This window comes from Drosophila biarmipes, unplaced genomic scaffold (genome assembly GCF_025231255.1).
Source record: "Drosophila biarmipes strain raj3 unplaced genomic scaffold, RU_DBia_V1.1 ptg000005l, whole genome shotgun sequence".
In the NCBI taxonomy this organism is placed as follows: domain Eukaryota; kingdom Metazoa; phylum Arthropoda; class Insecta; order Diptera; family Drosophilidae; genus Drosophila; species Drosophila biarmipes.
Window position 1 is genome coordinate 3,951,836 of NW_026114527.1, and position 124,004 is coordinate 4,075,839.

The 124,004-nt window shown below is 37.0% G+C and overlaps 1 protein-coding gene and 3 long non-coding RNA genes across 16 annotated transcripts; 2 read left to right on the forward strand and 2 right to left on the reverse strand.

The window, feature by feature from the left end:
- Window positions 1–7,627: 7,627 nt before the first annotated feature.
- Window positions 7,628–101,596, reverse strand: LOC127011719 (uncharacterized). The gene is made up of 3 exons (XR_007764987.1): window positions 101,450–101,596; window positions 100,239–100,609; window positions 7,628–7,842 (listed from the first exon to the last, which is right to left on the reverse strand). It is a non-coding gene; the product is annotated as an uncharacterized LOC127011719 (long non-coding RNA).
- Window positions 100,622–101,356, forward strand: LOC127011718 (uncharacterized). The gene is made up of 2 exons (XR_007764986.1): window positions 100,622–100,953; window positions 101,019–101,356. It is a non-coding gene; the product is annotated as an uncharacterized LOC127011718 (long non-coding RNA).
- Window positions 101,597–106,154: 4,558 nt separating the features above from the next.
- LOC127011717 (iron-sulfur protein NUBPL-like) lies at window positions 106,155–115,524 on the forward strand. Of its 12 annotated transcripts, none has more exons than XR_007764981.1 (3): window positions 109,121–109,195; window positions 111,565–111,649; window positions 112,834–113,041. XR_007764981.1 is itself a non-coding variant. In XM_050889763.1 (3 exons), exons 1-3 carry the CDS (start codon window positions 109,133–109,135, stop codon window positions 115,272–115,274), a joined length of 186 nt encoding a protein of 61 aa, XP_050745720.1. In that variant the 5' UTR covers window positions 109,127–109,132; the 3' UTR covers window positions 115,275–115,289. The 12 variants fall into 12 exon arrangements, 1 of the variants encoding a protein (XP_050745720.1); XM_050889763.1 differs by lacking the exon at window positions 112,834–113,041 and adding an exon at window positions 115,237–115,289 and having other exon boundaries at window positions 109,127–109,195; XR_007764977.1 differs by lacking the exons at window positions 109,121–109,195; window positions 112,834–113,041 and adding an exon at window positions 106,155–106,275 and having other exon boundaries at window positions 111,565–111,698.
- On the reverse strand, window positions 106,202–114,795 carry LOC122818734 (uncharacterized). 2 transcript variants are annotated; one of them, XR_006368243.2, is made up of 3 exons: window positions 114,760–114,795; window positions 109,081–109,448; window positions 106,202–106,529 (listed from the first exon to the last, which is right to left on the reverse strand). It is a non-coding gene; the product is annotated as an uncharacterized LOC122818734 (long non-coding RNA). The 2 variants fall into 2 exon arrangements; XR_007764985.1 differs by lacking the exon at window positions 109,081–109,448.
- Window positions 115,525–124,004: the final 8,480 nt, after the last annotated feature.

Consider the following 124,004-nt stretch of genomic DNA (forward strand, 5'->3'; position numbering starts at 1 on the left):
AATAGTCGTTTGACTGGATATTCGAAGACCAAATAGTTTCAAAAAATCCATTCCGCAGATTATATCTTGTTTAATACTGGGTACTAATAAAAATTCTACATCCTGAGATAAGGAGTTATAGTTAATCGGAACGACAATGGTAGCGGTGTAGTTTTGATTTTGACCGTCGGCTGTACCAACATAACATTTTAACCTCCTTAACCCTGGATGATCTGTAGAAATAAGCTTAGCCAATTTACCACTTACTACGCATTTGTTAGCTCCACTATCAAGCAAGGCCAAGAAGGTTTTGTTTAGTAAGTAAGTTGTCCTTGTCCTCTCTAACAATAGAGAATACGACATATTTCTTTATTTTTCGCTGCTGTTTCCAAAATGAACACATTTGAACACACATGAACACACGATTAGCCGATCGAGATTTGTTCGCGGAATTAATTCGTAGTGTAAATATTTCCGCTCTGCGCCGATAATAGTTACGTACTCTTTCATGGTAGGGGATAATTTCAAAGTTTCGTGAGGGCTCTGTAGTGTTTTTAATTAACATACAGTTGGGTTTGTCTAATTCTGGGCTATATGTTGTCGTGTCAGGTTGAGAGTTACTCAAATTAGAAGATGGAAGGTGATTAGTACCTACTATTAATGCTGAGTTTGAAACAGGATATCCACTAGTCAGAATTGATGGACATCCTCTTACGAGTTTTCCGACAGGAGATTACATTTCAAGCAACTAGGCTTATAAGTGTCATGACGACCACAACAATAGCAAAGTATGCGTCTGGCTTTGAGGCAATCATGATATCTGTGTCCGGTTTCCGCACAGTTCCAGCATTTATAACGCTCAGCGTTGCGCATCGCATTTATCTCTACTTCGTTCATACTTTGATAATTCTCTTCTTCCCTAGACTCTTCAACCTGCACTAGCTCATTTACAAATGCCGGTTTGGAGGAGGGCGGTCTGCCGATCTACCTGCCATGCTAATGAGAAATCGTTCGTGCTTGTGGCACTCTGCTCCTAAGGAGGCAATGTTTGGGGTCAAGACATCTAATAATACTAGTCGTAATTCAGGTTTAAGGTTCTTTTTAACAGACCTGGTCCAGAAAATAGTACGTTGGCAAATTGGTATAGCTAATACCAGTTTGCGATTAGGCATTGTATAGTCAAACTATTTATCCTATAGATGAAGTCTTCAACAGGTATGTCATTTGCCATGACAGTAAATTTAACATTCCAATTAGAAATAACGCTTGAAACTTTGTCAGGATGATATACGGCTTGTATCAAAGGATCACCATAAGCCAATCGTATACTAGAGCCTTGGTTACTATCAACTCTGCTTGCATTGGATCGATTTAATATACCAGGATTTTCTACAGGGATATTATTTCGCGGATTTTGGGAATTATTAGCCAACTGAATGTTTCGCATCGTATTACTGATCTAATACGCTATTGCTGCAACCATGCTAACTCGAAAGGTTTCTAAGGAGTCTGTGATTAACTGCTGTACTCGAGTTTCGGAAATGCTAGAACGTTCAGTTGATCTATGTGTTGTGTTTTGGCTTCTCAAGCTAGAGTGTGCTCTCTGATTCGTTAAGTTCTGATTGGAATTCGCTCTTGTGTTTGGTCTAGTTCGGTTGACGGCACCAGTATCTTGATTGGCAGAAGCACCCCGAACTTCCCTATTACTATAATTAGTAGACCTATTCGGTTGCGCAGCAGGAAAGGTTATCAGTTGTACCAGGGTACAAGCACTTCGGCAAAGTGGACAAGTTTTATTAGTTCCTAACCAAAGTACCACGCATGTTCTGTGAAATTTATGTCTACAAGGAGTTTCTGCAAGTTCAGTATCTATTACCATAGTAGCATTGCAAATAATACAAAGAGACTGCAACCTCGTCTCGATTAGGCTGAACTGACATGTTGTAGTATTATAATAATTTCTCAAATATTGTAAATATAAAAACTCTGATTTAAAATTGGGACTATCCTTTAGTTACCGTGCATCAAATGAATATTAATATAAAATTAGGGTTTCTGTTGGGCAAAAGACCTTTAATATTAGGAAAGAAAGCGCACTACTGCTGAGTGTCTTTCCAAAAACTATTCAGCTAAACAAATCTCAAAACAGTAATTACTTAATGTTTGATCTCTAAGAATACAATCATGAGTACTTGATAGAAAGTTCCTACAAAGTTAATCTCTAATGACTTCTCTTGGGTGTATCAAATCTTATTAATAAAAGAATAATGTTGCTTGGTGCGAATTCGAGCTTTTCCCAAATCTCACATTCCGAAGCAATTCATTTATTGTTGATAGGGGAATTAGGATTGAGCGATAACATAATCTAGGTTCAGCACATGCAAGAACGTGCTATGTCTGAATTCCGCTGAATCACCTTAAGGCTCAAATTAAGAAACTATACAAAAATTTGGATTTTACTTCAGAATATTGCTTTTGGTAGCGACACGAAAAATTAAATGTGTTATCTTCTTAAGATACGGTATTTCTGATTTCCGATCACCCGACGTTGGGCGCCAAAGAATAATGTAACGAACACGGCAATGTGTGCGGCTATCTGGCAGCGTACTCTGCCTACAGGGTCGGCTGTGCTCAGGGAAAATGGGAGTGGGGTTTTGTGACCTAGAGAACAGCGTCACATAAACTTAAAGAGTAGACAGAGTAGGGAACTATTGACTAACTAAACCAAAGCCCAAATAATTTAATTTTATACTAAGTGTGAGGAATTGCAGATGTCGTTTTATTCCTCTTCAAAACACACCCAACCTTAAATAAGCTCGCTTTGCGTATGTGGCTAATGCTCTTATTAATAATGCACAGTTACTTCAGGTGTCCCAATTCGCAAAAAATTTACTTCATTTTGTACTTTATTATCAAACACGGACCAAAATTTAATTTATGTTCTTCATTCAAAAATTTACGTTTACAATTAGATTTAAAAAAAAATGAAGGTAATCTTTAACAAAATAGTACGGGTGTCGAAACTTGAATCTATTGTTATTCTATAATTATATTTCTTGGCTCAGATTGATGTTAACAGACGGTTAACAGATAAATGGTTACCATCGTTAATTACTTCTACAAGCTTAAAATTACTTAAATTTTAAAAATCGCGTCCTACTACCATTGAGTACCTTACAGATTCATCAGTTACAACCAGAAATTCAATTAATACGTTTTTATTTGAATTTTTAATTAAGCAAACTGTTTTTCCTATTACATTAAGTTTACTTTCGTTTATTCCGAAAAAGGTATTATTCAACTTGTTCTCTTCTTTAGAAATGAAACGGGACATCCCGAATCTATGGACTTTAAAATGTCTTACATATTCGTTGCTATGTTCTCTCTTCTTGTACAATGAACACTCTCCAGCCACGTGTCGAACTTCTCCACAAGCATAGCAAGCTCCATCAGCCCGTACTGGCTTTTGGCAGTCTTTGGCCAGATGACCCTCTGTTCCGAGGTCGCAGCGTTTGATGAAGACGTTCCTTGCATCCTATTTTGTTGTACCGGAGCTCTGGGTTTCTCTACATCTTGAAAGGCTTCCAACACATCAGCAGGCACTGCAAAACGTAGTAGTTTCGCTTGATTTTTAAGTTGTACATTTTGTATGCCATCTATGAAGCACTGTACTAGTTCGTGAACACTCATAGCGATGTTTTGTGCATAGTAAGCTTGTCAAAAGAATAGATAGCAAACTTCTACAAAGTGTTTGCAGAGCATTAGTTAGTCTGAAAGGCATTCGTGTAAATTGATATAAAGGACGGTTGGATATAGATATTGCGGTTTTTGGTTTTGATTTTTCGTCGAGACATATCTGCAGTGTACTGGAGATAAGCGACTTAGTAAACCTTCAATAAGAGGAGTAGGATAAGCATCCTGTACTGTAACAGAATTAAGCTTCCTAGAATCTAAGCAAATTCTCACTTTGCCTGGTTTTACGACAAGGACTGCCGGAGAAGACCATGAGGACGCGGGCGCTTCTTCTAGTACTCCCAGTCTAATGATGCAGTATAAGGCATAACTGAAGCTCTTTGGCTGGAAATAGGTTGTAATATCTTTGTTTAATTGCTGTTGCTGCACCGGTGTCAATATGATGTTCAATAAGGGTTGTTTTTCCTAAACCACTTTTTTCAGACGATGGAAAGAATTCGATAGCAGCTTGTAATCGGTTTCGACCGGTTGCATTAAGCAAGACTGTGTCACTTAAAGCATTGGAGTCAGAAATTTCGGAAATAGTCGTTTGACTGGATATTCGAAGACCAAATAGTTTCAAAAAATCCATTCCGCAGATTTTATCTTGTTTAATTCTGGGTACTATTAAAAATTCTACATCCTAAGATAAGGAGTTATAGTTAATCGGAACGACAATGGTAGCGGTGTAGTTTTGATTTTGACCGTCGGCTGTACGAACATAACATTTTAACCTCCTTAACCCTGGATGATCTGTAGAAATAAGCTTAGCCAATTTACCACTTACTACGCATTTGTTAGCTCCACTATCAAGCAAGGCCAAGAAGGTTTTGTTAAGTAATTCCAAAGCGATGTAAGGACGGTTGTCCTTGTCCTCTCTAACAATAGAGAATACGACATATTTCTTTATTTTTCGCTGCTGTTTCCAAAATGAACACAATCGATTAGGCGATCGAAATTTGTTGGCGGAATTAGTTCGTAATGTAAATCTTTCCGTTCTGCGTCGATAATAGTTACGTACTCTTTCATGTTAGGGGATAATTTCAAATAATTTATAAGTGTCATGACGACCACAACAATAGCAAAATATGCGTCTGGCTTTGAGGCAATCATGATATCTGTGTCCGGTTTCCGCACAGTTCCAACATTTATAACGCTCAGCATTGCGCATCGCATTTATTTCTACTTCGTTCATACTTTGATAATTCTCTTCTTCCCTACACTCTACCTGCCATGATAATGAGAAATCGTTCGTGCTTGTGGCACTCTGCTCTTAAGGAGGCAATGTTTGCGGTCAAGACATGTAATAATACTAGTCAAAATTCAGGTTTAAGGTTCTTTTTAACATTGGTTGCAATCGTTTGGATAGCATCTAGAAAATCGTCGAAATTTTCTCCACTCTTCTGCTTCCCATGTCGAAAAGAGTCTTTAATGCCTTCGTCAGTGTGCTGTTCTCTATACCGTTCACGGAGACTTGTACACAGGTGAAACCGAATCGGTTCACTTAAAGTTCTCTCAAGCGCCAGTAAAATCGTAGACCTGGTCCAGAAAATAGTACGTTGGCAAATTGGTATAGCTAATTTCAGTTTGCGTTTAGGCATTGTACAGTCAAACTATTTATCCTATAGATGAAATCTTCAACAGGTATGCCATTTGCCATGCCAGTAAATTTCACATTCCAATTAGAAATAACGCTTGAAACTTTGTCAGGACGATATACGGCTTGTGTCAAAGGATCACCATAAGGCAATCGTATACTAGAGCCTTGATTACTATCAACTCTGCTTGCATTGGATCGATTTAAGTTACCAGGATTTTCTACAGGGATATTATTTTGCGGATTTTGGGAATTATTAGCCAACTGAATGTTTCGCATCGTATTACTGATCTCATACGCTATTGCTGCAACCATGCTAACTCGAAAGGTTTCTAAGGAGTCTGTGATTAACTGCTGTACTCGAGTTTCAGAAATGCTAGAACGTTCAGTTAATCTATGTGTTGTGTTTTGGATTCTCAAGCTAGAGTGTTCTCTCTTATCCGTTGAGTTCTGATTGGAATTCGCTCTTGTGTTTGGTCTAGTTTGGTTGACGGCACCAGTAGCTTGATTGGCAGAAGCACCCCGAACTTCCCTATTACTATCATTAGTAGACCTATTCGGTTGCGCAGCAGGAAAGGTTATCAGTTGTACCAGGGTACAAGCACTTCGGCAAAGCGGACAAGTTTCATTAGTTCCTAACCAAAGTACCACGCATGTTCTGTGAAATTTATGTCTACAAGGAGTTTCTGCAAGTTCAGTATCTATTACCATAGTAGCATTGCAAATAATACATATAATAATTATTATGTATTATTATTATTATAATAATATAATAATTTCTCAAATATTGTAAATATAAAAACTCTGATTTAAAATTGGGACTATCCTTTAGTTACCGTGCATCAAATGAATATTAATATAAAATTAGGGTTTCTGTTGGGCAAAAGACCTTTAATATTAGGAAAGAAAGCGCACTACTGCTGAGTGTCTTTCCAAAAACTATTCAGCTAAACAAATCTCAAAACAGTAATTACTTAATGTTTGATCTCTAAGAATACAATCATGAGTACTTGATAGAAAGTTCCTACAAAGTTAATCTCTAATGGCTTTTCTTGGGTGTATCAAATCTTATTAATAAAAGAATAATGTTGCTTGGTGCGAATTCGAGCTTTTACCAAATCTCACATTCCGAAGCAATTCATTTATTGTTAATAGGGGAATTAGGATTGAGCGATAACATAATCTAGGTTCAGCACATGCAAGAACGTGCTATGTCTGAATTCCGCTGAATCACCTTAAGGCTCAAATTAAGAAACTATAAAAAAATTTGGATTTTACTTCAGAATATTGCTTTTGGTAGCGACACGAAAAATTAAATGTGTTATCTTCTTAAGATAAGGTATTTCTGATTTTCGATCACCCGACGTTGGGCGCCAAAGAATAATGTAACGAACACGGCAATGTGTGCGGCTATCTGGCAGCCTACTCTGCCTACAGGGTCGGCTGTGCTCAGGGAAAATGGGAGTGGGGTTTTGTGACCTAGAGAACAGCGTCACATAAACTTAAAGAGTAGACAGAGTAGTGAACTATTGACTAACTAAACCAAAGCCCAAATAATTTAATTTTATACTAAGTGTGAGGAATTGCAGATGTCATTTTATTCCTCTTCAAAACACACCCAACCTTAAATAAGCTCGCTTTGCGTATGTGGCTAATGCTCTTATTAATAATGCACAGTTACTTCAGGTGTCCCAATTCGCAAAAAATTTACTTCATTTTGTACTTTATTATCAAACACGGACCAAAATTTAATTAAAGATAAGTTCCCCATAGCGGCTGCTTATGATTTTCTTAACGTTACCTTGCCCATGAAAAAATTAACCGTATAATGGGTACAAATGACTTCATTTATGTTCTTCATTCAAAAATTTACGTTTACAATTAGATTTAAAAAAAAATGAAGGTAATCTTTAACAAAATAGTACGGAAACTTGAATATATTGTTATTCTATAATTATATTTCTTGGCTCAGATTGATGTTAACAGACGGTTAACAGATAAATGGTTACCATCGTTAATTACTTCTACAAGCTTAAAATTACTTAAATTTTAAAAATCGCGTCCTACTACCATTGAGTAGCTTACAGATTCATCAGTTAAAATCAGAAATTCAATTAATTTGTTTTTATTTGAACTTTTAATTAAGCAAACTGTTTTTCCTATTACATTAAGTTTACTTTCGTTTATTCCGAAAAAGGTATTATTCAACTTGTTCTCTTTAGAAATGAAACGGGACATCCCGAATCTATGGACTTTAAAATGTCTTACATATTCGTTGCTATGTTCTGTCTTCTTGTACAATGAAAACTCTCCAGCCACGTGTCGAACTTCTCCACAAGCATAACAAGCTCCATCAGCCCGTACTGGCTTTCGGCAGTCTTTAGCCAGATGACCAAGACTGTGGCAGTTAAAGCATTTGACCCTCTGTTCCGAGGTCGCAGCGTTTGATGAAGACGTTCCTTGCATCCTATTTTGTTGTACCGGAGCTCTGGGTTTCTCTACATCTTGAAAGGCTTCCAACACATCAGCAGGCACTGCAAAACGTAGTAGTTTCGCTTGATTTTTAAGTTGTACATTTTGTATGCCATCTATGAAGCACTGCACTAGTTCGTGAACACTCATAGCGATGTTTTGTGCATAGTAAGCTTGTCAAAAGAATAGATAGCAAACTTCTACAAAGTGTTTGCAGAGCATTAGTTAGTCTGAAAGGCATTCGTGTAAATTGATATAAAGGACGGTTGGATATAGTTATTGCGGTTTTTGGTTTTGATTTTTCGTCGAGACATATCTGCAGTGTACTGGAGATAAGCGACTTAGTAAACCTTCAATAAGAGGAGTAGGATAAGCATCCTGTACTGTAACAGAATTAAGCTTCCTAGAATCTAAGCAAATTCTCACTTTGCCTGGTTTTACGACAAGGACTGCCGGAGAAGACCATGAGGACGCGGGCGCTTCTTCTAGTACTCCCAGTCTAATGATGCAGTTTAAGGCATAACTGAAGCTCTTTGGCTGGAGATAGGTTGTAATATCTTTGTTTAATTGCTTTTGCTGCACCAGTGTCAATATGATGTTTAATAAGGGTTGTTTTTCCTAAACCACTTTTTTCAGACGATGGAAAGAATTCGATAGCAGCTTGTAATCGGTTTCGATCGGTTGCATTAAGCAAGACTGTGTCACTTAAAGCATTGGAGTCAGAAATTTCGGAAATAGTCGTTGGACTGGATATTCGAAGACCAAATAGTTTCAAAAAATCCGTTCCGCAGATTATATCTTGTTTAATACTGGGTACTAATTAAAATTCTACATCCTGAGATAAGGAGTTATAGTTAATCGGAACGACAATGGTAGCGGTGTAGTTTTGATTTTGACCGTCGGCTGTACCAACATAACATTTTAACCTCCTTAACCCTGGATGATCTGTAGAAATAAGCTTAGCCAATTTACCACTTACTACGCATTTGTTAGCTCCACTATCAAGCAAGGCCAAGAAGGTTTTGTTAAGTAATTCCAAAGCGATGTAAGGACGGTTGTCCTTGTCCTCTCTAACAATAGAGAATACGACATATTTCTTTATTTTTCGCTGCTGTTTCCAAAATGAACACATTTGAACACACATGAACACATGAACATACGATAGTGTAAATATTTCCGCTCTGCGCCGATAATAGTTACATACTCTTTCATGGTAGGGGATTATTTCAAATTTTCGTGAGGGCTCTGTAGTGTTTTTAATTAACATACAGTTGGGTTTGTCTAATTCTGGGTTATATGTTGTCGAGTCAGGTTGAGAGTTACTCAAATTAGAAGATGGAAGGTGATTAGTACCTACTATTAATGCTGAGTTTGAAACAGGATATCCACTAGTCAGAATTGATGGACATCCTCTTACGAGTTTTCCGACAGGGGATTACATTTCAAGCAACTAGGCTTATAAGTGTCATGACGACCACAACAATAGCAAAATATGCGTCTGGTTTTGAGGCAATCATGATATCTGTGTCCGGTTTCCGCACAGTTCCAGCATTTATAACGCTCAGCGTTGCGCATCGCATTTATTTCTACTTCGTTCATACTTTGATAATTCTCTTCTTCCCTGACTCTTCAACCTGCACTAGCTCATTTACAAATGCCGGTTTGGAGGAGGGCGGTCTGCCGATCTACCTGCCATGCTAATGAGAAATCGTTCGTGCTTGTGGCACTCTGCTCCTAAAGAGGCAATGTTTGGGGTCAAGACATGTAATAATACTAGTCGTAATTCAGGTTTAAGGTTCTTTTTAACAGACCTGGTCCAGAAAATAGTACGTTGGCAAATTGGTATAGCTAATACCAGTTTGCGTTTAGGCATTGTATAGTCAAACTATTTATCCTATAGATGAAGTCTTCAACAGGTATGTCATTTGCCATGCCAGTAAATTTAACATTCCAATTAGAAATAACGCTTGAAACTTTGTCAGGATGATATACGGCTTGTATCAAAGGATCACCATAAGCCAATCGTATACTAGAGCCTTGGTTACTATCAACTCTGCTTGCATTGGATCGATTTAATATACCAGGATTTTCTACAGGGATATTATTTCGCGGATTTTGGGAATTATTAGCCAACTGAATGTTTCGCATCGTATTACTGATCTAATACGCTATTGCTCAACCATGCTAACTCGAAAGGTTTCTAAGGAGTCTGTGATTAACTGCTGTACTCGAGTTTCGGAAATGCTAGAACGTTCAGTTGATCTATGTGTTGTGTTTTGGCTTCTCAAGCTAGAGTGTGCTCTCTGATTCGTTAAGTTCTGATTGGAATTCGCTCTTGTGTTTGGTCTAGTTCGGTTGACGGCACCAGTATCTTGATTGGCAGAAGCACCCCGAACTTCCCTATTACTATCATTAGTAGACCTATTTGGTTGAGCAGCAGGAAAGGTTATCAGTTGTACCAGGGTACAAGCTCTTAAGCAATGCGGACAAGTTTCATTAGTTCTTAACCAAAGTACCACGCATGTTCTGTGAAATTTATATCTACAAGGGGTTTCTGCAAGTTCAGTATCATTGCAAATAATATAAAGAGAACGTTCATCCCCACTATCGGTGACTGCAACCTCGTCTCGATTAGGCTGAACTGACATGTTGTAGTATTATAATAATTTCTCAAATATTGTAAATATAAAAACTTTGATTTAAAATAGGGACTATCCTTTAAATACCGCGCATTAAATGAATATTAATATAAAATTAGGGTTTTTTTTGGGCAAAAGACCTTTAATATTAGGAAAGAAAGCGCACTACTGCTGAGTGTCTTCCCAAAAACTAATTAGCTAAACAAATCTCAAAACAGTAATGACTTAATGTTTGATCTCTAAGAATACAATCATGAGTACTTGATAGAAATTTCCTACAAAGTTAATCTCTAATGACTTTTCTTGGGTGTATCAAATCTTATTAATAAAAGAATAATGTTGCTTGGTGCGAATTCGAGCTTTTCCCAAATCTCACATTCCGAAGCAATTCATTTATTGTTGATAGGGAAATTAGGATTGAGCGATAACATAATCTAGGTTCAGCACATGCAAGAACGTGCTATGTCTGAATTCCGCTGAATCACCTTAAGGCTCAAATTAAGAAACTATACAAAAATTTGGATTTTACTTCAGAATATTGCTTTTGGTAGCGACACGAAAAATTAACTGTGTTATCTTCTCAAGATACGGTATTTCTGATTTCCGATCACCCGACGTTGGGCGCCAAAGAATGTCATTTTATTCCTCTTCAAAACACACCCAACCTTAAATAAGCTCGCTTTGCGTATGTGGCTAAGGCTCTTATTAATAATGCACAGTTACTTCAGGTGTCCCAATTCGCAAAAAATTTACTTCATTTTGTACTTTATTATCAAACACGGACCAAAATTTAATTAAAGATAAGTTCCCCATAGCGGCTGCTTATGATTTTCTTAACGTTACCTTGCCCATGAAAAAATTAACCGTATAATGGGTACAAATGACTTCATTTATGTACTCCATTCAAAAATTTACGTTTACAATTAGGTTTAAAAAAAAATGAAGGTAATCTTTAACAAAATAGTACGGGTGTCGAAACTTGAATCTATTGTTATTCTATAATTATATTTCTTGGCTCAGATTGATGTTAACAGACGGTTAACAGATAAATGGTTACCATCGTTAATTACTTCTACAAGCTTAAAATTACTTAAATTTTAAAAATCGCGTCCTACTACCATTGAGTACCTTACAGATTCATCAGTTAAAACCAGAAATTCAATTAATTCGTTTTTATTTGAACTTTTAATTAAGTAAACTGTTTTTCCTATTACATTAAGTTTACTTTCGTTTACTCCGAAAAAGGTATTATTCAACTTGTTCTCTTCTTTAGAAATGAAACGGGACATCCCGAATCTATGGACTTTAAAATGTCTTACATATTCGTTGCTATGTTCTGTCTTCTTGTACAATGAAAACTCTCCAGCCACGTGTCGAACTTCTCCACAAGCATAGCAAGCTCCATCAGCCCGTACTGGCTTTCGGCAGTCTTTAGCCAGATGACCAAGCCTGTGGCAGTTAAAGCATTTGACCCTCTGTTCCGAGGTCGCAGCGTTTGATGAAGACGTTCCTTGCATCCTATTTTGTTGTACCGGAGCTCTGGGTTTCTCTACATCTTGAAAGGCTTCCAACACATCAGCAGGCACTGCAAAACGTAGTAGTTTCGCTTGATTTTTAAGTTGTACATTTTGTATGCCATCTATCAAGCACTGCACTAGTTCGTGAACACTCATAGCGATGTTTTGTGCATAGTAAGCTTGTCAAAATAGTAGATAGCAAACTTCTACAAAGTGTTTGCAGAGCATTAGTTAGTCTGAAAGGCATTCGTGTAAATTGATATAAAGGACGGTTGGATATAGTTATTGCGGTTTTTGGTTTTGATTTTTCGTCGAGACATATCTGCAGTGTACTGGAGATAAGGGACTTAGTAAACCTTCAATAAGAGGAGTAGGATAAGCATCCTAGAATCTAAGCAAATTCTCACTTTGCCTGGTTTTACGACAAGGACTGCCGGAGAAGACCATGAGGACGCGGGCGCTTCTTCTAGTACTCCCAGTCTAATGATGCAGTTTAAGGCATAACTGAAGCTCTTTGGCTGGAGATAGGTTGTAATATCTTTGTTTAATTGCTTTTGCTGCACCAGTGTCAATATGATGTTTAATAAGGGTTGTTTTTCCTAAACCACTTTTTTCAGACGATGGAAAGAATTCGATAGCAGCTTGTAATCGGTTTCGATCGGTTGCATTAAGCAAGACTGTGTCACTTAAAGCATTGGAGTCAGAAATTTCGGAAATAGTCGTTGGACTGGATATTCGAAGACCAAATAGTTTCAAAAAATCCGTTCCGCAGATTATATCTTGTTTAATACTGGGTACTAATTAAAATTCTACATCCTGAGATAAGGAGTTATAGTTAATCGGAACGACAATGGTAGCGGTGTAGTTTTGATTTTGACCGTCGGCTGTACCAACATAACATTTTAACCTCCTTAACCCTGGATGATCTGTAGAAATAAGCTTAGCCAATTTACCACTTACTACGCATTTGTTAGCTCCACTATCAAGCAAGGCCAAGAAGGTTTTGTTAAGTAATTCCAAAGCGATGTAAGGACGGTTGTCCTTGTCCTCTCTAACAATAGAGAATACGACATATTTCTTTATTTTTCGCTGCTGTTTCCAAAATGAACACATTTGAACACACATGAACACATGAACACACGATAGTGTAAATATTTCCGCTCTGCGCCGATAATAGTTACATACTCTTTCATGGTAGGGGATAATTTCAAATTTTCGTGAGGGCTCTGTAGTGTTTTTAATTAACATACAGTTGGGTTTGTCTAATTCTGGGCTATATGTTGTCGTGTCAGGTTGAGAGTTACTCAAATTAGAAGATGGAAGGTGATTAGTACCTACTATTAATGCTGAGTTTGAAACAGGATATCCACTAGTCAGAATTGATGGACATCCTCTTACGAGTTTTCCGACAGGAGATTACATTTCAAGCAACTAGGCTTATAAGTGTCATGACGACCACAACAATAGCAAAGTATGCGTCTGGCTTTGAGGCAATCATGATATCTGTGTCCGGTTTCCGCACAGTTCCAGCATTTATAACGCTCAGCGTTGCGCATCGCATTTATTTCTACTTCGTTCATACTTTGATAATTCTCTTCTTCCCTGACTCTTCAACCTGCACTAGCTCATTTACAAATGCCGGTTTGGAGGAGGGCGGTCTGCCGATCTACCTGCCATGCTAATGAGAAATCGTTCGTGCTTGTGGCACTCTGCTCCTAAAGAGGCAATGTTTGGGGTCAAGACATGTAATAATACTAGTCGTAATTAAGGTTTAAGGTTCTTTTTAACAGACCTGGTCCAGAAAATAGTACGTTGGCAAATTGGTATAGCTAATACCAGTTTGCGTTTAGGCATTGTATAGTCAAACTATTTATCCTATAGATGAAGTCTTCAACAGGTATGTCATTTGCCATGCCAGTAAATTTAACATTCCAATTAGAAATAACGCTTGAAACTTTGTCAGGATGATATACGGCTTGTATCAAAGGATCACCATAAGCCAATCGTATACTAGAGCCTTGGTTACTATCAACTCTGCTTGCATTGGATCGATTTAATATACCAGGATTTTCTACAGGGATATTATTTCGCGGATTTTGGGAATTATTAGCCAACTGAATGTTTCGCATCGTATTACTGATCTAATACGCTATTGCTGCAACCATGCTAACTCGAAAGGTTTCTAAGGAGTCTGTGATTAACTGCTGCACTCGAGTTTCGGAAATGCTAGAACGTTCAGTTGATCTATGTGTTGTGTTTTGGCTTCTCAAGCTAGAGTGTGCTCTCTGATTCGTTAAGTTCTGATTGGAATTCGCTCTTGTGTTTGGTCTAGTTCGGTTGACGGCACCAGTAGCTTGATTGGCAGAAGCACCCCGAACTTCCCTATTACTATCATTAGTAGACCTATTTGGTTGAGCAGCAGGAAAGGTTATCAGTTGTACCAGGGTACAAGCTCTTAAGCAATGCGGACAAGTTTCATTAGTTCCTAACCAAAGTACCACGCATGTTCTGTGAAATTTATGTCTACAAGGAGTTTCTGCAAGTTCAGTATCTATTACCATAGTAGCATTGCAAATAATACAAAGAGACTGCAACCTCGTCTCGATTAGGCTGAACTGACATGTTGTAGTATTATAATAATTTCTCAAATATTGTAAATATAAAAACTCTGATTTAAAATTGGCACTATCCTTTAGTTACCGTGCATCAAATGAATATTAATATAAAATTAGGGTTTTTTTTTTGGCAAAAGACCTTTAATATTAGGAAAGAAAGCGCACTACTGCTGAGTGTCTTCCCAAAAACTAATTAGGTAAACAAATCTCAAAACAGTAATGACTTAATGTTTGATCTCTAAGAATACAATCATGAGTACTTGATAGAAATTTCCTACAAAGTTAATCTCTAATGACTTTTCTTGGGTGTATCAAATCTTATTAATAAAAGAATAATGTTGCTTGGTGCGAATTCGAGCTTTTCCCAAATCTCACATTCCGAAGCAATTCATTTATTGTTGATAGGGAAATTAGGATTGAGCGATAACATAATCTAGGTTCAGCACATGCAAGAACGTGCTATGTCTGAATTCCGCTGAATCACCTTAAGGCTCAAATTAAGAAACTATACAAAAATTTGGATTTTACTTCAGAATATTGCTTTTGGTAGCGACACGAAAAATTAAATGTGTTATCTTCTCAAGATACGGTATTTCTGATTTCCGATCACCCGACGTTGGGCGCCAAAGAATGTCATTTTATTCCTCTTCAAAACACACCCAACCTTAAATAAGCTCGCTTTGCGTATGTGGCTAATGCTCTTATTAATAATGCACAGTTACTTCAGGTGTCCCAATTCGCAAAAAATTTACTTCATTTTGTACTTTATTATCAAACACGGACCAAAATTTAATTAAAGATAAGTTCCCCATAGCGGCTGCTTCTGATTTTCTTAACGTTACCTTGCCCATGAAAAAATTAACCGTATAATGGGTACAAATGACTTCATTTATGTACTCCATTCAAAAATTTACGTTTACAATTAGGTTTAAAAAAAAATGAAGGTAATCTTTAACAAAATAGTACGGGTGTCGAAACTTGAATCTATTGTTATTCTATAATTATATTTCTTGGCTCAGATTGATGTTAACAGACGGTTAACAGATAAATGGTTACCATCGTTAATTACTTCTACAAGCTTAAAATTACTTAAATTTTAAAAATCGCGTCCTACTACCATTGAGTACCTTACAGATTCATATGTTACAACCAGAAATTCAATTAATACGTTTTTATTTGAACTTTTAATTAAGCAAACTGTTTTTCCTATTACATTAAGTTTACTTTCGTTTATTCCGAAAAAGGTATTATTCAACTTGTTCTCTTCTTTAGAAATGAAACGGGACATCCCGAAGCTATGGACTTTAAAATGTCTTACATATTCGATGCTATGTTCTCTCTTCTTGTACAATGAAAACTCTCCAGCCACGTGTCGGACTTCTCCACAAGCATAGCAAGCTCCATCAGCCCGTACTGGCTTTCGGCAGTCTTTAGCCAGGTGACCCTCTGTTCCGAGGTCGTTTGATGAAGACGTTCCTTGCATCCTATTTTGTTGTACCGGAGCTCTGGGTTTCTCTACATCTTGAAAGGCTTCCAACACATCAGCAGGCACTGCAAAACGTAGTAGTTTCGCTTGATTTTTAAGTTGTACATTTTGTATGCCATCTATCAAGCACTACGCTAGTTCGTGAACACTCATAGCGATGTTTTGTGCATAGTAAGCTTGTCAAAATAGTAGATAGCAAACTTCTACAAAGTGTTTGCAGAGCATTAGTTAGTCTGAAAGGCATTCGTGTAAATTGATATAAAGGACGGTTGGATATAGTTATTGCGGTTTTTGGTTTCGATTTTTCGTCCAGACATATCTGCAGTGTACTGGAGATAAGCGACTTAGTAAACCTTCAATAAGAGGAGTAGGATAAGCATCCTGTACTGTAACAGAATTAAGCTTCCTAGAATCTAAGCAAATTCTCACTTTGCCTGGTTTTACGACAAGGACTGCCGGAGAAGACCATGAGGACGCGGGCGCTTCTTCTAGTACTCCCAGTCTAATGATGCAGTTTAAGGCATAACTGAAGCTATTTGGCTGGAGATAGGTTGTAATATCTTTGTTTAATTGCTTTTGCTGCACCGGTGTCAATATGATGTTCAATAAGGGTTGTTTTTCCTAAACCACTTTTTTCAGACGATGGAAAGAATTCGATAGCAGCTTGTAATCGGTTTCGATCGGTTGCATTAAGCAAGACTGTCACTTAAAGCATTGGAGTCAGAAATTTGGGAAATAGTCGTTTTACTGGATATTCGAAGACCAAATAGTTTCAAAAAATCCATTCCGCAGATTTTATCTTGTTTAATACTGGGTACTATTAAAAATTTTACATCCTAAGATAAGGAGTTATAGTTAATCGGAACGACAATGGTAGCGGTGTAGTTTTGATTTTGACCGTCGGCTGTACGAACATAACATTTTAACCTCCTTAACCCTGGATGATCTGTAGAAATAAGCTTAGCCAATTTACCACTTACTACGCATTTGTTAGCTCCACTATCAAGCAAGGCCAAGAAGGTTTTGTTAAGTAATTCCAAAGCGATGTAAGGACGGTTGTCTTTGTCCTCTCTAACAATAGAGAATACGACATATTTCTTTATTTTTCGCTGCTGTTTCCAAAATGAACACAATCGATTAGGCGATCGAAATTTGTTGGCGGAATTAGTTCGTAATGTAAATCTTTCCGTTCTGCGTCGATAATAGTTACGTACTCTTTCATGGTAGGGGATAATTTCAAGTAATTTATAAGTGTCATGACGACCACAACAATAGCAAAATATGCGTCTGGCTTTCAGGCAATCATGATATCTGTGTCCGGTTTCCGCACAGTTCCAACATTTATAACGCTCAGCATTGTGCATCGCATTTATTTCTACTTCGTTCATACTTTAATAATTCTCTTCTTCCCTACACTCTACCTGCCATGATAATGAGAAATCGTTCGTGCTTGTGGCACTCTGCTCTTAAGGAGGCAATGTTTGCGGTCAAGACATGTAATAATACTAGTCAAAATTCAGGTTTAAGGTTCTTTTTAACATTGGTTGCAATCGTTTGGATAGCATCTAGAAAATCGTCGAAATTTTCTCCACTCTTCTGCTTCCCATGTCGAAAAGAGTCTTTAATGCCTTCGTCAGTGTGCTGTTCTCTATACCGTTCACGGAGACTTGTACACAGGTGAAACCAAATCGGTTCACTTGAAGTTCTCTCAAGCGGCACTAAAATCGTAGACCTGGTCCAGAAAATAGTACGTTGGCAAATTGGTATAGCTAATTTCAGTTTGCGTTTAGGCATTGTACAGTCAAACTATTTATCCTATAGATGAAATCTTCAACAGGTATGCCATTTGCCATGCCAGTAAATTTCACATTCCTATTAGAAATAACGCTTGAAACTTTGTCAGGACGATATACGGCTTGTGTCAAAGGATCACCATAAGGCAATCGTATACTAGAGCCTTGATAACTATCAACTCTGCTTGCATTGGATCGATTTAAGTTACCAGGATTTTCTACAGGGATATTATTTCGCGGATTTTGGGAATTATTAGCCAACTGAATGTTTCGCATCGTATTACTGATCTCATACGCTATTGCTGCAACCATGCTAACTCGAAAGGTTTCTAAGGAGTCTGTGATTAACTGCTGTACTCGAGTTTCGGAAATGCTAGAACGTTCAGTTGAGCTATGTGTTGTGTTTTGGATTCTCAAGCTAGAGTGTGCTCTCTTATTCGTTGAGTTCTGATTGGAATTCGCTCTTGTGTTTGGTCTAGTTTGGTTGACGGCACCAGTAGCTTGATTGGCAGAAGCACCCCGAACTTCCCTATTACTATAATTAGTAGACCTATTCGGTTGCGCAGCAGGAAAGGTTATCAGTTGTACCAGGGTACAAGCACTTCGGCAAAGTGGACAAGTTTTATTAGTTCCTAACCAAAGTACCACGCATGTTCTGTGAAATTTATGTCTACAAGGAGTTTCTGCAAGTTCAGTATCTATTACCATAGTAGCATTGCAAATAATACAAAGAGACTGCAACCTCGTCTCGATTAGGCTGAACTGACATGTTGTAGTATTATAATAATTTCTCAAATATTGTAAATATAAAAACTCTGATTTAAAATTGGCACTATCCTTTAGTTACCGTGCATCAAATGAATATTAATATAAAATTAGGGTTTTTTTTGGGCAAAAGACCTTTAATATTAGGAAAGAAAGCGCACTACTGCTGAGTGTCTTCCCAAAAACTAATTAGCTAAACAAATCTCAAAACAGTAATGACTTAATGTTTGATCTCTAAGAATACAATCATGAGTACTTGATAGAAATTTCCTACAAAGTTAATCTCTAATGACTTTTCTTGGGTGTATCAAATCTTATTAATAAAAGAATAATGTTGCTTGGTGCGAATTCGAGCTTTTCCCAAATCTCACATTCCGAAGCAATTCATTTATTGTTGATAGGGAAATTAGGATTGAGCGATAACATAATCTAGGTTCAGCACATGCAAGAACGTGCTATGTCTGAATTCCGCTGAATCACCTTAAGGCTCAAATTAAGAAACTATACAAAAATTTGGATTTTACTTCAGAATATTGCTTTTGGTAGCGACACGAAAAATTAAATGTGTTATCTTCTCAAGATACGGTATTTCTGATTTCCGATCACCCGACGTTGGGCGCCAAAGAATGTCATTTTATTCCTCTTCAAAACACACCCAACCTTAAATAAGCTCGCTTTGCGTATGTGGCTAATGCTCTTATTAATAATGCACAGTTACTTCAGGTGTCCCAATTCGCAAAAAATTTACTTCATTTTGTACTTTATTATCAAACACGGACCAAAATTTAATTAAAGATAAGTTCCCCATAGCGGCTGCTTCTGATTTTCTTAACGTTACCTTGCCCATGAAAAAATTAACCGTATAATGGGTACAAATGACTTCATTTATGTACTCCATTCAAAAATTTACGTTTACAATTAGGTTTAAAAAAAAATGAAGGTAATCTTTAACAAAATAGTACGGGTGTCGAAACTTGAATCTATTGTTATTCTATAATTATATTTCTTGGCTCAGATTGATGTTAACAGACGGTTAACAGATAAATGGTTACCATCGTTAATTACTTCTACAAGCTTAAAATTACTTAAATTTTAAAAATCGCGTCCTACTACCATTGAGTACCTTACAGATTCATATGTTACAACCAGAAATTCAATTAATACGTTTTTATTTGAACTTTTAATTAAGCAAACTGTTTTTCCTATTACATTAAGTTTACTTTCGTTTATTCCGAAAAAGGTATTATTCAACTTGTTCTCTTCTTTAGAAATGAAACGGGACATCCCGAAGCTATGGACTTTAAAATGTCTTACATATTCGATGCTATGTTCTCTCTTCTTGTACAATGAAAACTCTCCAGCCACGTGTCGGACTTCTCCACAAGCATAGCAAGCTCCATCAGCCCGTACTGGCTTTCGGCAGTCTTTAGCCAGGTGACCCTCTGTTCCGAGGTCGTTTGATGAAGACGTTCCTTGCATCCTATTTTGTTGTACCGGAGCTCTGGGTTTCTCTACATCTTGAAAGGCTTCCAACACATCAGCAGGCACTGCAAAACGTAGTAGTTTCGCTTGATTTTTAAGTTGTACATTTTGTATGCCATCTATCAAGCACTACGCTAGTTCGTGAACACTCATAGCGATGTTTTGCATAGTAAGCTTGTCAAAATAGTAGATAGCAAACTTCTACAAAGTGTTTGCAGAGCATTAGTTAGTCTGAAAGGCATTCGTGTAAATTGATATAAAGGACGGTTGGATATAGTTATTGCGGTTTTTGGTTTCGATTTTTCGTCCAGACATATCTGCAGTGTACTGGAGATAAGCGACTTAGTAAACCTTCAATAAGAGGAGTAGGATAAGCATCCTGTACTGTAACAGAATTAAGCTTCCTAGAATCTAAGCAAATTCTCACTTTGCCTGGTTTTACGACAAGGACTGCCGGAGAAGACCATGAGGACGCGGGCGCTTCTTCTAGTACTCCCAGTCTAATGATGCAGTTTAAGGCATAACTGAAGCTATTTGGCTGGAGATAGGTTGTAATATCTTTGTTTAATTGCTTTTGCTGCACCGGTGTCAATATGATGTTCAATAAGGGTTGTTTTTCCTAAACCACTTTTTTCAGACGATGGAAAGAATTCGATAGCAGCTTGTAATCGGTTTCGATCGGTTGCATTAAGCAAGACTGTCACTTAAAGCATTGGAGTCAGAAATTTGGGAAATAGTCGTTTTACTGGATATTCGAAGACCAAATAGTTTCAAAAAATCCATTCCGCAGATTTTATCTTGTTTAATACTGGGTACTATTAAAAATTCTACATCCTAAGATAAAGAGTTATAGTTAATCGGAACGACAATGGTAGCGGTGTAGTTTTGATTTTGACCGTCGGCTGTACGAACATAACATTTTAACCTCCTTAACCCTGGATGATCTGTAGAAATAAGCTTAGCCAATTTACCACTTACTACGCATTTGTTAGCTCCACTATCAAGCAAGGCCAAGAAGGTTTTGTTAAGTAATTCCAAAGCGATGTAAGGACGGTTGTCTTTGTCCTCTCTAACAATAGAGAATACGACATATTTCTTTATTTTTCGCTGCTGTTTCCAAAATGAACACAATCGATTAGGCGATCGAAATTTGTTGGCGGAATTAGTTCGTAATGTAAATCTTTCCGTTCTGCGTCGATAATAGTTACGTACTCTTTCATGGTAGGGGATAATTTCAAGTAATTTATAAGTGTCATGACGACCACAACAATAGCAAAATATGCGTCTGGCTTTCAGGCAATCATGATATCTGTGTCCGGTTTCCGCACAGTTCCAACATTTATAACGCTCAGCATTGTGCATCGCATTTATTTCTACTTCGTTCATACTTTAATAATTCTCTTCTTCCCTACACTCTACCTGCCATGATAATGAGAAATCGTTCGTGCTTGTGGCACTCTGCTCTTAAGGAGGCAATGTTTGCGGTCAAGACATGTAATAATACTAGTCAAAATTCAGGTTTAAGGTTCTTTTTAACATTGGTTGCAATCGTTTGGATAGCATCTAGAAAATCGTCGAAATTTTCTCCACTCTTCTGCTTCCCATGTCGAAAAGAGTCTTTAATGCCTTCGTCAGTGTGCTGTTCTCTATACCGTTCACGGAGACTTGTACACAGGTGAAACCAAATCGGTTCACTTGAAGTTCTCTCAAGCGGCACTAAAATCGTAGACCTGGTCCAGAAAATAGTACGTTGGCAAATTGGTATAGCTAATTTCAGTTTGCGTTTAGGCATTGTACAGTCAAACTATTTATCCTATAGATGAAATCTTCAACAGGTATGCCATTTGCCATGCCAGTAAATTTCACATTCCTATTAGAAATAACGCTTGAAACTTTGTCAGGACGATATACGGCTTGTGTCAAAGGATCACCATAAGGCAATCGTATACTAGAGCCTTGATAACTATCAACTCTGCTTGCATTGGATCGATTTAAGTTACCAGGATTTTCTACAGGGATATTATTTCGCGGATTTTGGGAATTATTAGCCAACTGAATGTTTCGCATCGTATTACTGATCTCATACGCTATTGCTGCAACCATGCCAACTCGAAAGGTTTCTAAGGAGTCTGTGATTAACTGCTGTACTCGAGTTTCGGAAATGCTAGAACGTTCAGTTGAGCTATGTGTTGTGTTTTGGATTCTCAAGCTAGAGTGTGCTCTCTTATTCGTTGAGTTCTGATTGGAATTCGCTCTTGTGTTTGGTCTAGTTTGGTTGACGGCACCAGTAGCTTGATTGGCAGAAGCACCCCGAACTTCCCTATTACTATAATTAGTAGACCTATTCGGTTGCGCAGCAGGAAAGGTTATCAGTTGTACCAGGGTACAAGCACTTCGGCAAAGTGGACAAGTTTTATTAGTTCCTAACCAAAGTACCACGCATGTTCTGTGAAATTTATGTCTACAAGGAGTTTCTGCAAGTTCAGTATCTATTACCATAGTAGCATTGCAAATAATACAAAGAGACTGCAACCTCGTCTCGATTAGGCTGAACTGACATGTTGTAGTATTATAATAATTTCTCAAATATTGTAAATATAAAAACTCTGATTTAAAATTGGGACTATCCTTTAGTTACCGTGCATCAAATGAATATTAATATAAAATTAGGGTTTTTTTTGGGCAAAAGACCTTTAATATTAGGAAAGAAAGCGCACTACTGCTGAGTGTCTTTCCAAAAACTATTCAGCTAAACAAATCTCAAAACAGTAATTACTTAATGTTTGATCTCTAAGAATACAATCATGAGTACTTGATAGAAAGTTCCTACAAAGTTAATCTCTAATGACTTCTCTTGGGTGTATCAAATCTTATTAATAAAAGAATAATGTTGCTTGGTGCGAATTCGAGCTTTTCCCAAATCTCACATTCCGAAGCAATTCATTTATTGTTGATAGGGGAATTAGGATTGAGCGATAACATAATCTAGGTTCAGCACATGCAAGAACGTGCTATGTCTGAATTCCGCTGAATCACCTTAAGGCTCAAATTAAGAAACTATACAAAAATTTGGATTTTACTTCAGAATATTGCTTTTGGTAGCGACACGAAAAATTAAATGTGTTATCTTCTTAAGATACGGTATTTCTGATTTCCGATCACCCGACGTTGGGCGCCAAAGAATAATGTAACGAACACGGCAATGTGTACTCTGCCTACAGGGTCGGCTGTGCTCAGGGAAAATGGGAGTGGGGTTTTGTGACCTAGAGAACAGCGTCACATAAACTTAAAGAGTAGACAGAGTAGGGAACTATTGACTAACTAAACCAAAGCCCAAATAATTTAATTTTATACTAAGTGTGAGGAATTGCAGATGTCGTTTTATTCCTCTTCAAAACACACCCAACCTTAAATAAGCTCGCTTTGCGGTTAATGCTCTTATTAATAATGCACAGTTACTTCAGGTGTCCCAATTCGCAAAAAATTTACTTCATTTTGTACTTTATTATCAAACACGGACCAAAATTTAATTAAAGATAAGTTCCCCATAGCGGCTGCTTATGATTTTCTTAACGTTACCTTGCCCATGAAAAAATTAACCGTATAATGGGTACAAATGACTTCATTTATGTTCTTCATTCAAAAATTTACGTTTACAATTAGATTTTAAAAAAAATGAAGGTAATCTTTAATAAAATAGTACGGAAACTTGAATATATTGTTATTCTATAATTATATTTCTTGGCTCAGATTGATGTTAACAGACGGTTAACAGATAAATGGTTACCATCGTTAATTACTTCTACAAGCTTAAAATTACTTAAATTTTAAAAATCGCGTCCTACTACCATTGAGTAGCTTACAGATTCATCAGTTAAAACCAGAAATTCAATTAATTCGTTTTTATTTGAACTTTTAATTAAGCAAGCTGTTTTTCCTATTACATTAAGTTTACTTTCGTTTATTCCGAAAAAGGTATTATTCAACTTGTTCTCTTCTTTAGAAATGAAATGGGACATCCCGAATCTATGGACTTTAAAATGTCTTACATATTCGTTGCTATGGTCTGTCTTCTTGTACAATGAACACTCTCCAGCCACGTGTCGAACTTCTCCACAAGCATAACAAGCTCCATCAGCCCGTACTGGCTTTCGGCAGTCTTTAGCCAGATGACCAAGACTGTGGCAGTTAAAGCATTTGACCCTCTGTTCCGAGGTCGCAGCGTTTGATGAAGACGTTCCTTGCATCCTATTTTGTTGTACCGGAGCTCTGGGTTTCTCTACATCTTGAAAGGCTTCCAACACATCAGCAGGCACTGCAAAACGGTTTGGTTTTGATTTTTCGTCGAGACATATCTGCAGTGTACTGGAGATAAGCGACTTAGTAAACCTTCAATAAGAGGAGTAGGATAAGCATCCTGTACTGTAACAGAATTAGGCTTCCTAGAATCTAAGCAAATTCTCACTTTGCCTGGTTTTACGACGAGGACTGCCGGAGAAGACCATGAGGACGCGGGCGCTTCTTCTAGTACTCCCAGTCTAATGATGCAGTATAAGGCATAACTGAAGCTCTTTGGCTGGAGATAGGTTGTAATATCTTTGTTTAAATGCTGTTGCTGCACCGGTGTCAATATGATGTTCAATAAGGGTTGTTTTTCCTAAACCACTTTTTTCAGACAATGGAAAGAATTCGATAGCAGCTTGTAATCGGTTTCGATCGGTTGCATTAAGCAAGACTGTGTCACTTAAAGCATTGGAGTCAGAAATTTCGGAAATAGTCGTTGGACTGGATATTCGAAGACCAAATAGTTTCAAAAAATCCGTTCCGCAGATTATATCTTGTTTAATACTGGGTACTAATTAAAATTCTACATCCTGAGATAAGGAGTTATAGTTAATCGGAACGACAATGGTAGCGGTGTAGTTTTGATTTTGACCGTCGGCTGTACCAACATAACATTTTAACCTCCTTAACCCTGGATAATCTGTAGAAATAAGCTTAGCCAATTTACCACTTACTACGCATTTGTTAGCTCCACTATCAAGCAAGGCCAAGAAGGTTTTGTTAAGTAATTCCAAAGCGATGTAAGGACGGTTGTCCTTGTCCTCTCTAACAATAGAGAATACGACATATTTCTTTATTTTTCGCTGCTGTTTCCAAAATGAACACAATCGATTAGGCGATCGAAATTTGTTGGCGGAATTAGTTCGTAATGTAAATCTTTCCGTTCTGCGTCGATAATAGTTACGTACTCTTTCATGGTAGGGGATAATTTCAAGTAATTTATAAGTGTCATGACGACCACAACAATAGCAAAATATGCGTCTGGCTTTCAGGCAATCATGATATCTGTGTCCGGTTTCCGCACAGTTCCAACATTTATAACGCTCAGCATTGCGCATCGCATTTATTTCTACTTCGTTCATACTTTGATAATTCTCTTCTTCCCTACACTCTACCTGCCATGATAATGAGAAATCGTTCGTGCTTGTGGCACTCTGCTCTTAAGGAGGCAATGTTTGCGGTCAAGACATGTAATAATACTAGTCAAAATTCAGGTTTAAGGTTCTTTTTAACATTGGTTGCAATCGTTTGGATAGCATCTAGAAAATCGTCGAAATTTTCTCCACTCTTCTGCTTCCCATGTCGAAAAGAGTCTTTAATGCCTTCGTCAGTGTGCTGTTCTCTATACCGTTCACGGAGACTTGTACACAGGTGAAACCAAATCGGTTCACTTGAAGTTCTCTCAAGCGGCACTAAAATCGTAGACCTGGTCCAGAAAATAGTACGTTGGCAAATTGGTATAGCTAATTTCAGTTTGCGTTTAGGCATTGTATAGTCAAACTATTTATCCTATAGATGAAATCTTCAACAGGTATGTCATTTGCCATGCCAGTAAATTTAACATTCCAATTAGAAATAACGCTTGAAACTTTGTCAGGACGATATACGGCTTGTGTCAAAGGATCACCATAAGACAATCGTATACTAGAGCCTTGATTACTATCAACTCTGCTTGCATTGGATCGATTTAAGTTACCAGGATTTTCTACAGGGATATTATTTCGCGGATTTTGGGAATTATTAGCCAACTGAATGTTTCGCATCGTATTACTGATCTCATACGCTATTGCTGCAACCATGCTAACTCGAAAGGTTTCTAAGGAGTCTGTGATTAACTGCTGTACTCGAGTTTCGGAAATGCTAGAACGTTCAGTTGATCTATGTGTTGTGTTTTGGATTCTCAAGCTAGAGTGTGCTCTCTTATTCGCTGAGTTCTGATTGGAATTCGCTCTTGTGTTTGGTCTAGTTTGGTTGACGGCACCAGTAGCTTGATTGGCAGAAGCACCCCGAACTTCCCTATTACTATAATTAGTAGACCTATTCGGTTGCGCAGCAGGAAAGGTTATCAGTTGTACCAGGGTACAAGCACTTAAGCAAAGCGGACAAGTTTCATTAGTTCTTAACCAAAGTACCATGCATGTTCTGTGAAATTTATATCTACAAGGGGTTTCTGCAAGTTCAGTATCATTGCAAATAATATAAAGAGAACGTTCATCCCCACTATCGGTGACTGCAACCTCGTCTCGATTAGGCTGAACTGACATGTTGTAGTATTATAATAATTTCTCAAATATTGTAAATATAAAAACTCTGATTTAAAATTGGGACTATCCTTTAGTTACCGTGCATCAAATGAATATTAATATAAAATTAGGGTTTCTGTTGGGCAAAAGACCTTTAATATTAGGAAAGAAAGCGCACTACTGCTGAGTGTCTTTCCAAAAACTATTCAGCTAAACAAATCTCAAAACAGTAATTACTTAATGTTTGATCTCTAAGAATACAATCATGAGTACTTGATAGAAAGTTCCTACAAAGTTAATCTCTAATGACTTTTCTTTGGTGTATCAAATCTTATTAATAAAAGAATAATGTTGCTTGGTGCGAATTCGAGCTTTTCCCAAATCTCACATTCCGAAGCAATTCATTTATTGTTGGTAGGGAAATTAGGATTGAGCGATAACATAATCTAGGTTCAGCACATGCAAAAACGTGCTATGTCTGAACTCCGCTGAATCACCTTAAGGCTCAAATTAAGAAACTATACAAAAATTTGGATTTTAATTCAGAATATTGCTTTTGATAGCGACACGAAAAATTAAATGTGTTATCTTCTTAAGATACGGTATTTCTGATTTCCGATCACCCGACGTTGGGCGCCAAAGAATAATGTAACGAACACGGCAATGTGTGCGGCTATCTGGCAGCCTACTCTGCCTACAGGGTCGGCTGTGCTCAGGGAAAATGGGAGTGGGGTTTTGTGACCTAGAGAACAGCGTCACATAAACTTAAAGAGTAGACAGAGTAGGGAACTATTGACTAACTAAACCAAAGCCCAAATAATTTAATTTTATACTAAGTGTGAGGAATTGCAGATGTCGTTTTATTCCTCTTCAAAACACACCCAACCTTAAATAAGCTCGCTTTGCGTATGTGGCTAATGCTCTTATTAATAATGCACAGTTACTTCAGGTGTCCCAATTCGCAAAAAATTTACTTCATTTTGTACTTTATTATCAAACACGGACCAAAATTTAATTAAAGATAAGTTCCCCATAGCGGCTGCTTATGATTTTCTTAACGTTACCTTGCCCATGAAAAAATTAACCGTATAATGGGTACAAATGACTTCATTTATGTTCTTCATTCAAAAATTTACGTTTACAATTAGATTTTAAAAAAAATGAAGGTAATCTTTAACAAAATAGTACGGAAACTTGAATATATTGTTATTCTATAATTATATTTCTTGGCTCAGATTGATGTTAACAGACGGTTAACAGATAAATGGTTACCATCGTTAATTACTTCTACAAGCTTAAAATTACTTAAATTTTTAAAATCGCGTCCTACTACCATTGAGTAGCTTACAGATTCATCAGTTAAAACCAGAAATTCAATTAATTTGTTTTTATTTGAACTTTTAATTAAGCAAACTGTTTTTCCTATTACATTAAGTTTACTTTCGTTTATTCCGAAAAAGGTATTATTCAACTTGTTCTCTTTAGAAATGAAACGGGACATCCCGAATCTATGGACTTTAAAATGTCTTACATATTCGTTGCTATGTTCTGTCTTCTTGTACAATGAAAACTCTCCAGCCACGTGTCGAACTTCTCCACAAGCATAACAAGCTCCATCAGCCCGTACTGGCTTTCGGCAGTCTTTAGCCAGATGACCAAGACTGTGGCAGTTAAAGCATTTGACCCTCTGTTCCGAGGTCGCAGCGTTTGATGAAGACGTTCCTTGCATCCTATTTTGTTGTACCGGAGCTCTGGGTTTCTCTACATCTTGAAAGGCTTCCAACACATCAGCAGGCACTGCAAAACGTAGTAGTTTCGCTTGATTTTTAAGTTGTACATTTTGTATGCCATCTATCAAGCACTGCACTAGTTCGTGAACACTCATAGCGATGTTTTGTGCATAGCATTCTACAAAGTGTTTGCAGAGCATTAGTTAGTCTGAAAGGCATTCGTGTAAATTGATATAAAGGACGGTTGGATATAGTTATTGCGGTTTTTGGTTTTGATTTTTCGTCGAGACATATCTGCAGTGTACTGGAGATAAGCGACTTAGTAAACCTTCAATAAGAGGAGTAGGATAAGCATCCTGTACTGTAACAGAATTAAGCTTCCTAGAATCTAAGCAAATTCTCACTTTGCCTGGTTTTACGACAAGGACTGCCGGAGAAGACCATGAGGACGCGGGCGCTTCTTCTAGTACTCCCAGTCTAATGATGCAGTTTAAGGCATATATGAAGCTCTTTGGCTGGAGATAGGTTGTAATATCTTTGTTTAATTGCTTTTGTTGCACCAGTGTCAATATGATGTTTAATAAGGGTTGTTTTTCCTAAACCACTTTTTTCAGACGATGGAAAGAATTCGATAGCAGCTTGTAATCGGTTTCGATCGGTTGCATTAAGCAAGACTGTCACTTAAAGCATTGGAGTCAGAAATTTGGGAAATAGTCGTTTGACTGGATATTTGAAGACCAAATAGTTTCAAAAAATCCATTCCGCAGATTATATCTTGTTTAATACTGGGTACTATTAAAAATTCTACATCCTGAGATAAGGAGTTATAGTTAATCGGAACGACAATGGTAGCGGTTTAGTTTTGATTTTGACCGTCGGCTGTACGAACATAACATTTTAACCTCCTTAACCCTGGATGATCTGTAGAAATAAGCTTAGCCAATTTACCACTTACTACGCATTTGTTAGCCCCACTATCAAGCAAGGCCAAGAAGGTTTTGTTAAGTAATTCCAAAGCGATGTAAGGACGGTTGTCCTTGTCCTCTCTAACAATAGAGAATACGACATATTTCTTTATTTTTCGCTGCTGTTTCCAAAATGAACACAATCGATTAGGCGATCGAAATTTGTTGGCGGAATTAGTTCGTAATGTAAATCTTTCCGTTCTGCGTCGATAATAGTTACGTACTCTTTCATGGTAGGGGATAATTTCAAGTAATTTATAAGTGTCATGACGACCACAACAATAGCAAAATATGCGTCTGGCTTTCAGGCAATCATGATATCTGTGTCCGGTTTCCGCACAGTTCCAACATTTATAACGCTCAGCATTGCGCATCGCATTTATTTCTACTTCGTTCGTACTTTGATAATTCTCTTCTTCCCTACACTCTACCTGCCATGATAATGAGAAATCGTTCGTGCTTGTGGCACTCTGCTCTTAAGGAGGCAATGTTTGCGGTCAAGACATGTAATAATACTAGTCAAAATTCAGGTTTAAGGTTCTTTTTAACATTGGTTGCAATCGTTTGGATAGCATATAGAAAATCGTCGAAATTTTCTCCACTCTTTTGCTTCCCATGTCGAAAAGAGTCTTTAATGCCTTCGTCAGTGTGCTGTTCTCTATACCGTTCACGGAGACTTGTACACAGGTGAAACCAAATCGGTTCACTTGAAGTTCTCTCAAGCGGCACTAAAATCGTAGACCTGGTCCAGAAAATAGTACGTTGGCAAATTGGTATAGCTAATTTCAGTTTGCGTTTAGGCATTGTACAGTCAAACTATTTATCCTATAGATGAAGTCTTCAACAGGTATGTCATTTACCATGCCAGTAAATTTCACATTCCAATTAGAAATAACGCTTGAAACTTTGTCAGGACGATATACGGCTTGTGTCAAAGGATCACCATAAGGCAATCATATACTAGAGCCTTGGTTACTATCAACTCTGCTTGCATGGGATCGATTTAAGTTACCAGGATTTTCTACAGGGATATTATTTCGCGGAATTATTAGCCAACTGAAGGTTTCGCATCCTATTACTGATCTAATACCCTATTGCTGCAACCATGCTAACTCGAAAGGTTTCTAAGGAGTCTGTGATTAACTGCTGTACTCGAGTTTCGGAAATGCTAGAACGTTCAGTTGATCTATGTGTTGTGTTTTGGATTCTCAAGCTAGAGTGTGCTCTCTTATTCGTTGAGTTCTGATTGGAATTCGCTCTTGTGTTTGGTCTAGTTTGGTTGACGGCACCAGTAGCTTGATTGGCAGAAGCACCCCGAACTTCCCTATTACTATAATTAGTAGACCTATTCGGTTGCGCAGCAGGAAAGGTTATCAGTTGTACCAGGGTACAAGCACTTCGGCAAAGCGGACAAGTTTCATTAGTTCCTAACCAAAGTACCACGCATGTTCTGTGAAATTTATGTCTACAAGGAGTTTCTGCAAGTTCAGTATCTATTACCATAGTAGCATTGCAAATAATACAAAGAGACTGCAACCTCGTCTCCATTAGGCTGAACTGACATGTTGTAGTATTATAATAATTTCTCAAATATTGTAAATATAAAAACTCTGATTTAAAATTGGGACTATCCTTTAGTTACCGTGCATCAAATGAATATTAATATAAAATTAGGGTTTCTGTTGGGCAAAAGACCTTTAATATTAGGAAAGAAAGCGCACTACTGCTGAGTATCTTTCCAAAAACAAACAAACAAACTAAACAAATCTCAAAACAGTAATTACTTAATGTTTGATCTCTAAGAATACAATCATGAGTACTTGATAGAAAGTTCCTACAAAGTTAATCTCTAATGACTTCTCTTGGGTGTATCAAATCTTATTAATAAAAGAATAATGTTGCTTGGTGCGAATTCGAGCTTTTCCCAAATCTCACATTCCGAAGCAATTCATTTATTGTTAATAGGGGAATTAGGATTGAGCGATAACATAATCTAGGTTCAGCACATGCAAGAACGTGCTATGTCTGAACTCCGCTGAATCACCTTAAGGCTCAAATTAAGAAACTATAAAAAATTTGGATTTTACTTCAGAATATTGCTTTTGGTAGCGATACGAAAAATTAAATGTGTTATCTTCTTAAGCTACGGTATTTCCGATCACCCGACGTTGGGCGCCAAAGAATAATGTAACGAACACGGCAATGTGTGCGGCTATCTGGCAGCCTACTCTGCCTACAGGGTCGGCTGTGCTCAGGGAAAATGGGAGTGGGGTTTTGTGACCTAGAGAACAGCGTCACATAAACTTAAAGAGTAGTCAGAGTAGGGAACTATTGACTAACTAAACCAAAGCCCAAATAATTTAATTTTATACTAAGTGTGAGGAATTGCAGATGTCGTTTTATTCCTCTTCAAAACACACCCAACCTTAAATAAGCTCGCTTTGCGTATGTGGCTAATGCTCTTATTAATAATGCACAGTTACTTCAGGTGTCCCAATTCGCAAAAAATTTACTTCATTTTGTACTTTATTATCAAACACGGACCAAAATTTAATTAAAGATAAGTTCCCCATAGCGGCTGCTTATGATTTTCTTAACGTTACCTTGCCCATGAAAAAATTAACCGTATAATGGGTACAAATGACTTCATTTATGTTCTTCATTCAAAAATTTACGTTTACAATTAGATTTAAAAAAAAATGAAGGTAATCTTTAACAAAATAGTACGGAAACTTGAATATATTGTTATTCTATAATTATATTTCTTGGCTCAGATTGATGTTAACAGACGGTTAACAGATAAATGGTTACCATCGTTAATTACTTCTACAAGCTTAAAATTACTTAAATTTTAAAAATCGCGTCCTACTACCATTGAGTAGCTTACAGATTCATCAGTTAAAACCAGAAATTCAATTAATTCGTTTTTATTTGAACTTTTAATTAAGCAAACTGTTTTTCCTATTACATTAAGTTTACTTTCGTTTATTCCGAAAAAGGTATTATTCAACTTGTTCTCTTCTTTAGAAATGAAATGGGACATCCCGAATCTATGGACTTTAAAATGTCTTACATATTCGTTGCAATGGTCTGTCTTCTTGTACAATGAACACTCTCCAGCCACGTGTCGAACTTCTCCACAAGCATAACAAGCTCCATCAGCCCGTACTGGCTTTCGGCAGTCTTTAGCCAGATGACCAAGACTGTGGCAGTTAAAGCATTTAACCCTCTGTTCCGAGGTCGCAGCGTTTGATGAAGACGTTCCTTGCATCCTATTTTGTTGTACCGGAGCTCTGGGTTTCTCTACATCTTGAAAGGCTTCCAACACATCAGCAGGCACTGCAAAACGTAGTAGTTTCGCTTGATTTTTAAGTTGTACATTTTGTATGCCATCTATCAAGCACTGCACTAGTTCGTGAACACTCATAGCGATGTTTTGTGCATAGTAAGCTTGTCAAAATAGTAGATAGCAAACTTCTACAAAGTGTTTGCAGAGCATTAGTTAGTCTGAAAGGCATTCGTGTAAATTAATATAAAGGACGGTTGGATATAGTTATTGCGGTTTTTGGTTTTGATTTTTCGTCGAGATATATCTGCAGTGTACTGGAGATAAGCGACTTAGTAAACCTTCAATAAGAGGAGTAGGATAAGCATCCTGTACTGTAACAGAATTAGGCTTCCTAGAATCTAAGCAAATTCTCACTTTGCCTGGTTTTACGACAAGGACTGCCGGAGAAGACCATGAGGACGCGGGCGCTTCTTCTAGTACTCCCAGTCTAATGATGCAGTATAAGGCATAACTGAAGCTCTTTGGCTGGAGATAGGTTGTAATATCTTTGTTTAATTGCTGTTGCTGTACCGGTGTCAATATGATGTTCAATAAGGGTTGTTTTTCCTAAACCACTTTTTTCAGACGATGGAAAGAATTCGATAGCAGCTTGTAATCGGTTTCGATCGGTTGCATTAAGCAAGACTGTGTCACTTAAAGCATTGGAGTCAGAAATTTCGGAAATAGTCGTTTGACTGGATATTCGAAGACCAAATAGTTTCAAAAAATCCATTCCGCAGATTATATCTTGTTTAATACTGGGTACTATTAAAAATTCTACATCCTGAGATAAGGAGTTATAGTTAATCGGAACGACAATGGTAGCGGTTTAGTTTTGATTTTGACCGTCGGCTGTACGAACATAACATTTTAACCTCCTTAACCCTGGATGATCTGTAGAAATAAGCTTAGCCAATTTACCACTTACTACGCATTTGTTAGCCCCACTATCAAGCAAGGCCAAGAAGGTTTTGTTAAGTAATTCCAAAGCGATGTAAGGACGGTTGTCCTTGTCCTCTCTAACAATAGAGAATACGACATATTTCTTTATTTTTCGCTGCTGTTTCCAAAATGAACACAATCGATTAGGCGATCGAAATTTGTTGGCGGAATTAGTTCGTAATGTAAATCTTTCCGTTCTGCGTCGATAATAGTTACGTACTCTTTCATGGTAGGGGATAATTTCAAGTAATTTATAAGTGTCATGACGACCACAACAATAGCAAAATATGCGTCTGGCTTTCAGGCAATCATGATATCTGTGTCCGGTTTCCGCACAGTTCCAACATTTATAACGCTCAGCATTGCGCATCGCATTTATTTCTACTTCGTTCGTACTTTGATAATTCTCTTCTTCCCTACACTCTACCTGCCATGATAATGAGAAATCGTTCGTGCTTGTGGCACTCTGCTCTTAAGGAGGCAATGTTTGCGGTCAAGACATGTAATAATACTAGTCAAAATTCAGGTTTAAGGTTCTTTTTAACATTGGTTGCAATCGTTTGGATAGCATCTAGAAAATCGTCGAAATTTTCTCCACTCTTCTGCTTCCCATGTCGAAAAGAGTCTTTAATGCCTTCGTCAGTGTGCTGTTCTCTATACCGTTCACGGAGACTTGTACACAGGTGAAACCAAATCGGTTCACTTGAAGTTCTCTCAAGCGGCACTAAAATCGTAGACCTGGTCCAGAAAATAGTACGTTGGCAAATTGGTATAGCTAATTTCAGTTTGCGTTTAGGCATTGTACAGTCAAACTATTTATCCTATAGATGAAGTCTTCAACAGGTATGTCATTTACCATGCCAGTAAATTTCACATTCCAATTAGAAATAACGCTTGAAACTTTGTCAGGACGATATACGGCTTGTGTCAAAGGATCACCATAAGGCAATCGTATACTAGAGCCTTGGTTACTATCAACTCTGCTTGCATGGGATCGATTTAAGTTACCAGGATTTTCTACAGGGATATTATTTCGCGGAATTATTTGCCAACTGAAGGTTTCGCATCGTATTACTGATCTAATACCCTATTGCTGCAACCATGCTAACTCGAAAGGTTTCTAAGGAGTCTGTGATTAACTGCTGTACTCGAGTTTCGGAAATGCTAGAACGTTCAGTTGATCTATGTGTTGTGTTTTGGATTCTCAAGCTAGAGTGTGCTCTCTTATTCGTTGAGTTCTGATTGGAATTCGCTCTTGTGTTTGGTCTATTAGCTTGATTGGCAGAAGCACCCCGAACTTCCCTGTTTGGTCTAGTAGCTTGATTGGCAGAAGCACCCCGAACTTCCCTATTACTATAATTAGTAGACCTATTCGGTTGCGCAGCAGGAAAGGTTATCAGTTGTACCAGGGTACAAGCACTTCGGCAAAGCGGACAAGTTTCATTAGTTCCTAACCAAAGTACCACGCATGTTCTGTGAAATTTATGTCTACAAGGAGTTTCTGCAAGTTCAGTATCTATTACCATAGTAGCATTGCAAATAATACAAAGAGACTGCAACCTCGTCTCCATTAGGCTGAACTGACATGTTGTAGTATTATAATAATTTCTCAAATATTGTAAATATAAAAACTCTGATTTAAAATTGGGACTATCCTTTAGTTACCGTGCATCAAATGAATATTAATATAAAATTAGGGTTTCTGTTGGGCAAAAGACCTTTAATATTAGGAAAGAAAGCGCACTACTGCTGAGTGTCTTTCCAAAAACTATTCAGCTAAACAAATCTCAAAACAGTAATTACTTAATGTTTGATCTCTAAGAATACAATCATGAGTACTTGATAGAAAGTTCCTACAAAGTTAATCTCTAATGACTTTTCTTGGGTGTATCAAATCTTATTAATAAAAGAATAATGTTGCTTGGTGCGAATTCGAGCTTTTCCCAAATCTCACATTCCGAAGCAATTCATTTATTGTTGATAGGGAAATTAGGATTGAGCGATAACATAATCTAGGTTCAGCACATGCAAGAACGTGCTATGTCTGAATTCCTCTGAATCACCTTAAGGCTCAAATTAAGAAACTATACAAAAATTTGGATTTTACTTCAGAATATTGCTTTTGGTAGCGACACGAAAAATTAAATGTGTTATCTTCTTAAGATACGGTATTTCTGATTTCCGATCACCCAACGTTGGGCGCCAAAGAATAATGTAACGAACACGGCAATGTGTGCGGCTATCTGGCAGCGTACTCTGCCTACAGGGTCGGCTGTGCTCAGGGAAAATGGGAGTGGGGTTTTGTGACCTAGAGAACAGCGTCACATAAACTTAAAGAGTAGACAGAGTAGGGAACTATTGACTAACTAAACCAAAGCCCAAATAATTTAATTTTATACTAAGTGTGAGGAATTGCAGATGTCGTTTTATTCCTCTTCAAAACACACCCAACCTTAAATAAGCTCGCTTTGCGTATGTGGCTAATGCTCTTATTAATAATGCACAGTTACTTCAGGTGTCCCAATTCGCAAAAAATTTACTTCATTTTGTACTTTATTATCAAACACGGACCAAAATTTAATTAAAGATAAGTTCCCCATAGCGGCTGCTTATGATTTTCTTAACGTTACCTTGCCCATGAAAAAATTAACCGTATAATGGGTACAAATGACTTCATTTATGTTCTTCATTCAAAAATTTACGTTTACAATTAGATTTAAAAAAAAATGAAGGTAATCTTTAACAAAATAGTACGGAAACTTGAATATATTGTTATTCTATAATTATATTTCTTGGCTCAGATTGATGTTAACAGACGGTTAACAGATAAATGGTTACCATCGTTAATTACTTCTACAAGCTTAAAATTACTTAAATTTTAAAAATCGCGTCCTACTACCATTGAGTAGCTTACAGATTCATCAGTTAAAACCAGAAATTCAATTAATTCGTTTTTATTTGAACTTTTAATTAAGCAAACTGTTTTTCCTATTACATTAAGTTTACTTTCGTTTATTCCGAAAAAGGTATTATTCAACTTGTTCTCTTCTTTAGAAATGAAATGGGACATCCCGAATCTATGGACTTTAAAATGTCTTACATATTCGTTGCAATGGTCTGTCTTCTTGTACAATGAACACTCTCCAGCCACGTGTCGAACTTCTCCACAAGCATAACAAGCTCCATCAGCCCGTACTGGCTTTCGGCAGTCTTTAGCCAGATGACCAAGACTGTGGCAGTTAAAGCATTTAACCCTCTGTTCCGAGGTCGCAGCGTTTGATGAAGACGTTCCTTGCATCCTATTTTGTTGTACCGGAGCTCTGGGTTTCTCTACATCTTGAAAGGCTTCCAACACATCAGCAGGCACTGCAAAACGTAGTAGTTTCGCTTGATTTTTAAGTTGTACATTTTGTATGCCATCTATCAAGCACTGCACTAGTTCGTGAACACTCATAGCGATGTTTTGTGCATAGTAAGCTTGTCAAAATAGTAGATAGCAAACTTCTACAAAGTGTTTGCAGAGCATTAGTTAGTCTGAAAGGCATTCGTGTAAATTAATATAAAGGACGGTTGGATATAGTTATTGCGGTTTTTGGTTTTGATTTTTCGTCGAGATATATCTGCAGTGTACTGGAGATAAGCGACTTAGTAAACCTTCAATAAGAGGAGTAGGATAAGCATCCTGTACTGTAACAGAATTAGGCTTCCTAGAATCTAAGCAAATTCTCACTTTGCCTGGTTTTACGACAAGGACTGCCGGAGAAGACCATGAGGACGCGGGCGCTTCTTCTAGTACTCCCAGTCTAATGATGCAGTATAAGGCATAACTGAAGCTCTTTGGCTGGAGATAGGTTGTAATATCTTTGTTTAATTGCTGTTGCTGTACCGGTGTCAATATGATGTTCAATAAGGGTTGTTTTTCCTAAACCACTTTTTTCAGACGATGGAAAGAATTCGATAGCAGCTTGTAATCGGTTTCGATCGGTTGCATTAAGCAAGACTGTGTCACTTAAAGCATTGGAGTCAGAAATTTCGGAAATAGTCGTTTGACTGGATATTCGAAGACCAAATAGTTTCAAAAAATCCATTCCGCAGATTATATCTTGTTTAATACTGGGTACTATTAAAAATTCTACATCCTGAGATAAGGAGTTATAGTTAATCGGAACGACAATGGTAGCGGTTTAGTTTTGATTTTGACCGTCGGCTGTACGAACATAACATTTTAACCTCCTTAACCCTGGATGATCTGTAGAAATAAGCTTAGCCAATTTACCACTTACTACGCATTTGTTAGCCCCACTATCAAGCAAGGCCAAGAAGGTTTTGTTAAGTAATTCCAAAGCGATGTAAGGACGGTTGTCCTTGTCCTCTCTAACAATAGAGAATACGACATATTTCTTTATTTTTCGCTGCTGTTTCCAAAATGAACACAATCGATTAGGCGATCGAAATTTGTTGGCGGAATTAGTTCGTAATGTAAATCTTTCCGTTCTGCGTCGATAATAGTTACGTACTCTTTCATGGTAGGGGATAATTTCAAGTAATTTATAAGTGTCATGACGACCACAACAATAGCAAAATATGCGTCTGGCTTTCAGGCAATCATGATATCTGTGTCCGGTTTCCGCACAGTTCCAACATTTATAACGCTCAGCATTGCGCATCGCATTTATTTCTACTTCGTTCGTACTTTGATAATTCTCTTCTTCCCTACACTCTACCTGCCATGATAATGAGAAATCGTTCGTGCTTGTGGCACTCTGCTCTTAAGGAGGCAATGTTTGCGGTCAAGACATGTAATAATACTAGTCAAAATTCAGGTTTAAGGTTCTTTTTAACATTGGTTGCAATCGTTTGGATAGCATCTAGAAAATCGTCGAAATTTTCTCCACTCTTCTGCTTCCCATGTCGAAAAGAGTCTTTAATGCCTTCGTCAGTGTGCTGTTCTCTATACCGTTCACGGAGACTTGTACACAGGTGAAACCAAATCGGTTCACTTGAAGTTCTCTCAAGCGGCACTAAAATCGTAGACCTGGTCCAGAAAATAGTACGTTGGCAAATTGGTATAGCTAATTTCAGTTTGCGTTTAGGCATTGTACAGTCAAACTATTTATCCTATAGATGAAGTCTTCAACAGGTATGTCATTTACCATGCCAGTAAATTTCACATTCCAATTAGAAATAACGCTTGAAACTTTGTCAGGACGATATACGGCTTGTGTCAAAGGATCACCATAAGGCAATCGTATACTAGAGCCTTGGTTACTATCAACTCTGCTTGCATGGGATCGATTTAAGTTACCAGGATTTTCTACAGGGATATTATTTCGCGGAATTATTTGCCAACTGAAGGTTTCGCATCGTATTACTGATCTAATACCCTATTGCTGCAACCATGCTAACTCGAAAGGTTTCTAAGGAGTCTGTGATTAACTGCTGTACTCGAGTTTCGGAAATGCTAGAACGTTCAGTTGATCTATGTGTTGTGTTTTGGATTCTCAAGCTAGAGTGTGCTCTCTTATTCGTTGAGTTCTGATTGGAATTCGCTCTTGTGTTTGGTCTATTAGCTTGATTGGCAGAAGCACCCCGAACTTCCCTGTTTGGTCTAGTAGCTTGATTGGCAGAAGCACCCCGAACTTCCCTATTACTATAATTAGTAGACCTATTCGGTTGCGCAGCAGGAAAGGTTATCAGTTGTACCAGGGTACAAGCACTTCGGCAAAGCGGACAAGTTTCATTAGTTCCTAACCAAAGTACCACGCATGTTCTGTGAAATTTATGTCTACAAGGAGTTTCTGCAAGTTCAGTATCTATTACCATAGTAGCATTGCAAATAATACAAAGAGACTGCAACCTCGTCTCCATTAGGCTGAACTGACATGTTGTAGTATTATAATAATTTCTCAAATATTGTAAATATAAAAACTCTGATTTAAAATTGGGACTATCCTTTAGTTACCGTGCATCAAATGAATATTAATATAAAATTAGGGTTTCTGTTGGGCAAAAGACCTTTAATATTAGGAAAGAAAGCGCACTACTGCTGAGTGTCTTTCCAAAAACTATTCAGCTAAACAAATCTCAAAACAGTAATTACTTAATGTTTGATCTCTAAGAATACAATCATGAGTACTTGATAGAAAGTTCCTACAAAGTTAATCTCTAATGACTTTTCTTGGGTGTATCAAATCTTATTAATAAAAGAATAATGTTGCTTGGTGCGAATTCGAGCTTTTCCCAAATCTCACATTCCGAAGCAATTCATTTATTGTTGATAGGGAAATTAGGATTGAGCGATAACATAATCTAGGTTCAGCACATGCAAGAACGTGCTATGTCTGAATTCCTCTGAATCACCTTAAGGCTCAAATTAAGAAACTATACAAAAATTTGGATTTTACTTCAGAATATTGCTTTTGGTAGCGACACGAAAAATTAAATGTGTTATCTTCTTAAGATACGGTATTTCTGATTTCCGATCACCCAACGTTGGGCGCCAAAGAATAATGTAACGAACACGGCAATGTGTGCGGCTATCTGGCAGCGTACTCTGCCTACAGGGTCGGCTGTGCTCAGGGAAAATGGGAGTGGGGTTTTGTGACCTAGAGAACAGCGTCACATAAACTTAAAGAGTAGACAGAGTAGGGAACTATTGACTAACTAAACCAAAGCCCAAATAATTTAATTTTATACTAAGTGTGAGGAATTGCAGATGTCGTTTTATTCCTCTTCAAAACACACCCAACCTTAAATAAGCTCGCTTTGCGTATGTGGCTAATGCTCTTATTAATAATGCACAGTTACTTCAGGTGTCCCAATTCGCAAAAAATTTACTTCATTTTGTACTTTATTATCAAACACGGACCAAAATTTAATTAAAGATAAGTTCCCCATAGCGGCTGCTTATGATTTTCTTAACGTTACCTTGCCCATGAAAAAATTAACCGTATAATGGGTACAAATGACTTCATTTATGTTCTTCATTCAAAAATTTACGTTTACAATTAGATTTAAAAAAAAATGAAGGTAATCTTTAACAAAATAGTACGGAAACTTGAATATATTGTTATTCTATAATTATATTTCTTGGCTCAGATTGATGTTAACAGACGGTTAACAGATAAATGGTTACCATCGTTAATTACTTCTACAAGCTTAAAATTACTTAAATTTTAAAAATCGCGTCCTACTACCATTGAGTAGCTTACAGATTCATCAGTTAAAACCAGAAATTCAATTAATTCGTTTTTATTTGAACTTTTAATTAAGCAAACTGTTTTTCCTATTACATTAAGTTTACTTTCGTTTATTCCGAAAAAGGTATTATTCAACTTGTTCTCTTCTTTAGAAATGAAATGGGACATCCCGAATCTATGGACTTTAAAATGTCTTACATATTCGTTGCAATGGTCTGTCTTCTTGTACAATGAACACTCTCCAGCCACGTGTCGAACTTCTCCACAAGCATAACAAGCTCCATCAGCCCGTACTGGCTTTCGGCAGTCTTTAGCCAGATGACCAAGACTGTGGCAGTTAAAGCATTTAACCCTCTGTTCCGAGGTCGCAGCGTTTGATGAAGACGTTCCTTGCATCCTATTTTGTTGTACCGGAGCTCTGGGTTTCTCTACATCTTGAAAGGCTTCCAACACATCAGCAGGCACTGCAAAACGTAGTAGTTTCGCTTGATTTTTAAGTTGTACATTTTGTATGCCATCTATCAAGCACTGCACTAGTTCGTGAACACTCATAGCGATGTTTTGTGCATAGTAAGCTTGTCAAAATAGTAGATAGCAAACTTCTACAAAGTGTTTGCAGAGCATTAGTTAGTCTGAAAGGCATTCGTGTAAATTAATATAAAGGACGGTTGGATATAGTTATTGCGGTTTTTGGTTTTGATTTTTCGTCGAGATATATCTGCAGTGTACTGGAGATAAGCGACTTAGTAAACCTTCAATAAGAGGAGTAGGATAAGCATCCTGTACTGTAACAGAATTAGGCTTCCTAGAATCTAAGCAAATTCTCACTTTGCCTGGTTTTACGACAAGGACTGCCGGAGAAGACCATGAGGACGCGGGCGCTTCTTCTAGTACTCCCAGTCTAATGATGCAGTATAAGGCATAACTGAAGCTCTTTGGCTGGAGATAGGTTGTAATATCTTTGTTTAATTGCTGTTGCTGCACCGGTGTCAATATGATGTTCAATAAGGGTTGTTTTTCCTAAACCACTTTTTTCAGACGATGGAAAGAATTCGACAGCAGCTTGTAATCGGTTTCGATCGGTTGCATTAAGCAAGACTGTGTCACTTAAAGCATTGGAGTCAGAAATTTCGGAAATAGTCGTTTGACTGGATATTCGAAGACCAAATAGTTTCAAAAAATCCATTCCGCAGATTTTATCTTGTTTAATACTGGGTACTATTAAAAATTTTACATCCTAAGATAAGGAGTTATAGTTAATCGGAACGACAATGGTAGCGGTGTAGTTTTGATTTTGACCGTCGGCTGTACGAACATAACATTTTAACCTCCTTAACCCTGGATGATCTGTAGAAATAAGCTTAGCCAATTTACCACTTACTACGCATTTGTTAGCTCCACTATCAAGCAAGGCCAAGAAGGTTTTGTTAAGTAATTCCAAAGCGATGTAAGGACGGTTGTCCTTGTCCTCTCTAACAATAGAGAATACGACATATTTCTTTATTTTTCGCTGCTGTTTCCAAAATGAACACAATCGATTAGGCGCTCGAAATTTGTTGACGGAATTAGTTCGTAATGTAAATCTTTCCGTTCTGCGTCGATAATAGTTACGTACTCTTTCATGGTAGGGGATAATTTCAAGTAATTTATAAGTGTCATGACGACCACAACAATAGCAAAATATGCGTCTGGCTTTCAGGCAATCATGATATCTGTGTCCGGTTTCCGCACAGTTCCAACATTTATAACGCTCAGCATTGCGCATCGCATTTATTTCTACTTCGTTCGTACTTTGATAATTCTCTTCTTCCCTACACTCTACCTGCCATGATAATGAGAAATCGTTCGTGCTTGTGGCACTCTGCTCTTAAGGAGGCAATGTTTGCGGTCAAGACATGTAATAATACTAGTCAAAATTCAGGTTTAAGGTTCTTTTTAACATTGGTTGCAATCGTTTGGATAGCATCTAGAAAATCGTCGAAATTTTCTCCACTCTTCTGCTTCCCATGTCGAAAAGAGTCTTTAATGCCTTCGTCAGTGTGCTGTTCTCTATACCGTTCACGGAGACTTGTACACAGGTGAAACCAAATCGGTTCACTTGAAGTTCTCTCAAGCGCCAGTAAAATCGTAGACCAGAAAATAGTACGTCGGCAAATTGGTATAGCTAATTTCAGTTTGCGTTTAGGCATTGTACAGTCAAACTATTTATCCTATAGATGAAATCTTCAACAGGTATGTCATTTGCCATGCCAGTAAATTTCACATTCCAATTAGAAATAACGCTTGAAACTTTGTCAGGACGATATACGGCTTGTGTCAAAGGATCACCATAAGACAATCGTATACTAGAGCCTTGATTACTATCAACTCTGCTTGCATTGGATCGATTGAAGTTACCAGGATTTTCTACAGGGATATTATTTCGCGGATTTTGGGAATTATTAGCCAACTGAATGTTTCGCATCGTATTACTGATCTCATACGCTATTGCTGCAACCATGCTAACTCGAAAGGTTTCTAAGGAGTCTGTGATTAACTGCTGTACTCGAGTTTCGGAAATGCTAGAACGTTCAGTTGATCTATGTGTTGTGTTTTGGATTCTCAAGCTAGAGTGTGCTCTCTTATTCGTTGAGTTCTGATTGGAATTCGCTCTTGTGTTTGGTCTAGTTTGGTTAACGGCACCAGTAGCTTGATTGGCAGAAGCACCCCGAACTTCCCTATTACTATAATTAGTAGACCTATTCGGTTGCGCAGCAGGAAAGGTTATCAGTTGTACCAGGGTACAAGCACTTAAGCAAAGCGGACAAGTTTCATTAGTTCTTAACCAAAGTACCACGCATGTTCTGTGAAATTTATATCTACAAGGGGTTTCTGCAAGTTCAGTATCATTGCAAATAATATAAAGGGAACGTTCATCCCCACTATCGGTGACTGCAACCTCGTCTCGATTAGGCTGAACTGACATGTTGTAGTATTATAATAATTTCTCAAATATTGTAAATATAAAAACTCTGATTTAAAATTGGGACTATCCTTTAGTTACCGTGCATCAAATGAATATTAATATAAATTTAGGGTTTCTGTTGGGCAAAAGACCTTTAATATTAGGAAAGAAAACGCACTACTGCTGAGTGTCTTTCCAAAAACTATTCAGCTAAACAAATCTCAAAACAGTAATTACTTAATGTTTGATCTCTAAGAATACAATCATGAGTACTTGATAGAAAGTTCCTACAAAGTTAATCTTTAATGACTTTTCTTGGGTGTATCAAATCTTATTAATAAAAGAATAATGTTGCTTGGTGCGAATTCGAGCTTTTCCCAAATCTCACATTCCGAAGCAATTCATTTATTGTTAATAGGGGAATTAGGATTGAGCGATAACATAATCTAGGTTCAGCACATGCAAGAACGTGCTATGTCTGAACTCCGCTGAATCACCTTAAGGCTCAAATTAAGAAACTATACAAAAATTTGGATTTTAATTCAGAATATTGCTTTTGGTAGCGACACGAAAAATTAAATGTGTTATCTTCTTAAGATACGGTATTTCTGATTTCCGATCACCCGACGTTGGGCGCCAAAGAATAATGTAACGAACACGGCAATGTGTGCGGCTATCTGGCAGCCTACTCTGCCTACAGGGTCGGCTGTGCTCAGGGAAAATGGGAGTGGGGTTTTGTGACCTAGAGAACAGCGTCACATAAACTTAAAGAGTAGTCAGAGTAGGGAACTATTGACTAACTAAACCAAAGCCCAAATAACCAAATGGGACCACTCCCATTGTGATTAACTGCTGTACTCGAGTTTCGGAAATGCTAGAACGTTCAGTTAATCTATGTGTTGCGTTTTGGCTTCTCAAGCTAGAGTGTCCTCTCTGATTCGTTAAGTTCTGATTGGAATTCGCTCTTGTGTTTGGTCTAGTAGAACTGACATGTTGTAGTATTATAATAATTTCTCAAATATTGTAAACATAAAAACTTTGATTTACAATTGGGACTATCCTTTAAATACCGCGCATTAAATGAATATTAATATAAAATTAGGGTTTTTTTTGGGCAAAAGACCTTTAATATTAGGAAAGAAAGCGCACTACTGCTGAGTGTCTTTCCAAAAACTAATTAGCTAAACAAATCTGAAAACACTAATGACTTAATGTTTGATCTCTAAGAATACAATCATGAGTACTTGATAGAAATTTCCTACAAAGTTAATCTTTAATGACTTTTCTTGGGTGTATCAAATCTTATTAATAAAAGAATAATGTTGCTTGGTGCGAATTCGAGCTTTTCCCAAATCTCACATTCCGAAGCAATTCATTTATTGTTAATAGGGGAATTAGGATTGAGCGATAACATAATCTAGGTTCAGCACATGCAAGAACGTGCTATGTCTGAACTCCGCTGAATCACCTTAAGGCTCAAATTAAGAAACTATAAAAAATTTGGATTTTACTTCAGAATATTGCTTTTGGTAGCGACACGAAAAATTAAATGTGTTATCTTCTTAAGCTACGGTATTTCTGATTTCCGATCACCCGACGTTGGGCGCCAAAGAATAATGTAACGAACACGGCAATGTGTGCGGCTATCTGGCAGCCTACTCTGCCTACAGGGTCGGCTGTGCTCAGGGAAAATGGGAGTGGGGTTTTGTGACCTAGAGAACAGCGTCACATAAACTTAAAGAGTAGACAGAGTAGGGAACTATTGACTAACTAAACCAAAGCCCAAATAATTTAATTTTATACTAAGTGTGAGGAATTGCAGATGTCGTTTTATTCCTCTTCAAAACACACCCAACCTTAAATAAGCTCGCTTTGCGTATGTGGCTAATGCTCTTATTAATAATGCACAGTTACTTCAGGTGTCCCAATTCGCAAAAAATTTACTTCATTTTGTACTTTATTATCAAACACGGACCAAAATTTAATTAAAGATAAGTTCCCCATAGCGGCTGCTTATGATTTTCTTAACGTTACCTTGCCCATGAAAAAATTAACCGTATAATGGGTACAAATGACTTCATTTATGTTCTTCATTCAAAAATTTACGTTTACAATTAGATTTTAAAAAAAATGAAGGTAATCTTTAACAAAATAGTACGGAAACTTGAATATATTGTTATTCTATAATTATATTTCTTGGCTCAGATTGATGTTAACAGACGGTTAACAGATAAATGGTTACCATCGTTTATTACTTCTACAAGCTTAAAATTACTTAAATTTTAAAAAACCGCGTCCTACTACCATTGAGTACCTTACAGATTCATCAGTTAAAACCAGAAATTCAATTAATACGTTTTTATTTGAACTTTTAATTAAGCAAACTGTTTTTCCTATTACATTAAGTTTACTTTCGTTTATTCCGAAAAAGGTATTATTCAACTTGTTCTCTTCTTTAGAAATGAAACGGGACATCCCAAATCTATGGACTTTAAAATGTCTTACATATTCGTTGCTATGTTATGTCTTCTTGTACAATAAACACTCTCCAGCCACGTGTCGAACTTCTCCACAAGCATAGCAAGCTCCATCAGCCCGTACTGGCTTTCGGCAGTCTTTAGCCAGATGACCAAGACTGTGGAACCCTCTGTTCCGAGGTCGCAGCGTTTGATGAAGACTTTCCTTGCATCCTATTTTGTTGTACCGGAGCTCTGGGTTTCTCTACATCTTGAAAGGCTTCCAACACATCAGCAGGCACTGCAAAACGTAGTAGTTTCGCTTGATTTTTAAGTTGTACATTTTGTATGCCATCTATCAAGCACTGCACTAGTTCGTGAACACTCATAGCGATGTTTTGTGCATAGTAAGCTTGTCAAAATAGTAGATAGCAAACTTCTACAAAGTGTTTGCAGAGCATTAGTTAGTCTGAAAGGCATTCGTGTAAATTAATATAAAGGACGGTTGGATATAGTTATTGCGGTTTTTGGTTTCGATTTTTCGTCCAGACATATCTGCAGTGTACTGGAGATAAGCGACTTAGTAAGCCTTCAATAAGAGGAGTAGGATAAGCATCCTGTACTGTAACAGAATTAAGCTTCCTAGAATATAAGCAAATTCTCACTTTGCCTGGTTTTACGACAAGGACTGCCGGAGAAGACCATGAGGACGCGGGCGCTTCTTCTAGTACTCCCAGTCTAATGATGCAGTATAAGGCATAACTGAAGCTCTTTGGCTGGAGATAGGTTGTAATATCTTTGTTTAATTGCTGTTGCTGCACCGGTGTCAATATGATGTTCAATAAGGGTTGTTTTTCCTAAACCACTTTTTTCAGACGATAGAAAGAATTCGATAGCAGCTTGTAATCGGTTTCGATCGGTTGCATTAAGCAAGACTGTGTCACTTAAAGCATTGGAGTCAGAAATTTCGGAAATAGTCGTTTGACTGGATATTCGAAGACCAAATAGTTTCAAAAAATCCATTCCGCAGATTTTATCTTGTTTAATACTGGGTACTATTAAAAATTCTACATCCTAAGATAAGGAGTTATAGTTATAGTTATAGTCGGCTGTACGAACATAACATTTTAACCTCCTTAACCCTGGATGATCTGTAGAAATAATCTTAGCCAATTTACCACTTACTACGCATTTGTTAGCTCCACTATCAAGCAAGGCCAAGAAGGTTTTGTTAAGTAATTCCAAAGCGATGTAAGGACGGTTGTCCTTGTCCTCTCTAACAATAGAGAATACGACATATTTCTTTATTTTTCGCTGCTGTTTCCAAAATGAACACAATCGATTAGGCGCTCGAAATTTGTTGGCGGAATTAGTTCGTAATGTAAATCTTTCCGTTCTGCGTCGATAATAGTTACGTACTCTTTCATGGTAGGGGATAATTTCAAGTAATTTATAAGTGTCATGACGACCACAACAATAGCAAAATATGCGTCTGGCTTTCAGACAATCATGATATCTGTGTCCGGTTTCCGCACAGTTCCAACATTTATAACGCTCAGCATTGCGCATCGCATTTATTTCTACTTCGTTCGTACTTTGATAATTCTCTTCTTCCCTACACTCTACCTGCCATGATAATGAGAAATCGTTCGTGCTTGTGGCACTCTGCGCTTAAGGAGGCAATGTTTGCGGTCAAGACATGTAATAATACTAGTCAAAATTCAGGTTTAAGGTTCTTTTTAACATTGGTTGCAATCGTTTGGATAGCATCTAGAAAATCGTCGAAATTTTCTCCACTCTTCTGCTTCCCATGTCGAAAAGAGTCTTTAATGCCTTCGTCAGTGTGCTGTTCTCTATACCGTTCACGGAGACTTGTACACAGGTGAAACCAAATCGGTTCACTTGAAGTTCTCTCAAGCGGCACTAAAATCGTAGACCTGGTCCAGAAAATAGTACGTTGGCAAATTGGTATAGCTAATTTCAGTTTGCGTTTAGGCATTGTACAGTCAAACTATTTATCCTATAGATGAAGTCTTCAACAGGTATGTCATTTACCATGCCAGTAAATTTCACATTCCAATTAGAAATAACGCTTGAAACTTTGTCAGGACGATATACGGCTTGTGTCAAAGGATCACCATAAGGCAATCGTATACTAGAGCCTTGGTTACTATCAACTCTGCTTGCATGGGATCGATTTAAGTTACCAGGATTTTCTACAGGGATATTATTTCGCGGAATTATTTGCCAACTGAAGGTTTCGCATCGTATTACTGATCTAATACCCTATTGCTGCAACCATGCTAACTCGAAAGGTTTCTAAGGAGTCTGTGATTAACTGCTGTACTCGAGTTTCGGAAATGCTAGAACGTTCAGTTGATCTATGTGTTGTGTTTTGGATTCTCAAGCTAGAGTGTGCTCTCTTATTCGTTGAGTTCTGATTGGAATTCGCTCTTGTGTTTGGTCTAGTAGCTTGATTGGCAGAAGCACCCCGAACTTCCCTGTTTGGTCTAGTAGCTTGATTGGCAGAAGCACCCCGAACTTCCCTATTACTATAATTAGTAGACCTATTCGATTGCGCAGCAGGTAAGGTTATCAGTTGTACCAGGGTACAAGCACTTCGGCAAAGCGGACAAGTTTCATTAGTTCCTAACCAAAGTACCACGCATGTGCTGTGAAATTTATGTCTACAAGGAGTTTCTGCAAGTTCAGTATCTATTACCATAGTAGCATTGCAAATAATACAAAGAGACTGCAACCTCGTCTCGATTAGGCTGAACTGACATGTTGTAGTATTATAATAATTTCTCAAATATTGTAAATATAAAAACTCTGATTTAAAATTGGGACTATCCTTTAGTTACCATGCATCAAATGAATATTAATATAAAATTAGGGTTTCTGTTGGGCAAAAGACCTTTAATATTAGGAAAGAAAGCGCACTACTGCTGAGTGTCTTTCCAAAAACTATTCAGCTAAACAAATCTCAAAACAGTAATTACTTAATGTTTGATCTCTAAGAATACAATCATGAGTACTTGATAGAAAGTTCCTACAAAGTTAATCTCTAATGACTTCTCTTGGGTGTATCAAATCTTATTAATAAAAGAATAATGTTGCTTGGTGCGAATTCGAGCTTTTCCCAAATCTCACATTCCGAAGCAATTCATTTATTGTTGATAGGGGAATTAGGATTGAGCGATAACATAATCTAGGTTCAGCACATGCAAGAACGTGCTATGTCTGAATTCCTCTGAATCACCTTAAGGCTCAAATTAAGAAACTATACAAAAATTTGGATTTTACTTCAGAATATTGCTTTTGGTAGCGACACGAAAAATTAAATGTGTTATCTTCTTAAGATACGGTATTTCTGATTTCCGATCACCCGACGTTGGGCGCCAAAGAATAATGTAACGAACACGGCAATGTGTGCGGCTATCTGGCAGCCTACTCTGCCTACAGGGTCGGCTGTGCTCAGGGAAAATGGGAGTGGGGTTTTGTGACCTAGAGAACAGCGTCACATAAAAGAGTAGACAGAGTAGGGAACTATTGACTAACTAAACCAAAGCCCAAATAATTTAATTTTATACTAAGTGTGAGGAATTGCAGATGTCGTTTTATTCCTCTTCAAAACACACCCAACCTTAAATAAGCTCGCTTTGCGTATGTGGCTAATGCTCTTATTAATAATGCACAGTTACTTCAGGTGTCCCAATTCGCAAAAAATTTACTTCATTTTGTACTTTATTATCAAACACGGACCAAAATTTAATTAAAGATAAGTTCCCCATAGCAGCTGCTTATGATTTTCTTAACGTTACCTTGCCTATGAAAAAATTAACCGTATAATGGGTACAAATGACTTCATTTATGTTCTTCATTCAAAAATTTACGTTTACAATTAGATTTAAAAAAAAATGAAGGTAATCTTTAACAAAATAGTACGGAAACTTGAATATATTGTTATTCTATAATTATATTTCTTGGCTCAGATTGATGTTAACAGACGGTTAACAGATAAATGGTTACCATCGTTAATTACTTCACAGAAATTCAATTAATTCGTTTTTATTTGAACTTTTAATTAAGCAAACTGTTTTTCCTATTACATTAAGTTTACTTTCGTTTATTCCGAAAAAGGTATTATTCAACTTGTTCTCTTCTTTAGAAATGAAATGGGACATCCCGAATCTATGGACTTTAAAATGTCTTACATATTCGTTGCAATGGTCTGTCTTCTTGTACAATGAACACTCTCCAGCCACGTGTCGAACTTCTCCACAAGCATAACAAGCTCCATCAGCCCGTACTGGCTTTCGGCAGTCTTTAGCCAGATGACCAAGACTGTGGCAGTTAAAGCATTTAACCCTTTGTTCCGAGGTCGCAGCGTTTGATGAAGACGTTCCTTGCATCCTATTTTGTTGTACCGGAGCTCTGGGTTTCTCTACATCTTGAAAGGCTTCCAACACATCAGCAGGCACTGCAAAACGTAGTAGTTTCGCTAGATTTTTAAGTTGTACATTTTGTATGCCATCTATCAAGCACTGCACTAGTTCGTGAACACTCATAGCGATGTTTTGTGCATAGTAAGCTTGTCAAAATAGTAGATAGCAAACTTCTACAAAGTGTTTGCAGAGCATTAGTTAGTCTGAAAGGCATTCGTGTAAATTAATATAAAGGACGGTTGGATATAGTTATTGCGGTTTTTGGTTTTGATTTTTCGTCGAGATATATCTGCAGTGTACTGGAGATAAGCGACTTAGTAAACCTTCAATAAGAGGAGTAGGATAAGCATCCTGTACTGTAACAGAATTAGGCTTCCTAGAATCTAAGCAAATTCTCACTTTGCCTGGTTTTACGACAAGGACTGCCGGAGAAGACCATGAGGACGCGGGCGCTTCTTCTAGTACTCCCAGTCTAATGATGCAGTATAAGGCATAACTGAAGCTCTTTGGCTGGAGATAGGTTGTAATATCTTTGTTTAATTGCTGTTGCTGCACCGGTGTCAATATGATGTTCAATAAGGGTTGTTTTTCCTAAACCACTTTTTTCAGACGATGGAAAGAATTCGATAGCAGCTTGTAATCGGTTTCGATCGGTTGCATTAAGCAAGACTGTGTCACTTAAAGCATTGGAGTCAGAAATTTCGGAAATAGTCGTTTGACTGGATATTCGAAGACCAAATAGTTTCAAAAAATCCATTCCGCAAATTTTATCTTGTTTAATACTGGGTACTATTAAAAATTCTACATCCTAAGATAAGGAGTTATAGTTAATCGGAACGACAATGGTAGCGGTGTAGTTTTGATTTTGACCGTCGGCTGTACGAACATAACATTTTAACCTCCTTAACCCTGGATGATCTGTAGAAATAAGCTTAGCCAATTTACCACTTACTACGCATTTGTTAGCTCCACTATCAAGCAAGGCCAAGAAGGTTTTGTTAAGTAATTCCAAAGCGATGTAAGGACGGTTGTCCTTGTCCTCTCTAACAATAGAGAATACGACATATTTCTTTATTTTTCGCTGCTGTTTCCAAAATGAACACAATCGATTAGGCGCTCGAAATTTGTTGACGGAATTAGTTCGTAATGTAAATCTTTCCGTTCTGCGTCGATAATAGTTACGTACTCTTTCATGGTAGGGGATAATTTCAAGTAATTTATAAGTGTCATGACGACCACAACAATAGCAAAATATGCGTCTGGCTTTCAGGCAATCATGATATCTGTGTCCGGTTTCCGCACAGTTCCAACATTTATAACGCTCAGCATTGCGCATCGCATTTATTTCTACTTCGTTCGTACTTTGATAATTCTCTTCTTCCCTACACTCTACCTGCCATGATAATGAGAAATCGTTCGTGCTTGTGGCACTCTGCTCTTAAGGAGGCAATGTTTGCGGTCAAGACATGTAATAATACTAGTCAAAATTCAGGTTTAAGGTTCTTTTTAACATTGGTTGCAATCGTTTGGATAGCATCTAGAAAATCGTCGAAATTTTCTCCACTCTTCTGCTTCCCATGTCGAAAAGAGTCTTTAATGCCTTCGTCAGTGTGCTGTTCTCTATACCGTTCACGGAGACTTGTACACAGGTGAAACCAAATCGGTTCACTTGAAGTTCTCTCAAGCGCCAGTAAAATCGTAGACCAGAAAATAGTACGTCGGCAAATTGGTATAGCTAATTTCAGTTTGCGTTTAGGCATTGTACAGTCAAACTATTTATCCTATAGATGAAATCTTCAACAGGTATGTCATTTGCCATGCCAGTAAATTTCACATTCCAATTAGAAATAACGCTTGAAACTTTGTCAGGACGATATACGGCTTGTGTCAAAGGATCACCATAAGACAATCGTATACTAGAGCCTTGATTACTATCAACTCTGCTTGCATTGGATCGATCAAAGTTACCAGGATTTTCTACAGGGATATTATTTCGCGGATTTTGGGAATTATTAGCCAACTGAATGTTTCGCATCGTATTACTGATCTCATACGCTATTGCTGCAACCATGCTAACTCGAAAGGTTTCTAAGGAGTCTGTGATTAACTGCTGTACTCGAGTTTCGGAAATGCTAGAACGTTCAGTTGATCTATGTGTTGTGTTTTGGATTCTCAAGCTAGAGTGTGCTCTCTTATTCGTTGAGTTCTGATTGGAATTCGCTCTTGTGTTTGGTCTAGTTTGGTTGACGGCACCAGTAGCTTGATTGGCAGAAGCACCCCGAACTTCCCTATTACTATAATTAGTAGACCTATTCGGTTGCGCAGCAGGAAAGGTTATCAGTTGTACCAGGGTACAAGCACTTAAGCAAAGCGGACAAGTTTCATTAGTTCTTAACCAAAGTACCACGCATGTTCTGTGAAATTTATATCTACAAGGGGTTTCTGCAAGTTCAGTATCATTGCAAATAATATAAAGAGAACGTTCATCCCCACTATCGGTGACTGCAACCTCGTCTCGATTAGACTGAACTGACATGTTGTAGTATTATAATAATTTCTCAAATATTGTAAATATAAAAACTCTGACTTAAAATTGGGACTATCCTTTAGTTACCGTGCATCAAATGAATATTAATATAAAATTAGGGTTTCTGTTGGGCAAAAGACCTTTAATATTAGGAAAGAAAACGCACTACTGCTGAGTGTCTTTCCAAAAACTATTCAGCTAAACAAATCTCAAAACAGTAATTACTTAATGTTTGATCTCTAAGAATACAATCATGAGTACTTGATAGAAAGTTCCTACAAAGTTAATCTCTAATGACTTTTCTTGGGTGTATCAAATCTTATTAATAAAAGAATAATGTTGCTTGGTGCGAATTCGAGCTTTTCCCAAATCTCACATTCCGAAGCAATTCATTTATTGTTAATAGGGGAATTAGGATTGAGCGATAACAAATTCTAGGTTCAGCACATGCAAGAACGTGCTATGTCTGAACTCCGCTGAATCACCTTAAGGCTCAAATTAAGAAACTATACAAAAATTTGGATTTTACTTCAGAATATTGCTTTTGGTAGCGATACGAAAAATTAAATGTGTTATCTTCTTAAGCTACGGTATTTCTGATTTCCGATCACCCGACGTTGGGCGCCAAAGAATAATGTAACGAACACGGCAATGTGTGCGGCTATCTGGCAGCCTACTCTGCCTACAGGGTCGGCTGTGCTCAGGGAAAATGGGAGTGGGGTTTTGTGACCTAGAGAACAGCGTCACATAAACTTAAAGAGTAGTCAGAGTAGGGAACTATTGACTAACTAAACCAAAGCCCAAATAACCAAATGGGACCACTCCCATTGTGATTAACTGCTGTACTCGAGTTTCGGAAATGCTAGAACGTTCAGTTAATCTATGTGTTGCGTTTTGGCTTCTCAAGCTAGAGTGTCCTCTCTGATTCGTTAAGTTCTGATTGGAATTCGCTCTTGTGTTTGGTCTAGTAGAACTGACATGTTGTAGTATTATAATAATTTCTCAAATATTGTTAACATAAAAACTTTGATTTACAATTGGGACTATCCTTTAAATACCGCGCATTAAATGAATATTAATATAAAATTAGGGTTTTTTTTGGGCAAAAGACCTTTAATATTAGGAAAGAAAGCGCACTACTGCTGAGTGTCTTTCCAAAAACTAATTAGCTAAACAAATCTGAAAACACTAATGACTTAATGTTTGATCTCTAAGAATACAATCATGAGTACTTGATAGAAATTTCCTACAAAGTTAATCTTTAATGACTTTTCTTGGGTGTATCAAATCTTATTAATAAAAGAATAATGTTGCTTGGTGCGAATTCGAGCTTTTCCCAAATCTCACATTCCGAAGCAATTCATTTATTGTTAATAGGGGAATTAGGATTGAGCGATAACAAATTCTAGGTTCAGCACATGCAAGAACGTGCTATGTCTGAACTCCGCTGAATCACCTTAAGGCTCAAATTAAGAAACTATAAAAAATTTGGATTTTACTTCAGAATATTGCTTTTGGTAGCGATACGAAAAATTAAATGTGTTATCTTCTTAAGCTACGGTATTTCTGATTTCCGATCACCCGACGTTGGGCGCCAAAGAATAATGTAACGAACACGGCAATGTGTGCGGCTATCTGGCAGCCTACTCTGCCTACAGGGTCGGCTGTGCTCAGGGAAAATGGGAGTGGGGTTTTGTGACCTAGAGAACAGCGTCACATAAACTTAAAGAGTAGACAGAGTAGGGAACTATTGACTAACTAAACCAAAGCCCAAATAATTTAATTTTATACTAAGTGTGAGGAATTGCAGATGTCGTTTTATTCCTCTTCAAAACACACCCAACCTTAAATAAGCTCGCTTTGCGTATGTGGCTAATGCTCTTATTAATAATGCACAGTTACTTCAGGTGTCCCAATTCGCAAAAAATTTACTTCATTTTGTACTTTATTATCAAACACGGACCAAAATTTAATTAAAGATAAGTTCCCCATAGCGGCTGCTTATGATTTTCTTAACGTTACCTTGCCCATGAAAAAATTAACCGTATAATGGGTACAAATGACTTCATTTATGTTCTTCATTCAAAAATTTACGTTTACAATTAGATTTAAAAAAAAATGAAGGTAATCTTTAACAAAATAGTACGGAAACTTGAATATATTGTTATTCTATAATTATATTTCTTGGCTCAGATTGATGTTAACAGACGGTTAACAGATAAATGGTTACCATCGTTTATTACTTCTACAAGCTTAATATTACTTAAATTTTAAAAAACCGCGTCCTACTACCATTGAGTACCTTACAGATTCATCAGCTAAAACCAGAAATTCAATTAATACGTTTTTATTTGAACTTTTAATTAAGCAAACTGTTTTTCCTATTACATTAAGTTTACTTTCGTTTATTCCGAAAAAGGTATTATTCAACTTGTTCTCTTCTTTAGAAATGAAACGGGACATCCCGAATCTATGGACTTTAAAATGTCTTACATATTCGTTGCTATGTTATGTCTTCTTGTACAATGAACACTCTCCAGCCACGTGTCGAACTTCTCCACAAGCATAGCAAGCTCCATCAGCCCGTACTGGCTTTCGGCAGTCTTTAGCCAGATGACCAAGACTGTGGAACCCTCTGTTCCGAGGTCGCAGCGTTTGATGAAGACTTTCCTTGCATCCTATTTTGTTGTACCGGAGCTCTGGGTTTCTCTACATCTTGAAAGGCTTCCAACACATCAGCAGGCACTGCAAAACGTAGTAGTTTCGCTTGATTTTTAAGTTGTACATTTTGTATGCCATCTATCAAGCACTGCACTAGTTCGTGAACACTCATAGCGATGTTTTGTGCATAGTAAGCTTGTCAAAATAGTAGATAGCAAACTTCTACAAAGTGTTTGCAGAGCATTAGTTAGTCTGAAAGTCTATTAGTCTATTACTATCATTAGTAGACCTATTTGGTTGAGCAGCAGGAAAGGTTATCAGTTGTACCAGGGTACAAGCACTTAAGCAAAGCGGACAAGTTTCATTAGTTCTTAACCAAAGTACCACGCATGTTCTGTGAAATTTATATCTACAAGGGGTTTCTGCAAGTTCAGTATCATTGCAAATAATATAAAGAGAACGTTCATCCCCACTATCGGTGACTGCAACCTCGTCTCGATTAGGCAGAACTGACATGTTGTAGTATTATAATAATTTCTCAAATATTGTAAATATAAAAACTCTGATTTAAAATTGGGACTATCCTTTAGTTACCGTGCATCAAATGAATATTAATATAAAATTAGGGTTTCTGTTGGGCAAAAGACCTTTAATATTAGGAAAGAAAGCGCACTACTGCTGAGTGTGTTTCCAAAAACTATTCAGCTAAACAAATCTCAAAACAGTAATTACATAATGTTTGATCTCTAAGAATACAATCATGAGTACTTGATAGAAAGTTCCTACAAAGTTAATCTCTAATGACTTCTCTTGGGTGTATCAAATCTTATTAATAAAAGAATAATGTTGCTTGGTGCGAATTCGAGCTTTTCCCAAATCTCACATTCCGAAGCAATTCATTTATTGTTAATAGGGGAATTAGGATTGAGCGATAACATAATCTAGGTTCAGCACATGCAAGAACGTGCTATGTCTGAATTCCGCTGAATCACCTTAAGGCTCAAATTAAGAAACTATAAAAAATTTGGATTTTACTTCAGAATATTGCTTTTGGTAGCGACACGAAAAATTAACTGTGTTATCTTCTCAAGATACGGTATTTCTGATTTCCGATCACCCGACGTTGGGCGCCAAAGAATGTCATTTTATTCCTCTTCAAAACACACCCAACCTTAAATAAGCTCGCTTTGCGTATGTGGCTAATGCTCTTATTAATAATGCACAGTTACTTCAGGTGTCCCAATTCGCAAAAAATTTAATTCATTTTGTACTTTATTATCAAACACGGACCAAAATTTAATTAAAGATAAGTTCCCCATAGCGGCTGCTTATGATTTTCTTAACGTTACCTTGCCCATGAAAAAATTAACCGTATAATGGGTACAAATGACTTCATTTATGTACTCCATTCAAAAATTTACGTTTACAATTAGGTTTAAAAAAAAATGAAGGTAATCTTTAACAAAATAGTACGGGTGTCGAAACTTGAATCTATTGTTATTCTATAATTATATTTCTTGGCTCAGATTGATGTTAACAGACGGTTAACAGATAAATGGTTACCATCGTTAATTACTTCTACAAGCTTAAAATTACTTAAATTTTAAAAATCGCGTCCAACTACCATTGAGTACCTTACACATTCATCAGTTAAAATCAGAAATTCAATTAATACGTTTTTATTTGAACTTTTAATTAAGCAAACTGTTTTTCCTATTACATTAAGTTTACTTTCGTTTATTCCGAAAAAGGTATTATTCAACTTGTTCTCTTCCTTAGAAATGAAACGGGACTTCCCGAATCTATGGACTTTAAAATGTCTTACATATTCGTTGCTCTGTTCTCTCTTCTTGTACAATGAACACTTTCAGCCACGTTTCGAACTTCTCCACAAGCATAGCAAGCTCCATCAGCCCGTACTGGCTTTCGGCAGTCTTTAGCCAGATGACCAAGACTGTGGAAGTTAAAGCATTTGACCCTCTGTTCCGAGGTCGCAGCGTTTGATGAAGACGTTCCTTGCATCCTATTTTGTTGTACCGAAGCTCTGGGTTTCTCTACATCTTGAATAGCACTGCAAAACGTAGTAGTTTCGCTTGATTTTTAAGTTGTACATTTTGTATGCCATCTATCAAGCACTGCACTAGTTCGTGAACACTCATAGCGATGTTTTGTGCATAGTAAGCTTGTCAAAATAGTAGATAGCAAACTTCCACAAAGTGTTTGCAGAGCATTAGTTAGTCTGAAAGGCATTCGTGTAAATAGATATAAAGGACGGTTGGATATAGTTATTGCGGATTTTGGTTTCGATTTTTCGTCCAGACATATCTGCAGTGTACTGGAGATAAGCGACTTAGTAAGCCTTCAATAAGAGGAGTAGGATAAGCATCCTGTACTGTAACAGAATTAAGCTTCCTAGAATATAAGCAAATTCTCACTTTGCCTGGTTTTACGACAAGGACTGCCGGAGAAGACCATGAGGACGCGGGCGCTTCTTCTAGTACACCCAGTCTAATGATGCAGTATAAGGCATAACTGAAGCTCTTTGGATGTTGTTGTTAGGTTGTAATATCTTTGTTCAATTGCTTTTGCTGCACCGGTGTCAATATGATGTTCAATAAGGGTTGTTTTTCCTAAGCCACTTTTTTCAGCCGATGGGAAGAATTCGATAGCAGCTTGTAATCGGTTTCGATCGGTTGCATTAAGCAAGACTGTGTCACTTAAAGCATTGGAGTCAGAAATTTCGGAAATAGTCGTTGGACCGGATATTCGAAGACCAAATAGTTTCAAAAAATCCATTCCGTAGATTATATCTTGTTTAATACTGGGTACTATTAAATATTCTACATCCTGAGATAAGGAGTTATAGTTAATCGGAATGACAATGGTAGCGGTGACGTTTTAATTTTGACCGTCGGCTGTACGAATATAACATTTTAACCTCCTTAACCCTGGATGATGTGTAGAAATAAGCTTAGTCAATTTACCACTTACTACGCATTTGTTAGCTCCACTATCAAGCAAGGCCAAGAAGGTTTTGTTAAGTAATTCCAAAGCGATGTCCTTGTCCTCTCTAACAATAGAGAATACGACATATTTCTTTATTTTTCGCTGCTGTTTCCAAAATGAACACATTCGATTAGCCGATCGAGATTTGTTGGCGGAATTAATTCGTAGTGTACGTACTCTTTCATGGTAGGGGATAATTTCAAAGTTTCGTGAGGGCTCTGTAGTGTTTTTAATTAACATATAGTTGGGTTTGTCTAATTCTGGGCTATATGTTGTCGAGTCAGGTTGAGAGTTACTCAAATTAGAAGATGAAAGGTGATTAGTACCTACTATTAATGCTGAGTTTGAAACAGGATATCCACTAGTCAGAATTGATGGACATCCTCTTACGAGTTTTCCGACAGGGGATTACATTTCAAGCAACTAGGCTTATAAGTGTCATGACGACCACAACAATAGCAAAATATGCGTCTGGCTTTGAGGCAATCATGATATCTGTGTCCGGTTTCCGCACAGTTCCAACATTTATAACGCTCAGCATTGCGCATCGCATTTATTTCTACTTCGTTCATACTTTGATAATTCTCTTCTTCCCTAGACTCTTCAACCTGCACTAGCTCATTTACAAATGCCGGTTTGGAGGAGGGTGGTCTGCCGATCTACCTGCCATGCTAATGAGAAATCGTTTGTGCTTGTGGCACTCTGCTCCTAAGGAGGCAATGTTTGGGGTCAAGATATGTAATAATACTAGTCGTAATTCAAGTTTAAGATTCTTTTTAACAGACCTGGTCCAGAAAATAGTACGTTGGCAAATTGGTATAGCTAATTCCAGTTTGCGTTTAGGCATTGTATAGTCAAACTATTTATCCTATAGATGAAGTCTTCAACAGGTATGTCATTTACCATGCCAGTAAATTTCACATTCCAATTAGAAATAACGCTTGAAACTTTGTCAGGACGATATACGGCTTGTGTCAAAGGATCACCATAAGGCAATCGTATACTAGAGCCTTGGTTACTATCAACTCTGCTTGCATGGGATCGATTTAAGTTACCAGGATTTTCTACAGGGATATTATTTCGCGGAATTATTAGCCAACTGAAGGTTTCGCATCGTATTACTGATCTAATACCCTATTGCTGCAACCATGCTAACTCGAAAGGTTTCTAAGGAGTCTGTGATTAACTGCTGTACTCGAGTTTCGGAAATGCTAGAACGTTCAGTTGATCTATGTGTTGCGTTTTGGCTTCTCAAGCTAGAGTGTCCTCTCTGATTCGTTAAGTTCTGATTGGAATTCGCTCTTGTGTTTGGTCTAGTAGAACTGACATGTTGTAGTATTATAATAATTTCTCAAATATTGTAAATATAAAAACTCTGATTTAAAATTGGGACTATCCTTTAGTTACCGTGCATCAAATGAATATTAATATAAAATTATGGTTTCTGTTGGCCAAAAGACCTTTAATATTTTTAAAAAGTGTCTTTTTAAAAAAACTATTCAGCTTAACAAATCTCAAAACAGTAATGATGTTGCTTGGTGCGAATTCGAGTTTTTCCCAAATCTCATATTCCGAAGCAATTCATTTATTGTTGATAGGGGAATTAGGATTGAGCGATAACATAATCTAGGTTCAGCACATGCAAGAACGTGCGGTGTCTGAATTCCGCCGAATCACCTTAAGACTCAAATTAAGAAACTATAGAAAAATTTGGATTTCACTTCAGAATATTGCTTTTGGTAGCGACACGAAAAATTAAATGTGTTATCTTCTTAAGATACGGTATTTCTGATTTCCGATCACCCGACGTTGGGCGCCAAAGAATAATGTAACGAACACGGCAATGTGTGCGGCTATCTGGCAGCCTACTCTGCCTACAGGGTCGGCTGTGCTCAGGGAAAATGGGAGTGGGGTTTTGTGACCTAGAGAACAGCGTCACATAAAAGAGTAGACAGAGTAGGGAACTATTGACTAACTAAACCAAAGCCCAAATAATTTAATTTTATACTAAGTGTGAGGAATTGCAGATGTCGTTTTATTCCTCTTCAAAACACACCCAACCTTAAATAAGCTCGCTTTGCGTATGTGGCTAATGCTCTTATTAATAATGCACAGTTACTTCAGGTGTCCCAATTCGCAAAAAATTTACTTCATTTTGTACTTTATTATCAAACACGGACCAAAATTTAATTAAAGATAAGTTCCCCATAGCAGCTGCTTATGATTTTCTTAACGTTACCTTGCCTATGAAAAAATTAACCGTATAATGGGTACAAATGACTTCATTTATGTTCTTCATTCAAAAATTTACGTTTACAATTAGATTTAAAAAAAAATGAAGGTAATCTTTAACAAAATAGTACGGAAACTTGAATATATTGTTATTCTATAATTATATTTCTTGGCTCAGATTGATGTTAACAGACGGTTAACAGATAAATGGTTACCATCGTTAATTACTTCACAGAAATTCAATTAATTCGTTTTTATTTGAACTTTTAATTAAGCAAACTGTTTTTCCTATTACATTAAGTTTACTTTCGTTTATTCCGAAAAAGGTATTATTCAACTTGTTCTCTTCTTTAGAAATGAAATGGGACATCCCGAATCTATGGACTTTAAAATGTCTTACATATTCGTTGCAATGGTCTGTCTTCTTGTACAATGAACACTCTCCAGCCACGTGTCGAACTTCTCCACAAGCATAACAAGCTCCATCAGCCCGTACTGGCTTTCGGCAGTCTTTAGCCAGATGACCAAGACTGTGGCAGTTAAAGCATTTGACCCTCTGTTCCGAGGTCGCAGCGTTTGATGAAGACGTTCCTTGCATCCTATTTTGTTGTACCGGAGCTCTGGGTTTCTCTACATCTTGAAAGGCTTCCAACACATCAGCAGGCACTGCAAAACGTAGTAGTTTCGCTTGATTTTTAAGTTGTACATTTTGTATGCCATCTATCAAGCACTGCACTAGTTCGTGAACACTCATAGCGATGTTTTGTGCATAGTAAGCTTGTCAAAATAGTAGATAGCAAACTTCTACAAAGTGTTTGCAGAGCATTAGTTAGTCTGAAAGGCATTCGTGTAAATTAATATAAAGGACGGTTGGATATAGTTATTGCGGTTTTTGGTTTTGATTTTTCGTCGAGATATATCTGCAGTGTACTGGAGATAAGCGACTTAGTAAGCCTTCAATAAGAGGAGTAGGATAAGCATCCTGTACTGTAACAGAATTAAGCTTCCTAGAATATAAGCAAATTCTCACTTTGCCTGGTTTTACGACAAGGACTGCCGGAGAAGACCATGAGGACGCGGGCGCTTCTTCTAGTACACCCAGTCTAATGATGCAGTATAAGGCATAACTGAAGCTCTTTGGCTGGAGATAGGTTGTAATATCTTTGTTTAATTGCTTTTGCTGCACCGGTGTCAATATGATGTTCAATAAGGGTTGTTTTTCCTAAACCACTTTTTTCAGACAATGGAAAGAATTCGATAGCAGCTTGTAATCGGTTTCGATCGGTTGCATTAAGCAAGACTGTGTCACTTGAAGCATTGGAGTCAGAAATTTCGGAAATAGTCGTTGGAGTGGATATTCGAAGACCAAATAGTTTCAAAAAATCCATTCCGCAGATTATATCTTGTTTAATACTGGGTACTATTAAAAATTCTACATCCTGAGATAAGGAGTTATAGTCAATCGAAACGACAATGGTAGCGGTGACGTTTTGATTTTGACCGTCGGCTGTACGAACATAACATTTTAACCTCCTTAACCCTGGATGATGTGTAGAAATAAGCTTAGCCAATTTACCACTTACTACGCATTTGTTAGATCCACTATTAAGCAAGACCAAGAAGATTTTGTTAAGTAATTTCAAAGCGATGTAAGGACGGTTGTCCTTGTCCTCTCTAACAATAGAGAATACGACATATAAATAAATTTCCGCTCTGCGCCGAAAATAGGTACGTACTCTTTCATGGTAGAGGATAATTTCAGAGTTTCATGAGGGCTCTGAAGTGTTTTTAATTAACATACAGTTGGGTTTGTCTAATTCTGGGTTATATGTTGTCGAGTCAGGTTGAGAGTTGCTCAATTAGAAGATGGAAGGTGATTAGTACCTACTATTAATGCTGAGTTTGAAACAGGATATCCACTAGTCAGACACTAGTCGGACATCCTCTTACGAGTTTTCCGACAGGGGATTACATTTCAAGCAACTAGGCTTATAAGTGTCATGACGACCACAACAATAGCAAAATATGCGTCTGGCTTTGAGGCAATCATGATATCTGTGTCCGGTTTCCGCACAGTTCCAACATTTATAACGCTCAGCCTTGCGCATCGCATTTATTTCTACTTCGTTCATACTTTGATAATTCTCTTCTTCCCTAGACTCTTCAACCTGCACTAGCTCATTTGCAAATGCCGGTTTGGAGGAGGGCGGTCTGCGATCTTCCTGCCATGCTAATGAGAAATCGTTCGTGCTTGTGGCACTCTGCTCTTAAGGAGGCAATGTTTGGGGTCAAGACATGTAATAATAATAGTCGTAATTTAGGTTTAAGGTTCTTTTTAGCATTGGTAACTAGTTCACTGTCTGCAATCGTTAGGATAGCATCTAGAAAATCGTCGAAATTTTCTCCACTCTTCTGCTTCCTATGTCGAAAAGAGTCTTTAATCCCTTCGTCAGTGCGCTGTTCTCTATACCGTTCACGGAGACTTGTACACTGTTGAAACCAAATCGGTTCACTTGAAATTTTCTCAAACGCCAGTAAAATTGTAGACCTGGTCCAGAAAATAGTACGTTGGCAGTATGGTATAGCTAATTCTAGTTTGCGTTTAGGCATTGTATAGTCAAACTATTTATCCTATAGATGAAGTCTTCAACAGGTATGTCATTTGCCATGCCAGTAAATTTCGATTCCAATTAGAAATAACGCTTGAAACTTTGTCAGGACGATATACGGCTTGTGTCAAAGGATCACCATAAGGCAATCGTATACTAGAGCCTTGGTTACTATCAACTCTGCTTGCATTGGATCGATTTAAGTTACCACGATTTTCTACAGGGATATTATTTCGCGGATTTTGGGAATTATTAGCCAACTGAATGTTTCGCATCGTATTACTGATCTCATACGCTATTGCTGCAACCATGCTGACTCGAAAGGTTTCTAAGGAGTCTGTGATTAACTGCTGTACTCGAGTTTCGGAAATGCTAGAACGTTCAGTTAATCTATGTGTTGCGTTTTGGCTTCTCAAGCTAGAGTGTCCTCTCTGATTCGTTAAGTTCTGATTGGAATTCGCTCTTGTGTTTGGTCTAGTAGAACTGACATGTTGTAGTATTATAATAATTTCTCAAATATTGTAAATATAAAAACTCTGATTTAAAATTGGGACTATCCTTTAGTTACCGTGCATCAAATGAATATTAATATAAAATTATGGTTTCTGTTGGCCAAAAGACTTTTAATATTTTTAAAGAAAGCGCACTACTGCTGAGTGTCTTTTCAAAAACTATTCAGCTTAACAAATCTCAAAACAGTAATGACTTAATTTTGTTTGATCTCTAAGAATCACCTTAAGGCTCAAATTAAGAAGCTATACAAAAATTTGGATTTTACTTCAGAATATTGCTTTTGGTAGCGACACGAAAAATTAACTGTGTTATCTTCTCAAGATACGGTATTTGTGATTTCCGCTCACCCGACGTTGGGCGCCAAAGAATAATGTAACGAACACGGCAATGTGTGCGGCTATCTGGCAGCGTACTCTGCCTACAGGGTCGGCTGTGCTCAGGGAAAATGGGAGTGGGGTTTTGTGACCTAGAGAACAGCGTCACATAAACTTATAGAGTAGTCAGAGTAGGGAATTATTGACTAACTAAACCAAAGCCCAAATAATTTAATTTTATACTAAGTGTGAGGAATTGCAGATATCATTTTATTCCTCTTCTTCATGTTCTTCATTCAAAAATTTACGTTTACAATTAGATTTAAAAAAAAAATGAAGGTAATCTTTAACAAAATAGTACGGAAACTTGAATATATTGTTATTCTATAATTATATTTCTTGGCTCAGATTGATGTTAACAGACGGTTAACAGATAAATGGTTACCATCGTTTATTACTTCTACAAGCTTAATATTACTTAAATTTTAAAAAACCGCGTCCTACTACCATTGAGTACCTTACAGATTCATCAGCTAAAACCAGAAATTCAATTAATACGTTTTTATTTGAACTTTTAATTAAGCAAACTGTTTTTCCTATTACATTAAGTTTACTTTCGTTTATTCCGAAAAAGGTATTATTCAACTTGTTCTCTTCTTTAGAAATGAAACGGGACATCCCGAATCTATGGACTTTAAAATGTCTTACATATTCGTTGCTATGTTATGTCTTCTTGTACAATGAACACTCTCCAGCACATCAGCAGGCACTGCAAAACGTAGTAGTTTCGCTTGATTTTTAAGTTGTACATTTTGTATGCCATCTATCAAGCACTACGCTAGTTCGTGAACACTCATAGCGATGTTTTGTGCATAGTAAGCTTGTCAAAATAGTAGATAGCAAACTTCTACAAAGTGTTTGCAGAGCATTAGTTAGTCTGAAAGGCATTCGTGTAAATTGATATAAAGGACGGTTGGATATAGTTATTGCGGTTTTTAGTTTCGATTTTTCGTCCAACATATCTGCAGTGTACTGGAGATAAGCGACTTAGTAAACCTTCAATAAGAGGAGTAGGATAAGCATCCTGTACTGTAACAGAATTAAGCTTCCTAGAATCTAAGCAAATTCTCACTTTGCCTGGTTTTACGACAAGGACTGCCGGAGAAGACCATGAGGACGCGGGCGCTTCTTCTAGTACTCCCAGTCTAATGATGCAGTTTAAGGCATAACTGAAGCTCTTTGGCTGGAGATAGGTTGTAATATCTTTGTTTAATTGCTTTTGCTGCACCGGTGTCAATATGATGTTCAATAAGGGTTGTTTTTCCTAAACCACTTTTTTCAGACGATGGAAAGAATTCGATAGCAGCTTGTAATTGGTTTCGATCGGTTGCATTAAGCAAGACTGTCACTTAAAGCATTGGAGTCAGAAATTTGGGAAATAGTCGTTTTACTGGATATTCGAAGACCAAATAGTTTCAAAAAATCCATTCCGCAGATTTTATCTTGTTTAATACTGGGTACTATTAAAAATTCTACATCCTAAGATAAGGAGTTATAGTTAATCGGAACGACAATGGTAGCGGTGTAGTTTTGATTTTGACCGTCGGCTGTACGAACATAACATTTTAACCTCCTTAACCCTGGATGATCTGTAGAAATAAGCTTAGCCAATTTACCACTTACTACGCATTTATTAGCTCCACTATCAAGCAAGGCCAAGAAGGTTTTGTTAAGTAATTCCAAAGCGATGTAAGGACGGTTGTCCTTGTCCTCTCTAACAATAGAGAATACGACATATTTCTTTATTTTTCGCTGCTGTTTCCAAAATGAACACAATCGATTAGGCGATCGAAATTTGTTGGCGGAATTAGTTCGTAATGTAAATCTTTCCGTTCTGCGTCGATAATAGTTACGTACTCTTTCATGGTAGGGGATAATTTCAAGTAATTTATAAGTGTCATGACGACCACAACAATAGCAAAATATGCGTCTGGCTTTCAGGCAATCATGATATCTGTGTCCGGTTTCCGCACAGTTCCAACATTTATAACGCTCAGCATTGCGCATCGCATTTATTTCTACTTCGTTCGTACTTTGATAATTCTCTTCTTCCCTACACTCTACCTGCCATGATAATGAGAAATCGTTCGTGCTTGTGGCACTCTGCTCTTAAGGAGGCAATGTTTGCGGTCAAGACATGTAATAATACTAGTCAAAATTCAGGTTTAAGGTTCTTTTTAACATTGGTTGCAATCGTTTGGATAGCATCTAGAAAATCGTCGAAATTTTCTCCACTCTTCTGCTTCCCATGTCGAAAAGAGTCTTTAATGCCTTCGTCAGTGTGCTGTTCTCTATACCGTTCACGGAGACTTGTACACAGGTGAAACCAAATCGGTTCACTTGAAGTTCTCTCAAGCGCCAGTAAAATCGTAGACCAGAAAATAGTACGTCGGCAAATTGGTATAGCTAATTTCAGTTTGCGTTTAGGCATTGTACAGTCAAACTATTTATCCTATAGATGAAATCTTCAACAGGTATGTCATTTGCCATGCCAGTAAATTTCACATTCCAATTAGAAATAACGCTTGAAACTTTGTCAGGACGATATACGGCTTGTGTCAAAGGATCACCATAAGACAATCGTATACTAGAGCCTTGATTACTATCAACTCTGCTTGCATTGGATCGATCAAAGTTACCAGGATTTTCTACAGGGATATTATTTCGCGGATTTTGGGAATTATTAGCCAACTGAATGTTTCGCATCGTATTACTGATCTCATACGCTATTGCTGCAACCATGCTAACTCGAAAGGTTTCTAAGGAGTCTGTGATTAACTGCTGTACTCGAGTTTCGGAAATGCTAGAACGTTCAGTTGATCTATGTGTTGTGTTTTGGATTCTCAAGCTAGAGTGTGCTCTCTTATTCGTTGAGTTCTGATTGGAATTCGCTCTTGTGTTTGGTCTAGTAGCTTGATTGGCAGAAGCACCCCGAACTTCCCTGTTTGGTCTAGTAGCTTGATTGGCAGAAGCACCCCGAACTTCCCTATTACTATAATTAGTAGACCTATTCGATTGCGCAGCAGGAAAGGTTATCAGTTGTACCAGGGTACAAGCACTTCGGCAAAGCGGACAAGTTTCATTAGTTCCTAACCAAAGTACCACGCATGTGCTGTGAAATTTATGTCTACAAGGAGTTTCTGCAAGTTCAGTATCTATTACCATAGTAGCATTGCAAATAATACAAAGAGACTGCAACCTCGTCTCGATTAGGCTGAACTGACATGTTGTAGTATTATAATAATTTCTCAAATATTGTAAATATAAAAACTCTGATTTAAAATTGGGACTATCCTTTAGTTACCGTGCATCAAATGAATATTAATATAAAATTAGGGTTTCTGTTGGGCAAAAGACCTTTAATATTAGGAAAGAAAGCGCACTACTGCTGAGTGTCTTTCCAAAAACTATTCAGCTAAACAAATCTCAAAACAGTAATTACTTAATGTTTGATCTCTAAGAATACAATCATGAGTACTTGATAGAAAGTTCCTACAAAGTTAATCTCTAATGACTTCTCTTGGGTGTATCAAATCTTATTAATAAAAGAATAATGTTGCTTGGTGCGAATTCGAGCTTTTCCCAAATCTCACATTCCGAAGCAATTCATTTATTGTTGATAGGGGAATTAGGATTGAGCGATAACATAATCTAGGTTCAGCACATGCAAGAACGTGCTATGTCTGAATTCCTCTGAATCACCTTAAGGCTCAAATTAAGAAACTATACAAAAATTTGGATTTCACTTCAGAATATTGCTTTTGGTAGCGACACGAAAAATTAACTGTGTTATCTTCTTAAGATACGGTATTTCTGATTTCCGATCACCCGACGTTGGGCGCCAAAGAATATGTAACGAACACGGCAATGTGTGCGGCTATCTGGTAGCGTACTCTGCCTACAAGGTCGGCTGTGCTAAGGTAAATGGGAGTGGGGTTTTGCGACCTAGAGAAACTTAAATAGTAGACAGAGTAGGGAACTATTGACTAACTAAACCGAAACCCAAATAATTTAATTTTATACTAAGTGTGAGGAATTGCAGATGTCATTTTATTCCTCTTCAAAACACACCCAACCTTAAATAAGCTCGCTTTGCGGTTAATGCTCTTATTAATAATGCACAGTTATTTCAGGTGTCCCAATTCGCAAAAAATTTACTTCATTTTGTACTTTATTATCAAACACGGACCAAAATTTAATTAAAGATAAGTTCCCCATAGCGGCTGCTTATGATTTTCTTAACGTTACCTTGCCCATGGCAAATTAACCGTGTAATGGGTACAAATGACTTCATTTATGTTCTTCATTCAAAAATTTACGTTTACAATTAGATTTAAAAAAAAATGAATGTAATCTTGAACAAAATAGTACGGGTGTCGAAACTTGAATCTATTGTTATTCTATAATTATATTTCTTGGCTCAGATTGATGTTAACAGACGGTTAACAGAAAAATGGTTACCATCGTTAATTACTTCTACAAGCTTAAAATTACTTAAATTTTAAAAATCGCGTCCTACTACCATTGAGTAGCTTACAGATTCATCAGTTAAAACCAGAAATTCAATTAATTCGTTTTTATTTGAACTTTTAATTAAGCAAACTGTTTTTCCTATTACATTAAGTTTACTTTCGTTTATTCCGAAAAAGGTATTATTCAACTTGTTCTCTCTTTAAAAATGAAACGGGACTTCTTGAATCTATGGACTTTAAAATGTCTTACATATTCGTTGCTATGTTCTCTCTTCTTGTACAATGTACACTCTCCAGCCACGTGTCAAACTTCTCCACAAGCATAGAAAGCTCCATCAGCCCGTACTGGCTTTCGGCAGTCTTTAGCCAGATGACCAAGACTGTGGCAGTTAATGCATGGTCTGTTCCGAGGTCGCAGCGTTTGATGATGACGTTCCTTGCATCCTATTTTGTTGTACCGGAGCTCTGGGTTTCTCTACATCTTGAAAGGCTTCCAACACATCAGCAGGCACTGCAAAACGTAGTAGTTTCGCTTGATTTTTAAGTTGTACATTTTGTATGCCATCTATCAAGTACTGCACTAGTTCGTGAACACTCATAGCGATGTTTTGTGCATAGTAAGCTTGTCAAAATAGTAGATAGCAAACTTCTACAAAGTGTTTGCAGAGCATTCGTGTAAATTGATATAAAGGACGGTTGGATATAGTTATTGCGGTTTTTGGTTTCGATTTTTCGTCCAGACATATCTGCAGTGTAGTGGAGATAAGCGACTTAGTAAACCTTCAATAAGAGGAGTAGGATAAGCATCCTGTACTGTAACAGAATTAAGCTTCCTAGAATCTAAGCAAATTCTCACTTTGCCTGGTTTTACGACAAGGACTGCCGGAGAAGACCATGAGGACGCAGGCGCTTCTTCTAGTACACCCAGTCTAATGATGCAGTATAAGGCATAACTGAAGCTCTTTGGCTGGAGATAGGTTGTAATATCTTTGTTTAATTGCTTTTGCTGCACCGGTGTCAATATGATGTTCAATAAGGGTTGTTTTTCCTAAACCACTTTTTTCAGACAATGGAAAGAATTCGATAGCAGCTTGTAATCGGTTTCGATCGGTTGCATTAAGCAAGACTGTGTCACTTGAAGCATTGGAGTCAGAAATTTCGGAAATAGTCGTTGGACTGGATATTCGAAGACCAAATAGTTTCAAAAAATCCATTCCGCAGATTATATCTTTTTAATACTGGGTACTATTAAAAATTCTACATCCTGAGATAAGGAGTTATAGTTAATCGGAACGACAATGGTAGCGGTGACGTTTTGATTTTGACCGTCGGCTGTACGAACATAACATTTTAACCTCCTTAACCCTGAATGATCTGTAGAAATAAGCTTAGCCAATTTACCAAGAAGGTTTTGTTAAGTAATTTCAAAGCGATGTAAGGACGGTTGTCCTTGTCCTCTCTAACAATAGAGAATACGACATATTTCTTTATTTTTCGCTGCTGTTTCCAAAATGAACACATTCGATTAGCCGATCGAGATTGGTTGGCGGAATTAATTCGTAGTGTAAATATTTCCGCTCTGCGCCGATAATAGTTACGTACTCTTTCATGGTAGGGGATAATTTCAAAGTTTCGTGAGGGCTCTGTATTGTTTTTAATTAACATACAGTCTGGGTTATATGTTGTCGAGTCAGGTTGAGAGTTACTCAATTTAGAAGATGGAAGGTGATTAGTACCTACTATTAATGCTGAGTTTAAAACAGGATATCCACTAGTCAGAATTGATGGACATCCTCTTACGAGTTTTCCGACAGGGGATTACATTTCAAGCAACTAGGCTTATAAGTGTCATGACGACCACAACAATAGCAAAATATGCGTCTGGCTTTGAGGCAATCATGATATCTGTGTCCGGTTTCCGCACAGTTCTAACATTTATAACGCTCAGCCTTGCGCATCGCATTTATTCCTACTTCGTTCATACTTTGATAATTCTCTTCTTCCCTAGACTCTTCAACCTGCACTAGCTCATTTGCAAATGCCGGTTTGGAGGAGGGCGGTCTGCGATCTTCCTGCCATGCTAATGAGAAATCGTTCGTGCTTGTGGCACTCTGCTCTTAAGGAGGCAATGTTTGGGACATGTAATAATAATAGTCGTAATTTAGGTTTAAGGTTCTTTTTAGCATTGGTAACTAGTTCACTGTCTGCAATCGTTAGGATAGCATCTAGAAAATCGTCGAAATTTTCTCCACTCTTCTGCTTCCTATGTCGAAAAGAGTCTTTAATCCCTTCGTCAGTGCGCTGTTCTCTATACCGTTCACGGAGACTTGTACACTGGTGAAACCAAATCGATTCACTTGAAGTTTTCTCAAACGACAGTAAAATTGTAGACCTGGTCCAGAAAATAGTACGTTGGCAAATTGGTATAGCTAATTCCAGTTTGCGTTTAGGCATTGTATAGACAAACTATTTATCCTATAGATGAAGTCTTCAACAGGTATGTCATTTGCCATGCCAGTAAATTTCACATTCCAATTAGAAATAACGCTTGAAACTTTGTCAGGACGATATACGGCTTGTGTCAAAGGATCACCATAAGGCAATCGTATACTAGAGCCTTGGTTACTATCAACTCTGCTTGCATTGGATCGATTTAAGTTACCAGGATTTTCTACAGGGATATTATTTCGCGGATTTTGGGAATTATTAGCCAACTGAATGTTTCGCATCGTATTACTGATCTAATACGCTATTGCTGCAACCATGCTAACTCGAAAGGTTTCTAAGGAGTCTGTGATTAACTGCTGTACTCGAGTTTCGGAAATGCTAGAACGTTCAGTTGATCTATGTGTTGTGTTTTGGCTTCTCAAGCTAGAGTGTGCTCCCTGATTCGTTGAGTTCTGATTGGAATTCGCTCTGGTGTTTGGTCTAGTTCGGTTGACGGCACCAGTAGCTTGATTGGCAGAAGCACCTCGAACTTCCTTATTTCTATCATTAGTAGACCTATTCGGTTGAGCAGCAGGTAAGGTTATCAGTTGTACCAGAGTACAAGCACTTCGGCAAAGAGGACAAGTTTCATTAGTTCCTAACAAAAGTACCACGCATTTTCTGTGAAATTTATATATACAAGGGTGACTGCAACCTCGTCTCGATTAGGCTGAACTGACATGTTGTAGTATTATAATAATTTCTCAAATATTGTAAATATAAAAACTCTGATTTAAAATTGGGACTATCCTTTAGTTACCGTGCATCAAATGAATATTAATATAAAATTATGGTTTCTGTTGGCCAAATGACCTTTAATATTAGGAAAGAAAGCGCACTACTGCTGAGTGTCTTTCCAAAAACTATTCAGCTAAACAAATCTCAAAATAGAAATGACTTAATGTTTGATCTCTAAGAATACAATCATGAGTACTTGATAGAAATTTCCTACAAAGTTAATCTCTAATGACTTTTCTTGGGTGTATCAAATCTTATCAATAAAAGAATAATGTTGCTTGGTGCGAATTCGAGCTTTTCCCAAATCTCACATTCCGAAGCAATTCATTTATTGTTGATAGGGGAATTAGGATTGAGCGATAACATAATCTAGGTTCAGCACATGCAAGAACGCGCGGTGTCTGAATTCCGCCAAATCACCTTAAGACTCAAATTAAGAAACTATAGAAAAATTTGGATTTCTTTTCAGAATATTGCTTTTGGTAGCGACACGAAAAATTAACTGTGTTATCTTCTCAAGATACGGTATTTCTGATTTCCGATCACCCGACGTTGGGCGCCAAAGAATATGTAACGAACATGGCAATGTGTGCGGCTATCTGGCAGCGTACTCTGCCTACAAGGTCGGCTGTGCTAAGGTAAATGGGAGTGGGGTTTTGCGACCTAGAGAAACTTAAATAGTAGACAGAGTAGGGAACTATTGACTAACTAAACCGAAACCCAAATAATTTAATTTTATACTAAGTGTGAGGAATTGCAGATGTCATTTTATTCCTCTTCAAAACCCACCCAACCTTAAATAAGCTCGCTTTGCGTATGTGGCTAATGCTCTTATTAATAATGCACAGTTACTTCAGGTGTCCCAATTCGCAAAAAATTTACTTCATTTTATACTTTATTATCAAACACGGACCAAAATTTAATTAAAGATAAGTTCCCCAAAGCGGCTGCTTATGATTTTCTTAACGTTACCTTGCCCATGGCAAATTAACCGTGTAATGGGTACAAATGACTTCATTTATGTTCTTCATTCAAAAATTTACGTTTACAATTAGATTTAAAAAAAAATGAAGGTAATCTTTAACAAAATAGTACGGAAACTTGAATATATTGTTATTCTATAATTATATTTCTTGGCTCAGATTGATGTTAACAGACGGTTAACAGATAAATGGTTACCATCGTTAATTACTTCTACAAGCTTAAAATTACTTAAATTTTAAAAATCGCGTCCTACTACCATAGAGTAGCTTACAGATTCATCAGTTAAAACCAGAAATTCAATTAATTCGTTTTTATTTGAACTTTTAATTAAGCAAACTGTTTTTCCTATTACATTAAGTTTACTTTCGTTTATTCCGAAAAAGGTATTATTCAACTTGTTCTCTTCCTTAGGAATGAAACGGGACTTCCCGAATCTATGGACTTTAAAATGTCTTACATATTCGTTGCTATGTTATGTCCTCTTGTACAATGAACACTCTCCAGCCACGTGTCGAACTTCTCCACAAGCATAGCAAGCTCCATCAGCCCGTACTGGCTTTCTGCAGTCTTTAGCCAGATGACCAAGACTGTGGCAGTTAAAGCATTTGACCCTCTGTTCCGAGGTCGCTGCGTTTGATGAAGACGTTCCTTGCATCCTATTTTGTTGTACCGAAGCTCTGGGTTTCTCTACATCTTGAAAGGCACTGCAAAACGTAGTAGTTTCGCTTGATTTTTAAGCTGTACATTTTGTATGCCATCTATCAAGCACTGCACTAGTTCGTGAACACTCATAGCGATGTTTTGTGCATAGTAAGCTTGTCAAAATAGTAGATAGCAAACTTCCACAAAGTGTTTGCAGAGCATTAGTTAGTCTGAAAGGCATTCGTGTAAATAGATATAAAGGACGGTTGGATATAGTTATTGCGGATTTTGGTTTCGATTTTTCGTCCAGACATATCTGCAGTGTACTGGAGATAAGCGACTTAGTAAGCCTTCAATAAGAGGAGTAGGATAAGCATCCTGTACTGTAACAGAATTAAGCTTCCTAGAATCTAAGCAAATTCTCACTTTGCCTGGTTTTACGACAAGGACTGCCGGAGAAGACCATGAGGACGCGGGCGCTTCTTCTAGTACACCCAGTCTAATGATGCAGTATAAGGCATAACTGAAGCTCTTTGGCTGTTGTTGTTAGGTCGTAATATCTTTGTTCAATTGCTTTTGCTGCACCGGTGTCAATATGATGTTCAATAAGGGTTCTTTTTCCTAAGCCACTTTTTTCAGACGATGGAAAGAATTCGATAGCAGCTTGTAATCGGTTTCGATCGGTTGCATTAAGCAAGACTGTGTCACTTAAAGCATTGGAGTCAGAAATTTCGGAAATAGTCGTTGGACTGGATATTCGAAGACCAAATAGTTTCAAAAAATCCATTCCGCAGATTATATCTTGTTTAATACTGGGTACTATTAAAAATTCTACATCCTGAGATAAGGAGTTATAGTTAATCGGAACGACAATGGTAGCGGTGACGTTTTAATTTTGACCGTCGGCTGTACGAATATAACATTTTAACCTCCTTAACCCTGGATGATGTGTAGAAATAAGCTTAGCCAATTTACCACTTACTACGCATTTGTTAGCTCCACTATCAAGCAAGGCCAAGAAGGTTTTGTTAAGTAATTCCAAAGCGATGTCCTTGTCCTCTCTAACAATAGAGAATACGACATATTTCTTTATTTTTCGCTGCTGTTTCCAAAATGAACACATTCGATTAGCCGATCGAGATTTGTTGGCGGAATTAATTCGTAGTGTACGTACTCTTTCATGGTAGGGGATAATTTCAAAGTTTCGTGAGGGCTCTGTAGTGTTTTTAATTAACATACAGTTGGGTTTGTCTAATTCTGGGCTATATGTTGTCGAGTCAGGTTGAGAGTTACTCAAATTAGAAGATGGAAGGTGATTAGTACCTTCTATTAATGCTGAGTTTGAAACAGGATATCCACTAGTCAGAATTGATGGACATCCTCTTACGAGTTTTCCGACAGGGGATTACATTTCAAGCAACTAGGCTTATAAGTGTCATGACGACCACAACAATAGCAAAATATGCGTCTGGCTTTGAGGCAATCATGATATCTGTGTCCGGTTTCCGCACAGTTCCAACATTTATAACGCTCAGCATTGCGCATCGCATTTATTTCTACTTCGTTCATACTTTGATAATTCTCTTCTTCCCTAGACTCATCAACCTGCACTAGCTCATTTACAAATGCCATGCTAATGAGAAATCGTTTGTGCTTGTGGCACTCTGCTCCTAAGGAGGCAATGTTTGGGGTCAAGATATGTAATAATACTAGTCGTAATATAGGTTTAAGGTTCTTTTTAACAGACCTGGTCCAGAAAATAGTACGTTGGCAAATTGGTATAGCTAATTCCAGTTTGCGTTTAGGCATTGTATAGTCAAACTATTTATCCTATAGATGAAGTCTTCAACAGGTATGTCATTTACCATGCCAGTAAATTTCACATTCCAATTAGAAATAACGCTTGAAACTTTGTCAGGACGATATACGGCTTGTGTCAAAGGATCACCATAAGGCAATCGTATACTAGAGCCTTGGTTACTATCAACTCTGCTTGCATTGGATCGATTTAAGTTACCAGGATTTTCTACAGGGATATTATTTCGCGGAATTATTAGCCAACTGAAGGTTTCGCATCGCATTACTGATCTAATACCCTATTGCTGCAACCATGCTAACTCGAAAGGTTTCTAAGGAGTCTGTGATTAACTGCTGTACTCGAGTTTCGGAAATGCTAGAACGTTCAGTTGATCTATGTGTTGCGTTTTGGCTTCTCAAGCTAGAGTGTCCTCTCTGATTCGTTAAGTTCTGATTGGAATTCGCTCTTGTGTTTGGTCTAGTAGAACTGACATGTTGTAGTATTATAATAATTTCTCAAATATTGTAAATATAAAAACTCTGATTTAAAATTACCGTGCATCAAATGAATATTAATATAAAATTATGGTTTCTGTTGGCCAAAAGACCTTTAATATTTTTAAAGAAAGCGCACTACTGCTGAGTGTCTTTTCAAAAACTATACAGCTTAACAAATCTCAAAACAGTAATGACTTAATGTTTGATCTCTAAGAATACAATCATGAGTACTTGATAGAAATTTCCTACAAAGTTAATCTCTAATGACTTTTCTTGGGTGTATTTAATTTTATTAATAAAAGAATAATGTTGCTTGGTGCGAATTCGAGCTTTTCCCAAATCTCATATTCCGAAGCAATTCATTTATTGTTGATAGGGGAATTAGGATTGAGCGATAACATAATCTAGGTTCAGCACATGCAAGAACGTGTGGTGTCTGAATTCCGCCGAATCACCTTAAGACTCAAATTAAGAAACTATAGAAAAATTTGGATTTCACTTCAGAATATTGCTTTTGGTAGCGACACGAAAAATTAACTGTGTTATCTTCTTAAGATACGGTATTTCTGATTTCCGATCACCCGACGTTGGGCGCCAAAGAATATGTAACGAACACGGCAATGTGTGCGGCTATCTGGTAGCGTACTCTGCCTGGGAGTGGGGTTTTGTGACCTAGAGAACAGCGTCACATAAACTTAAAGAGTCGACAGAGTAGGGAACTATTGACTAACTAAGCCAAAGCCCAAATAATTTAATTTTATACTAAATGTGAGGAATTGCAGATGTCATTTTATTCCCCAACCCACCCAACCTTAAATAAGCTCGCTTTGCGTATGTGGCTAATGCTCTTATTAATAATGCACGGTTACTTCAGGTGTCCCAATTCGCAAAAAATTTACTTCATTTTATACTTTATTATCAAACACGGACCAAAATTTAATTAAAATTAAGTTCCCCATAGCGGCTGCTTATGATTTTCTTAACGTTACCTTGCCCATGGCAAATTAACCGTATAATGGGTACAAATGACTTTATTTATGTTCTTCATTCAAAAATTAACGTTTACAATTAGGTTTAAAAAAAAAAATGAAGGTAATCTTTAACAAAATAGTACGGAAACTTGAATCTATTGTTATTCTATAATTATATTTCTTGGCTCAGATTGATGTTAACAGACGGTTAACAGATAAATGGTTACCATCGTTAATTACTTCTACAAGCTTAAAATTACTTAAATTTTAAAAATCATCAGTTCATCATTCATCAGTTAAAACCAGAAATTCAATTAATACGTTTTTATTTGAACTTTTAATTAAGCAAACGAACAAAAAGGTATTATTCAACTTGTTCTCTTCAATAATTACGCTACGGGAACTACGGACTTCTTTAGAAATGAAACGGGGCATCCCGAATCTATGGACTTTAAAGTGTCTTACATATTCGTTGCTATGTTCTCTCTTCTTGTACAATGAACACTCTCCAACCACGTGTCAACTTCTCCACAGGCATAGCAAGCTCCATCAGCCCGTACTGGCTTGCGGCAGTCCTTAGCCAGATGACCAAAACTGTGGCAGTTAATGCATGGTCTGTTCCGACCTTGATGATGACCTTCCTTGCATCCTATTTTGTTGTACCGGAGCTCTGGGTTTCTCTACATCTTGAAAGGCTTCCAACACATCAGCAGGCACTGCAAAACGTAGTAGTTGCGCTTGATTTTTAAGTTGTACATTTTGTATGCCATCTATCAAGTACTGCACTAGTTCGTGAACACTCATAGCGATGTTTTGTGCATAGTAAGCTTGTCAAAATAGTAGATAGCAAACTTCTACAAAGTGTTGGCAGAGCATTCGTGTAAATTGATATAAAGGACGGTTGGATATAGTTATTGCGGTTTTTGGTTTCGATTTTTCGTCGAGACATGTCTGCAGTGTAGTGGAGATAAGCGACTTAGTAAACCTTCAATAAGAGGAGTAGGATAAGCATCCTGTACTGTAACAGAATTATGCTTCCTAGAATCTAAGCAAATTCTCACTTTGCCTGGTTTTACGACAAGGACTGCCGGAGAAGACCATGAGGACGCAGGCGCTTCTTCTAGTACACCCAGTCTAATGATGCAGTATAAGGCATAACTGAAGCTCTTTGGCTGGAGATAGGTTGTAATATCTTTGTTTAATTGCTTTTGCTGCACCGGTGTCAATATGATGTTCAATAAGGGTTGTTTTTCCTAAACCACTTTTTTCAGACGATGGAAAGAATTCGATAGCAGCTTGTAATCGGTTTCGATCGGTTGCAATAAGCAAGACTGTGTCACTTAAAGCATTGGAGTCAGAAATTTCGGAAATAGTCGTTGGAGTGGATATTCGAAGACCAAATAGTTTCAAAAAATCCATTCCGCAGATTATATCTTGTTTAATACTGGGTACTATTAAAAATTCTACATCCTGAGATAAGGAGTTATAGTCAATCGAAACGACAATGGTAGCGGTGACGTTTTGATTTTGACCGTCGGCTGTACGAACATAACATTTTAACCTCCTTAACCCTGGATGATGTGTAGAAATAAGCTTAGCCAATTTACCACTTACTACGCATTTGTTAGATCCACTATCAAGCAAGACCAAGAAGATTTTGTTAAGTAATTTCAAAGCGATGTAAGGACGGTTGTCCTTGTCCTCTCTAACAATAGAGAATACGACATATAAATAAATTTCCGCTCTGCGCCGAAAATAGGTACGTACTCTTTCATGGTAGAGGATAATTTCAGAGTTTCATGAGGGCTCTGAAGTGTTTTTAATTAACATACAGTTGGGTTTGTCTAATTCTGGGTTATATGTTGTCGAGTCAGGTTGAGAGTTGCTCAATTAGAAGATGGAAGGTGATTAGTACCTACTATTAATGCTGAGTTTGAAACAGGATATCCACTAGTCAGACACTAGTCGGACATCCTCTTACGAGTTTTCCGACAGGGGATTACATTTCAAGCAACTAGGCTTATAAGTGTCATGACGACCACAACAATAGCAAAATATGCGTCTGGCTTTGAGGCAATCATGATATCTGTGTCCGGTTTCCGCACAGTTCCAACATTTATAACGCTCAGCCTTGCGCATCGCATTTATTTCTACTTCGTTCATACTTTGATAATTCTCTTCTTCCCTAGACTCTTCAACCTGCACTAGCTCATTTGCAAATGCCGGTTTGGAGGAGGGCGGTCTGCGATCTTCCTGCCATGCTAATGAGAAATCGTTCGTGCTTGTGGCACTCTGCTCTTAAGGAGGCAATGTTTGGGGTCAAGACATGTAATAATAATAGTCGTAATTTAGGTTTAAGGTTCTTTTTAGCATTGGTAACTAGTTCACTGTCTGCAATCGTTAGGATAGCATCTAGAAAATCGTCGAAATTTTCTCCACTCTTCTGCTTCCTATGTCGAAAAGAGTCTTTAATCCCTTCGTCAGTGCGCTGTTCTCTATACCGTTCACGGAGACTTGTACACTGTTGAAACCAAATCGGTTCACTTGAAATTTTCTCAAACGCCAGTAAAATTGTAGACCTGGTCCAGAAAATAGTACGTTGGCAGTATGGTATAGCTAATTCTAGTTTGCGTTTAGGCATTGTATAGTCAAACTATTTATCCTATAGATGAAGTCTTCAACAGGTATGTCATTTGCCATGCCAGTAAATTTCGATTCCAATTAGAAATAACGCTTGAAACTTTGTCAGGACGATATACGGCTTGTGTCAAAGGATCACCATAAGGCAATCGTATACTAGAGCCTTGGTTACTATCAACTCTGCTTGCATTGGATCGATTTAAGTTACCACGATTTTCTACAGGGATATTATTTCGCGGATTTTGGGAATTATTAGCCAACTGAATGTTTCGCATCGTATTACTGATCTCATACGCTATTGCTGCAACCATGCTGACTCGAAAGGTTTCTAAGGAGTCTGTGATTAACTGCTGTACTCGAGTTTCGGAAATGCTAGAACGTTCAGTTAATCTATGTGTTGCGTTTTGGCTTCTCAAGCTAGAGTGTCCTCTCTGATTCGTTAAGTTCTGATTGGAATTCGCTCTTGTGTTTGGTCTAGTAGAACTGACATGTTGTAGTATTATAATAATTTCTCAAATATTGTAAATATAAAAACTCTGATTTAAAATTGGGACTATCCTTTAGTTACCGTGCATCAAATGAATATTAATATAAAATTATGGTTTCTGTTGGCCAAAAGACCTTTAATATTAGGAAAGAAAGCGCACTACTGCTGAGTGTCTTACCCAAAAACTATTCAGCTAAACAAATCTCAAAACAGTAATGACTTAATTTTGTTTGATCTCTAAGAATCACCTTAAGGCTCAAATTAAGAAGCTATACAAAAATTTGGATTTTACTTCAGAATATTGCTTTTGGTAGCGACACGAAAAATTAACTGTGTTATCTTCTCAAGATACGGTATTTGTGATTTCCGCTCACCCGACGTTGGGCGCCAAAGAATAATGTAACGAACACGGCAATGTGTGCGGCTATCTGGCAGCGTACTCTGCCTACAGGGTCGGCTGTGCTCAGGGAAAATGGGAGTGGGGTTTTGTGACCTAGAGAACAGCGTCACATAAACTTATAGAGTAGTCAGAGTAGGGAATTATTGACTAACTAAACCAAAGCCCAAATAATTTAATTTTATACTAAGTGTGAGGAATTGCAGATATCATTTTATTCCTCTTCTTCATGTTCTTCATTCAAAAATTTACGTTTACAATTAGATTTTAAAAAAAAATGAAGGTAATCTTTAACAAAATAGTACGGAAACTTGAATATATTGTTATTCTATAATTATATTTCTTGGCTCAGATTGATGTTAACAGACGGTTAACAGATAAATGGTTACCATCGTTAATTACTTCTACAAGCTTAAAATTACTTAAATTTTAAAAATCGCGTCCTACTACCATTGAGTAGCTTACAGATTCATCAGTTAAAACCAGAAATTCAATTAATTCGTTTTTATTTGAACTTTTAATTAAGCAAACTGTTTTTCCTATTACATTAAGTTTACTTTTATTTTTATTTTTTTTTTTTATTCCGAAAAAGGTATTATTCAACTTGTTCTCTTCCTTAGAAATGAAACGGGACTTCCCGAATCTATGGACTTTAAAATGTCTTACATATTCGTTGCTATGTTATGTCTTCTTGTACAATGAACACTCTCCAGCCACGTGTCGAACTTCTCCACAAGCATAGCAAGCTCCATCAGCCCGTACTGGCTTTCTGCAGTCTTTAGCCAGATGACCAAGACTGTGGCAGTTAAAGCATTTGACCCTCTGTTCCGAGGTCGCTGCGTTTGATGAAGACGTTCCTTGCATCCTATTTTGTTGTACCGAAGCTCTGGGTTTCTCTACATCTTGAAAGGCACTGCAAAACGTAGTAGTTTCGCTTGATTTTTAAGCTGTACATTTTGTATGCCATCTATCAAGCACTACGCTAGTTCGTGAACACTCATAGCGATGTTTTGTGCATAGTAAGCTTGTCAAAATAGTAGATAGCAAACTTCCACAAAGTGTTTGCAGAGCATTAGTTAGTCTGAAAGGCATTCGTGTAAATAGATATAAAGGACGGTTGGATATAGCTATTGCGGTTTTTGGTTTCGATTTTTCGTCCAGACATATCTGCAGTGTACTGGAGATAAGCGACTTAGTAAGCCTTCAATAAGAGGAGTAGGATAAGCATCCTGTACTGTAACAGAATTAAGCTTCCTAGAATCTAAGCAAATTCTCACTTTGCCTGGTTTTACGACAAGGACTGCCGGAGAAGACCATGAGGACGCGGGCGCTTCTTCTAGTACACCCAGTCTAATGATGCAGTATAAGGCATAACTGAAGCTCTTTGGCTGTTGTTGTTAGGTCGTAATATCTTTGTTCAATTGCTTTTGCTGCACCGGTGTCAATATGATGTTCAATAAGGGTTGTTTTTCCTAAGCCACTTTTTTCAGACGATGGAAAGAATTCGATAGCAGCTTGTAATCGGTTTCGATCGGTTGCATTAAGCAAGACTGTGTCACTTAAAGCATTGGAGTCAGAAATTTCGGAAATAGTCGTTGGACTGGATATTCGAAGACCAAATAGTTTCAAAAAATCCATTCCGCAGATTATATCTTGTTTAATACTGGGTACTATTAAAAATTCTACATCCTGAGATAAGGAGTTATAGTTAATCGGAACGACAATGGTAGCGGTGACGTTTTAATTTTGACCGTCGGCTGTACGAATATAACATTTTAACCTCCTTAACCCTGGATGATGTGTAGAAATAAGCTTAGCCAATTTACCACTTACTACGCATTTGTTAGCTCCACTATCAAGCAAGGCCAAGAAGGTTTTGTTAAGTAATTCCAAAGCGATGTCCTTGTCCTCTCTAACAATAGAGAATACGACATATTTCTTTATTTTTCGCTGCTGTTTCCAAAATGAACACATTCGATTAGCCGATCGAGATTTGTTGGCGGAATTAATTCGTAGTGTACGTACTCTTTCATGGTAGGGGATAATTTCAAAGTTTCGTGAGGGCTCTGTAGTGTTTTTAATTAACATACAGTTGGGTTTGTCTAATTCTGGGCTATATGTTGTCGAGTCAGGTTGAGAGTTACTCAAATTAGAAGATGGAAGGTGATTAGTACCTTCTATTAATGCTGAGTTTGAAACAGGATATCCACTAGTCAGAATTGATGGACATCCTCTTACGAGTTTTCCGACAGGGGATTACATTTCAAGCAACTAGGCTTATAAGTGTCATGACGACCACAACAATAGCAAAATATGCGTCTGGCTTTGAGGCAATCATGATATCTGTGTCCGGTTTCCGCACAGTTCCAACATTTATAACGCTCAGCATTGCGCATCGCATTTATTTCTACTTCGTTCATACTTTGATAATTCTCTTCTTCCCTAGACTCTTCAACCTGCACTAGCTCATTTACAAATGCCGGTTTGGAGGAGGGTGGTCTGCCGATCTACCTGCCATGCTAATGAGAAATCGTTTGTGCTTGTGGCACTCTGCTCCTAAGGAGGCAATGTTTGGGGTCAAGATATGTAATAATACTAGTCGTAATATAGGTTTAAGGTTCTTTTTAACAGACCTGGTCCAGAAAATAGTACGTTGGCAAATTGGTATAGCTAATTCCAGTTTGCGTTTAGGCATTGTATAGTCAAACTATTTATCCTATAGATGAAGTCTTCAACAGGTATGTCATTTACCATGCTAGTAAATTTCACATTCCAATTAGAAATAACGCTTGAAACTTTGTCAGGACGATATACGGCTTGTGTCAAAGGATCACCATAAGGCAATCGTATACTAGAGCCTTGGTTACTATCAACTCTGCTTGCATTGGATCGATTTAAGTTACCAGGATTTTCTACAGGGATATTATTTCGCGGAATTATTAGCCAACTGAAGGTTTCGCATCGCATTACTGATCTAATACCCTATTGCTGCAACCATGCTAACTCGAAAGGTTTCTAAGGAGTCTGTGATTAACTGCTGTACTCGAGTTTCGGAAATGCTAGAACGTTCAGTTGATCTATGTGTTGCGTTTTGGCTTCTCAAGCTAGAGTGTCCTCTCTGATTCGTTAAGTTCTGATTGGAATTCGCTCTTGTGTTTGGTCTAGTAGAACTGACATGTTGTAGTATTATAATAATTTCTCAAATATTGTAAATATAAAAACTCTGATTTAAAATTGGGACTATCCTTTAGTTACCGTGCATCAAATGAATATTAATATAAAATTATGGTTTCTGTTGGCCAAAAGACCTTTAATATTTTTAAAGAAAGCGCACTACTGCTGAGTGTCTTTTCAAAAACTATACAGCTTAACAAATCTCAAAACAGTAATGACTTAATGTTTGATCTCTAAGAATACAATCATGAGTACTTGATAGAAATTTCCTACAAAGTTAATCTCTAATGACTTTTCTTGGGTGTATTTAATTTTATTAATAAAAGAATAATGTTGCTTGGTGCGAATTCGAGCTTTTCCCAAATCTCATATTCCGAAGCAATTCATTTATTGTTGATAGGGGAATTAGGATTGAGCGATAACATAATCTAGGTTCAGCACATGCAAGAACGTGTGGTGTCTGAATTCCGCCGAATCACCTTAAGACTCAAATTAAGAAACTATAGAAAAATTTGGATTTCACTTCAGAATATTGCTTTTGGTAGCGACACGAAAAATTAACTGTGTTATCTTCTTAAGATACGGTATTTCTGATTTCCGATCACCCGACGTTGGGCGCCAAAGAATATGTAACGAGCACGGCAATGTGTGCGGCTATCTGGTAGCGTACTCTGCCTGGGAGTGGGGTTTTGTGACCTAGAGAACAGCGTCACATAAACTTAAAGAGTCGACAGAGTAGGGAACTATTGACTAACTAAGCCAAAGCCCAAATAATTTAATTTTATACTAAATGTGAGGAATTGCAGATGTCATTTTATTCCCCAACCCACCCAACCTTAAATAAGCTCGCTTTGCGTATGTGGCTAATGCTCTTATTAATAATGCACGGTTACTTCAGGTGTCCCAATTCGCAAAAAATTTACTTCATTTTATACTTTATTATCAAACACGGACCAAAATTTAATTAAAATTAAGTTCCCCATAGCGGCTGCTTATGATTTTCTTAACGTTACCTTGCCCATGGCAAATTAACCGTATAATGGGTACAAATGACTTCATTTATGTTCTTCATTCAAAAATTAACGTTTACAATTAGGTTTAAAAAAAAAAATGAAGGTAATCTTTAACAAAATAGTACGGAAACTTGAATCTATTGTTATTCTATAATTATATTTCTTGGCTCAGATTGATGTTAACAGACGGTTAACAGATAAATGGTTACCATCGTTAATTACTTCTACAAGCTTAAAATTACTTAAATTTTAAAAATCATCAGTTCATCATTCATCAGTTAAAACCAGAAATTCAATTAATACGTTTTTATTTGAACTTTTAATTAAGCAAACAAACAAAAAGGTATTATTCAACTTGTTCTCTTCAATAATTACGCTACGGGAACTACGGACTTCTTTAGAAATGAAACGGGGCATCCCGAATCTATGGACTTTAAAGTGTCTTACATATTCGTTGCTATGTTCTCTCTTCTTGTACAATGAACACTCTCCAACCACGTGTCAACTTCTCCACAGGCATAGCAAGCTCCATCAGCCCGTACTGGCTTGCGGCAGTCCTTAGCCAGATGACCAAAACTGTGGCAGTTAATGCATGGTCTGTTCCGACCTTGATGATGACCTTCCTTGCATCCTATTTTGTTGTACCGGAGCTCTGGGTTTCTCTACATCTTGAAAGGCTTCCAACACATCAGCAGGCACTGCAAAACGTAGTAGTTGCGCTTGATTTTTAAATTGTACATTTTGTATGCCATCTATCAAGTACTGCACTAGTTCGTGAACACTCATAGCGATGTTTTGTGCATAGTAAGCTTGTCAAAATAGTAGATAGCAAACTTCTACAAAGTGTTGGCAGAGCATTCGTGTAAATTGATATAAAGGACGGTTGGATATAGTTATTGCGGTTTTTGGTTTCGATTTTTCGTCGAGACATGTCTGCAGTGTAGTGGAGATAAGCGACTTAGTAAACCTTCAATAAGAGGAGTAGGATAAGCATCCTGTACTGTAACAGAATTAAGCTTCCTAGAATCTAAGCAAATTCTCACTTTGCCTGGTTTTACGACAAGGACTGCCGGAGAAGACCATGAGGACGCAGGCGCTTCTTCTAGTACACCCAGTCTAATGATGCAGTATAAGGCATAACTGAAGCTCTTTGGCTGGAGATAGGTTGTAATATCTTTGTTTAATTGCTTTTGCTGCACCGGTGTCAATATGATGTTCAATAAGGGTTGTTTTTCCTAAACCACTTTTTTCAGACGATGGAAAGAATTCGATAGCAGCTTGTAATCGGTTTCGATCGGTTGCAATAAGCAAGACTGTGTCACTTAAAGCATTGGAGTCAGAAATTTCGGAAATAGTCGTTGGAGTGGATATTCGAAGACCAAATAGTTTCAAAAAATCCATTCCGCAGATTATATCTTGTTTAATACTGGGTACTATTAAAAATTCTACATCCTGAGATAAGGAGTTATAGTCAATCGAAACGACAATGGTAGCGGTGACGTTTTGATTTTGACCGTCGGCTGTACGAACATAACATTTTAACCTCCTTAACCCTGGATGATGTGTAGAAATAAGCTTAGCCAATTTACCACTTACTACGCATTTGTTAGATCCACTATCAAGCAAGACCAAGAAGATTTTGTTAAGTAATTTCAAAGCGATGTAAGGACGGTTGTCCTTGCCCTCTCTAACAATAGAGAATACGACATATAAATAAATTTCCGCTCTGCGCCGAAAATAGGTACGTACTCTTTCATGGTAGAGGATAATTTCAGAGTTTCATGAGGGCTCTGAAGTGTTTTTAATTAACATACAGTTGGGTTTGTCTAATTCTGGGTTATATGTTGTCGAGTCAGGTTGAGAGTTGCTCAATTAGAAGATGGAAGGTGATTAGTACCTACTATTAATGCTGAGTTTGAAACAGGATATCCACTAGTCAGACACTAGTCGGACATCCTCTTACGAGTTTTCCGACAGGGGATTACATTTCAAGCAACTAGGCTTATAAGTGTCATGACGACCACAACAATAGCAAAATATGCGTCTGGCTTTGAGGCAATCATGATATCTGTGTCCGGTTTCCGCACAGTTCCAACATTTATAACGCTCAGCCTTGCGCATCGCATTTATTTCTACTTCGTTCATACTTTGATAATTCTCTTCTTCCCTAGACTCTTCAACCTGCACTAGCTCATTTGCAAATGCCGGTTTGGAGGAGGGCGGTCTGCGATCTTCCTGCCATGCTAATGAGAAATCGTTCGTGCTTGTGGCACTCTGCTCTTAAGGAGGCAATGTTTGGGGTCAAGACATGTAATAATAATAGTCGTAATTTAGGTTTAAGGTTCTTTTTAGCATTGGTAACTAGTTCACTGTCTGCAATCGTTAGGATAGCATCTAGAAAATCGTCGAAATTTTCTCCACTCTTCTGCTTCCTATGTCGAAAAGAGTCTTTAATCCCTTCGTCAGTGCGCTGTTCTCTATACCGTTCACGGAGACTTGTACACTGTTGAAACCAAATCGGTTCACTTGAAATTTTCTCAAACGCCAGTAAAATTGTAGACCTGGTCCAGAAAATAGTACGTTGGCAGTATGGTATAGCTAATTCTAGTTTGCGTTTAGGCATTGTATAGTCAAACTATTTATCCTATAGATGAAGTCTTCAACAGGTATGTCATTTGCCATGCCAGTAAATTTCGATTCCAATTAGAAATAACGCTTGAAACTTTGTCAGGACGATATACGGCTTGTGTCAAAGGATCACCATAAGGCAATCGTATACTAGAGCCTTGGTTACTATCAACTCTGCTTGCATTGGATCGATTTAAGTTACCACGATTTTCTACAGGGATATTATTTCGCGGATTTTGGGAATTATTAGCCAACTGAATGTTTCGCATCGTATTACTGATCTCATACGCTATTGCTGCAACCATGCTGACTCGAAAGGTTTCTAAGGAGTCTGTGATTAACTGCTGTACTCGAGTTTCGGAAATGCTAGAACGTTCAGTTAATCTATGTGTTGCGTTTTGGCTTCTCAAGCTAGAGTGTCCTCTCTGATTCGTTAAGTTCTGATTGGAATTCGCTCTTGTGTTTGGTCTAGTAGAACTGACATGTTGTAGTATTATAATAATTTCTCAAATATTGTAAATATAAAAACTCTGATTTAAAATTGGGACTATCCTTTAGTTACCGTGCATCAAATGAATATTAATATAAAATTATGGTTTCTGTTGGCCAAAAGACTTTTAATATTTGTAAAGAAAGCGCACTACTGCTGAGTGTCTTTTCAAAAACTATTCAGCTTAACAAATCTCAAAACAGTAATGACTTAATTTTGTTTGATCTCTAAGAATCACCTTAAGGCTCAAATTAAGAAGCTATACAAAAATTTGGATTTTACTTCAGAATATTGCTTTTGGTAGCGACACGAAAAATTAACTGTGTTATCTTCTCAAGATACGGTATTTGTGATTTCCGCTCACCCGACGTTGGGCGCCAAAGAATAATGTAACGAACACGGCAATGTGTGCGGCTATCTGGCAGCGTACTCTGCCTACAGGGTCGGCTGTGCTCAGGGAAAATGGGAGTGGGGTTTTGTGACCTAGAGAACAGCGTCACATAAACTTAAAGAGTAGTCAGAGTAGGGAATTATTGACTAACTAAACCAAAGCCCAAATAATTTAATTTTATACTAAGTGTGAGGAATTGCAGATATCATTTTATTCCTCTTCTTCATGTTCTTCATTCAAAAATTTACGTTTACAATTAGATTTAAAAAAAAAATGAAGGTAATCTTTAACAAAATAGTACGGAAACTTGAATATATTGTTATTCTATAATTATATTTCTTGGCTCAGATTGATGTTAACAGACGGTTAACAGATAAATGGTTACCATCGTTAATTACTTCTACAAGCTTAAAATTACTTAAATTTTAAAAATCGCGTCCTACTACCATTGAGTAGCTTACAGATTCATCAGTTAAAACCAGAAATTCAATTAATTCGTTTTTATTTGAACTTTTAATTAAGCAAACTGTTTTTCCTATTACATTAAGTTTACTTTCGTTTATTCCGAAAAAGGTATTATTCAACTCGTTCTCTTCTTTAGAAATGAAACGGGACTTCCCGAATCTATGGACTTTAAAATGTCTTACATATTCGTTGCTATGTTCTCTCTTCTTGTACAATTTACACTCTCCAGCCACGTGTCGAACTTCTCCACAGGCATAGCAAGCTCCAAAAGCCCGTACTGGCTTGCGGCAGTCCTTAGCCAGATGACCAAGACTGTGGCAGTTAAAGCATTTGACCCTCTGTTCCGAGGTCGCAGCGTTTGATGAAGACGTTCCTTGCATTCTATTTTGTTGTACCGGAGCTCTGGGTTTCTCTACATCTTGAAAGGCTTCCAACACATCAGCAGGTACTGCAAAACGTAGTAGTTGCGCTTGATTTTTAAGTTGTACATTTTTTATGCCATCTATCAAGTACTGCACTAGTTCGTGAACACTCATAGCGATGTTTTGTGCATAGTAAGCTTGTCAAAATAGTAGATAGCAAACTTCTACAAAGTGTTTGCAGAGCATTAGTTAGTCTGAAAGGCAATCGTGTAAATTGATTTGGTTTTTGGTTTTGATTTTTCGTCCAGAAATATCTGCAGTGTACTGGAGATAAGCGACTTAGTAAACCTTCAATAAGAGGAGTAGGATAAGCATCCTGTACTGTAACAGAATTAAGCTTCCTAGAATCTAAGCAAATTCTCACTTTGCCTGGTTTTACGACAATGACTGCCGGAGAAGACCATGAGGACGCGGGCGCTTCTTCTAGTACTCCCAGTCTAATGATGCAGTATAAGGCATAACTGAAGCTCTTTGGCTGGAGATAGGTTGTAATATCTTTGTTTAATTGCTTTTCCTGCACCGGTGTCAATATGATGTTCAATAAGGGTTGTTTTTCCTAAACCACTTTTTTCAGACGATGGAAAGAATTCGATAGCAGCTTGTAATCGGTTTCGATCGGTTGCATAAAGCAAGACTGTGTTACTTAAAGCATTGGAGTCAGAAATTTCGAAAATAGTCGTTTGACTGGATATTCGAAGATCAAATAGTTTAAGAAAATCCATTCCGCAGATTATATCTTGTTTAATACTGGGTACTAATAAAAATTCTACATCCTGAGATAAGGAGTTACAGTTAATCGGAACGACAATGGTAGCGGTGTAGTTTTGATTTTGACCGTCGGCTGTACGAACATAACATTTTAACCTCCTTAACCCTGGATGATCTGTGAAAATAAGCTTAGCCAATTTAACACTTACTACGCATTTGTTAGCTCCACTATCAAGCAAGGCCAAGAAGGTTTTGTTAAGTAATTCCAAAGCGATGTCCTTGTCCTCTCTAACAATAGAGAATACGACATATTTCTTTATTTTTCGCTGTTGTTTCCAAAATGAACACATTCGATTAGCCGATCGAGATTTGTTGGCGGAATTAATTCGTAGTGTAAATTTTTCCGCTCTGCGCCGATAATAGGTACGTACTCTTTCATGGTAGGGGATAATTTCAAAGTTTCATGAGGGCTCTGAAGTGTTTTTAATTAACATACAGTTGGGTTTGTCTAATTCTGGGTTATATGTTGTCGAGTCAGGTTGAGAGTTACTCAAATTAGAAGATGGAAGGTGATTAGTACCTACTTTTAATGCTGAGTTTGAAACAGGATATCCACCAGTCAGAATTGATGGACATCCTCTTACGAGTTTTCCGACAGGGGATTACATTTCAAGCAACTAGGCTTATAAGTGTCATGACGACCACAACAATAGCAAAATATGCGTCTGGCTTTGAGGCAATCATGATATCTGTGTCCGGTTTCCGCACAGTTCCAGCAATTATAACGCTCAGCGTTGCGCATGGCATTTATTTCTACTTCGTTCATACTTTGATATTTCCCTTCTTCCCTAGACTCTTCAACCTGCACTAGCTCATTTGCAAATGCCGGTTTGGAGGAGGGCGGTCTGCGATCTACCTGCCATGCTAATGAGAAATCGTTCGTGCTTGTGGCACTCTGCTCTTAAGGAGGCAATGTTTGGGGTCAAGACATGTAATAATAATAGTCGTAATTTAGGTTTAAGGTTCTTTTTAACATTGGTAACTAGTTCACTGTCGGACATAGACTCACGCAAAGCTTCTGCAATCGTTAGGATAGCATCTAGAAAATCGTCGAAATTTTCTCCACTCTTCTGCTTCCTATGTCGAAAAGACTCTTTAATCCCTTCGTCAGTGCGCTGTTCTCTATACCGTTAACGGAGACTTGTACACTGGTGAAACCAAATCGGTTCACTTGAAGTTCTCTCAAACGCCAGTAAAATTGTAGACCTGGTCCAGAAAATTGTACGTTGGCAAATTGGTATAGCTAATTCCAGTTTGCGTTTAGGCACTGTATAGTCAAACTATTTATCCTATTATGAAGTCTTCAACAGGTATGTCATTTGCCATGCCAGTAAATTTCACATTCCAATTAGAAATAACGCTTGAAACTTCAAACGTTCAGTTGATCTATGTGTTGTGTTTTGGCTTCTCAAGCTAGAGTGTCCTCTCTGATTCGTTGAGTTCTGATTGGAATTCGCTCTTGTGTTTGGTCTAGTTCGGTTGACGGCACCAGTAGCTTGATTGGCAGAAGCACCTCGAACTTCCCTATTACTATCATTAGTAGACCTATTCGGTTGAGCAGCAGGAAAGGTTATCAGTTGTACCAGGGTACAAGCACTTCGGCAAGACGGACAAGTTTCATCAGTTCCTAACCAAAGTACCACTGTTCTGTGAAATTTATGTCAACAAGGGGTTTCTGCAAGTTCAGTATCTATTACCATAGTATCATTGAAAATAAAACAAAGAGAACGTTCATCCCCACTATCGGTGACGGCAACCTCGTCTCGATTAGGCTGAACTGACATGTTGTAGTATTATAATAATTTCTCAAATATTGTAAATATAAAAACTCTGATTTAAAATTGGGACTATCCTTAAGTTACCGTGCATCAAATGAATATTAATATAAAATTATGGTTTCTGTTGGCCAAAAGACCTTTAATATTAGGAAAGAAAGCGCACTACTGCTGAGTGTCTTACCCAAAAACTATTCAGCTAAACAAATCTGAAAACAGTAATGACTTAATTTTGTTTGATCTCTAAGAATACAATTATGAGTACTTGATAGAAATTTCCTACAAAGTTAATCTCTAATGACTTTTCTTGGGTGTATCAAATCTTATTAATAAAAGAATAATGTTGCTTGGTGCGAATTCGAGCTTTTCCCAAATCTCACATTCCGAAGCAATTCATTTATTGTTGATAGGGAAATTAGGATTGAGCGATAACATAATCTAGGTTCAGCACATGCAAGAACGTGCTATGTCTGAATTCCGGCGAATCACCTTAAGGCTCAAATTAAGAAACTATACAAAAATTTGGATTTTACTTCAGAATATTGCTTTTGGTAGCGACACGAAAAATTAACTGTGTTATCTTCTCAAGATACGGTATTTCTGATTTCCGATCAACCGACGTTGGGCGCCAAAGAATATGTAACGAACACGGCAATGTGTGCGGCTATCTGGCAGCGTACTCTGCCTACAAGGTCGGCTGTGCTAAGGTAAATGGAAGTGGGGTTTTGCGACCTAGAGAACCGCGCCATCACATAAACTTAAATAGTAAACAGAGTAGGGAACTATTGACTAACTAAACCAAAACCCAAATAATTTAATTTTATACTAAGTGTGAGGAATTGCAGATGTCATTTTATTTCTCTTCAAAACCCACCCAACCTTGCGTATGTGGCTAATGCTCTTATTAATAATGCACAGTTACTTTAGGTGTCCCAATTCGCAAACAAGTAACTACATTTTATACTTCATTATCAAACACGGACCAATGACTTTCCTAACGTTACCTTGCCCATGGCAAATTAACCATATAATGGGTACAAATGACTTTAATTATGTTCTTTATTCAAAAATTTACGTTAACAGTTAGGTTTAAAAAAATGAAGTTAATCTTTACCAAAATAGTACAGGTGTCGAAACATGAATCTATTGTTATTCTATAATTATATTTCTTGGCTCAGATTGATGTTAACAGACGGTCGGCTATACCGTACTTACAGCATGAATACTTTAAATTTGTTTCCAGCACAGGCGACAGGCCTGTGGACGGTGTGTGTAAACGAGGATGTGTGTATACTGAGTGAACTTGAAAATGTTATTAGTTAATAGTTAATCTAAGGCTAAATATACATACTGTACCCGTGTGTAAAGCTTATTTTCTACAAAATTTAAATCTATTCTAAAAACTACAAAAGCGATGCAACAGTCAGATCGACTGCCGAGATCGGGGGGTGAATCCTTAGTTTAGGCAGATTCAACAGCTAGATCAAGAGTGCGGGGAGCCTGCTTATCCGCGACACACTCGTTAGGCTACTCGCAACTGTTCAGGGCGAACAACACGTGTATCGATCTATGAACTGCAAACATAATAACTAACTGGTCAATGCTGGGTTTACCTTATGTTTTCCTTACGTCTTACAACGGTTGAAAAGCTCGGCTCGGAAACTTAAATTTGTTAGGCTGTAAGAGTCTAGGCTGTTCATATTCTGGTGCATTAGAAAACTGTATCCAGCTCGGCTCGAGTAGGCCGGCTCCACGTGTTGGCAACCAGAGTAGGCCAAAACGAACGCCAGGCGATTTCATGGGCACTCCTAATTCCGTTTATCAATTAGTACATATTTATTGAAAACTAATAATTTCCCTATGCTCACCAAATTATTTTTTAAACCCACCAAATTATTTTTTCAACTATCAGTTGGAGGTTACGATCGGTGCCAGCGAAATCACGCCAGCCAGAACACTTCGTGTGGCCCAGTATCAACAAAGCTATCGCCCTTTGGTCGTCTCCCTGCATCCAGTACCAGCGATGCAAAATATATCGCAACAACAGTGCAGCCTTCAACAGCTTCGATGTGCCCGATGCCGGGTTCCAGCACATAAACACATACCTGATTGGTCCGCTACCCCTGTCAAATGGCTATCGTTATTGCCTGATGGTCATCGACCAGTTCAGCGCACGAGTGGAATGTCACAACACCGTAGACATTCAAAACTGATATCAACGTTTTACCCGCCGAAATGCTGTATGGCTTTGAGACCAGACGGAACGCACATTGCAATCCCGGCTTTGTCAAGAGTTTGCGGATCGTCATGACCCAGCTTCAGCCATTTCAAACCTTAAATCACGCTAAAACAAGGGCCACATTTGTTCACAAACACCCTCACTTGTCTTTATCAGAGACGAGCCGTACGCGCCATATTGCGTCCTGCATCGATCAATTCTTCGACGTAGGTATAAGATTAGGACGAACAGGCCGTTAAGGGGCATGCATTAAGTCAACCGAAAATTCCAGCTGCACCTGCATTCAGGAGCGACGAATATACAAAGCCAAGGAAAGGCAGTGCCCCACATGTGCACCTATGGGATGGGTTTCAAAGCCTATGAATATCATTCTGGTCCAGCAGTTAGCCGTGCTGATTAATGGTGGGAGTAATGTGGGGACCACCTATTAAGTCCCAACCCCGTGCCAGCGTCTTTGGGTGAATGGCAAAAAGCATATTTCCCATACAAACTATGTTTTTAATGGAAATTGTATCAGTTTTAGAGAAAATTTGTTAACAGTTGTGTAAGGCCAGAAACAGAAACATTTGATACTAAGACATGACCAAAAGTAAGTAATTTAGCCAAGACAATCATTCGACGCTAACTTCGTTTACCTTATTTTAACTGACACAGAGAATGTCACGGTATATCGGCGGATTGTGGATCCTTCATAGAGTTTTTTAATAAAGAGAAAGCAAAGGGAATTGTATTGATATATCGGCAAGGACAGGATACGACCTACAACACAAAGTTTAGCCATCTGGCAATATTTTGGAGTCTAACATCGGAAAACATATTTACGTTTTCGGAAGTTGTCAATGGACTTCCTCTCCTTCTTAATTTAAGGTCTAGTTCATCAAAAACGGTGCTTTGATAAAAATTAAGATTTAATTAATTTTAAGAAAACTTAATAATGTTTTTCCAATCTGGATCTGCCATATTGTTGAAAGCATTCCTCATTACTTAGAACTTTAAAAAATCATTAATATTTTTGATTAAAAGAAAATAAAAGTCTGAATTGGTCTGTATTTTTGAGTTTTATAAAAACAATTCAAAAATTGCAAAAAATTAAATATTAGTCGACTTAAGCGTTTATACCGTTTGCGGGCGTTAGAGTTAGAAAATTTCTTTAGGTCAATTGAGGTTAATGAACCAAACACATTTTAGCAAAAAAAAATGTTTAAGCATGAAAACTGTGGCCACTTCAGTCTTGGGCGGTTTAAGGGCGTTAGAGTGGGCGTGGCACATTTTTTAGTTCAGTCGATAGGTATTGATGAGAACATCTCAGCGTTCATACGGACATACGGACAGACAGATTGACAGACGGAGATGGATTTAAAGGGCTAATAATAGCTACTCCAGCTGTCCTTTAGCGGACGGCTTCATTTACTCCCTAAAAAATCCTTCAGCTCGGAATAAGCTGTCAAAATACACCCAGAACTTTGTTTCATTACGTGGACACGGCCTGCTGGATGTCCCTATAAAGAGCGAAGTCCAACTGGTCATGACCCTTCTGTAAGGGGTTTGTAACGAACTGATCTATTTGCTTTCTACTCGCTACGGTATTTGTGCGGCTATCTCAGTAGATTGTGTGTGTTCGTCCCACCAAAATTTATATAAACGTGACCGCCCAGTAGTTCAGTGATAAAGCACAGAATTCACGGGTTCGTAGTGGGTTTATTGCAGGTATAACTGCAGTCGCCTTTATAATTTGCTTGTCTCGCTGTCTCCGACGGTATGGGTTGTCTCGATGTTCGCTCTCCTCGTTGACACGGTGTTCCAGTTTTGTCGCTCCCTGAAGATCCTTGACTGCTGCTTGCTCCTGACGCGTTTGGCTCGGTGACTGCTCGGCCACGATTCAGACTCGCTATGGGGTCAGCCATGCGGCCTTAGGGCAGCGTCACCGTTCTCAGACTAGGGTGAACAGACTGACTCTCCAGGATCACTCCTCTCGATACCCGACCGCCTGTCCCTTGCTCTGTCCCGGGTGGTCCCAGTGGGCTTCCGTTCAGATCGTGCGGACAGTCAAGGCGGAACGCCAGGAAGCTGCCTCGCTCTTCACTTCGCTTCTGCGCCTCGTGTAAACGAACGTTCCACCCCAGCCTCACCCTTTCGCGTACTTTCCGTGCCGTTCCTGCGGGTTCGATTCTCCTTGCGTGGCAGTGCTTGAGGTACACTGGAGCTCGACAGGCTTACCCCCGAGCTCACGATTTCAAGTCGCCGGCCTTCACTGCTCTAAGTCTGGCAGACCCTCCAGGCGTAACGCCAGGACTTCGTTGGCAGGAATGAACAGACCGCCTTGACTTAGCCGTGTGGTGCCTCCTTAGACCTTAGCCACCTGTGTCTCAGTTCGGAGATTCCTTGTAATTCCCAATCCCGAACGTCTCGACGTGACAATCTTGCTCCTTGTAGGCTCCCACGGCGCTTCTTCCGACAACTCGCCTTGTTGTGGCTCCCTCGTAGTTTGCTTGGTTGGTATTCGTTCAAATGCTTCTCTTGATCTCGACTGATTGATTTCCACTGACTGACTGATCGTACTCGACTGATCCCGCTGCCAGCGCCCTGTGGGTTTACATAGGGCCTCCGGGAACCGTTATTTCCCTTTTGCGCACGGCCCGCCGAAACTCTCCACACCGAGTCCAAAGTCCATGGCTCCTGTTTGACCCTCTTGTCCTTCACGCACTGTTTCCCGCCGAGTTCCAACCTGATGCTGCCGTCCCGCTGATTCCGGTGATGAATATGGCATGCTTGTGGTCCGCTCCGCTGTCGAGATGTGGCACCTTCTCTCTCGGTCCAAAGTTCACGGCCGCGTCTAAAGTCCGGCGGCGTCCCGTTTCTCCCTTTTGCACACGGAACTCTCGCTCCGCCCGCCAAATCTCCGCTCTCTCTATCTCCATTCTTAGTCTCCAAACTCTCTTGGTCTCCAAACCCTCACCTTCTCCAAGCTGCGTTGTCTCTAAACTCTCTTGCTCTCCAAACTCCCCCGTTCTCCAAACTCTTACTTTCTCCAAACTCTCACTTTATCCAAACTCTCACTTTCTCCAAACTCTCACTTTCTCCAAACTCTCACGTTCTCCGTCCTTGATCTCCAAACTCTCACGTTCTCCAACCGCTCTTCGCCGCGCTGCCACCACGCGAATTCGGCGCGTACCTGGTGAGCGGCAGGCCACCTGCTGCTGGGATTTGTGTGGAACTATTCAACTTTTCACAGGTTCTGCATTATTTTGTTTTTAGGACTTCCACTATTCTGCATGTTCACCATGTTGAGGTATTGCTTATTGTGGGTGTTCATGCCAAATGGGCGTATAATTTCTGGAGGCAGTGTAGAGCAGCAGTTTATCCAGATGTCTCCATCTCGCTCGCTCGCACTGCACTCTGCTCTCCCTCTCCACCTCTTTGCTATGTCTCCGCTCTGTAGCGCCTAGTTTAAGCTAGGCTAAATAAGTTCATATTTACAAGTGTATGACCAAACACCCACGCACGTCGAGCAATAACCCGAAAAGTACCCCGTGTTTATCGTACCCTTTATTCCAGGGCTTTTCTATATTTCCAGCGATAAAACCACTGCGCCCCAACATTTTGGTCCTTCGAGCTAGATTAAAAATTTTTAGATTTTCCTTTCCTGGAGCTTCTTTGGATTTTTTCCAGCATCAGCGGTGGCTCTACCTGCTTCACTAAATCCAAAAGTAATTAATTCTAAGCAACGGCACTTAAGTTTTAATTCCGTTATTTGCCCACCAGTGAGATACCAAAATTATTCCAGTGCTACTACTCAAACAATACGTTCCTAAAATATATTTTTTATTTTCATGGTGTGTAAAAAATAAACCAACCACAGTAAAAAATTCGCGATTCATTCCATTGCACTCTTCTTTTTTCCTGTGTCACAGCTGCGACAAAAACGTCAACAATTTAATTGTGCAGGCAACAAACAAACGCACCGACAAACAAACATAAGCGAAATCTTCACAATTCCCGCTCTGTTACTCCGCTTTCGCACTCCCGCACACAGACGCACTTCTTCGTTTTTGCCAGCGCCCAGTGAGACAAGGGCAATCTTAATACGGATTTCAATTGGTTCCTAAATTCCAATTTGATTTATATCCTATTTAGTTTCCTTCAAAAATAAAATTATGAATTATCTTCCGACATGACACCATCAGCAAGATCCGCTTTAGCCCAATTGATAATCACAGCTTACTGTGAATGCTTCAGAGCTCCTACTCCATCCTTATCCGCGTGTAAAATCCGTCGCGAGCATTTCAAATCCATGAGGCGAGCGGTAAAGGCAGCAAATGACATATGCTTCGATTGCGTTGTGGCTGCAGGCGAGAGCGCAGCAGAAATCAAATCTATACTCCAAGCTAAACATAATGCAACGTATTCCGTATACGAAACATTTCAGCTCAGATCCATGATCAAATACAACAGGGCTCCTCTTAAAACCCTTAAGCTCTAGTAGCTTCATCCCAATATATCACGTTTAACGGCTGTCGGCTCCCTCCTATCGACAAGGCGAATATCTTCGCTGGCAGACCTTTCGGGATCTTTTCACGGCGGTATTTATAGACTATCCGAGTCTAATACCTGTTGAAAAATTATTCCACTTAAATTCAAAGACAAGTGGCGAAGCTCACTCAATAGTTTCGAGATCCCTACTCACCAATGATGGCTTTCGCTCAGCTTGGGAAAACCTAATTGACGGTTATCCATTATAATCCATCCAAAATAAAGCTAAAATTCTTACATGGCTAGATCTTTTTTTTTTTTGAAAGAGCGCCATCGAACTTTTGAGTCTGTCGATAATTTCCTATCTGCCAATTCCAGTCCAAAGACACAAATAGAGTGGCAGAACTTCCAAAAATAAATTCATTTAACACAAGGGTAGTTCCGATACCCAAAGAAGCAGTTGTGTTCCAATTGCTTTGCAAGCAAGCATCATTTACCGGATTGGACAAGCGCTCACAACTGTCTTAATTGACAAAATTAACTTATTTGAGTACAGCACTGAAAAACGTACCGAAAAAAAAGCGTTCGCATTATTTCTGTGCGTTTCTTTGACGGATTTATGTTAAAACCGTCCGATTTTTATTAATTTTAATTCAAAAGTCCTAACAATATAAAAAATGATATTCCCCATGTTATAAGATAATATGTCAAAAACTCCGAAGTTATAATTATTCTCATATTATTTTCTCACCAATTTTCCGATCGTTCCTATGAGAGCTCGTCCGAATTAAATAAAACTAAATTCGTAACTCATTTAAATATGTTATTTCCAAGCGTAGGAATTTATGGAATAATAACATTTAACCAACTGTATTTAATAAGTCAAATGTACAAGCACTATTTGTTACAAAACTTGTCATCAGTTCTTTTGGATGTTGAATATATATATATATATATATATATATCTAGTCTATGCAGCGAATTTTCGCCATGATCTCCACATATCTTAGCCACTTTGAGTACTAGGCTTAAGCACGATATGTGGAGATCATGGCGAAAATTCGCTGCATAGACTAGATATAGATATTCAACATCCAAAAGAAATGATGACAAGTTTTGTAACAAATTCGCTGCATAGACTAGAGATAGATATTCAACATATGCAGCGAATTTTCGCCATGATCTCCACATATTGTGCTTAAGCCTAGTACTCAAAGCGGCTAAGAGTTTTACTAGTCGGACTATTGTTGTTTTATTGTTTATTTATTTAATGGATAACCCTCAATTAGGTTTTCCCAAGCTAAGCGAAAGCCATCATTGGTGAGTAGGGATCTCGAAACTAGTGAGTGAGCTTCGCTACTTGTCTTTGAATTTAAGTGGAATAATTTTTTAACAGGTATTAGACTCGGCTAACCACGCCGCGACTTACGACGACGACGATATTCATTCCCTGAATTTCATATTTTTCTGGTACTTTCCTAGTTCTTCTAAGTACCACCCTGAAAAACCGAAAAAACTTTATCCACCTATTTTCCTCTCGCTCATACCAATGATAGGTTTAACTTCTCGGGTGATAGGTTTAACTTCCCAAAATCGATTTTAATATAATAAAATTTGAAATTCAGAACATTAAAATATGAGCATATAAGTTTTAAAACAGCAAAGATATCATTTTTCATGGTGTTTTCTTACCTATTTTCCGATCGTTCCTATGGCAGCTATATGATATAGTCGTCCGATTTTAATAGAATAAAATTCGAATATATCCAAGCGTAGCAGGTGTTAAAAATCACTAAACATATAATTTTAATAAATTTTTAGATTTTTCCAATGAAAGCTATAAGATATAGTTCCAACTTGTGCAATAGAAAGAAGACTTTTGAGAAAGTTTCAGCCCGATAGCTTTAAAGCTGAGATACTAGTTTGAAACGGACGGCCAGATGGACATGGCTACATCGACTCCTCTAGTGATGTTGATTAAGTATATACTCGTATATGTACATTATGAGGTCGGAAACGTCTCCTTCACTGCGTTGCAAACTTCTGACTGAAATCATAATACCCTTTGCAAAGGTATAAAAATATATTTCTGATTAGAGTGTATAACATTTTGTTTGCAGAAATTATTTGTTATAAGGGTGTGGGCAAATTAGGCCTTTGATACTTTATCTTTTTAGAAGTGAATCTATTTTTTTAAAAGAAAACACTTTAAAAAGTTTTGAGTGGTTTTTTAAGAGGTGTGTGGATCTCTGTGGGAAGACGCTATAAGGATCATTAGCTAAGTAAGCAGATATGCTAATTAACATCATTTAGTTACCACAAAAACAATTTTTGTTGTCCAATATTAGATGTCTAAAGAAAACGGCATTTACAGGGACGTCGGAATAGCCATATAGCCAAAAACAATGTAAGAAATCAAGGTATTATAAATAATCGAAGCGTATTTAGTTGTATAAAGCAATCCCCTTAAAGCAGCGACAATGATTTTAAGCTTATGTGCGCAGATGGCATACAAATTTATATCGATGTTTTTATCAAAGTTCCTCTACTACGGGAATTAGAAGGAAGGAACCCATCATTGGAGTTCAGGACATAATAGTCGTCGCGTCCGGAAAGGGAGGTGTAGACAAAAGCACCATCGCGAGTGGGCTTGGCTGAATTATTCTAAGACATCTAACCACAGAAAAAAATTAATCTTAAAAAAACAACTTCAGGGGTCTTCAACGTATTTCTTGCATATGTATGTAACTTAAGTTTTAATGTTAAATAGCTGACGAACTATTAAAGCTATAACGAAATAAAAAGTATAACGAATTCATTAACATCAAGGAACGGCAGTTTGGTCGTAACGAGTAGATCACAATTTTGGTCAATTGACCTAAACATTTTTTTCATACACATACAAAAAAAAATTTTTGGTGTGAACATGTTGGATGAAGGTTATGGACTGCAATCTCAAGCCTCGCAAAAACATACTAAAAGAGCGATCAAAAAATAATTAATTTTATATTTATTAAGCTAGCTGTTCGGCATTAACCCCGAAAGCAATTGAGAATGCGTGAGCAATATTTTATTATTAACGGAATTTTTAACCAAACTTAATTTAAGAAACAAGAGGTAAATATTACATATTAAATATCGTCCTTTCTTAAGACGTTGGGCCAAATACGGATGAACTCATCAAGATCTAGGTAATTTTTCATTGTCTTAATTCTTAATGATAATACTGTCACAACACTAGCTTATATAGCATTCGTTTCTATTCTTTTTAGAAGTGCAAATAAATCGGGTTATTTGTTGGTTTGTATTCAAGCCAGTGTGGCCTTAAATTTAAACGCAGATATTACAACATAGATATGCTATTTGGTAATGAAAAATGTATCAGGCCTTAAAATAAGTATTATATGTTAGAAAAAATCAATAAGGTGTAACAAATTTGACTGCCCCGCATATCAGTGAGAAAACACAGGAAAACAGTACCTTTTCATCGCGTTAACCGCCTTTCGCTATGGCTCCTATGGTTATCTCAATGCTAACCTACCAAAATCAGACCTATCTGTGACAAAAAAAAAACAATTTGTCCAATTTCAGTAATTAACCCCTTTAATATGGAGTTATTTTTAAATGTTGGCAAACGATTTTAACAAAAAAATACATATTTGATTGATGATTTCCACAATATTATATGTTTAATAATATTTGTTATTAGGATGTGGGCAATATCCATTTTTTTTAAAGAAAAACACTTAGAAAACATAAAAGTGTTGAAAACGTAAAAGAGGTGTTTTAAAGGGTTTTAGGTTTTTTAGAATTCGAAAAGGCGGAACAACAGATAATAATACAGTTTGAATAAGATATTCAGCCAGTGGAAATATTTCTACTTTTTAAGGAAAAGACCCCCTCCATCTCAAGCCATTCTAAGAAAAACTGATAACTTTACTTTAGGGCTCTAAAAAAAAACTGTAAATATCACCTTTAGACGTAAAAAGGTTGTTAGTGTCTTAAAAAAACGTGGAAAAAAGCCTCAAAATAAATAAAAAATATTTTAAGTCGAATAATTTTATCGTAGGTTTTTCGTGATATCAGCCCCAATATCAAATGTGTAGAAGGACAAAAAAGCAATTTAGTGACATATCAATAAAATTAAAATTATTTAGAAAATAAAATGTTATTATTGGTTTGAAAAACCGTAATTTTACAAAAACTACACGTTATAACCGCTTCCCCTTAGAGTGATCCATTCAGATCGGTTGGGTTTTTCGACAAATGTGAAACTCTGATTCCCACAGGGCACATCCACCATCTACCATAATCAAACAAAATCTTTAGTTTCTGCGATTCTTCACTGTCATCATTGCTTACCTTTTCACAGTGAATTTTTAAATTTTCAATGACAAGAAGAATAACTCAAAGTTGCACCGAAAAAAAACGACTAACCATCGCATAAGAGTCGGTTTAAATTGAATGGGGAACTATATGGGAAATTTTCCATATGAAGTATCTACTGTGTGTGGATTTCCGTGGGAAGACGCTATTAGGATCAACAGCTAAGTAAGCAGATATTCTTATTAACGTAATTTAATTACCGCATAGTCCATTTTTTTTGTCCAGTGTTATATGTCTAAAGAAAAAGATATTTGAAAGCACGTCAACGAACGGAAATGTTGCTTGATGTAGCCAAAAAAAATGACAGCAATCAAGGTGTTTAAATAATCAAAGTGTATTTAGTTGCTTACAGGAATCCCCTTAAAGCAGCGACAATGATTTTAAGCTTGTGTGCGCAGATGGCATACAAATTTATATCGATGTTTTTATCAAAGTTCCTCTACTACGGGAATTAGAAGGAAGGAACCCATTATTGGAGTTCAGGACATAATAGTCGTCGCGTCCGGAAAGGGAGGTGTAGACAAAAGCACCATCGCGAGTGGGCTTGGCTGAATTATTCTTAGGCATCTAACCATAGAAAAAAAATTAATCCTAAAAAAAGCAGCTTCAGTGGTCTTCAACGTATTTCTTGCATATGTATGTAATTTAAGTTTTAATGTTAAATAGCTGACGAATTATTAAAGCTATAACGAAATAAAAAGTATAACGAATTTATTAACATCAAGGAACGGCAGTTTGGTGGTAACGAGTAGATCACAATTTTGGTCAATTGACCTAAACCTATTTTTCATACACATACAAAAAAAATTTTTGGTGTGAACATGTTGGATGAAGGTTATGGACTGCAATCTCAAGCCTCGCAAAAACATACTAAAATAGCGATCAAAAAATAATTAATTTTATATTTCTTAAGCTTGCTGTTCGGCATTAACCCCGAAAATCAATTGAGAATGCGTGAGCCATATTTTATTACTAACGGAATTTTTAACCAAACTTAATTTTAGAAACAAGAGGTAAATATTACATCTTAAATATCGTCCTTTCTTAAGACGTTGGGCCAAATACGGATGAACTCATCAAGATCTAGGTCATTTTTCATTGTGTTAGTCCTTAATAATACTGTCACAACACTAGCTTATATAGCACTCGTTTGTATTCTTTTTAGAAGTGCAATACCCGATGTATTTGTTGGTTTGTATTCAAGCCAGTGTGGCCTTAAATTTAAACGCAGATATCACAACATTAGTCAACACTGGATCTTCAAGATATAATGGTCTGAAAATATTTTTTACCTCAGTTTTTGTTGGGTTAAATAAAAGGCCTTAGAACTTTTGTTGGCTTGTTTGCTAGTTTTGGTGTATTTGTTATATATTAACTAACGAATATTAAATTTTTTCATTTAGTTTCTTATTGAATGTGAAAGATGTTCACTAAACGTAGTACAACCCGATTTAGTTCGCCTGTAAGTTTACATATATATATGCTTTGAGGTTTGATAAGTAAGTACTTGCATCCTGATTTTTCGTGCCAATTTTCAGGTAGGTGAACACGCACGCAGGAAACTATGGCCCATTTTAAGAATCCAGTGATCGAGTTATCGGGTTATTGGCTTATTGGTTATTCGATAGTTAGCTCTACACAATGTAAAGAGGCTTAAACCACTGTTATTCGACTTGTGGTGTAGATGTTATTAAAATATAGGTATAATTGATATAAATGATCATTTCCAAAATAAATATTACTAGATATGCTATTTGGTAATGGAAAATGTATCAGGCCTTAAAATAAGTATTATATGTTAGAAAAAATCAATAAGATGTATCAAATTTGACTGCCCCGCATATCAGTGAGAAAACACAGGAAAACAGACCCTTTTCATCGCGTTAACCGCCTTTCGCTATGGCTCCTATGGTTATCTCGATGCTAACCTACCAAAATCAGACCTATCTGTGACAAAAAAAAATTTTGTCCAATTTCAGTAATTATTTTTTAATGTTGGCAAACGATTTTAACCAAAAAATACATATTTGATTGATGATTTCTACAATATTATATTTTTAATAATATTTGTTATAAGGATGTGGGCAACATCCATTTTTTTTAAAGGAAAACACTTAGAAAACAAAAAAGAGTTGAAAACGTAAAAGAGGTGTTTTGAAGGGTTTTAGGTTTTTTAGAATTCGAAAAGGCGGAACAACAGATAATAACACAGTTTGAACAAAATTTCCAGCCAGTGGAAATATTACTACTTTTTAAGGAAAAGACCCCCTCCATCTCAAGCCATTCTAAGAAAAACTGATAACTTTACTTTAGGGTTCTAAAAAAAAACTGTAAATATCACCTTTAGACGTAAAAATGTGGTTAGTGTCTTAAAAAAACGTGGAAAGAAGCCTCTAACTAAATGAAAAATATTTTGAGTCGAATAATTTTATCGAAGGATTTTCGTGATATCAGCCCCAATATCAACTGTGTAGAAGGACATATAAGCAATTTAGTGACATATCAATAAAATTAAAATTATTTAGACAATAAAATGTTATTATTGGTTTGAAAAACCGTGATTTTACAAAAACTACACGTTATAACCCCTTCCCCTTAGAGTCATCCATTCAGATCGGTTGGGTTTTTCGACAAATGTGAAACTCTGATTCCCACAGGGCACATCCACCATCTACCATAATCAAACAAAATCTTTAGCTTCTGCGATTCTTCACTGTCATCATTGCTTACCTTTTCACAGTGAATTTTTAAATGTTCAATGACAAGAAGAATAACTCAAAGTTGCACCGAAAAAAAACGCTAACCATCGCATAAGAGTCGGTTTAAATTGAATGGGGAACTATATGGGAAATTTTCCATATGAACTATCTACTGTGTGTGGATTTCCGTGGGAAGACGCTATTAGGATCAACAGCTATGTAAGCAGATATTCTTATTAACGTAATTTAATTACCGCATAGTCAATTTTTTTGTCCAGTGTTATATGTCTAAAGAAAAAGATATTTGAAAGCACGTCAACGAACGGAAATGTTGCTTGATATACATAGTACATAGCCAAAATGTTAAATGTCAAATCAAGGTGTTTAAATAATCGAAGTGTATTTAGTTGCTTACAGGAATCCCCTTAAAGCAGCGACAATGATTTTAAGCTTGTGTGCGCAGATGGTATACAAATTTGCATCGATGTGTTTATAAGGCAACTATAAGCCATCCCTCTCAATCACTTACATACTATTTGTACAAAAAAAACATTGTTGGTCCAAAATATATCAGGTTTATCATGGTGCCTTTATTGACCAAGTTTGTTCGGCGCTCTTACTCAAATCAATTGAGCGAATTCCAGGTGGCTTTACTGGCGCGTGGATTGCCAAGGAAGGAACCCATTAATGGAGTTCAGGACATAATAGTCGTCGCGTCCGGAAAGGAAGGTGTAGACAAAAGCACCATCGCGAGTGAGCTTGGCTGAATTATTCTTAGGCATCTAACCACAGAAAAAAATTAATACTAAAAAAAAACAACTTTAGGGGTCTTCAACGTTTTTCTTGCATATGTATGTAATTTAAGTTTTAATGTTAAATAGCTGACGAACTATTAAAGCTATAACGAAATAAAAAGTATAACGAATTCATTAACATCAAGGAACGGCAGTTTGGTGGTAACGAGTAGATCACAATTTTGGTCAATTGACCTAAACCTATTTTTCATACACATATAAAAAAAATTTTTGGTGTGAACATGTTGGATGAAGGTTATGGACCGCAATCACAAGCCTTGAAAAAACATACTAAAATAGGGAGCAAAAAATAATACATTTTATATTTCTTAAGCTAGCTGTTCGGCATTAACCCCGAAAAGCAATTGAGAATGCGTGAGCAATATTTTATTATTAACGGAATTTTTAACCAAACTTAATTTTAGAAACAAGAGGTAAATATTACATCTTAAATATCGTCCTTTCTTAAGACGTTGGGCCAAATACGGATGAACTCATCAAGATCTAGGTCATTTTTCATTGTGTTAGTCCTTAATAATACTGTCACAACACTAGCTTATATAGCACTCGTTTGTATTCTTTTTAGAAGTGCAATACCCGATGTATTTGTTGGTTTGTATTCAAGCCAGTGTGGCCTTAAATTTAAACGCAGATATTACAACATTAGTCAACACTGGATCTTCAAGATATAACGGTCTGAAAATATTATTTTTTTACCCCAGTTTTTGTTGGGTTAAATAAAAGGTTTAAGAACTTTTGTTGGCTTGTTTGCTAGTTTTGGTGTATTTGTTATATTTTTTCCCGTTTTTGGCGATTTATGCCCCACGACTAACGAATATTAAATTTTTTCATTTAGTTTCTTATTGAATGTGAAAGATGTTCACTAATCGTAGTACAACCCGATTTAGTTCGCCTGTAAGTTTACATATATATATGTTTTGAGGTTTGATAAGTAAGTACTTGCATCCTGATTTTTCGTGCCATTTTAAGAATCCAGTGATCGAGTTATCGGGTTATTGGCTTATTGGTTATTCGATAGTTAGCTCTACACAATGTAAAGAGGCTTAAACCACTGTTATTCGACTTGTGGTGTAGATGTTATTAAAATATAGGTATAATTGATATAAATGATCATTTCCAAAATAAATATTACTAGATATGCTATTTGGTAATGGAAAATGTATCAGGCCTTAAAATAAGTATTATATGTTAGAAAAAATCAATAAGATGTATCAAATTTGACTGCCCCGCATATCAGTGAGAAAACACAGGAAAACAGACCCTTTTCATCGCGTTAACCGCCTTTCGCTATGGCTCCTATGGTTATCTCGATGCTAACCTACCAAAATCAGACCTATCTGTGACAAAAAAAAATTTTGTCCAATTTCAGTAATTATTTTTTAATGTTGGCAAACGATTTTAACCAAAAAATACATATTTGATTGATGATTTCTACAATATTATATTTTTAATAATATTTGTTATAAGGATGTGGGCAACATCCATTTTTTTTAAAGGAAAACACTTAGAAAACAAAAAAAAGTTGAAAACGTAAAAGAGGTGTTTTGAAGGGTTTTAGGTTTTTTAGAATTCGAAAAGGCGGAACAACAGATAATAACACAGTTTGAACAAAATTTCCAGCCAGTGGAAATATTACTACTTTTTAAGGAAAAGACCCCCTCCATCTCAAGCCATTCTAAGAAAAACTGATAACTTTACTTTAGGGTTCTAAAAAAAAACTGTAAATATCACCTTTAGACGTAAAAATGTGGTTAGTGTCTTAAAAAAACGTGGAAAGAAGCCTCTAACTAAATGAAAAATATTTTGAGTCGAATAATTTTATCGAAGGATTTTCGTGATATCAGCCCCAATATCAACTGTGTAGAAGGACATATAAGCAATTTAGTGACATATCAATAAAATTAAAATTATTTAGACAATAAAATGTTATTATTGGTTTGAAAAACCGTGATTTTACAAAAACTACACGTTATAACCCCTTCCCCTTAGAGTCATCCATTCAGATCGGTTGGGTTTTTCGACAAATGTGAAACTCTGATTCCCACAGGGCACATCCACCATCTACCATAATCAAACAAAATCTTTAGCTTCTGCGATTCTTCACTGTCATCATTGCTTACCTTTTCACAGTGAATTTTTTAAATTTTGAATGACAAGAAGAATAACTCAAAGTTGCACCGAAAAAAAACGACTAACTATCGCATAAGAGTCGGTTAAAATTGAACGGGGAACTATATGGGAAATTTTCCATATGAACCATCTACTGTATGTGGATTTCCGTGGGAAGACGCTATTAGGATCAATAGCTAAGTAAGCAGATATTCTTATTAACATAATTTAATTACCGCATAGTCCATTTTTTTGTCCAGTGTTATATGTCTAATGAAAAAGATATTTGAAAGCACGTCAACGAACGGAAATGTTGCTTGATATGCATAGTACATAGTCAAAAAAAATGTCAGCAATCAAGGTGTTTAAATAATCGAAGTGTATTTAGTTGCTTACAGGAATCCCCTTAAAGCAGCGACAATGATTTTAAGCTTATGTGCGCAGATGGTATAAAAATTTGCATCGATGTGTTTATCAAAGTTCCTTTACTAAGGGAACTATAAGCCATCCCTCTCAATCATTTACTTATTATTTGTAGAAAAAAAGCATTGTTGGTCCAAAATATATCAGGTTTATCATGGTGTCTTTATTGACCAAGTTTGTTCGGCGCTCTTACTCAAATCAATTGAGCGAATTCCAGGTGGCTTTACTGGCGCGTGGATTGCCAAGGAAGGAACCCATTAATGGAGTTCAGGACATAATAGTCGTCGCGTCCGGAAAGGAAGGTGTAGACAAAAGTACCATCGCGAGTGGGCTTGGCTGAATTATTCGTAGGCATCTAATCACAGAAAAAAAATTAATCCTAAAAAAACAACTTCAGGGGTCCTCAACGTATTTCTTGCATATGTATGTAACTTAAGTTTTAATGTTAAATAGCTGACGAACTATTAAAGCTATAACGAAATAAAAAGTATAACGAATTTATAAACATCAAGCAACGGCAGTTTGGTGGTAATGAGTAGATCAAAATTTTGGTCAATTGACCTAAACCTTTTTTTCATACACATATAAAAAAATTTTTGGTGTGAACATGTTGGATGAAGGTCTCAAGCCTGGCAATAACATGCTTAATTTTATATTTCTTAAGCAAGCTGTTCGGCATCAACCCCGAAAAGCAAATGAGAATGCGTGAGCAATATTTTAGTATTAACGGAATTTTTAACCAAACTTAATTTTAGAAACGAGGTAAATGTTAAATCTTAAATATCATCCTTTCTTAAGACGTTGGGACAAATACGGATGAACTCAACAAGATCTAGATAATTTTTCATGGTATTAGTCCTTAATAATTATACTGTCACAACACCAGCTTATATAGCACTCGTTTTTATTCTTTTTAGAAGTGCAATACCCGATTTATTTGTTGGTTTGTATTCAAGCCAGTGTGGCCTTAAATTTAAAGGCAGATATCACAACATTAGTCAACACTGGATCTTCAAGATATAATGGTCTGAAAATATTATTTTTTTACCCCAGTTTTTCTTTCTTTAGAACTTTTGTTGGCTTGTTTGCTTGTTATATATTTGCCCGTTTTTTGGCGATTTATGCCCCACCACTAACGAAGATTAAATTTTTTCATTTAGTTTCTTATTGAATGTGAAAGACGTTTACTAAACGTAGTACAACCCGATTTAGTTCGCCTGTAAGTTTACATATATATATGCTTTGAGGTTTGATAAATAAGTACTTGCATCCTGAATGTTGGCAAACGATTTCAACAAAAAAATACATATTTGATTGATGATTTCCACAATATTATATTTTTAATAATATTTGTTATAAGGATGTGGGCAACATCCATTTTTTTTTAAAGGAAAGCCCTTAGAAAACATAAAAGTGTTGAAAACGTAAAAGAGGTGTTTTGAAGGGTTTTAGGTTTTTTAGAATTCGAAAAGGCGGAACAACAGATAATAACACAGTTTGAACAAAATTTCCAGCCAGTGGAAATATTACTACTTTTTAAGGAAAAGACCCCCTCCATCTCAAGCCATTCTAAGAAAAACTGATAACTTTACTTTAGGGTTCTAAAAAAACTGTAAATATCACCTTTAGACGTAAAAAGGTTGTTATTGTCTTAAAAAACGTGGAAAAAAAACTCTAAATAAATGAAAAATATTTTAAGTCGCCCCAATATCAAATGTGTAGAAGGACATATAAGCAATTTGGTGACATATCAATAAAATTAAAATTATTTAGAAAATAAAATGTTATTATTGGTTTGAAAAACCGTGATTTTACAAAAACTAAACGTTATAACCCCTTCCCCTTAGAGTCATCCATTCAGATCGGTTGGGTTTTTCGACAAATGTGAAACTCTGATTCCCACAGGGCACATCCACCATCTACCATAATCAAACAAAATCTTTAGCTTCTGCGATTCTTCACTGTCATCATTGCTTACCTTTTCACAGTGAATTTTTAAATTTTGAATGACAAGAAGAATATCTCAAAGTTGCACCGCAAAAAAATGACTAACCATCGCATAAGAGTCGGTTTAAATTGAATGGGGAACTATATGGAAAATTTTCCATATGAACCATCTACTGTGTGTGGATTTCGCTATTAGGATCAATAGCTAAGTAAGCAGATATTCTTATTAACATAATTTAATTACCGCGTAGTCAATTTATTGTCCAGTGCTATATGTCTAAGAAAAAATTTATTTGAAAGCACGTCAACGAAGGGAAATGTTGCTTGATATGCATAGTACATAGCCAAAAAAAAATGTCAGCAATCAAGGTGTTTAAATAATCGAAGTGTATTTAGTTGCTTACAGGAATCCCCTTAAAGCAGCGACAATGATTTTAAGCTTATGGTATACAAATTTGCATCGATGTGTTTATCAAAGTTCCTTTAGTAAGGGAACTATAAGCCATCCCTCTCAATCACTTAATTATTATTTGCAGACAAAAAAGCATTGTTGGTCCAAAATATATCAGGTTTATCATGGTGCCTTTATTGACCAAGTTTGTTCGGCGCTCTTACTCAAATCAATTGAGAGAATTCCAGGTGGCTTTACTGGCGCGTGGATTGCCAAGGAAGGAACCCATTATTGGAGTTAAGGACATAATAGTCGTCGCGTCCGGAAAGGAAGGTGTAGACAAAAGCACCATCGCGAGTGGGCTTGGCTGAATTATTCTTAGGCAATTGGTCAATTGACCTAAACATTTTTTTCATACACATATAAAAAAAATTTTTGGTGTGAACATGTTGGGTGAAGGTTATGGACTGCAATCTCAAGCCTCGCAAAAACATACTTAAATAGCGGAACAACAGATAATAACACAGTTTGAACAAAATTTCCAGCCAGTGGAAATATTACTACTTTTTTAGGAAAAGACCCCCTCCATCTCAAGCCATTCTAAGAAAAACTGATAACTTTACTTTAGGGTTCTAAAAAAAACTTTAAATAAAAGGTGGTTAGTGTCTTAAAAAAGCCTCTAAATAAATGAAAAATGTTTTGAGTCGAATAATTTTATCGTAGGTTTTTCGTGAAACTCTGATTCCCACAGGGCATATCCACCATCTACCATAATCAAACAAAATCTTTAGCTTCTGCGATTCTTCACTCTCATCATTGCTTACCTTTTCACAGTGAATTTTTAAATTTTCAATGACAAGAAGAATAACTCAAAGTTGCACCGAAAAAAAACGACTAACCATCGCATAAGAGTCGGTTTAAATTGAATGGGGAACTATATGGGAAATTTTCCATATGAACCATCTACTGTGTGTGGATTTCGCTATTAGGATCAATAGCTAAGTAAGCAGATATTCTTAATAACATAATTTAATTACCGCATAGTCCATTTTTTTTTGTCCAGTGTTATATGTCTAAAGAAAAAGATATTTGAAAGCACGCCAACGAACGGAAATGTTGCTTGATGTAGCCAAAAAAAAATGTCAGCAGTCAAGGTGTTTAAATAATCAAAGTGTATTTAGTGCTTACAGAAATCCCCTTAAAGCAGCGACAATGATTTTAAGCTTGTGTGCGCAGATGGTATACAAATTTGCATCGATGTGTTTATCAAAGTTCCTTTACTAAGGGAACTATAAGCCATCCCTCTCAATCACTTACATATTATTTGTAGAAAAATAGCATTGTTTGTCCAAAGTATATCAGGTTTATCATGGTGCCTTTATTGACCAAGTTTGTTCGGCGCTCTTACTCAAATCAATTGAGCGAATTCCAGGTGGCTTTACTGGCGCGTGGATTGCCAAGGAAGGAACCCATTATTGGAGCTCAGGACATAATAGTCGTCGCGTCCGGAAAGGAAGGTGTAGACAAAAGCACCATCGCGAGTGGGCTTGGCTGAATTATTCTAAGGCATCTAACCACAGAAAAAAATTAATCTTAAAAAAACAACTTCAGGGGTCTTCAACGTATTTCTTGCATATGTATGTAACTTAAGTTTTAATGTTAAATAGCTGACGAACTATTAAAGCTATAACGAAATAAAAAGTATAACGAATTTATAAACATCAAGGAACGGCAGTTTGGTGGTAACGAGTAGATCAAAATTTTGGTCAATTGACCTAAACCTTTTTTTCATACACATATAAAAAAATTTTTGGTGTGAACATGTTGGATGAAGGTCTCAAGCCTCGCAATAACATGCTTAAATAGCGATCAAAAAATAATTAATTTTATATTTTTTAAGCAAGCTGTTCGGCATTAACCCCGAAAAGCAAATGAGAATGCGTGAGCAATATTTTATTATTAACGGAATTTTTAACCAAACTTAATTTAAGAAACAAGAGGTAAATATTACATATTAAATATCGTCCTTTCTTAAGACGTTGGGCCAAATACGGATGAACTCATCAAGATCTAGGTAATTTTTCATTGTCTTAAATCTTAATGATAATACTGTCACAACACTAGCTTATATAGCATTCGTTTCTATTCTTTTTAGAAGTGCAAATAAATCGGGATTTGTTGGTTTGTATTCAAGCCAGTGTGGCCTTAAATTTAAACGCAGATATTACAACATAGATATGCTATTTGGTAATGAAAAATGTATCAGGCCTTAAAATAAGTATTATATGTTAGAAAAAATCAATAAGGTGTAACAAATTTGACTGCCCCGCATATCAGTGAGAAAACACAGGAAAACAGACCCTTTTCATCGCGTTAACCGCCTTTCGCTATGGCTCCTATGGTTATCTCGATGCTAACCTACCAAAATCAGACCTATCTGTGACAAAAAAAAATTTTGTCCAATTTCAGTAATTATTTTTTAATGTTGGCAAACGATTTTAACCAAAAAATACATATTTGATTGATGATTTCTACAATATTATATTTTTAATAATATTTGTTTTAAGGTGTGGGCAACATCCATTTTTTTTAAAGGAAAACACTTAGAAAACATAAAAGTGTTGAAAACGTAAAAGAGGTGTTTTTAAGGGTTTTAGGTTTTTTAGAATTCGAAAAGGCGGAACAACAGATAATAACACAGTTTGAACAAAATTTCCAGCCAGTGGAAATATTACTACTTTTTAAGCAAAAGACCCCCTCCATCTCAAGCCATTCTAAGAATAACTGATAACTTTAATTTAGGGTTCTACAAAAAAACTGTAAATATCACCTTTAGACGTAAAAAGGTTGTTAGTGTCTTAAAAAAACGTGGAAAAAAGCATCTAAATAAATGAAAAATATTTTAAGTCGAATAATTTTATCGTAGGTTTTTCGTGATATCAGCCCCAATATCAAATGTGTAGTAGGACATATAAGCAATTTAGTGACATATCAATAAAATTAAAATTATTTAGAAAATAAAATGTTATTATTGGTTTGAAAAACCGTGATTTTACAAAAACTACACGTTATAACCCCTTCCCCTTAGAGTCATCCATTCAGATCGGTTGGGTTTTTCGACAAATGTGAAACTCTGATTCCCACAGGGCACATCCACCATCTACCATAATCAAACAAAATCTTTAGCTTCTGCGATTCTTCACTGTCATCATTGCTTACCTTTTCACAGTAAATTTTTAAATTTTCAATGACAAGAAGAATAACTCAAAGTTGCACCGAAAAAAAACGACTAACCATCGCATAAGAGTCGGTTTAAATTGAATGGGGAACTATATGGGAAATTTTCCATATGAAGTATCTACTGTGTGTGGATTTCCGTGGGAAGACGCTATTAGGATCAACAGCTAAGTAAGCAGATATTCTTATTAACATAATTTAATTACCGCATAGTCCATTTTTTGTCCAGTGTTATATGTCTAAAGAAAAAGATATTTGAAAGCACGTCAACGAACGGAAACGTTGCTTGATGTGGCCAAAAAAAATGTCAGCAATCAAGGTGTTTAAATAATCAAAGTGTATTTAGTTGCTTACAGAAATCCCCTTAAAGCAGCGACAATGATTTTAAGCTTGTGTGCGCAGATGGTATACAAATTTGCATCGATGTGTTTATCAAAGTTCCTTTACTAAGGGAACTATAAGCCATCCCTCTCAATCACTTACATATTATTTGTAGAAAAATAGCATTGTTTGTCCAAAGTATATCAGGTTTATCATGGTGCCTTTATTGACCAAGTTTGTTCGGCGCTCTTACTCAAATCAATTGAGCGAATTCCAGATGGCTTTACTGGCGCGTGGATTGCCAAGGAAGGAACCCATTATTGGAGCTCAGGACATAATAGTCGTCGCGTCCGGAAAGGAAGGTGTAGACAAAAGCACCATCGCGAGTGGGCTTGGCTGAATTATTCTAAGGCATCTAACCACAGAAAGAAAATTAATCCTAAAAAAAACAATTTCAGGGGTCTTCAACGTATTTCTTGCATATGTACGAGGTGTGTTCAAAAAGTAAGGTGACTTTGTATTTTTGAGAAAACTATTAATTTATTTATCAATATTAATGTTGTCCCCTTCAAAGTAATCCCCCTCAGATACAATACACTTATGCCAAAGGTTTTTCCAATCCTCAAAGCACTTCCCATAAGCACTTTTCGGTATAGAATTATTCTAAGGCATCTAACCACAGAAAAAAAATTAATCCTAAAAAAAACAATTTCAGGGGTCTTCAACGTATTTCTAGCATATGTACGAGGTGTGTTCAAAAAGTAAGGTGACTTTGTATTTTTGAGAAAACTATTAATTTATTTATCAATCTTAATGTTGTCCCCTTCAAAGTAATCCCCCTCAGATACAATACACTTATGCCAAAGGTTTTTCCAATCCTCAAAGCACTTCCCATAAGCACTTTTTGGTATAGCCTTGAGCTCTTCCAGCGATGCAGTCTTTATCTCTTCAATCGTTGCAAATCTCCGTCCTTTCATAGGTCTCTTTAGTTTTGGGAACAAGAAAAACTCACATGGGACCAAATCCGGTGAATAAAAAAATTTTTGGTGTGAACATGTTGGATGAAGGTCTCAAGCCTCGCAATAACATGCTTAAATAGCGATCAAAAAATAATTAATTTTATATTTTTTAAGCAAGCTGTTCGGCATTAACCCCGAAAAGCAAATGAGAATGCGTGAGCAATATTTTATTATTAACGGAATTTTTAACCAAACTTAATTTAAGAAACAAGAGGTAAATATTACATATTAAATATCGTCCTTTCTTAAGACGTTGGGCCAAATACGGATGAACTCATCAAGATCTAGGTAATTTTTCATTGTCTTAAATCTTAATGATAATACTGTCACAACACTAGCTTATATAGCATTCGTTTCTATTCTTTTTAGAAGTGCAAATAAATCGGGTTATTTGTTGGTTTGTATTCAAGCCAGTGTGGCCTTAAATTTAAACGCAGATATTACAACATAGATATGCTATTTGGTAATGAAAAATGTATCAGGCCTTAAAATAAGTATTATATGTTAGAAAAAATCAATAAGGTGTAACAAATTTGACTGCCCCGCATATCAGTGAGAAAACACAGGAAAACAGACCCTTTTCATCGCGTTAACCGCCTTTCGCTATGGCTCCTATGGTTATCTCGATGCTAACCTACCAAAATCAGACCTATCTGTGACAAAAAAAAATTTTGTCCAAAGTGAATTATTCTAAGGCATCTAACCACAGAAAAAAAATTAATCCTAAAAAAAACAATTTCAGGGGTCTTCAACGTATTTCTAGCATATGTACGAGGTGTGTTCAAAAAGTAAGGTGACTTTGTATTTTTGAGAAAACTATTAATTTATTTATCAATCTTAATGTTGTCCCCTTCAAAGTAATCCCCCTCAGATACAATACACTTATGCCAAAGGTTTTTCCAATCCTCAAAGCACTTCCCATAAGCACTTTTTGGTATAGCCTTGAGCTCTTCCAGCGATGCAGTCTTTATCTCTTCAATCGTTGCAAATCTCCGTCCTTTCATAGGTCTCTTTAGTTTTGGGAACAAGAAAAAGTCACATGGGACCAAATCCGGTGAATATGGTGGCTGAGGCATTATTGTGGTGTTGTTTTATCCAAAAAATCTCTCACATGCAAAGATGAGTGAGCAGGGGTATTGACGTGATGCAAAAGCCATGAATTGTTTTTCCACAATTCTGGACGTTTCTTTCGTATTGCTTCTCGCAAACGGCGCATAACTTCCTGATAATACTGTTTATTGACCGTACGACCATATGGTAAGAACTGCTGATGCACCACGCCATGGTAATCGAAGAATACAGTGATCAAAACTTTGACATTTGATCGAACCTGGCGTGCTTTTTTCGGCCTTGGCTCACCTGGGCTTTGGTTTCGATATCATAACCATATAACCATGATTCGTCACCAGTTATGACCCTTTTTAGTCGTCGTTGACGTCATCCAACAGCTCTTGAGCGATGCTTATGCTACGGTTCTTTTGGTCAAAATTCAGGAATTTTGGAACAAACTTCGCTGACACACGACTCATGCCCAAAACGTTTGAAAAAATTTCATGGCACGAGCCAAGCGATATACCGACATCTTCAGCAACTTCTCTGATAGTGATTCGACGATTTTCCAAAACAATTTTCTTCACTTCTTGAACGCTTTCATGAGTTGTAGACGTGCTTGGGCGTCCAGAGCGAGGCTCGTCATTGGCATCTTCCCGGCCATCTTGGAAGACTTTGTACCACTTGTAAACATTTTTTTTACTCAGAACAGTTTTACCGTATGCCACTGTCAACATTTCAAGTGTTTCGGAGCACTTAATTTTATTTTTTAAACAAAATTTGATGCAAATCCTTTGATCCATATTTTTCGATAGCAAAAAATCGCTGAGCACGCAAAACAACTTGTTACCTTTACGACTCTCACAACTAAACAAAAAAGGATATTCAATTGAAACTTGGTACAGATGTTAGGGAAGAGTGTACCAACATAACAAAACAAAAAAATCGATAATCGAAAATATGTTGCCCGCGAAATTTGAAAAGTCACCTTACTTTTTGAACATACCTCGTATGTAATTTAAGTTTTAATGTTAAATAGCTGACGAACTATTAAAGCTATAACGAAATAAAAAGTAGAACGAATTCATTAACATCAAGGAACGGCAGTTTGGAGGTCACTTGACCTAAACCTTTTTTTCATACATATATGAAAAAAAAATTTTGGAGTGAACATGTTGGATGAAGGTTATGGACTGCAATCTCAAGCCTCGCAAAAACATACTTAGCCCCGAAAAGCAATTGAGAATGCGTGAGCAATATTTTATTATTAACGGAATTTTTAACCAAACTTAATTTTAGAAACAAGAGGTAAATGTTACATCTTAAATATCGTCCTTTCTTAAGACGTCGGGCCAAATACGGATGAACTCATCAAGATCTAGGTCGTTTTTCATTGTCTTAGTCCTTAATAATAATACTGTCACAACACTAGCTTATGTAGCACAGCGTGACCCCGCCGTACCAATCGAAAAATACTACTTTTCTAAGAAAAATATACTAAAATATACTATTTCGATATTCACTAAATACTATAAAAATACCATAATAATTTTCAGTTAAAACGCCCAAAAATTTGAATTTCATATTAGAATTTTAACAATACAAAGGTATAAAAGATATTAATAACTTATTATTTAAAAAAATAAGAGTGTTTAGTCATTTCATTGTTTTTTTTGTATTAAAATTATTTAAATCCTTAAAACTAAACAATACAGTAAAATTAACAAAGAAAATTCATATAAATCCTTAAAACTAAACAATGTGTTAAAACTAAATAAAAAATTCATTTTAAGTACTTAAATCTAAGCAAGTGGGTAACATATTGAGTAAGAGGTTTCCTTTTGAGTATCAAATCTTATGCTTATTCTAATCTAATTTTCGTCATCAGAGCCTAAATTATTATTTTTTACATCTGCCGATAACATATGTCTATCTTTTCTAGATATCTATTTTTATCTATAATAATTTTTACCATATGCAGTGCGCATCCATCTTATTTGCGCTCCTGCCCAGCCATTTTGCATTTTCCGGCACAGTCCCCACTCAGCTCTATATTTCTGCTTATTGCTCATCTTAATTACTCACTTAAAACTTTATTTGATATGCCATTCAATGAAGCGGTTTTAGTGCGTTTGCAAAAGTAAGCGTCACATTTGTTGAAGTGTGACCAAACCGAAAATACCATATAATACCTAGCTGATAAAATACCAAAAAGTATTTAAAATACCATATTCGGTCACGCTGATATAGCACTCGTTTCTATTCTTTTTATAAGTGCAATACCCGATTTATTTGTTGGTTTGTATTCAAGCCAGTGTGGCCTTAAAGTTAAACGCAGATATTACAACATTAGTCAACACTGGATCTTCAAGATATAATAGTCTGAAAATATTACTGTTTTACCCCAGTTTTTGTTGGGTTAAATAATAGGCCTTAGAACTTTTGTTGGCTTGAGCTCTTCCAGCGATGCAGTCTTTATCTCTTCAATCGTTGCAAATCTCCGTCCTTTCATAGGTCTCTTTAGTTTTGGGAACAAGAAAAAGTCACATGGGACCAAATCCGGTGAATATGGTGGCTGAGGCATTATTGTGGTGTTGTTTTATCCAAAAAATCTCTCACATGCAAAGATGAGTGAGCAGGGGTATTGACGTGATGCAAAAGCCATGAATTGTTTTTCCACAATTCTGGACGTTTCTTTCGTATTGCTTCTCGCAAACGGCGCATAACTTCCTGATAATACTGTTTATTGACCGTACGACCATATGGTAAGAACTGCTGATGCACCACGCCATGGTAATCGAAGAATACAGTGATCAAAACTTTGACATTTGATCGAACCTGGCGTGCTTTTTTCGGCCTTGGCTCACCTGGGCTCTTCCATTGGGCTTTGGTTTCGATATCATAACCATATAACCATGATTCGTCACCAGTTATGACCCTTTTTAGTCGTCGTTGACGTCATCCAACAGCTCTTGAGCGATGCTCATGCTACGGTTCTTTTGGTCAAAATTCAGGAATTTTGGAACAAACTTCCCTGACACACGACTCATGCCCAAAACGTTTAAAAAAATTTCATGGCACGAGCCAAGCGATATACCGACATCTTCAGCAACTACTCTGATAGTGATTCGACGATTTTCCAAAACAATTTTCTTCACTTCTTGAACGCTTTCATGAGTTGTAGACGTGCTTGGGCGTCCAGAGCGAGGCTCGTCATTGGCATCTTCCCGGCCATCTTGGAAGACTTTGTACCACTTGTAAACATTTTTTTTACTCAGAACAGTTTTACCGTATGCCACTGTCAACATTTCAAGTGTTTCGGAGCACTTAATTTTATTTTTTAAACAAAATTTGATGCAAATCCTTTGATCCATATTTTTCGATAGCAAAAAATCGCTGAGCACGCAAAACAACTTGTTACCTTTACGACTCTCACAACTAAACAAAAAAGGATATTCAATTGAAACTTGGTACAGATGTTAGGGAAGAGTGTACCAACATAACAAAACAAAAAAATCGATAATCGAAAATATGTTGCCCGCGAAATTTGAAAAGTCACCTTACTTTTTGAACATACCTCGTATGTAATTTAAGTTTTAATGTTAAATAGCTGACGAACTATTAAAGCTATAACGAAATAAAAAGTAGAACGAATTCATTAACATCAAGGAACGGCAGTTTGGAGGTCACTTGACCTAAACCTTTTTTTCATACATATATGAAAAAAAAATTTTGGAGTGAACATGTTGGATGAAGGTTATGGACTGCAATCTCAAGCCTCGCAAAAACATACTTAGCCCCGAAAAGCAATTGAGAATGCGTGAGCAATATTTTATTATTAACGGAATTTTTAACCAAACTTAATTTTAGAAACAAGAGGTAAATGTTACATCTTAAATATCGTCCTTTCTTAAGACGTCGGGCCAAATACGGATGAACTCATCAAGATCTAGGTCGTTTTTCATTGTCTTAGTCCTTAATAATAATACTGTCACAACACTAGCTTATGTAGCACAGCGTGACCCCGCCGTACCAATCGAAAAATACTACTTTTCTAAGAAAAATATACTAAAATATACTATTTCGATATTCACTAAATACTATAAAAATACCATAATAATTTTCAGTTAAAACGCCCAAAAATTTGAATTTCATATTAGAATTTTAACAATACAAAGGTATAAAAGATATTAATAACTTATTATTTAAAAAAATAAGAGTGTTTAGTCATTTCATTGTTTTTTTTGTATTAAAATTATTTAAATCCTTAAAACTAAACAATACAGTAAAATTAACAAAGAAAATTCATATAAATCCTTAAAACTAAACAATGTGTTAAAACTAAATAAAAAATTCATTTTAAGTACTTAAATCTAAGCAAGTGGGTAACATATTGAGTAAGAGGTTTCCTTTTGAGTATCAAATCTTATGCTTATTCTAATCTAATTTTCGTCATCAGAGCCTAAATTATTATTTTTTACATCTGCCGATAACATATGTCTATCTTTTCTAGATATCTATTTTTATCTATAATAATTTTTACCATATGCAGTGCGCATCCATCTTATTTGCGCTCCTGCCCAGCCATTTTGCATTTTCCGGCATAGTCCCCACTCAGCTCTATATTTCTGCTTATTGCTCATCTTAATTACTCACTTAAAACTTTATTTGATATGCCATTCAATGAAGCGGTTTTAGTGCGTTTGCAAAAGTAAGCGTCACATTTGTTGAAGTGTGACCAAACCGAAAATACCATATAATACCTAGCTGATAAAATACCAAAAAGTATTTAAAATACCATATTCGGTCACGCTGATATAGCACTCGTTTCTATTCTTTTTATAAGTGCAATACCCGATTTATTTGTTGGTTTGTATTCAAGCCAGTGTGGCCTTAAAGTTAAACGCAGATATTACAACATTAGTCAACACTGGATCTTCAAGATATAATAGTCTGAAAATATTACTGTTTTACCCCAGTTTTTGTTGGGTTAAATAATAGGCCTTAGAACTTTTGTTGGCTTGTTTGCTAGTTTTGGTGTATTTTTTATATATTTGCCCGTTTTTGGTGACTTATGCCCCACAACTAACGAATATTAAATTTTTTTCATTTAATTTCTTATTGAATGTGAAAGACGTTCACTAAACATAGTACAACCCGATTTAGTTCGCCTGTAAGTTTACATATATATATGCTTTGAGGTTTGATAAGTAAGTACTTGCATCCTGATTTTTCGTGCCAATTTTCAGGTAGGCGAACACGCACGCAGGAAACTATTGCCCATTTTAAGAATCCAGTGATGGAGTTATCGGGTTATTGGCTTATTGGTTATTCGATAGTTAGCTCTACACAATGTAAAGAGGCTTTAACCACTGTTATTCGACTTGTGGTGTAGATGTTATTAAAATATAGTTATAATTGATATAAATGATCATTTCCAAAATAAATATTATTAGATATTCTATTTGGTAACGTAAAATGTATCAGGCCTTAAAATAAGTATTATATGTTAGAAAAAATCAATAAGATGTAACAAATTTAACTGCCCCGCATATCAGTGAGAAAACACAGGAAAAAAGACCCTTTTCATCGCGTTAACCGCCTTTTGCTATGGCTCCTATGGTTATTTCGAGTGCTAACCTACCAAAATCAGACCTATCTGTGACAAAAAAACAGATTGTCCAATTTCAGTAATTAACCCCCTTAATATGGAGTTATTTTAAGATGTTGGCAAACGATTTTAACAAAAAAATACATATTTGATTGATGATTTCCACAATATTATATTTTTAATAATATTTGTTATAAGGATGTGGGCAACATCCATTTTTTTTAAAGGAAAACACTTAGAAAACATAAAAGTGTTGAAAACGTAAAAGAGGTGTTTTAAAGGGTTTTAGGTTTTTTAGAATTCGAAAAGGCGGAACAACAGATAATAACACAGTTTGAACAAAATTTCCAGCCAGTGGAAATATTACTACTTTTTAAGGAAAAGACCCCCTCCATCTCAAGCCATTCTAAGAAAAACTGATAACTTTACTTTAGGGTTCTAAAAAAAAACTGTAAATATCACCTTTAGACGTAAAAAGGTTGTTAGTGTCTTAAAAAAACGTGGAAAAAAGCCTCTAAATAAATGAAAAATATTTTAAGTCGAATAATTTTATCGTACGTTTTTCGTGATATCAGCCCCAATATCAAATGTGTAGTAGGACATATAAGCAATTTAGTGACATATCAATAAAATTAAAATTATTTAGAAAATAAAATGTTATTATTGGTTTGAAAAACCTTGATTTTACAAAAACTACACGTTATAACCCCTTCCCCTTAGAGTCATCCATTCAGATCGGTTGGGTTTTTCGACAAATGTGAAACTCTGATTCCCACAGGGCACATCCACCATCTACCATAATCAAACAAAATCTTTAGCTTCTGCGATTCTTCACTGTCATCATTGCTTACCTTTTCACAGTGAATTTTTAAATTTTCAATGACAAGAAGAATAACTCAAAGTTGCACCGAAAAAAAATGACTAACCATCGCATAAGAGTCGGTTTAAATTGAATGGGGAACTATATGGGAAATTTTCCATATGAACTATCTACTGTGTGTGGATTTCCGTGGGAAGACGCTATTACGATCAACAGCTAAGTAAGCAGATATTCTTATTAACATAATTTAATTACCGCATAGTCCATTTTTTTTGTCCAGTGTTATATGTCTAAAGAAAAAGATATTTGAAAGCACGTCAACGAACGGAAATGTTGCTTGATGTAGCCAAAAAAAAATGTCAGCAGTCAAGGTGTTTAAATAATCAAAGTGTATTTAGTGCTTACAGAAATCCCCTTAAAGCAGCGACAATGATTTTAAGCTTGTGTGCGCAGATGGTATACAAATTTGCATCGATGTGTTTATCAAAGTTCCTTTACTAAGGGAACTATAAGCCATCCCTCTCAATCACTTACATATTATTTGTAGAAAAATAGCATTGTTTGTCCAAAGTATATCAGGTTTATCATGGTGCCTTTATTGACCAAGTTTGTTCGGCGCTCTTACTCAAA

What these genes read in the sequence shown, in the direction of transcription:
- LOC127011717 (XM_050889763.1), top strand. Translation starts at nt 109,133, where the DNA reads ATGGTGTCTTTATTGACCAAGTTTGTTCGGCGCTCTTACTCAAATCAA. An exon ending in ATCAATTGAGCGAATTCCAG is followed by an intron (nt 109,196 to 111,564) that starts GTGGCTTTACTG and finishes AGAGAATTCCAG; the next exon opens with GTGGCTTTACTGGCGCGTGG. An exon ending in CGTCGCGTCCGGAAAGGAAG is followed by an intron (nt 111,650 to 115,236) that starts GTGTAGACAAAA and finishes CCGGAAAGGAAG; the next exon opens with GTGTAGACAAAAGCACCATC.